Consider the following 144,179-nt stretch of genomic DNA (forward strand, 5'->3'; position numbering starts at 1 on the left):
CTACAACAACCAACTCTGGGTAATTTAGGAATAAATCATATTATTTAACTGAGCTGAGGCCTCAGTACACATACATGAGCCCCATAACTGACAAACTGACTTTTTTATAGCTTCTGCAGTCTTTTCTATGTAATATTAACAAGGTGATGGAAGCCTGAAAAGAAACAAACAAAAAACAGCCATTCCATATGATTTCAGAAAACCCTAAAATATTTTAGTCATGGTTTAACTAAATAGCTGATGGGTGTTTGTTTATTTGTTTGTTTTTATTCAGTGAGAAGAGGGGAGGCAGAGACAGACTCCTGCATGCACCCCGACTGGGATCCACTGGGCAAGCCTACTAAGGGGTGATGCTCTGCCCATCTGTGGTGTTGCCCTGTCGCTCAGCAACTGAGCTTTTCCTAGAGCCTGAGGCAGAGGCCATGGAGCCATCTTCAGTGCCCAGGGCCAACTTACTCCAATGGAGCCATGGCTGCAGGAAGGGAAGAGAGAGAGAGAGAGAGAGAGAGAGACAATAGGGCGAAGGGTAGAGAAGCAGATAGGCACCTCTCCTGTGTTTCCTGACTGGGAAAAAAACCTGGGACATCCACATGCCGGGTCGATGTTCTACCACTGAGCTAAACGGCCAAGGCCTTGAGCGTTGATTTATAAGACAACATTTCCAGGCCATAGCCTCTAGATTCCATTTCATTAAGTCAAATTTCTACCATTTCTTTAAGTTAGCTGAAAGAAAATAGCCATTTCAGTGGTAAAAAAAAAAAAAAGTTGTATTCATTTGAAAACCCTCTGTGGAGCTCTTGTTGACTTGGCCTTCCAAAGCCCTGCATAATTAGAGTATAGTATAATATAGTATAGTGAAGTATAATAGTACAGTATAAAGTGATCAATATTCCAGCTACCCGCCTGAGTCTCCAGGTGGAAGTGTGTAAGGAACGACCCAGAGGGCTCCAGCCACCTGTGTGGAAGTGTACCAGCAAGGCTTATTTATACCTAATTTGTCTCCTAGTTCCAGGCACCGGAATCTTGCTTGCAGTTTGCAATGGAGGCAACCTGATTCCTGTGCTTCTTTGTGAAAGTGTTCCCACTGGGACCCTTATGAAAGTGACAGAAAGGGTTAGTTGAGAAGAATTTATTTACATGAATTACATTAACGTCAGCATCAATTACATGCATCTATGTGTGTGAACACATATCTGTCTTAGCTACATAACTGACAGGATTTTTGACTGCCATCTTCCAATCCGGCTTATTTTTCCTCTTAAATTCTCCCTCTCAATTAATGGCAGTACTCTGTTTTCTTACTTAAGCCAGAAACCTGGAAATCGTCCTTGACGTATCCTCTTATTCCCTGTCTATAACGAACAGCTGTGCTGTACACGTTCACTTCCCTGACGCGTCCCTCTGCCGTCTGACTTGCTCTCACTCTCCTCACAGCCACCGCCTAACGTGAAGCCTGACTGGTTTCCTTAGGGCACTGCCCTTGTGTCCTGGCCCTGCCTACGGTCGGTCTCCTTTCCTCAGTCCAGCGCCAATGCTGCCACTGGAATGAATTTCCTAAAACATCATTCAGTTTATTTCATTCAACTTCCTAGAATTCTGCAGGGACTCTGCATTCAGGATAGAATCCAAACCCACATCCACATGAAAAATAACTCCCGTATTGACAACCACAAGGTTTACAACAAAATAATTTGCCACATTCCCAAAGTGAGCCGGTGCGCCTTCTGTGTGCAGTTATGAAAAGCGTGGCAAACGTGTTCTGCAACCGTCAACCTGTCGCCGGCTTCCAGGCTGAGGTCGAGGCTTTCAGAGTGCTTTCACATCCCCCTCCCTCTGCACCCAGATGTGCAGGGGCCCGGGGCCGGGGGGAGGGGGGGCGCGTGCGCACACAGACTCCCAAGCACCGGGTAGGAAAAGGTGGTGCTTCCTTCCTGATCCAAGCCTAGCAGGGTCTTTTTTTTTTTTTTTTTTTTTTTTTTTTTGTATTTTTCTGAAGCTGGAAACGAGGAGGCAGTCAGACAGACTCCCACATGTGCCCCACCAGGATCCACCCGGCACGCCCACCAGGGGGCGATGCTCTGCCCATCTGGGGTGTCGCTCTGATGGAGCCTCGGCTGCGGGAGGGGAAGAAAGAGACAGAGAAGAAGGAGAGGGGGAGGGGTGGAGAAGCAGATGGACGCCTCTCCTGTGTGCCCTGGCCGGGAATCGAACCCGGGACTTCTGCACGCCAGGCCGACGCTCTACCACTGAGCCAACCGGCCAGGGCCTGGCAAGGGTCTTTAAAAGAAATACTTGATCCTTGAAATGTATTCAGTACAAAAACCAGCAGCAGAACTATAGCTTAAAATGTTGGACAGAGGACAGAATGGATGTCAGAGGAAAGAGGCTGCAAAGGGAACAAATTTAAAGGTAGGAGAGAAGTATGTGATGCTCTCTGACTTGGAGGCAAGACGTGCACCCTGAAGACCCTTCAAATGTTACATGAATGCCTACCTGGTAGATTGCTGTCCCCCTAACAGAGAGATGAGCCTCTGGGTGCCCAGGGACCTGAGAGAGGGATCCTAAGTGGAACGGACTGTTGGAGGCCAGGGCCCACCACTAAGACACTGCAATTGGAAGTACCCACCAGGACGTGTCCCTGAGGAGCACAGGAATGCACCCACCAGGGAGAATCAGTGATAGCAAAGGACCACATTCACAGGGCCACATCACTACGTTACCTTGTGCCTGTCGGCAAGCTCTTTCCCATTTGGATCATCTCATTTCTAATGACTAATCTTGCAGAGGACCAGAGCAGCTCAGGGACCCTCTCCTTGGGGAAACTCTCCTTACCCCTGCCAGGTAACTTGATTTAGTACTGTGACAAGTAAAAATGAGAAGTACAGGCAGGTTGGAGGATCAGATAAAGATAACACAACTTTTCTATGCAAACTTTCTTTTCCCAGAAACTGACTAGAAAGTATTCTAAAGAAAATATTTACATACAATATTCAGAGAGATATAAAAATCTGATGATATACTTTTGCACTATTTGGTTTTTTTCCTCTGTCAACGTAAGAAACGTCCACACCTGTAGAGAATTTTTAGGAGTTTATCGGGGCCAAAATGACAACGTATGCTGGGCAGCAAAATCACAGCGGAATGAAAAAAATGCTCCCAGAGAATGTCAGTGCTATAACTTACTTTATATGTTAGAATCAAGGGAGGAGACATAAGGAAGCTGGCGTGCAACCCATTGGTGGTAGATTAAAGAAGTGGGGGACAGCGTAGTGGGGAAATTTCTAGGATTGAATAAAAAGCAAAATGGGAAAACACATTTTACATTGGTGGGTGCAGGGCAGTCAGTCACATTTACAGCATATGAAGACGGTATGCTATGCGGGGAACGAGAGCGCAACCAGGAGTTCCGTGGTCTTGTGCTTTGTTGGTCTTGTGCCCTGGTACCTGTGGTCTTGCCTTTGAAGGGTAGGAAAGGAAAATTACTCAGACATTTCAAAGATGTTTTCTTTGATGCTTAAGAACAATGGACAGAGCTCACTTAAGGAACCTGTTGGCCTGCGGTGTGACTACCTGCTGCCTCTTGCCTAGTTAGGAATCTGTGATCTGACCCTCCCGTGTGGTTACTGTCCGTCTCTGTCTCTGGGTTTGCTAAGCCTGCCATGTAGCTCTCCTGAGCTCGTCGCCTTTTCATTCATTGTAGAACTAACCTCCTCTTAGCCACAGATACACTATGTATTTGAACAGGCGATACAAAATTCCCTAGTGCTTATCTCAGAAAGAGAAATAAAACATTAAAACCTCGGCAGTTCTCTCAATGGTAACAAATACATGTTTATAAAACACAAGGAACTCTCTGATTAAAAGGATTTAAGAACCTGGGGAAATAGTCTCTGGTAACCCCTCTGGCAACATTTTAATTATAACACAGTCCCCCTCCCTAGGCAAGGAACCTAATCTATTGTAATATGAGCAACAATCTATTTACTACAACACATTAAGAAATCTAAATATCTGGAACAGGTCATATCTCATTTGCTATTGCTGATTAAAACAAATAGTGGAGTAAGATGGCTTTCTCTCTCTCTCTCTTTAATCACTACTGCACTTGTGTCCAAGATTGTTTTGAAAATAAAGCTAATATTTAAATACTTGCATAGATACAATTTTCTACATTGTATTCACTATATGAAACTTAGTTTGCAAGCTATTCCTTTGAGTATTTTTTTTTTTTTTTTAGTGGTGATTTAGGAACTCTCATTTATCTATACTTTGTTTATTTTGTTGAGTAGTTCAGGGAGGTCATTTCTACTTAGGTCACCACAGTGTGCCAAAAATCCGATTTCCTCAGCTACAGAAAAGTGAAATCCTTGCTATACGCTATCTTAGTTCATTTTGTAATCATTTGCATAAATTATCTCTAATTCGTATTTTTTTTCCTCTATGAATTACAAATGGCACTTAAAAGACGGCCGAGAGCATACCACTATATGCTCAGCCACGTGACAAACAATGGGACGAGCTGAGCCCCCCCCCCCCCAGACTTGTCACTCCACGCCCAGGGTTAGAGGACCCACTGCCTTTTCTCCACTCTCCCTCACATCACTCTTATCGGCTCTTTTTTGCGAGTTAAAGAAAAGATTTCTCAGACTCCTGTAGGTATACCATTTGTTCCACTTTTCATACAAGACAAGATATGGAAAAGACAGATTATCTGTGCAAAAAGGAAATGATTTGCCCTGAAGGGCATTTTCTTTTTTCTTTATCCAGTGTATTTTTAAATGTCTCAAGTGATGAGACTGGCTGTTCAACCAAGTTCAAGAATAGACTTTTATTAAGCCCATTATCTATCATTGTGAATTCAAACCTGCTGTTCCTCTTCTGCTGATAATCTATCATCTAACGAGAGCAGGGATGACTTTAAACCACAGGAGCAAAGAGCAGTCACAAACTTGGCTCACAAGGAGATTTATATATTAAATTCCACACACTAAAATATATTTAGTATTTCTTTGCTCAAGTTCATGCTCACCCTTCCTACTCTTTTTGGAAACTTGGAGAGCTACTATAGAGAATTAACCAAATATTAAAAAAAAGAAGAAGAAAAATGAATGAATCTAAAATTCAGTCTCTCAAAATTCATTTTCCAAATATTATCTTGAAAGGGAAATAAATCACTATTTCTTGGCACATAAATAGAAAGCAGAGGGATGCCCTACTGAAGGACTGTCTCTCCTAAATGTCCTTATTCTTTCTTCATGATGCTATCTATGTTCCCAGGATAGCTACATTAATTTGACATGGCTGAATAATGCTACCTACTGTTTCCTGTATAGCCCTCTCAATGCCTGAGGCTGGGCTTCCTGCTTTGGGGATTAGGGGCAGAAAGACATTTCTAACTCTAGTATGAGAAGCAATTAGGCTACAAGTTGTTTGGCTGTAAGCAGTTAACCTCACAAACCTAACAAATTATTTGATTGTATGAAATGCTTAAAAATTTGAACTCTTTTGGTAAATATGCATGAAATTGCAAAATTTATTTTCTTTGTTTCTGTCACTTATTTTAATATTGCGCTTCTTATTAAATGCTTTGGGATAATATATAAGATAGATGCACATTACCTCTCATTGCCAAATCATTTGACTATATTGTCTTTGCCACTGCTGTTATGAGTGTTTCGATTAAAGATAACACCCCTTTATTTCTGCATATGACAGAAAGCAACATTTATAATTTTTGTCCCCTCTACTCAATTAAAAACAAACAAGCAGGCATAAAACCCTTCATGGACACTAATGAACCCAAAATAGTCTGTAATTAATTTTAAATTCACTACAAGTTTAAAAAATTAGCTAACACTGCAAATTGCATTGACCATGATCAGGCCCTTAATAATATCCTATTGTGTGAAATGTGCAAGTCAGCAGAAACACAAATGAAAACCTCTCAGCTTCAAACACTTTTACCAGCATGCAAAACAAACAAAGCAAGATGAACTCTGAATTAAAAATAAAAAGCTTTAAGCAACTATTTCTCATACCAGATCAGTTAATAAATCACTTCAAAGTACAGTTTTTTTTTGTATATTCATTTTTTATGAGGTCAACTCATAAAAAGTATGAAAGCAAAATTCCACCTTTTTATTTTCTAGAACCTCAGTATTGATATACCAAGAAGTCTTAGTAGATCACCTGAAATGCTCATAACAGATAAGTTTATAAATAACTTTTATCTTTATTATAAAAATTTATTTTAAACTGTGCAAAATTAAAGTTTTCACTATTATTTAACAATAAATGATGAAATACTGGGTTATTCACATCTGAACAGTTCTCTCTCTTTTTTTAAGATTTTATTTATTCATTTTAGAGAGAACAGAGAGAGAGAGAAGGGGGAGGAGCAGGAAGCATAAACGCCTGTATGTGCCTTGATCAGACAAGCCCAGGGTTTCAAACCGGCAACCACAGCATTCCACAGACCCTGTATCCACTGCACCACCACCTGCAAAGCCCTGAATAATTCTCTAATCCTCTTTATATCTAATTATTACTGAGATTTCTTTGCTTTTAAATAAGTACTCTGACAAGTAAATCACAAATTTGTTTTTCTCATTTTTCCCTATATATTATAGTCATTATGTACATATATAAAGTAATATTGACTTGTAATAATAATTCCATGTTGTTATATTTGCTATTGATTTTTGTTTCTTTTTTAAAACTTTTTTAAAAATTGATTTTAGTGAGAGAGAAAGGGAATGAGAGAGACAGAGGGAGACAAGAACAAAAGACATGTTCCTGTATGTGCCATGACCAGGCACTCAAACAACAAGCTCTGTGCTGGGGGATGATGCTCTAACCATTTGAGCTATTCAGACAGAGTGTTTTTGTTTCTTTTAAAGAAATACAGTTTTGAACTATGATGTTTGAAATAGTCTAAATGATACAAATAGAATGTTGAATCACAGCGCATCCTCCAGCATCAGACACCCTGGGTTTAAATTCCAGTTTCAGCACTTGTCAACTTGAGGAAATTGCTAACATTCAATACTTGGATATGCTAGTCATGTACTGACAGTGTCTACCTATTTTCTGAAGACAAAAATCTTAGGGGTAATCTAGAGAATTGACTCAAAGAATATAGAGTGTTTTGTTGATAATCACTTTCCACTGAATTCATACCTTGACTCTCTCTAGGCCTCCTAGGCAGCTCTGTAACTCACGGTCCATCTTTTTGTTTTTCATCAGCTTGTTGCTTCTAGACCTTTCGCTCATGAGAGTGCAACTTTCCCTCATTGCACTCTTTATCCGAATACCTTTTCAATAAAAATTTTGTGCTACCCAACTTTCTTTTATCCTTTGAAAAAAATACCCTTCCAAATTCTTAATGACTTTTCCCACAATAGAAAAGCAAATGCTTCCCCCCAAACTCCAGATGTTGTACAACGTCTGACACCACAGATAGCTAATTTTATATAAACTAAAAATTCGTTACTTTCTATTTCTTAATTTTTTTTTTCTCTAGCACATTGTTCTGCTTATGAGTGTTATACATACAGTCAATTATCCAAGCTAATGGAGGCGAGCTGTGGGAGAGATAATTAAGAACAGTAGATAATCTACCCTGCGATTAGTGCAGGTGTCAGCAAAGAGTCTGACATGAGAGATCATTGTAGTGGGTATGCGATGGGGTAAGGGAGGCTTGTGGTCCCAAGGCAGTCATAGAGTGTCGGGGAGAGACGCTAAGGAGAGGTGATGGAACCAAGCTGGGCAAGGGAGAACCGTTAAGACAGATGATCACTGATTAATATGAATGTTGTGGATAATTGCGACTTTACTGCTATGTTTAAATGCCTGCTTGGAAAATGATACTCATTATTCTAAAGTCAGATGTTTGATTTATATCATAAGCAGATAGTTTCACCTACCTCTCCGTTGGTTATATTTTAAGGTGACAGATCCTACCACCAGCCCCAGAAGTCATTATCACAAATGTGCCCTTTAGATCAGTAAAGGAACTGGCATAACCCAATACCAATGCTGGGAAATCATTTAATATACTTATTCTGTTGATTATGGGTCATTATCATTAATTTTGTACATACAAATCAAAAAGTATAGCCTAAAATTATGACCAATTGGTTTTTAATAATCTGTGTTTTTTTTGACATTTTTTCAATCAAGTGGTCTTTTAAAAGTGCAAGAATATGTGAGCATCTCTTTACTAATTTATTAACTATTAGATAAAGACCTATTATACTTTCCTAATCTAATTAAGCAATGTCACGGTGAGATTATGTATATTTTATAAGATGATGGACCCTTTCTATGTTTTAAAGACATAATAAACATTTCAGCCTGACCTGTGGTGGCAAAGTGGATTGAGCATCAGCCCAGAATGCTGAGGGCCCTGGTTCAAAACGCCGAGGTCACTGACCAAAGCGGGATCACCTGCTTGAGTGCAAAATCATTGACGTGATCCCAAGATCACTGGCTTGAGCCCAAAGGTTGCTGGCTTGAACCAGGCTGGGTCACTGGCTTGGCTTGAGCCCCCCAGTCAAGGCACATATGAGAAGAAATTAATAAACAACTAAAGTGAAGTAACTATGAGTTGATGCTTCTCATCTATATCCTCCCCCCTTTCCCTTTCTGTCTTTCTCTCTTTCTTAAAAAAGAAAACATTAAAAATAAAAAAAGAAATAGAAAACCATAGTAAACATTTCAATACTCCACATATAAGACAGAATCAAAATCATAAATCAATAAAAACTAAAGAAATATTACAATTTACATGAGAGAAACAGCAAGAATAGTCCAGAAGTGCCTTATTTAGTGGCTTAAAAAACCCCTGAAAATAATGGAAATTCCTTGGCAATATAAGAGATTCTGTCATTTTCACCATCAATAGCTTCAAAGAAGAAGAATAGCAGATGCAGACTTTTAAATTTATAACCATTTCCCCTATAGCTTTATGCTGTGGGGTCCTTTGGGCAGAAACACTCCAGGGTCTCAACTAGTGTGTTTTTCAATTACTGATACTATCCTTCCCTGATAGATAGGAAGGGATAAAACAACACGTAAGAAATCATTTTTCATAATTCTTCAGAGTCCAATCTAGCCTCCAACCTGCTTCTCTTGCTATCCTTCATGCTGTGGAAGCTGAGTTTTAGTGGATTCTACAGCCTCAGAGTGAAATCACTACACATATTTTTCAGTAGATTAGTCCCCTGAGTAAGTCTCTCTTACTCTCAAAGTCTGGTAAAACAGAGCATAACCTATAAGCATTCCCACTGAGGAGACATAAATATCAAACAAAATATTACAATAACCTTGCTTTTCAATATTTCAAACACTGTATTTTCTTTTATAAACATCCCAACTTTTCCCCAACTAGTTGAAGAAATCCAAAATAATTCGATGAATCATTCAATACATAAAATCTCAACTGACTTATTTATCAAAAATTATGAAAATTATGAAGTTTCTTGGCTTAAAAGAATCAAATGTCCAAGGAAATTAAATTGCTAGTTGACATAAAATAATTTCCTCTCTCAAAGAAGAGGGTCAATAATATATCAAATTATTACAAAGTTAATATTAAAGAGTCATTTTTAATTGGCTTCACTTCTGAGGTGAATAGGTATTAACTTTCATTTTTGTAAACTATTTCCATGTTAATGACACCAAGATCTATTGTGTCAAGGATTTTCCCGAGGCACATGAAGCTAAGGTTGAAAGCAGTTAAGGGTGCTTGAATTCCTTTACAAGCCTATTATAAGTCAATATTCAATCAAAATTATTATTGCTAGCCATTAAAAAATCTACTAAGTATCAAGGGTAATAACTCTTGCATATTATTACTGGGAATTCTGTAAAGCAAAAGGCTTTCGTACCCTGTTTGCTAAGAATGCTTAATTTATTGGATGTCCTTGGGAAAAAAAATAATCTGCCATTCATCCAGAGGGGGGAAAAATAGTTTTGTCCCCATTATTATGGAACAAGAAGTGTCAGGAAGCTTCAGGCTAGAATTAACATGAGATAGGCTATTACAGTTATAAGAGCATTTAGCAGCTTTCTTTACTGACTTCAGGGAGATAATATATACAGTCCCATGTAATCTGTCTGGTCTGCTCTTTCTTTGCCTCTCTCCTCTTCTCCTTTACTAATATGCATGCCTTATTGTGAAACATGATAAGAAGTACACAGCAACATTTATCTACTAAAAGTGACACTATTAGTTGTACATAGTTTCACCCTTGGCAAAGTCATACAAGGAATCATTGCTTTGTTTATAGGTCACCATTTTTTAAAAGCCAAACACAACATTCAAGTAAGTATAGAAATATTTCATTACTTATGCTCTAGAAAATAAGCTATATCTAGTATTTGTTCCACTAGAAAAGTTTTTAACATATTGTTAATTTGCACAAATAGGGGATGCAAACAGAGTCAAACTAAAGTTTAAGACAAAAGTTGTTTAAAACGACGTATCATACCTCATGAAATAAAATGTAGTAGTGTTAATAAAAGGTGAATAATGTATCTTGAAAATTCACACTATCCATAATTATTATTGTACATAATAATATCTACCAGGAACTGAATGTGATCCAAAGGAGATTTAAACAACACAGCTCCTTTTTTCAAACTTAGAAGAGAGAAGATACCATAAGTAATATTTGAGTATTTTTAGTTACTGAATTTCTCCAGGTGTTACTAGTTTAGTTTCACTTAAATTAATATTAATCCTCTTGAAATTAAAAATGCAAAGCAAAAATAAATAAATAACTACACAGAAATGTCATTTAACATTTGTTAAGACTCAGGCATTACAAAAACTAATAAATGACAGGATATAACAAGTTAACATAAGATGAAATTTAATTTTTTTTACCAAAATTCTTTTTAAGGCCATTGTTTCCAACCTCAGCATAGTAACATTTAAAGCAACATAATTCTTTGTTGTGGGCATTCCGTCTGTTGTGGGATGTTTAGCAGCATCCCTGGTTTCTAACCGTTAAACTTCATTAGCGCTGTCCACTCCCTCCCACCTGCACACCATGGGTTGTGACTACCAAAACTATCTCCTGGGGGGGGAAATCACCCTCATTAAGAACCACTGTTCTTAATCTTTTTTTATTTTATTTATTTATTTATTTATTTGTCTTTTTCTGAAGTGAGAAGCTGGGAGGCAGAGAAACAGACTCCTGCATGTGCCTCACCAAGATCCACTCGGCAAGCCCACCAGGGGGTGATGTTCTGCCCATCTGAGTTGTTGCTCCATTGCAACCACAGCCATTCTAGCACCTAAGATGGAAGCCATGGAGCCATCCTCAGCGTTCCCGCCAACTTTGCTCCAGTGGAGCCTTGGCTGCTGTGGGAGGGGAAGAGAGAGATAGAGAGAAAGAAGAGGGGGAAGGGTAAAGAAGCAGATGGGCGCTTCTCCTGTGTGCTCTGGCCGGGAATCGAACCAGGGTCTTCCACACACTGGGCTGATGCTCTACTGCTGAGCCAACCGTCCAGGGCTGGGAGAACCACTGCTCTTAATCTAAATTTTACAGTGTTATTTACATCAACATTGGGAAAAGGAATTATCACCAAAATCTCTGCTGATAAATTCAGTTTAAGAAAATAATACCTATATTAGCTATGACAAGACAGCTGTCTTTCACATATATTTCCTATAATCATTCCAGGCAACAAATATTATTAAGAATTTGTGGGAAACTTAAGATTCTAATATTACAAAAAATTTTAAATACCATTGTCTTTGTTCTGGCTGCCATAACAAAATATCATAACCTGGGTTGTTTAAAAAACAGAAATTTATTTCTTGTAGTTCTGGAAGTATGAGAGCAGGGTACCAGCAAGACTGGGTTCTGGTAAGACATTTTTCTTAGTTTATGGATAGCTGTCTTCTCACTGTGTGGCTCTTGTGGCCCCTTCTTTGTGTGTACAAGGTGACAGAGAGACCAAATTCTCTGGTGTCTGTTCTTATAAGAGCCCTAATCCCATCATGACGACCTAAATTTCATGACCTCGTGTATAGCTAATTACCTATGGAGGTCCCACCTCCAACTACTATCCCACTGGAGGATCAAGGCTGCAACATAAGAATTTTAGGGAGAACAGGAACATTCAGTCCATAACAACCATTCAATTTCTAGCTTGTAAATTGTGTGGTGGTTCAGATAAAATTTAAAAATATCTGTTTTTCTGGTACTGAAAGATAAATAATCATCAGTTACTTTTTAGTATTTTATGCATATATTTATTATGTGTTCAAATTAGATAAGCATTATTAACACTACTTGACATTTTTATTGGTGTTACTTAATTTGAATTATTGTGGGTCTTGAACTTGTCATCAGGTTGTATTTTATTCATATATACATAAAATAAAGAGAAAAAAATAAAGAGGGTACAAATTCATTTACCCCAAAGTTACACAGAATCATAAAACTAAGTAAAATAGTTTCATACTACTTACTTCAAAAATAATCTATAATGTTAATGTCTGCATGTGGTTACTTTTAGACAAGGAGAAGCAACAGTGTATGCAGATAGGTCTGAAAGGTCTCTCTGACAGGTAACTGAAAATGATTCTGGGGGTGTGCTTCATGACTGAATATACTTTATGACTCATCAAGTTGAACACTTAGGATTTGTACAGTTTTTAATACAGTTTATGCTGTAACAAAAATGTTTAAAAACTTGTTTTGAATGACATAGAAACTGAGTGACAGATTTAGTGTGTTTGTGGATTCACAGATAAATAAGACAGCCTCAATCTTCATTCAAAGACTATGTTCTTTTTCTTTCTTTCTTTCTTTTTTTTTTTACAGAGACAGAGAGTCAGAGAGAGGGACAGACAGGGACAGACAGACAGGAACAGAGAGAGATGAGAAGCACCAATCATCAGTTTTTCGTTCCGACACCTTAGTTGTTCATTGAGAGCTTTCTCATATGTGCCTTGACCACAGGCCTTCAGCAGACCAAGTAACCCCTTGCTCGAGCCAGCAACCTTGGGTCCAAGCTGGTGAGCTTTTGCTCAAACCAGATGAGCCTGCGCTCAAGCTGGCGACCTCGGGGTCTTGAACCTGGGTCCTCCGCATCCCAGTCCGACGCTCTATCCACTGTGCCACTGCCTGGTCAGGCATGACAGCCTCAATCTTCATTCAAATGAGTCAAAGTCTAAAGAAAGATTAGATCTGTAAGCAGATAGGTGATAAATGATATATAATCTACTACCTGCCCATAACATTAATAATCCTATGGAATTACCCTTGCTAGAGTCACCAATGTCATCCTAATTGTCAAATTTAACAAACTATGTTAAAAGCTTTATCCCATTCATATATTTGTATTTAATGCATTTTGGTGTTCTTGCCACTTAAATTTATTGTTTTAGAGAGGGAGGTAGAGAGGAAGGGAGACAGATGAGAAGCATTAACTCATAATTGCTTTACTTCAGTTGTTCATTGATTGCTTCTCATTTGTGCCTTGACTGGTGAGCTTCAGCTGAGCCAGTGACCCTTTGCTCAAGCCAGTGACCTTGAGCTCAAGTCAGTGAACTTGGACTTCAAGCCAGTGACCTTTGGGCTCAAACCAGCCACTATGGGATCATGTCTATAATCCACACTCAAGCTGGCAATCCCACACTCAAGCTGGTGAGCCTACATTCAAGCCAGATGAGCCTGTGCTAGCAGCCTTGGGGTTTCGAACCTGGGTTCTCAATGTCCCAGGTTGATGCTCTGTCATTGTACCCTTTCCTCCCCCTCCCTCCAGTCAAGCTGAAATATTCTCTAGTTAATGTTTACAATGTTTCTTTCTCTTAGTTGCTCTCTCTATTCTTCTATGGAGTCTTTTGTTGATTTTTTTTTCTTAGTGAGTTCTTAAATGCTGAATCCCATTAATGCTTCATCTTCAAATCTGTTTTTTTCTTTTCACTTCCTTGCTAACTCTTTAACAGAGTTCACTTCACCTGACCTGTGGTGGCACAGTGGATAAAACATCTATCTGGAACATTGAGGTTGCTGGTTCCAAACCCTGGGCTTACCTGATCAAGGTACATATGAGGAGTTGATGCTTCTTGCTCTGACCCCCTTTCTGTCTCTCTCCCCCTCTCTCTCTCCCTCCCTCTGTAAAATAAATAATAAAAAGAATAAGAATATTAAAAAAAAAAAAGAGTTCACCTGACCAGGCGGTGGCGCAGTGGATAAAGCGTCTGACGAGGATGCGGAAGGAATCAGGTTCAAGACCCCGAGGTCATCAGCTTAAGCGCAGGCTCATCTGACTTGAGCAAAAAGCTCACCAGCTTGGACCCAAGGTCGCTGGCTCGAGCAAGGGGTTACTCAGTCTGCTGTAGCCCCTCGGTCAAGGCACATATGAGAAAGCAATCAATGAACAACTAAGGTGTCGCAACGAAAAACTGAGGATTGATGCTTCTCATCTCTTTCCGTTCCTGTCTGTCTGTCCCTATCTATCCCTCTCTCTGACTCTCTCTCTGTTCCTGTAAAAAAAAAAAAAGAAAGAAAGAAAAAGTTTACTACAACCAGGTTAATGACTGGAGCTCCACATCTTTTTTATGCTCTGAACCTACATTTCCAATTGTGTCCTGTAGGCTACCTACAGATGTGTTATATACATAACATGTCTACAGTGGAACTAATTTGTATACTCTCCTCCTGCAAACTTTACTTTAATTGTCCTAATATACTAGCCTCCAATTCTAGTTATGGTGCTATTCGATCTCAATTGAGATATTCAATTCATCTTTTTTCTAATGGCTTTGCACCCCAGTTTATTTGCCACAAAATTATCCTCTCAAAAATCAATCCTGGCACCACAACATAAATGTACTTAATAATACTGAACTGTACACTTAAAAATGGTTAAAATGGTTGATTATATGTCACAAATATGTTACCATGATAAAAATAAATTTAAAAATCAAATGCATCATATGCTAGGAAAAATTCTTTAGTAATTCCTATTACTATAATCTCATCATCACAACAAGATGCTTCAAATTCTGATTTCAATTTACCCATCGAAGTTCCTCTGCTTCCAGTGTTTTGATCAGTATTCTCCTTCTTCTTCTTCTTCTTCTTCTTCTTCTTCTTCTTCTTCTTCTTCTTCTTCTTCTTCTTCTTCTTCTTCTTCTTCTCCTCCTCCTCCTCCTCCTCCTCCTTCTTCTTCTTCTTCTTTTTCTTCTTCTCCTTCTCCTTCTCCTTCTCCTTCTTCTTATCTTTCTTCTTCTTCTTTTCCAAGTGAAAGGAGGCAAGATAGAGAGACAGACTCCCACAGGTGCTCCAACCAGTATCCATCTGGCAACCACCATCTGTAGCTGATGCTCTGCCCATTTGGGGCCATCAACCAAGCTATTTTTAGTGCCTAAGAGAAGGCTCCATGGAACCATTCTCAGTGCCTGGGGCCAATGCACTGAAACCAAGCCATGGCTGTAGGAAGAGAAGAGAGTGGAAGAGAGAGAAGAGGGAGAGAAGGGGTGGAGAAGCAGATGGTTTCTTATCCTGTGTTCCCTAACTAGAAATCGAATCCAACCCTGGATATCAACACTCTGGGCCAACACTCTACCACTGAGTTAACCAGGCAAGGCCATTTCTGTCATTTCTATCTTTATACTATTTGTTAATTACCAAGATCACTTCATCATCACTGGGCCTTTGCGTATATTATTCCCTCTGCTCAAAATATGTTCTTTTCTTTGTCTAATGATTCCTTATTCATGATTTAATCCCTAAACTCTCTTCTGTTACATTGTCTCAAAATCTCTTAGGGAGAACTGATAACTCTTCACAGGTATTCCAATAATGACATTTTTGTATATACTTTTAATATAGTGTTTATCAGCTTATATTGTAATTTATTTCTATTTTTATCCCCAACTAGACTGTGAACACATTAATCACAAGACTATGCCTTGTTAGTCTTTTCATTTTTAGTTTTTAGTGGAATTCCTAGAACAAAATTGCTATTTAATTATGGTTTGCACCATTGGATGAATGAGTGAGAGTACATAGAAAGAAAAAATGGCACATAATGTACAAATTCCTGTTGCAATACTTTATTTAATCTAAGATGCCACCAATTCTCATGTTGTTATAAATATATGCATAGAGAAATATGCTTCTCTAAAACCCCAAACAATAAAATTTGTTGCCCTGACTACAAGGTACACTGTTGACCTCTGGTCTCTTGAAGATAAGAAAAGTAAGGATAAAAAAGAGAAAGCAATGAGTGACTCAAAAAGTAAGGTTCTTGTGGGCACCCATTCAAAGCTGATAGGGCATGAACCACAGGGAGCCTTGTACAAAACATAAACACATTTCTCCCTTTTTTTATAAGCATGGTTGGGTCTAGTAATTGAAGTTTTCCTGGACCTATACACATACCATTAGATGTTGTAAGGTTACATTTCAAGTGTCTTGAAAACAGTATACTCCCTTTTATTTAATTCAAAATTTTAAAGTGTATTTTATACTTGCTGATTCCACTTTCTCAGCATCACTTGCTCTTCAAAATATTTTGACCTTCTGCCCTTATACTAATAAAACTGCATTTCTGAAGGTCACCAATGATAATCGCAAAATACAATGGCCTCCCCTCCACCCAGACTTTCCACCCATGTGCAGGATTTTAACAATTTGACTACCCATCCTTGAAATTCTCTTTCCTTCTCACCTTCCTTACATTGACCCAAGGTTCTTAAGTTATTTATTTGTGTTGTTTATTACATTTTTCTAGTAAGAAGTTCAAATTTCTAAAAAGGAAGAATGTAAAGGAGGTTGGTAAAAGGAAGTGGCATGTTGAGAGCAATAGCTTCCCAGAAAGTCACATAAAGAAAGGAATTTAAAAACACACAACTTCCAAGTCTGCACTTACAAACTCTAAGTTTCTTTCCACAGAGGGTAAAGGCATTAAGATGCAAAGGTGTTTGTTGGACACTAGATGGTAGGAAATGTTCTCTCAAGCATAAAGAGAAGAAAGGGCAAGTGTTATCATTCTCTCGCATACCAAAAGATTACTAACATTTAGTAACATGCTTTTAGAAGTCACCACCTGGGGTGATTTCTCAGTTTACAAGGGTCTTTTTGTTTGTTTGTTTTTGTTTCTTTAATATGCTATTATTAAGCAAAAGTGGGAGTTTAGTGATCCTATGTGAACTCTGACCTTTCTCTTCTGAATGTACCAGAATATGCAGTGTAGACTTCTGACAAAATTGGGCATACAGATTTGGTATCCTTGAAATTCAAAAATTAGAAGGGACAGACACAAAGACTTCTTAGGCACTTTACTTGCTACGTGTTAATAAATGTCAATACCCAGAGAAAAGACATTTCTTTGACTTCTAACAGTTTCCCAGCCCCTGTTTTTCAGATGAAGTATACTTTTCAATCCTTCAGTTAAAGATTTGATTTACTATTAAATACTGCACAGACTTATAGTGAGAATCTACCGTTGGCTGATCCAATGGTGTGATTCAGCCAATTCGCATCAATTTGACAGAACCAATACCTAATTTTGTGTTGAGTTCGGTGAACCAGTTGTTAAAATGGCCCTTGTAATCAGGGTTCTCTCTAATGTGTGCACCTGGGCAGCCGCCCAATGTGGGGATCACAAATTTACATTCTTGACTCATTTTTAACATTCATCTGCACAACAGCGTGTACTAAGTGCCGCAGTAATGTTTATTCTATCCATAGGTGAAAAAAATTGCAAGTAAGGATGCCAATCAAGAATCAATATGGAAATATCTTAAATAACAGTTTTATTGTTTTTTGTCAGGTATTATTTAATATTTTTCCATTAATATTTTTAAACTCATAACATAATCTAGTCTTGTGTACCTCTTTTATTGTTCTTATTTAAGTATTAAATGCATGAAATAATAAACTACCTTTTGGTATATATATATATATATATATATATATATATATATATATATATATATATATATATATATAAAACAGTCATTAGGGCAGAGAACCAGTTGTTAAGTTATTTGAATTCCACCACTGGGCTGATCCCTCAAGTAAGAGACAAAAACACTGTAGGGTCAAGATACGTTTTCTCCTTTTTTGTTTGTCATAGACTTTGGAATAAAATTTCAAGTCTAAATCATGCATGTTTTGTGGATAAAATTGTTATATGAAAATTCTGGAGGCCCAGGCCAGGTAGCTAAGTTGGTTGGAGCTTGGGTTGTAGGTTCCATCCCCAGTCAGGGCACATACAAGAAGCGATCAATGAATATATAATCGAGTGTGGTACAACAAATCAATGTTTCTCTCTTTTTCTTCCTCTCTTTCCCTCTTTTTCTCTAAAATCAATCAATAAATTTAAAAAATTAAAAGTGCTTTCAAAATTAAAAAAGAAAATTTTGGTAGGTAAACATTGTCAAAAAAATTTTTTTAAGTCAGGTTAAATGTGATTTTCAGAGTTTTATTCATAAGTTAAACTCATTTGCTTTGTTTCTCTTAACCACTTGTCTTCCTTACAGTCTGGGCTCTGAGAACAGTTGTATGTTCAGAATTAGTTCTTATTGTTTTTCCTTTACAACACACCTGTGAGCTAGTGAAATATGATTATTCATACTGTACAGATGGTGGGACTAAGGTATAATGCCATCTAAAAGCTGAATAGCTGAGTCGGAACCAGAATTAATGATTCCCCAAACCTCATGGAAAGCAGTATTTCCTGTGCAATCCCTACTCTCTCTCTCTCACCGTTCATGAACAAAAGGCTGCATTTAATTGCAATCTCTAATCAAAATGCCAACAACTTTTTCAGAATGCATTTGGCTCTTTCACTTTACTGGAAAAATATAGTGCATTAAAATAGAACTAATGGTTAGTGGTAGTATTCAGAGATCTTATTTGGTAGAGATGTTTCAGTTTTCCAAGTTGGTCACAAACAGAATGTCAACTCATTTTTATATCATCTTAGTTATTGTTTTTTTAAAATTGCTATTTGTCTTCTTTGAAGAGTGTTTCAGAAATATAAGGGTTAAATGATTTTGGAAAGCATTATCTTCTCTGTGTTATGTATCAGTTTAATTTCTTCCTTGTTTGATTTCTTATTTAGGGCATGTTTATTAAAACAAGGAGTGGTCTCTGGTGAGAAAACAAATGTGTTGTTAAAACAGCATGCAGTTAAGCATTTAACCCTGTTCTCCAGGTTTGGAAACCTGCCACCTGGGTCATCCAAGAAAAATCACAGTTTTGCCAAAAAATATAAAAAGTCACATGTGACTTATTTTACTACTGGTAAATAAAGGAAGGAGAGAGGAAGAAAAAAATTTTCTTCTGATATACTTTAATGTTATTAATAAAGTAGCTACACCTCAATATTAATGAAAAGGGTCCCCCCCCCCTTTAAATCTAAGTAAGAAACAAAAGATATCACACTAACTTGGTTTGTCATTTTTCATTCCTTTCCTTCTGGGGCAAATCTACAGTAACTAGATTAATTGAACAAATGCCATAATATCATAATCGACTTTCTATAATGCAGAAACAAAAATAAATGTTTGCTATAGTTATTATCCTAAATAATATCCCAAGTAAAAATATCTGAAAGGGATATTTCAAAGTTTAGTTTACCATCCATGCCTTTCAGATGTATTTTTCTGTCAGTCAATGAAGCACAGGAGGTAACCTAATTCATATGATTCCCATCTGTCATCACCGCAGCAGTGATGAAGCCAAAAATGAAATTCCATTCTTCATTTAATTCCTGTAGCTTGATATCAGTCAGGTAATCAAGCACAACTCCTGGCGTCCTGTGTTCTCAGATGAGGAAACTAAGGTCAAGTGACTTGCCCTGGGTCACACAGCGGGACGTCGTACAAACCGGGAAAGGCCGTGGCTTTGGACTTACTCAGACGTCACCAAGGCCATTGAACCATACTTCTTTCTCAGGTAATTGCCTTCTCTGATATCAAGTGGGTCATATTTTATTATCTCTATTTTTCTTTTAAAGAGGATCCTGTTTTTTTTGTTTTGTTTTGTTTTCTTTTCTGTTTTCCTTCTACTTTTACACAGGCATTTAGAAATGCTGTTCTCTGCTTAGTGTTTCTGGTAATTATCTTCAAGGAAACCAGAATACAAATTTAAAGCAGTCATTAACATGCTGATTAGAAATTTCTCTCAAAGACACCAAAGGCTGGAAGAGACCCCCAGAGATCATCTGATCCAGCCCCTTACTTCAAGCATGTTTTACCTAAACAGTTTCCAGCAGATGGAAAACTATATTTATGACCCCCAAGGAGAGAGTCCCCAGCCTCCCTTGGTAACACAACCCTGCTCTTTGATCTGCTTTACTATGTAATGGGGAATGGGCAAAATGTAGAAATGAAACTATCCTGCCTTGTAATGTCAGCTATTACTGAAATAACTAAGATGAAATATAATTCATATAACTTAATCTGAACATCTCTTATTCTATTTTTATTTTTATTTATTTATTTATTTATTTTTTACAGAGACAGAGAGAGAGTAAGAGAGAGGGATAGATACGGACAGACAGAGGAATGAAGAGAGGTGAGAAGCATCAATCATCAGTTTTTTGTTGTGTCATTTTAGTTGTTCATTGATTGCTTTCTCATATGTGCCTTGATGGTGGGGCTACAGCAGACTGAGTAACCCCTTGCTCAAGCCAGCGACCTTAGGTCCAAGCTGGAGAGCTTTGCTCAAACTAGATGAGCCCTCACTCAAGCTGGCGACCTCTGGGTCTTGAACCTGGGTCCTCCGCATCCCAGTCCAACACTCCATCCACTGCACCACTGCCTGGTCAGGGTGATTCTATTTTTAAAAAGTCCTTCTTGTCATGAGGCACACTTTTGACATAAACCTGTTGTGATTTATTTTTCAGTTCAATACATATCCTATAAGGAATAGAATCTTTGCTATGTTAATTGCGTTAACATGTATACTCTTTTTTTTTAATTAATTAATTTATTTTTTTACAGAGACAGAGAGTGAGTCAGAGAGAGGGATAGACAGGGACAGAGAGAGATGAGAAGCATCAATCACTAGTTTTTCATTGTGCATTGCAACACCTTAGTTGTTCATTTATTGCTCTCTCATATGTGCCCTGACCACGAGCCTTCAGCAGACCGAGTAACCCCTTGCTGGAGCCAGCAACCTTGGGTTCAAGCTAGTGGGCTTTTTTTTTGTTCAAACCAGATGAGCCTACGCTCAAGCTGGCGACCTCGGGATCTCAAACTCGGGTCCTCCGCATCCCAGTCCCACGCTCTATCCACTGCGCCACCGCCTGGTCAGGCAACATGTATACTCTTTTTTATCTTTATGCTTGTTTCTGCAAGGCAGAATATGTCTCCCAGACATAGTAGCACTTTACTTTCAACCCCTACACCACCACCCCAAACCAAGACAACATCAGAATGGAAATGAGGCAACTGTGAGAATTACGAACTGTTTCTGGGGGTTTAGAAACTGAATGATGACCGAGATGCTTGTGCACATTCTGCAAGTGTATGGGAACTGCCTTGATAACTTTCTAATTTCCTTAGCTGACTGTAGATGGGGCTTCAGAAAGTCCCATCTCCTTACTCCCAATCCGATGTCTGCATCATTCCTTTCAGACACTTATTTCATATCTGCTCTTTCATGCTTCTAACTTAAAATAATTTTGACTTTATTAAGATCAGAATATCTTTATAAAAATATTAATGATTCTTCTACTGAATCTCCATACTGAATGGTAGAAATAATTTGCTGAAAAGAAAGCTTTCCTAGCTCAAATGTACCTAAGAAAATGCTTGTGCACATTGTACCCAGAGGGCTGGCCTCTTACTGATACAACCAGCTTCTACAAACTACATGAATTCTATCCTGGCCCCTGAAGCTGGTAGGAATAACTCATCATTTCATCAGCAACCAAAATGTTTAAATGTATCAACAATGACTGCAGATTTCTTAAAGACTGCCTTTCAGATCTACTTTCTTCTTCTCTATTCTCTTCTTTTTTACTAAGACTGATCTATAGGACTGGTCAAGTATTGGCTTCAGAGTTGGGTGATCTCGATTCCTAGCTATAGACCTTTCAGGGTCTAACACTGAGGTTCAGCAATACTTTGTCATGGGTTCAAATATGTCTATTTGCAAATTTGTAAAACGAAGAGTTTATAATTGACATATATATATATATATATATATATATATATATATATGACCTCTCTCACCTCTAAAATTGTAGTGTAAGTAAATAAAAGAATGAAAAAAGTTAATGACAAAATTATTGAGCATTTTGGTCTAGTTCTAAATAGTTTGTTCTTACAAGAAAATTGAGTAAATTTTTTAAATATACATTTTTGAAACGTATTTAAATTATAAGCTAAATGTTAATTGACTGTTGTTGACTTAATATTACTAATATTTATTGAGCCCTTATTTGCCAGATATATGTGGGGGATAAAAGAAAAAGACAGTGTGCCTGATAGTGGTGCAGTGGATAGAGAATCTACCTGGAATGCTGAGGTCCAAAGTTCGAAACCCAGACATTATTGGCTCATGCGTGGGATCATCAAAATGATCCTGTGGTCGCTGGCTTGAGCAAGAGGTCATCTCTTTCCCTTCTTATCTGTCTTACTCCCTCTCTTTCCATTTTTCTCTAGAAAAAATAAAATAAAAAGACAGTTATTGAAAAATTTAAATATTTTGATGGTCAATTCTATGAATGCAGCTTGAGTTCAAAATTAAATATCAATTAAAAATTTTATTAAATACTATTACATTATAACCATATGGCAGAATTTGAAAACAAGTATTAAACCAAGTCTATTTCAATGAAAAATTCTATGTCAGTACTTGTCCACATATCTCTTACTTTCTTTCCTAGAAATCCGTTAGTGCTGATATGATAAAGCATCGGGAAGACTTCTGGCAGATGAAGGCTAGGTAGGTTAGCATACTGAACACATCTAACCACGATACACAACACTAGCAAAGAACATCATATTCATGTCAGTAAGTTCAACAATGCTCTTTATAACCAGATGGGAGGAGTTAGGTACCATTGGGACAGCAATCTACAACTGAAATAGGCCAAAGAATGTTTTGTATAGCCAATGATACTTTATTTTAAAAGTTAGTCTTACCTGAAGCAGGTGGAATGCTAGCCCTCAAAGATGACCACATTCTAATGCCTGGAACCTGTGAAACAGGACAAAGGGGAATTAAGGTAGCAGATAAAATTAAGGTTGCTAGTCAGCTGACTTCAAAACAAGGAAATAATCTTGGAATGTCTGGGTGGGCCCAATGGAATGACTTTATTTTAAAAATATATATATTAGGGTGACATTGATTAAGAAGATTATACAGATTTCAGGTGCACAATTCTAAAAAACATCACTTGTACACTGCATTGTGTACATCCCTTTTGCCCCCTGCAATCCCCACACTGTTTTCTGGGTCCCTAACTTTTTTTTTTCTTTATTTATCCCTTTATCCCTTTACCTTTGTGGAATGAGGGCAGAAGAGTTGGAGTCAAAGACAGATTTGAAGATGCTACAATTCTGCTGGCTTTGAAGATGGTGGAAGCAGCAAAGAGCCAAAGAATCCAGGCAGCCTCTACAAACTCAAAAGGCTGAAAGCAGATTTGTCCTTTGAGCTTCCAGGAGGAACGCAGCCCTGATGATACCTAGATTTTAATCCAGTGAGACCCATTTCAGATTTCTGGTCTCTATAACTATATGATAATACATTTGAGTTTTTCTGAGTCACTAAGTTTGTAATCATTTGCTATAGCAGCAATAGGACACTCCTATAGCATCCTTCTGGTAGTAAAAGCAAGGGTAGACATCCAAGAGAGATCAGGAGAAAACACCTTGAACGGGCTCCCTTATACATTAACTAGAGAGCCCGGTGGTCATATGAAATGACCGCTGTTCTAGATATTATAAATTGTAATTAAAATGATTTGTGCAAAGGTGTCTGCTAACTCAAACTGAATTACCCAGGGCAGGCGGCGAGGACGCCCCTTTGCTTAGTGCCCCATGGGGTTTCCCCCTTCTACTTGCTTAATTGCTTAAAGTAGAGTGCAATGAAGGAAATCACTGGCGGTACATTTCTTAAGAGCCACCGCTAGCTCAATAAATAAAGGTGATTTAAATAATAAAATGTTAATTCACATGTCAAAGATCCCTTTGTACACAACATTTCTTGTGTAGATCTTTTCATCATTTTTAAGCTCGCCTTGCAGAGGACCACCAATTATTTTTAATTTTACGTCCGTTCTTTCACGAACTCTTGAACAGGCAACATAAAGTTGACCATGTCCAAATGCAGGCTCAGGTAAAAAAATGCCAACACGCTTAAGCGTTTGGCCCTGAGACTTATTGATGGTCATAGCAAAGGCAAGTTTTACAGGAAATTGTCTACGTCTCAATTGAAACGGCAACCCTGTTTGAGATGGAGCCAAATCAATTCTTGGAATGACATGTATTTCACCTTTAGAGGAGCCAGTCAAAGACTTAGCTATTATGACATTATTTTTCAATTGGAGAACCTCTAGTCTTGTACCATTGCAAAGACCCCTTCTGGTGTTAAGATTTCTTAACAGCATAATAATTACTCCAATCTTTAACCTCAATTTGTGAGGTGGCATGCCAGAAGGTGGGACTATTTTAATGCTATGGCAACTTCACCCCATTGGCTAGTACAGTTACGCAAGCAACCAATAAGCTATAGGCGACAAACAGACACTTAAGCCGCATATAATAAAGATAGCCTATGCCAGGGGTCCCCAAACTATGGCCTGCGGGCCACATGCCACCCCCTGAGGCCATTTATCCGGCCCCTGCTGCACTTCCGGAAGGGGCACCTCTTTCATTGGTGGTCAGTGAGAGAAGCATAGTTCCCATTGAAATACTGGTCAGTTTGTTGATTTAAATTTACTTGTTCTTTATTTTAAATATTGTATTTGTTCCTGTTTTGTTTTTTTACTTTAAAATAAGATATGTGCAGTGTGCATAGGGATTTGTTCATAGTTTTTTTTTTATAGTCCGGCCCTCCAACGGTCTGAGGGACAGTGAACTGGCCCCCTGTGTAAAAAGTTTGGGGACCCCTGGCCTACGCCAACTAATCTCAGAATTGTACTTGAGACTTTCTATGTCTACAAAGGCAGCAGTTGTTAGAAAAACTGTTTTGCCCTATAATTCTAGATTTTTTTAAATAAAAATTTTATACATTGATTTTAGAGAGGAGGAAGAGAGTGAGAAAGGCGGGGGAAGGGAAGAGTGGGAAGCATCAACTAGCAGTTGTTTCTCCTGTGTGCCTTCAGGGGGCAAGCCTGGGGTTTCATACAGGTGACCTCAGCATTCCAGGTCTTTGCTTTATCTGCTGAACCACCACAAGTCAGGCTAGTCAGTTTTAACATGAAAAATTAATTTGCTATTCTGAATGACATATTTAACCCTTTTAATACAGGTTACTTTGCTGGTGGGGTTAGTTGTCATCATCCAAAATAGATTATTCTTTTTTTTTTTAATTTTTTTTATTTATTCATTTTAGAGAGGAGAGGGAGAGAGAGAGAGAGGAGAGACAGAGAGAGAGAAGGGGGGGAGGAGCTGGAAGCATCAACTCCCATATGTGCCTTGACCAGGCAAGCCCAGGGTTTCGAACTGGTGACCTCAGCATTTCCAGGCCGACGCTTTATCCACTGCGCCACCACAGGTCAGGTAAAAAATAGATTATTCTTAATAGGCAGAGATTATATCTTAATACATCAGTATATATCTTTTTGCACCACACATAGAATAGGCAATCATTAAGTATGATTATTGATGGTATTATCATAAAAACCTTGTAAAATTTTTGCAAAACTGGTCCTAAATACATGGTAACAACAAAATTCAAACAAGCTGAATGCATGGGCCTTTTTTGTATAATATAAAGGTAATATTAAAAATTTAATCTTTTTTTCTCTGTTTTGAAATAGTCTAAATTGTAATTCTCAAAAATAAAGTAGAAAATAAAGAGTCAAGATAAGCAATTTTATATTAAATTGTGAAAATAATATGGTATTTTCCCAGAGTCTGAATAGTCTATACATTCATACATTATTTATCATTACTATCATGTCTAGCAGGTAAGTTCAGGTTTATGCACTTTGGAGATTTGTATATTTATTTTTTCATTAAAATATCAAAAATTATTTTCAAGATTGTTTAACATTTTCATCTCTTTTTAGGCATTTCTGAGCTTCTGAATCAATTTCTTGCACATAAGAGAAACAGGTTTAAGAGGTGACATTTTTAAAATGAGGATATATTTCTAAATAAAATACATTATTAGAATCCAACTATTGAAAAGATTTCCAAGCATCAACTTCATAGTCATAAAGTCAATTAATTATGCAATTTTGTTAGCAACCCCATGTTTTACAGGCATATAGTGTACCTTGCGATTTAATTCTTGATGTACCTCCAATAACTTCACATGACTTTTAACTTCTTTATAACAAAATTCATGTCTAGTTTATTTTTTGATCCCACAAAATTACTAACTAGCATCACACATTTCATATAGCAGGTGCTCTATAAGTATTTGTTACATGACTTCATAAAGCAATGAAGAGAAAGCCACTTCAATGTAGCTTGGAATGCATATCATTATAAAAGAGCCACCTTATTTGTATAGAATATGCAAGGCCATTGTTTTAGTAAATTATTCATACTTACTAATATACCAAAATCTAACATGCAGAGCCTATCTTGATTCGTATTCACTTGAAATAGAATGTAAGATAGCTATTAGGTTTATTTTATGGAGGAAACAAATCCATTACCCACATATTGAGGTTTATTTTTATTTTTTCTGTATGGTAGTAGTTCTACACTCTGAAGCCATTATTGGAATGAAAAGCAAATATATACATATGTTCTGTTGTGCCAGGGGGCACAAATTCTGTCTTGATTTACTCATGTGCAACTACTATTAACGCTGTGAGGAATTCAGGGCAAAGTTTAGTTTATTTTTCAAAACGGATCATATTGTTACATATTCCAAATAACACATGATCTCTTTTAGACTATAAAACCAATGGCGTGCAGCCACACACATTTAGGGTATTCATTTATTTTTTTCATTGACTAAATGTCTAACTAGTCTGACTCATGCTTCATGGTCTATATTTTTAAAAGCAAGATTTGACCAAGAGAGAAATGAGGTGAATTTCTGAAACTATTATAGCATGAATGCAGAAATTGTAGTAAAAAAACATCTAAATTTTAACACATGATGAACATGCTGAAACATGGGAAATGTTGCATACATGATTGGGCTTGAAATGTGCAAAAACGGTCCGTGTGCTTGAGACCATCTCATTTGAGTGTTGTCCTTTGGTCGGGTAGGATAGAGTGCTGCCTATGTGCTCTGAGATTTGGAGAAGCTGAGAGCGTGGAGAAGGGTAGATGTAGAGCACTCAGAAGAGTTGGGAGCCAGGCAGGAAAGGTACAACAGGAGATCTTCCTCTAGCTTACTGTTCCCTGCGGTCCAACCTTTATGCCTCTGTGAGTGAATTTTGGAAGTAGCAACCTTAGACATTCCATAGTCTTCACTGTCCTTGGTGATTCGTATGAATGAATTCATAGGTAGCTTCAAGTCCTCAAAAGCTCTGATAAGTTAATCAATGCAAAAATGAATGGAGGTCTCTAGTGATGCATGCATGAAATAGTCTATGTTTGGGTTAAAATTATTAATCAAGTTCAGGATAAGGAGGACTGAGGAGGAACTTATATATATATATATTTTTTTTTTAAAATGTGCTAAAAGTTTTACTTGACTAAAGTTTGAGGCGATACAAAGAATATGATTGTCAAAATGCTAGTGCAATCAAAGAGTGCTCTCAGAAACAGAATGTCTACAACAAGGGAGGGAATAGAGAGCATAATTTTATGACCAAATCTAAACAATTATATTCCACCTGAGACGTACATAATGAAGGGAAATAATTAGGTGAGCAACCTGGATGGTAAAAATTCGGACATTTAATGGATGAACAACAGAAGTTTAATCTGGAGAACAGATGTGTGTGTGTGTGTGAGAGAGAGAACGCGAGCACAGGTGTTGTGGTTCAGACAGAAGTATGGACAATATGTTGATCTTTTTTTGAGAAACCAAAAAGCATGATCTGAGTCTCATTTAACAAGATCTCTGTCCTCACCAGAGAGCAGTGAGGAAAGGCTGGAAGCAGGGAAATAAGGAAGGTGGTAATGATCCCAATGAAAGTTGAAGGTTACCTAAACCAGGATGATTCAAAGTGGTGAAATGCTTTGTCTTTTAGGCTTTATCGTATTTTCAAAGGTGAAGCCAACAAGATTTTATAGCATTAGCTCTAGGGTGTAAAATACCTCACTCACACCAAGGTATATGGCCTGAACAATATATTATTCATAATGAAATTCCAGTTTTTATTTTATTTTTATTTTTTTCAAATTCCAGTTTTTAAAGAAACCTTAGAAATCTTCCAATCAAGCCTTTCACTCTTTTTTTTAAACTTTTTTATTAAATTTATTGGAGTGAAATTGGTTAATAAAATTATATAGGTTTCAGGTGTCCAATTCTATAATACATCATCTGTACACTGTTTTCTGTGTGCATCACCCCAAGTCAAGTCTCCTTCCATAATCATTTATCTTCCTTTATCCTCTTTTACATTCCCCCATCCTCCTAACCTTTGAGTCTTCAAAGATATCCTTTCTACATCAACTGACTCTTGCTTGAACACTTTCTTGACAAGGAGCTATCACAGACAACACGCATCCCATTTAAGAACAGCTCTGGTTTTAGAAGACCTTGATCTTCTTGTTTCTTTTTACAACTATTATATTGATATTACTGTTTTTGATATACAATATTATATTAGTTTCAAGTATACAACAAAATGATCCAATATTTTTATACATTGTGAAATGATCACCACAATAAGTCTAATGAACATCCTTACAGGGTTAATACAATTATTATTGACTAGAGTCCCCATGCTGTACATTATATCCCTTTGACTTATTTTATTACTAAGCTCTTTTTTCTTATACTAAGCCAAAGCCTGAAACCCTTAGAATTTCTTGAGCCATAAGAGCTATAAAGGTGCCTTGAAATTTATGACAAACCCCTTTGACATAACATAAAGAAACTTGAGTCACCTTATATTAATGAGGTGACTTTTGGAAAGCACCTAAGGATGGGGCTGGTCACCAGAGGAACCAGCCACGTGATTGGAGGGTTGAAACTCTCATTTCTATCTCCCCATCCTCTGGAGAAGGGAGAGCTACTACAGTTTAGTTTAGTCACCACTGGCTAATGATGTAATCAATCATGCCAATGTCATGAAGTCTCCTTGAAAACCCAAAAGTACAGGGAGCTTCCAGGTTGGTGAACAAGAATGCTCCCATGTGCCAGGGTACTTCAGTCTCAAATTTCATGGGGAACAGAATCTCCTGCATTCAGGACCTTGCTTTATGTATCTCTTTTCCTGACTGTTGACATTTACCCTCTAATGTCTTTTGTAATAAATGAGTCATCTAGTGACTAAACAGGGTTTCCGAGTTCTGTGAACTGATCTAACAAATTAATGGAACCCAAGGAGGAGGTGGTAGAAACTTCTGATTTACACAGCTGGTCTGTCAGAGGTACAGGTAACAACCTGGACTTGCTGTTGGCATCTGAGTGGGGGGAGTCTTTTGGGACTTAACCTTTAACTTCTGATCTGTGATGGCTTAGTGGATAAAGCGTCAACCTGGAATGCTGAGGTTGCTGGTTTGAACCCCGGGTTTGCCGGGTCAAGGCAATATAGGAGTTAATGCTTCCTGCTCCCCTCCCTTCTCTTTCTCTCCCTCTTCTCTAAAATGAATAAAATCATTAAAAAAAACCCAGACAAATAAACAATCAAAAAATCTTTAACCTGTGGAATGTGATACCATCTCCAGGTACAAAGTGTCAGAATTGAGTTGAATAATACAACATCCCAGTTGTGTCTAAGATTAGTTGGTGTGGGGAAAAAACAACACATTGGAATTGGTGTCAGAATTGTAGCAAGTGATTGAGAAAAGTTAAAAAACCTGATAGGAAGGTGCAAAGGCAGTAGCCACGGCCACCATTACAGCCATCTGGCCCCTGCAGGTTCACATTTGATTTGGACAGACGGTAAAGAAACAATGGAGCCAAGAACTGGTAAGCCATTACCTTTAATCCTACCTTGCACCCGGCAGGCAAAAAATACACACACTGGAAAAACACTTCCCTTTCCATTCAGGGCTCCCAAAGCCACTGACTTATCTGAGTATTCCTAGAATCAAAGGATTCTACCTCACCAGCCTTATTCACCTCTGTCCCCCATCTCTTTCTCTGCACAAACTGGCTTCTTTTTCAGCACTCCACCATCTTGGCTGCTTCTCCTCTGCAATGTTAACAGCAGGAACCCAGAAAGAAAGCCCCTGGTCTATCTCATTTTATAGTTTAGAAATTAAAGCCTTTAAGCCAATATACAAATAAAGAGGTCTTTGACACAAAGTCACTTATCTGAGGCATAAATGGAATTCCTCATAAGAGTGTACCACCCCACATCATGCAACAGTCAAGGGTGTGGGGAAAAGCTTAGTGTTGAGAAGATCTTAGTATTAAAAGGGCGGGAAAGGCTTAGTCTTAAAACTAAGCCTTAGGCTATAATGACTTTGCTGGCTTACAACCTGTCTCCCACACTCAATGCAAACTATAAGTGAGCAAATGTATATATCATATTTACAAACTTATCTGACCGACAGAGGAGGTAAGAGAAAAGTGGGGAGACAAACTGTATTTGCTTTTCACTGGCATGTCCCCAGCACATAGCATGGTATGTGTCATTAGGTATGCAATATTTTTTATTGTCTAAGCAATTTGAAAGAAGAGTATTGGATCATAATAATGTGATCATAATATATTAATTCTTTCTTAATGAGATTTAAAAGGAGTAAGATGAAAATCTTATCTCTATCCATTATGCTTATATGTGTCTTGTTGATTCAGTGAGTTTGTGTGGATGATGGCAGTTTTAAACAAATGAAAAATACCATATTATTTGTAGTTTATGGCTTCTTGGTGTCCTAAATCTCAACTATAATTAAGTGTACATGCCCTTCAAATAAAAAGTGATATATATATATAATGAATAGGTACCACTGTAGTTTGGCCATCAACTAATCAGAATGAAGGCCAGTCTGGTGCATTACCAGCTAAATATTAGTAGCCTGTTTCAAACTATGGGAGAATCAAGCTATTAGAGTGCTGAATTTAAATACTACATATTTCTATTTGTCTTTATTGTAATGGACAAGCCCAGTCTTCAGCTCCTGCTGTGCACTTGGGAGGGTCTTCCATATGGTTGCTGCTAAGTATTTTGGCATTTTCCCAACTGTTACAATTGGGTCAGTGGGGGGGAATCTGTAGGAGTAATAAAACAAGGGTGTCTGCAGCAGGGAGGAGTAGCATTACTACACACATAACAGCTTATTGCTGCTCAAGCATTCAAGCACAACCCAATGCCATTCATTACAACAGGCAGCCAGGGCAAACCGCCTTTTGGCCAGTGTTTACTTCACGAAAAGACCAGGCCTTGTATGAAGAAGCTATGTCACCTCATTTACAGTTATTCCTGTTTCTTTACTTCTTCACCTTCTCGTAATATCTAGAATAACCCGAAGAACAATACAATTCCACCTTGCATTATACTGTATCATTCTGAGAAAGTTTTCATGAGCAAACTCTTAGCTAATTTTAGTAGCAACAGCAGAATTGCCAGTGGCCTCGAGGGCTGTCATATTTTAGGAGAGGGTGGAATTGGGAAGGAAAGTAGGAATACCGCAAATACTTAAGACATGATTCATAAAGCCAGAGGTGACTGACAACATTGACACTATTACTGGAGTGTCTTACTTATCAGAAAATACATCCATGAAAAAAAAAATGCCATTATTATTTTTATCCTGTGGAAGGCAGTGTTGCTCAAAGCACTAATAGATAGGGAGGGAAAAGTTCAAAGCAAATTTAAGATTAGTGAAATAATACATTAAACTGAAAATGTGCACACATACACACAATGAAGCAAAACAATGAAATTAAAGTCTTGATCCAAAGATTCTATTTTCCACAGTTATGTTTATACCCACAAGGATGCTTTAAATTATTCATTATGCTTTTCCTTTAATATAATATGGTGCTTTTTTACCTCACAGTAAAACCAATATACAGTTATGTAGCATTCTAATAGGTTCACAGTATAGCCATGAATTTTTCTTGAGCAATTACAAGAAATCAAGATTTTAAAAAAAAACAAAAACAATAATAGGGTTGGAGATATACAAATCTGTATGGATTTTTTTGTTCCTGTTTCCAGCAAAGAATATTAAAGTGTTGTATTAAGAAAGTTGCTCCCCACTTTCTTTCTCCTCCGCCACCCCCAAGCCTGGGCACCGATGCCCTGGGTGCTCAGAACCCCGGGCCCAGGCCGCACGTGAACGGTTCGGTCCCGCAGGGGCAGTGCGGTGGGCGACAGGGAGGTCGCTGAGCGAGTTGGGCGGAAAAGAGCGCGAGCTCCCGAGACAAACCACGGCGCGGACCTCGGCGTCACCACCGGCCCCGCACTTATGACAGGATTGACACGGACAGTGACAGGATGACTGCAAATCAGCTGGTTCCGGGCCACCCACACCTGTCCTAGGACGGTGGGGACCCCTACTCCAGCTTCCCCAGGGGCGAAGGGGAAAGGACTAAGCAAGGCTCATCAAGGTCAGCACTCAGCACGGAACCCACACGCTAGAGCGCCCCCAACACCGCCCGCACCCACTCGAACCACTGCCTGCCCAGGACTCTGCGGGATCGCGGCGCCCAGACCCCGAACGCGGAAAGGCCGGGCAGCCGCTGAGGTGAGGGCAGCGGCGACGGCTTCAGGAGCCTCAGTACGCAGGCGCAAGCTTGCAATGCGCAGGCGCCGCCTAGAAGTGACTTCTCCAAAAAGTGTCTTAGTTCTCAGTCACCTGAGCTCTGGGAGACTCGGCTGCGGTCGGCTCCACGGGTCCCGACCTCTGCGGGTCCTGGAAGGAGACCCTGCCCTGTTCTCTTGTGCTTCGGCTTCGCCACCCCGAACCCTCCAAGGGCCTGCCCTTTCCCTTCTGTCCTTTCCCTGTCGCCGAACCGGACCGGGCCGAGCCGGGCCGCCTGGGCGCGGTCCTTGACCATGGCGTCCCTCTTCAAGAAGAAAACCGTGGACGGTAAGTTCCAGGCGGGGCCGGAGGGGCCCAGCTCTGTGTTTCCCCGGACCTGGAATGTGTCGGGGGTCTCCGGCAGCAGTTCTGGCCGCTGGCCCTGGGGGCGGGGCTGGATCCGCGGCCCCACAGGTGACCGCCCTCGTGCGTCGCTTCTCCGCTGCCCCCTGTCCTGGGACTGACCCCCCACGGGGGCGGTCTAGCTGCTTCCCTCTGACAACGCGACCCCCAACCCCGCTTTTCCCTGGAGCTCAATCCCTGAGCGTTTCGTGGAGGCAAGATGCTCCCGGCCCTTGAGTGTCATTAGACTTGGAGATTTCAGGAATTTCTTGATACTTTCTTCTGCTTGGTTTGTTCCTTCAGTTTGTATGTGTCATACGTTTGGCGTGCAAACCGGAAACCTGTTCCTGCGGGGGGGGGGGGGGGGCAACCACGCTGCAGGAACCAGAATGAACTTGGGTCTGGTTGGTCTCGTTCTAAGAACACCCCAGCAGTAGAGATGCGAAACGATTCTTGACTGACTCCAATAGAAAAAGAAAAGAAACGCAAGGGAAGAGCCTGGATTTAGTTTCATAATGGATTTTTCTCCCTTGTGATTGATTATCTTTAGCTATCTAAAGTAGGAGGTGTGGTGTGTATGTATCACCAACGTAGAAGTTTACGTTTTGAGGTACTTAGGTCCTTTCATTGTTTCAGGCGTTTAGCTCAATGTCATCTGAAGTGGGGGAAAAGTAATGTATAGGAACATGCAAATTGCTGTTTATAAGCAATGCTTGTAACGTATGTCCATATAACACTGATTAGTCCTGATAGTCTGGATCTTTTCATTGACTGCTTCCAGGAATCAGATTCATTAAAGTTACTTAAAAATAGTGTTTCCTATTGAATACTGAGTCTAGGTCGCTGCTGGTTCAACCAAAGAATCACTTCTTTGTAAGGATCTAACTCTGCCACAGAAGGAGCGGTGTTAGCTAGACAGTGATTGGTACAAACAGGGTGCTCAGTTCAGACCTGGGGAACTCCTTCCTTCTTTGTAGTCACTATTGCAATGCCAGCAAAATTATTTGGGGAGGATAATAAAGACATCATTTTCCTCCGCCACTCTACCCTTCATTTCAGCACAATGTCATCTTACCCCTTATAATGATACATTTTTGCTTACCCTGAGTGGGTGAAAAGATTTTTTAAAAATTTATTGACTTTTACTAATTGAGACTTTTTATTAACCATTTACAATACCAGAAAAACTACCAAGTTACTGTAGGATGTGTTACAATGATGTCAAGTGGGTTTTATGTGTGTTATTCCTAAGAATACTGTTTATTTCATCTTTAACGTGGCAGTTTATTTTTTTCAGTGTTGCAGTACTAATACTGTGATTTTCAGTTATTATATAGTACTCCAGAGAGGGGGAAAAAAGGCTTATTTCTTCGTTACAGTTTTGTACAGTGAGAATTTACTGAACAGAGGGAAAGAGTTGCATCTTTTTTACTGTGATATTACAAATTAAATTAAAAAAAATAATATTAAAAACAAATATTCTAGCTCTTATTGCTTAATATCTGTCAAATATTTTTAAAGACATATATCTCAGTTCTCTATTCTCATATCTGTGCTTCCTGGTTCTCTTGCCAGTCTAGTGACTGTTATGCTTTAAGTATAGAGCTCAATAAAGACAATGAGGATGTTCAGTGAGGGTGTTTAATTGTATACTCATTTGCAGTTGGGTTAATTCATTCAAGAAGTAATGTTTTTGCTAAGTAGATTTATTTGTGGGGGGAAAAAGTCTTAAAGACTTTCTGAATATAAATTTGACCATGTACTTCTACTATAGCTGTCAAACTGCATACTTGATAGTTTCTTAAATTATGTCAATTCAAGTCACTTAATGACATCTGCATGATAGAACTGTACTTTTATTATTTTGATATGGAGCTTTAGTGATGTTTTTACTTCTTGTTTTATTAAAAAGAAGTTGTGTTTAAAAGGTGACAGCATTCTTGGCAGTAATGAGGCTATATATTATGAAATTTAATGTATTTTTATGCATTTCTCCAGGTCTTTGGACATGTTGAGTATTGATCATAATATCTTTTACTATATGCTGTTCTTTTTTTTTTTTTAATCTTTTTCAGTAGTAATGAAATTCTGATATATAAGGGAAGTATGTAACTGTTTATAGATCTGGAGAATAATTGAATCTTTTTGTCTCTTTGGATTGGCTGGAGAGTTGCATACTATATCATTAAAGACTACTGCACATGTAAATTAAAAGGAAGACAACATTATAGCACTTATTACTATTCAGAGTTATGTTTAATTCATTTTTGACACAGCAATGAACAAGTCTGCACTGTGTACTTTGTTACAGAAATTAATGAAAACTGTACCTTAATGCCATAGAAGAGAAAGATTCTTTTGAATTTGAAATTACAATTGAGTCTTTGTTTTTTCTTTCACTGATTTATAAGATATATACATATATATATATTAAGGTAAAGTGTTTACAGTGTTTTTTTCTTTCTTTTTCTTTCCCTTACGTGGATGAATGGTGACCTATTTATTGGAACTAATTATGAACCTGTAGATTAGGATGCCATGAGGACTTGTCATAAATGCACAACTGACTACACCTCTTAAAAATGAAGTTCTTTATGTGCTATGTAATTTTTGTCTCTTATCCTAAATAATGATAAATTTGATGTCCCATTCTAAGCCAGCACCAAGTTACCATTTGCTATGCAGTAGCTCATTATAATTCTCACGAAACCTATAAGTACTATTATCCTCACTTCATAGAAGAGAAGTGGAGGCAGAGGACTAAGGAACTGGCCCAAGATCACACAACTACTAAGTGGCAGAGCCAGGGCCTAGTCTCTTTGAATACTGTCTTTGTTATATATATTTTTATTAGATAATCCTATGGCACAGTTTAGTTTTGCTGTTCTTGCTAAGTACTTGGAATTCTCAACTTTTCGTAGGTACCATGAAGTGTCCGTTACCTTTTGTCTGTGAACCAGACTCTTCTCTCCGAATTAGTGGGAGAGCTTTTATATCTAATGGTGGTAGAAATGGAAACAGCAATCCTTTTCCCAGTATTTCTTAGACAATATTGTTCATCCTTTTTGTTCTTCATCTAAACCTCTTGCAGGAATAGTGATGTCTCTTAGCTCCACCACTTTCTTTCTCAGACACCCCATTCTACAGCAGTTTGCTTTATAGCTCATGTAATGAGATTCTGCTGAGATTGTCAATGACTTCTAGATTGCCCAGTCCAATGGCCATTTGTTGATGATCATCTCTGGGCCTGTTTTACATTTGATTCTTTTTTTTTTTTTTTTTTTTTTTGGATTTTTCTGAAGTTGGAAACGGGGAGGCAGTCAGACAAACTCCTGCGTGCGCCCGACCAGGATCCACGCGGCATGCCCACCAGGGGGCTATGCTCTGCCCACCTGGCCGTTGCTCTGTTGCATCCAGAGCCATTTTTTAGCGCCTGAGGCAGAGGCTATAGAGCCATCCTCAGCACCAGGGCCAACTTTGCTCCAATGGAGCCTTGGCTGCAGGAGGGGAAGAGAGAGACAGAGAAGAAGGAGAGGGAGAGGGGTGGAGAAGCAGATGGGCGCTTCTCCTGTGTGCCCTGGTCAGGAATCAAACCCGGGATTCCTGCATGCCAGGCTGACGCTCTACCACTGAGCCAACCAGCCAGGGCTTACATTGGATTCTGATAATAATTTCTTCCTTAAAACTCTTTTGGCTTCCGTGACATCATTTTCCTCATATTCCTCAGACAATTCTTCTTTCAGGTGTTTCTTTTCTCTTTTCCTTATTCCCTCTCTTCTTCCCTCCCCTCTAACACTCCTCCCTTCTTCTCCTCTTCTCTTCTCTCTTCCTCTCCTCCCTTTCTCTCTTTTATCTTTAACCTACTTCTTTTTTTTTATTTATTTATTTTTTTAAAAATTTTTTTTATTTTTTTTATTTTTTATTTACAGGGACAGAGAGTCAGAGAGAGGGACAGATAGGGACAGACAGACAGGAACGGAGAGAGATGAGAAGCATCAATCATCAGCTTTTCATTGCGACACCTTAGTTGTTCATTGATTGCTTTCTCATATGTGCCTTGACCGTGGGCCTTCAGCAGACCGAGTAACCCCTTGCTGGAGCCAGCAACCTTGGGTCCAAGCTGGTGAGCCTTGCTCAAGCCAGATGAGCCCGCGCTCAAGCTGGTGACCTCGGGGTCTCGAACCTGGGTCCTTCTGCATCCCAGTCCAACGCTCTATCCACTGCGCCACCTCCTGGTCAGGCTTTAACCTACTTCTTAAATGTTAGTGTTCTCATTGGTTACAGCTTGGGCTAATTTTGCATTATCTACATGATCTTTATTCAGAGTCTTAATATTTTAATTGTAACCTAAATCTTGATAGATCTCAAATTTATATCTCTAAGTATATTTTTCTGAGAGTCAGATCCATTCATCCAATACTTTGCTGAGTATTCCTACCGAAAGGACATCAAATTAAGGAGACCCCAAACAGAACTCATCACCGTCTTTTTCAAATTGGTTCATTTCCTGGGTTCTCCTCCAGTGTTGGGGAGTTCTTGATTTGGCCCTCTCTGTTCAATTAATGATCAAGTACTGATCCTTTTGCTTCTCAACTATTTGACACATATGATCTTCCTCTGTATGCCTTCAAATCTTTCCCATCCTTCAGCTCCCATTTATCTTGCCCTTTACTGCATCACCTTTTTGCTTTGCTGTATCTTCCCAGCCCCTGAATTACTCATCTACAAAGTTACTTGTGTGATTCACATAGAGTAGTCCCTCACCATATCGTGGTTCACTTTTCGCGGTCACACTGTATCGTGGATTTTTAAATTGTACGTATCTAATTTTGTATCACGGATTTTTCGCTATATCACGGGATTTTACGTAGGTTCAAGAGTGTAGAAAGTGTTTAAGAGCATAGGAAGTGATTATAAGAGTGTGGGAAAGGTTAATAACAGTGTGGGGAAGGTTTATAAGAGTGTGGGGAGGGTTTATAAAGCCTTAACATATATATAAATAATAAAATAAATGCAAGGTCGCTACTTCATGGATTTTCACCTGTTGTAGGGGGTTCTGGAACCTAATCCCTGGGATAGATGAGGGACCACTGTACATGAAAGCCAGATCTTTCTATGCTGCAGCTCAATGTAAACCCTTTTATTGACTCTCTGGTACCAACAGGATCAAGTGGGTGCTTTTGATAAGGTGTATATGGCCTTCTTTGATCTGGCTCTTGTCTTTCTTTCTGGCCGTATCTCTGGACATTTTACTGTCCAGCAGCACTGTTCTCATACTCATCTACATATACCATACTTTTTCTCTCTCACACATATTTTGATGCCTTTATGGAAAAAAATTTATCTTTCTCTTCCTCCAGTTAATATGGACTATCTCGGTTTTTTTTTCCTTCTCTAGGAATTTTTTTCTGATGCCTCCTCAATTTTATGTTAAATCCCTCTCTCTGTGTGGGGTTTTTCTTTCTTTTTTTTTTTAGCATCTTTTTTCTGACTTGCATTGAACAGAACCAAGGATATTCTTGTGTTTTTCCAAAATTGTATTTTGTTTATTCTAAGTTTTCCTTTGTAGCAGTTTTAATTTAGAGGCTAATTTCCAAAATAATTATATTTACTAACCCAAAGTAGTGTTTCCAGTCTCCAGAGCTTACTATAGCTCACATCCATATTATCGCCACATACCTTGAACTATAGTGTAGGTTCAGAGATAGTCTGAGGGATACTGCTAACAAACAGGAACCGTGTCCTCGTGTTTCCACCTGGGGCGTTAGAATCCAGGTGTGCTCCTTGTCCAGAGTACAGCACCTGTGGAAGTTTGACTAAGCTGGGCTAAATCTCCTATCAGGAGTTCAGTTGTGAGGTCGTGTTTCCCACAGCTCAAGAGGGAATAAAATCTACCAGGTATATAAACTGAATTCCCTCCAGAAACATCTCTACTTTCTTCCCAATGAAATACAGCATTCCCAGGGTACTGTCTAGAGTGCCCAGGTCTCTCCTAGGATCACGGGTGTTCCCTTAGTCCAGGGGTCTCAAACTCAACTCAGCATGTGGGCCGCAGAGCAAGATCACAGCCGTTCGGCGGGCTGCACTAGATCCACAAAAGGCAACTGTTACGCAACACTTTTCTCACTGCAGTTGAAAACAAAAAAAAATCAGTACAAAATTGTTCGGCGGGCCGCGAGTTTGAGACCCCTGCCTTAGTGCTTATTATTCTGAATATTTAATACTCAGGTTTCACTTCCTGCTTGGCTCCTACATGCTTGGTACATTATTGTTATTATTGTTATTATCATTATTACATGTGGGAGTCAAAAGCACATTATAGGCCTGACCTGTGGTGGTGCAGTGGATAAAGCGTTGACCTGGAAATGCTGAGGTTGCTGGTTCGAAACCCTGGGCTTGCCTGGTCAAGGCATATATGGGAGCTGATGCTTCCAGCTCCTCCCCCCCTTCTCTCTCTCTGTCTCGCCTCTCTCTCTCCCCCTCTGTCTCTCCCTCTCCTCTCTAAAATGAATAATAATAATAATAAAAAAAAAGCACATTACAGTCTTCTTAGCATTTTTTATTGTGAGCAAATACTTCATACTTCAGAATGGATATTTCTAGGAAAATGCCTTCCCCCTATATTTCTCTTTTCCCATCATGATACCAAAGACTGACAATCCTTTCCTGCTCCTGTTGCCTATCTTCAGGTCCAGGTGTCTGTGAGACTTTCGTCCAGAGGTTCTTTCCCTCATTCTCGTAATTACTTATTTAAGCTGAAAACTGGCCTTGGACAGTTTCCTGAACGTAAGCTGTTCCTGATGATAGTGCCAGAGCCTGTATCTTTGAGAACCAAATGTGACCCAAAGATCTGCTGATAGGTGGCCACCTCAGTACTTTCCTTAAGCTCTTCAAAAAACTGATATTTTAATAATTATACTGCATTCATTGAAATGAATGCATCCGGGCTTGAGTGACCTTTGAAAGTTTACTGGTAGGAAAACACATTCCTTTGTACTTCTCTCTATGCTGTCCTAGGCAGCGATCCTCTTGTTTTCTCTTTAGTATTTTGCATCTTCTTTCCAACCCAGTCCTGCTGAGCTTTTCAGCTTCAGCCTAGTTTAAGTGGCTCCCTGCGTCCCTGGACCATAGGCAGAGCAGCGCTGTTGGCGTGATCCTCCACTGTCCCTTTTGTTTCCTGTAGTTGTTTTCTGTATTTGTTTTTATTTATTTTTTACTGTGTATCAAAACTGGTTGATGAGCTAATAACCATTCCTCCCTGATTTCTGATTATCATTTTCAAAGCCTGAGAAACAAATTTACATTGCGTATCAAATCCTGATTCCTCCTCATGCATTCTCTTCATTTTCCTTCTGCTTTTGAGTAACTGGTGGCTGAGAACACGCTCCAGGTGTTAGACCAGTGGAGTCAGAACAGACTTTGGATCGGCAGTCTCAGTACTTGAGTTCTGGCTAAGAATTCACCAGCCAAAACTCAAACTATAAGAGGAAATTATTCAGAAGGCCACAGAAGTAGAAGTGAGCTGTAGAAGAAATAGAGCCCTGTCTGGTAGTCTCAGTGGTAGAGCATTGGCCCAGCGTGTGGATGTCCCAGGTTTCATTCCCGGCCAGGGCACACAGGAGAAGCGCCCATCTGCTTCTCCACCCCTCCCCCCCACCCCTTAGCTATGGGTTATTTGGTTCTAGCGCACCCTCCCGGCACTGAAGATGGCTCTGTAAAGCCAGTAGCCATGGTTACCATCACAGCCACCTGGCCTGTGCAAGTTCGCATTAGATTCGGACATATGGTAATGAAAAAACGGATCCAAGAACTGGTGGACCATTAGCTTTAATCTTAGCTTGCACCCGGCGGGCAAGTAAAAACACACTGAGCACCAAAACCCACTCATTCAGTGCTCACAAAGCTACTGACTTATCCGAGTTTCCTAGAATCAAAGGTTTCTAGCTCATTGGCCTTATTCACCTCTGTTCCCCATCTCCTTCTCTCTGCACAAACTCTGCACAAACTGCCTTCTCCTTCAGCACTCCACCGTCTTGGCTGCTTCTCCTCTCCTCCATGTGGCCATTATCTGCTCTCCTCCTAAAATGTAATTCCTCTTCCCCAGAACAACATGATCTCTCTTTTTAAAACCTTTTGGTGCAAAAGCCCTCCCCCAACACACATTAATATAGTCACGCCCACCCCAAGCAAGAAGGGCAGCTAATATTATCACCTGGGCGATGGGCTTCCACGTGGGCAGCACCATCTTTAACAAAGTGAGCATAATATACAGTGTGTGTAAAGTCATGGTGCACTTTTGACCGGTCATAGGAAAGCAACAAAAGACGATAGAAATGTGAAATCTGCACCAAATAAAAGGAAAACTCTCCCAGTTTCATACCTATTCAGTGCAGTTTGATGTGGGCTCATGCACAGATTTTTTAGGGCTCCTTAGGTAGCTCTCCCGTATAGCCTCTAAAGACTCGTCACTGACTGATGGCCTACCAGAACGGGGTTTCTCCTCCAAACTGCCGGTTTCCTTCAACTGCTTATCCCACCAAGTAATGTTATTCCTATGTGGTGGCACTTCGTTATAAATGTGCCAATATTCACGTTGCACTTTGGTCACGGATTTGAATTTAGCAAGCCACAGAACACACTGAACTTTCCTCTGTACCATCCACATCTCGACTGGCATGGCCGTGGGCTGCTCTGCTGTATACATTGTATACGTCATCATCTGCACATGCGCACATGCTGCCACATCATCTTACAGAAACTGGGAGGGTTTTCCTTTTATTTGGTGCAGATTTCACATTTCTATAGTCTTTTGTTGCTTTCCTGTGACCAGTCAAAAGTGCACCATGACTTTACGGACACACTGTGTTTTATCTGCTCAACAACCCACCCCTATGCTCACTTTACTACCCTCAATCTACAGCACTGGCATCCCTGTGCAAGGAAATTAGGCACATTACACAAATTACAAGAACATGACAAATCATACAATTTCAACAATTACAAAGGTACATTTCACCAGTCTCTGAGCACTTTGCCAAATGTGCAAAATGTCCTCGGACTGCTCTAGCCATGGGAAAAGCTTCCTGGGGCAGGGGATGGGCCTACAGCAAAGCCGCCCCCCACTCCCATCAGGGTATTTCACATTGTCCAAAATCTGTAAGTCCATCCAACAAAGGAGCCAATGTCCACTCCTGATGTAGTCCAGGAAGCAGTCCACACACATGGGGCCTCAGCCACCCCCCTCATCCCTGCTGTCTTGGCAGGTCTTACACTGTCCCAAAGAAGCACGTGGCAATGGCAGTCAGCATTTCCATGTCTGCTCCGGAGAGCATAATGACATCCACCCCTATGTCCCCAAATCGCAGACCTACCAGGGCCGTAGTAGGTGTTCCTTATGCTGCTGGGCTCTCACCTTCTGGAGACTGCGGATTGCAACTCCAGACTGATTCTCCTCATCCCCTGAAGAGGAATTGAAAATATCAGCTCCTGCTGCCAGCCTTGCAGCCCCAGGCCCGGCCTCAGCCCTGGCCTCCTGCCGCTGCTGGCTCTCCACAACGTCCAGGGCAGTCATTGAACTCATGAACCTGTGATTCCTCCTCCAGCGACTGTTCCATTTCCAAGCGAATCTCACGAACCTGGTCGGCCTCCTCCTCCAGCGCTTCCTCCAGCTCCAGGGTCAGCATCTGTTTCTCCCACGTTTGCTCCAGCTCCTTCCGCTGCTCGGTTTGCAGGTCCCGGGCAGCCTCTTCCCCAGAGCTCCCAGTTTCCTCACGCATGGCTGTAAAAGTCAGGCAGCCTACAATCCCCAAAAGTACAGCAATGGGGAACCATAACAGCAGTCAGTCCTCTACTTCACCACTGAAAGGTGGTGGTGGCTCCATACTCATCTGTATCAAATCCTAAGCCACAGACTAAGCCAAATGTAAAGCCAGTAGCCACAGCCACCATCACAGCTGCCTGGCCCGTGCAGGTTCGGATTAGATTCGGACAGACGGTAATGAAACAAGGGAGCCAAGAACTGGTGGGCTATTACCTTTAATCCTAGCTTGCACCTGGAGGGCAAGTAAAAATACACACTCGGGCCCTGGCCAGTTGGCTCAGTGGTAGAGCGTCGGCCTGGCGTGCAGAAGTCCCGGGTTCGATTCCCGGCCAGGGCACACAGGAGAAGCACCCATCTGCTTCTCCACCCCTCCCCCTCTCCTTCTCTGTCTCTCTCTTCCCCTCCCGCAGCCGAGGCTCCATTGGAGCAAAGATGGCCCGGGCGCTGGGGATGGCTCCTTGGCCTCTGCCCCAGGTGCTAGAGTGGCTCTGGTCGCAACACAGCGACGCCCCAGAGGGGCAGAGCATCGCCCCCTGGTGGGCAGAGCATTGCCCCCTGGTGGGCGTGCTGGGTGGATCCCCGGAAAAATACAAAAAAAACAACAAAAAAACACACACACTGGGCTTCAAAACCTACTCATTCAATGCTCACAAAGCTACTGATTTATCTGAGTTTCCTAGAATCAAAGGTTTCTAGCTCACCAGCCTTATTCACCTCTGTTCCCCATCTCCTTCTCTCTGCACAAACTCATTCACAAAGGCTTCTCCTTCAGCACTCCACCATCTTGACTACTTCTCCTCTTCTCCACTTGATCTTTCTTTATCTGCTTTCCTCCCTGCTCTCCTCCTGGAAGGTAATCCCTCTTTCCTGAAACAACGTGATCTCTCCTTTTAAAACCTTTTGGCACAAAAGCCCTCCCCCAACACATATTAACATAATCACGCCCATGCCAAGCAAGAAGGGCAACTAATATTATCACCTGGGCGACGGACTTCCACGTGGGCAGTGCCATCTTTAACAAAGTGAGCATAATATATTTTATCTGCCCAACAGGCTCTATGGAGCTTCCACCTCAGGTACTAAAAATAGCTTGGTTGCAAGCATGGTGCCAAATGGGCAGAGCCTCGCCTCAGATGGGGGTTGCTGGGTGGATTCAGGTCAGGGCGCATGCAGGAGTCTGTCTCTCTGTCTCCCCTCCTCTCACTTGGAAAAAGAATTAAAATGTAAAAATTAAAAAATTAAATAAAGAAAGAAATGGGCTCAGGGAACAAGTTACAGAAGCCACAGAAGCACCTTCGGTGCTTTGAAGAATAAAGGCTCAAAGCAACTTGTCTGGGAGGAAGATGAAGGGACCAGAAAGGTGCTGGTGTGAGTGTGAAAGGGAGGGGGAGGGGCGGGAGGAGCGGGGTCCTCTGTCCTAGGGGCTTTTAAGGGTGGAGATTTTAGGATAGATCTCAGGGAAAACCTTAATAGTATATTCATCAGCTTTCTAGTGTGTTCTTTCAGAGTAGTGGTCTCCACTGATGGCTTGGACCCAGGCAGGGGGTCATTAGTCAGTGCAGCTAGTCCTGAGGTCAGCCATGGCTGGCTTGTCGGGTTTTGCTGCTTCTCTGGCCTGGAGCAGAAGCTGAGGACTAGCCTTTATCACTAAGGGACTGGTGGTGTAAAAGCCTGCCTGGGAATGGGAGTCTTATGAGGCCAGTCTTTAGCCCCTTGTTCCTCCTCCAAGGGTCTACCACTGACTGCTGACATGCCAGGGGATGAAGACTTACTGTGCCCTGTGGTGGTGGGGGAGGTCCTTGTTTTCCTATTGACTTCTGTACCTGCCCTAGTGTCTGCTCTGATCATGTCTGTCTAACCTACCTCATAAGTATGGTTTCTGGAGCCAACATTTTCTAAGTGCGACCTTGAATGTTTCTTTCTTACCCCTTACTTACCCTTTGAGCTCATAGCATTTTTGCAGTTTCTTTTTCCCTCATCAATCCCACAAAGCCAGGACCCCTTTCCACTTTATTGTTCCTTCGTGAGCTCCGCCATGTCTCCTTGTGCTGATCACATTCCTGACCCTTCTTTTCATAGTCAGACCAGGGCTTATCTGATTGCCAACCAGGGTTTATCTGATCGCCGTTATCCTGCTGTGCCAGTGCTCAATACCCGCTGTATTCAGTGAGACCAGATGAAACTGAGCTTGTAGAGGAAATCTAAGTGGGGGAGGGGGGTCCCCTCTCCTCTGGAGATCTAGATCCCAGAAAGCAGTGAACGGAGATAGTAAAACAAGAGATGGTGGCATTTTGTGCTTCTATCTCAATGCACGTGGTTTGATTCAAGATAATTGACAGGAATAAAGTTTCATAAATCAAAATGAGTTTTTCTTAAATACATTGAAAGGCAGAAAATAGCTTAGATTAAAAAGTCCACCGTGACCTTACAGTAAAGCACAAAACCCAGTGTGTGGTCGGTGCACGCTGTCTGTTAGACCAGCTGCAGGGTAGAGCTGCGGGTTGTGTCTTTGGGACAATAATCCTGACGTGCCCTGCAAGGCACAGACAAGTCCCCTTCTCTCCAAGGATAGGCACTTGAAACATTACTTCTCACCTGTTAATGAATATCCGTATTTACAGTTGATAATTATTTTTTCTTTAATCAGAGGTGCAAATTTTATGTAAATGAGCAGGGTCTAGAAGGTAGCTAGCTATACTTCAATTCAAGGCTTGGACTCAGACCTCGCTAGAGAATTGGAGTGAGCTAGGCTGGACCACATGGGAGGCCCCTGTAGATTTGTTTTTAACTTTTAGCTTTTTTTTCTTTTCCTGTAAGCAGATAGACTTTATTGACTTAGAGCCAAAGAAGGCAGAACTACCTATATCTTCTTAAGGGCGAAATATAAGTCTGTGATCTTATTACTCTAGTGCATGCATCAAGATGTCACACAAGTGCCATCTTGTTCAGTACTATGAGGCCTAAAGACTTGAGATAGATTTTTAATGCTACGAGGGGCCTCCATGGCCTTCTCTAAGCTTTGTGCTGGGTGTGGGTAGGGAGGTTGGAGGGGACAGCCCCCAGACCCTTTTTACCTCACCAAATGGTGACAGAGAGCACATCACAGGTGTCCTTCTGACATGTTCACTTTCTATTACGGCCTATTGAGAAGTGCTTCACAACAACCCACAGGTAGATGGAGTGTTGGAGTATAGGAATTAAGGGCATGCTCTTTGACCTGGAGGAGGAAACCCAGGATGGACAGGAGCCAAGCTCTCCATCGCTCCAGGTGTCAGGAATACTCTGCACATGTTTCTGTCATTGTGTGGACTCACAGTGAAGAGAGGAGAAGCAGAAAATTATAAGGGAAACAGCAAATTATTTCAATGCTCTTCTTTTCCATTGTAGAACAATACCTATATAGTATCGTTCAGATTTTACTATGGTTAGTACAAACCATCTTTTTTGATAGGCAATAGATTTTATTATACATTTTTAAGGAATGTGATATGCCTATAAAGTAAATTCTTTTACATTTCAGTATATATGTTTGTACCCTTAGATCACTGTTAATTAATATATTGGGGTAGTAGTTGGCATGAAGTATATTATACAAAGAGAATAATAAATACAGTATACAAACAGAATAATAAATAAAATACAGGCTTTCCTTGCTCTTAAAGAGCTTGTAATTTGGTGGGAAAATGAGACTTACTACAAAATAAACATAACAGAAAATAAACTTGGCGTTAAAAACTGTGAAAATGCCTCAGAATCTTTCTCATATTATTCCTTCTGAATTATCTATAAGACAAAATCTTAAATGTGGGTTTAGCTAGAAATTATTTTTTAAAAATTAAAGAGTAATTTGTTATATAAGATAAACTTATCTCATATGAAAAATATTTACTGCCTTTTCCTACTTAGCATAATGGTTTAAAGTATTATGACTGTGTTCAGTATATAACATTATATGCTCTCAGTTTATAGCTTAGAACTGTTTAAATATTAATAGGTCTATTAACAATAGGCTGTGGAATTTGCAGTAGTTAATTTTCTTTATTTTTCCTTCTCTAATATACAGTGACAGTTATGGCACACATAGTTACATAAAATTAAGAAAGGGGAACTCAAACTATTTGATTAAATTATTGTTTATTAAAATTTCATGTCATAATACTTGTGTTTCAACAAAGATGGCTGTATCTATTCTTCGCTCTGATTCTTTGACACAAATGGGTGTCTCCAACAATTCACTTCAGTCCTGACATTGTCTAGAGTTAGCACGCACCCCACAGGTTAAGGGTTCAGTCCCACAAGACTGTCCTCACTTAAGATGGCAACACCAGTACCAGCTTGCCGCCGTTACGTCTGACCAAGTGGTTGTAAATTCAAGTGTCACCACAACTCCCTCCTCAGATCTGATCATTCGTTAGGAAAACTCAGAACTCGGGAAAGTGCGTTGGTTTATTATGAGGATAAAACTCAGGAACAAGCGCCCAAGTGGAAGCAGGGTGAGAGGGGCACAGAGCCTCGCTGCCCTCTCTGGGCATGCCGCCCTCACAGCACAGTTTGTTCACCAGCCCAGACGTTCTACCAGCCTTTTTGTTCAGGAGTTTATAACCCAGTCTTCTTCTTCCCTCTCCTGAGGGGAGGGCTGAAAGCATTTGGTCTTCTGGTAGTCAGCGCTTCCTGGCACTATGTAGGGGTCTCCTTTCCTGAGTCCAAAAATGTTCCTATCACTCAGGAAATTCCAAGGGTTTTAGGATCTCTGTACCAGGAACTCAGGACAGAAATCAAATATATGTATTTTTATTTTGCCACCCTAGTAAAGAAAAGTGTATATTGATAGATCTGAGCAATCAGGTCGCTTTGCACCCACATCAACGATTTAACTTATTAATATGGTGGCTTCTTTTACAGCTTAGTTCTCTGGTGACTTTAGAAGATCATCTTATAGTTTTTAGTACATAAAGGGGTTATACTTCAAAAGTTCACTTGTGATTTCACACTTTTAAATGTAGGGCATACATTCCATGGATCAGACAGACCCCTTGTACAAAATCCAACACCCTTTTCTGCATTGCGCAGATTGTCTCACCAAATACCAATTTCCTCCTCTGAAATAAGGGTGATAATAGTATACCTAGTTTTGGGGGCTGTTGTGAAGCACTTAATATAGTGCCTGCTCCTCAGTATAGTTAGTTATTTTTATTTGGAGAAAAGTTACAGTGTACACAGAACTGCATAAATCATAAGTTGTGATGCTCCATAGTTAAAAAGGATAATGTTGCTGATTTTGTTATTTTCGTTACGGTGAAATTCATATAACATTAACCATTTAAAAGAGAACAGGTCAGTGGCATTTAGTACACTCATAGTGGTAGATAACCATTACCTTTAATTCCAAAACATTCTCATTACCTTAGAGTAAAACACTGTACCCCTCAAACAGTGACTCTCCTCCCCATCCCCCTTTTCCCCCCATTTCCCCCTCTCTCCTACACCTTGCAACTACTAATCCACTTGTCTGTCTTTATTTTTTTCTTTTTCTCTTTTTTTATGTGGCGGAAACAGAGAGAGTCAGAGAGAGGGACAGATAGGGACAGATAGTAAGGGAGAAAGATGAGAAACATCAACTCTTTCGTTGCGGTTCCTTAGTTGTTCATTGATTGATTTCTCATATGTGCCTTTACTGGGGGTGTGGGGCTACAGCAGACCGAGTACCCCTTGCTCGAGCCAGCGAGCTTGGGCTCAAACTAGTGAGTCTTGCTCAAACCAGATGAGCCTGCGCCCACGCTAGCGACCTTGGGGTCTTGAACCTGGGTCCTCCACATCCCAGTTCGATGCTCTATCCATTGCTCCACCACCTGGTCAGTCTGTTTGTCTGTCTTTATGGATTTATCTATTCTGGATATTTCATATGGGTATAATCATAAGAATGTAACCACTTGTACTGGCTTCTTCAACGTAGCATAACATTTTTGAGATTTATCTATGTTGCAGTAGTATCAGTACTTTATTTCTTTTTATAACTGAATAATATTTCATTATGTGTATATACCACAATTTGTTTATTAATTTGTCTGTTCACGGACATTTAGGTTGTTTTCCACTTTTGGTCATTACGAATTAGTGTTACTATGAACATTTGTGGAATTGTAGGGTCATTTGGTAATTCTATGTTTAACTTTTAGAGGAACCATAAACTGTTATCCACAGGAGCTGAAATAATTTATATTTGTATAAGCAATGTACAGAGGTACTTATACATTTTATTTATATATATTATATATATACATATATATAATATAAATATATATGCATGCACGTCATCAACACTTGTTATTTTCTTTTTTTATTGTAGCCATTCTGATTAATGCAAACCAGTACCTTATTTTCCTAATGATTAATGATACTGAGCATCTTTTTTATGGGTTTTTTTGACCATTTGTATATTTTCAGAGATATGCCCTTTCAAATCCTTTACCCAGTTTTAATAGTATTGGTTGTCTTTTGTTTTTGAATTTAAGAATTTTTTTGCATATTCTGGATAATAGACTCTTACTATATATATATATATATATATATATATATATATAATATGCATATTGTCTTTTCTCTTGATAATGTCTTTTGATGCACAGTTTTTAATTTTTATAAATTCCCATTTATCTGTTTTTTTTCGTTTTGTTGCTTGTGCTTTTAGTGGTGTATTTAAGAACCAAATTCCACATCATGCAGATTTACTTCTGTGTATTCTTCTAAGAGTTTATGATTTTAGCTCTTATATTTGGGCCGTTAATTTTTTTTTTTTTAATTTATTTTGGAGAGTAAGGACGGGAAACAGAAACATCAGTTTGTTGTTCCACGTGTATGCATTCCTTGGTTGACTCCTGTGTGTGCCCTGACTGGGGATAAAACCCACAACCGTGGCTTATCAGGGCAACGCTCTAACCAACTGAGCTACCTGGCAGGGTTCATTAATCTTGTTTAAAGTAATTTTTGTATATGACGTGTGTCAGGGATTCACTTTTACTCTTTTTTATCCAGTTGTGTCAGCACCATTTGATGACAAGACTCTTCTTTCTGGTTTTTTGTTTGTTTTGTTTTTTAAGCTGTCTCTTTAAAAGGCACTCTAATGAAGTGATTAAGATCTCTGATTCTGGGGACAGAACACTGAGGTTCAAATCTGTCACTACTGCTTACTTCCTCGCGGCCTTGGGCAAGTTATTTAAACTTTGTAATACTCAATCTCGTTATATGTAAATAGAAAAATCATAGCGTTATCATGGACATTATATTGTATAATATATGTAAACCACTTAAAAGAATCCCTTGAAGAAATCACTGTTTAGTAACAGCTAACCCTAATTATTGTCCATCAGGCCTAAACTAATACTTTAAATCTTCAAAGGGTAAGACTTGCGGATCCAAATGAATTGAGATAAACTAGACATTGAGTGGACACTTACAGTATTTTGGGGCATTGTGTATGTTATTCACTTCTTAACAGCAATCCCTATTTTATAAGAAACCTGAGATTTAGAGTGTTAACTAATTTTTCCAACGTAAAATGATCAAGTAGCAGATATGGGATTCATTGGAGGGTCTTCTGCTTCCCTCTTTCATGATCACTTTGTGTAGAAAAACAAATTAATAAAAGCATGACTGTTTCTTTCTGGAATTTCATAAAATACTGGAGTAAGGAAAAATGGAAAGGATGTATGTGTGTCTATGACATATATATCTGCCACATAAAGCATTGCGTGCTGATCTGTTCTCTAAAGGAGTATTTTATTGTGATTTATTTGTACTTTTGGTTATATACCTCAGAGTTGCAGTTCTCACTTTTATAATTCTTTATATATTGATATTTATAATTCAAGTTTGAATATTTGACTGATTTTTTAATATATTAAATCGAAAGAAAAAATTTAACATCTATAAATCAATGTTTATTTTTTTTACTGAGGTTTCCTAGTCCAGTATTTTGAATATTAGAGAAAATGTTGCAACCCATACATTTAGGTTTCTTTTGTGGTTCTCTCAGATGTAATAAAGGAACAGAATCGAGAGTTACGAGGTACACAGAGGGCTATAAGCAGAGATCGAGCAGCTTTAGAGAAACAAGAAAAACAGCTGGTAAGTAGAACATTACATTTCAGTTTAACTTTCAAACAAATTTGGAAATTAGTGTTGGAGTAATTAGCCAACCAGGATAAAGACCCCTGGCAGGTGGTGAGTGATTTGCTTTACTAAGAAATGGCATTCAGCGCCTTTCTGCTTACCTTTGTTTATTGTGTCATTCTGCTGACTCTTACCAGGATTCTGTGTATTCTGCTGATTATAAAGTCAAATTATTCTTCCATTTATAAAAGTCATGAATGCCTACAAAGAAATGTGCTCAAAACAGAGCCAGATTCTTCTCAGTTAGTAACAAAGATAATGTAGTCTTCAAAAACACGAAGGTTACCTTGTTAACTTGTAGGGGTCTTACTTGATATTTTAACTATCATTGTGTCTATGATAATGAATGTATTTTGAAAAATAGATTAATTATCGTTAAATATTTGTTATGTTTTTAAGTATCTGTTGCTTAAAATATTTTAATAATCATATGGTTGAGGTGTAATTGCCAAGCTTACATGTTTAAAGGGTACACTTTGATACATTTTGACACATGTATTAAATAGTGAAACCATACTGCAGTCAAGGTAAGGAACATATCTTTCATTCCTAAGAGTGTTCCTTTATTCCCTCTGTAACCCTTCCTACCCATCCCTCCCTGTCTACCTCCTCCTCCATCGGCCAGGCACTGATCTGTCACTGCAGATTAGTTTACATCTCCTAGAATTTTATATAAATGGAATCATATCATTAATATGAACTCTTTTGTTCTTATAGCTTCTTTCACTGTTTTGAGATTAACAAATATTGCATGTATCAGGATTAGTTTCTGTTGTATGAATGTTCCACAGTTTGTTTATCCATTTACCCCAATGGACATTTGGGTTATTTCCAAATTTTGGCTGTTTTGAATAATGTTGCTATAAACATTCAATTGAAGTCTTTGTGTGAACATATGTTTTCATTGCTATTGAGTATATTTCTAGGAGTGGGATTGCTGGGTCATAGATTAAATGTATATTTAACTCTAGAAGAATGCTCAACAGTTTTGTGAAATGGCTGTAATGTTTTCTGTTCCCACCAGCTATTTATGCAAGTAAATTTGTTTCATATCTTGGTCAGAGTTGAAGTTAAGTCTTTTTTTTGTGTGTGTGTGTTCTAGTGATTTGTAGCCGATTGTCAATCCTAATCGCTAATGACGTTGAGCATCTTTTCATGTGCCTGTTTGCATTTTACATATCTTCTTTGCCAAAGGGTCTACTGAAATATTTTAACCCATTTTTTAAGTTGTTTTCTGATTGTTTAGTTGTAAAAATTCTTTATATATTCCGAATTCATATACTTTATTTATTTATTTTTCTTTCTGAAATTGGAAATGGGGAGGCAGTCAGACAGACTCTCGCATGGGCCCGAACCGGGATCCACCCAGCATGCCCACCAGGGGGCCATGCTCTGCCCATCTTGGGGCATCGCTCTGCCACAATCAGAGCCACTCTAGCGCCTGAGGCAGAGGCCATGGAGCCATCCTCAGTGCCCGGGCAATCGCTGTTCCAATGGAGCCTTGGCTGCGGGAGGGGAAGAGAGAGACAGAGAGAAAGGAGAGAGGGAGGGGTGGAGAAGCAGATGGGCGCTTCTCCTGTGTGCCCTGGCTGGGAATCGAACCCGGGACTCCTGCACGCCAGGCCGACGCTCTACCACTGAGCCAACCGGCCAGGGCCCATATACTTTATTAAGTATATGTTTTGCAAATTTCTCCCCAGTGTTTGGCCTTGTCTTATATTATCCTAATTGTGTCTTCTGAGGAACAGAGGTTTTTATTTATGTCAAGTAAAATGTATTCTTCTTCTGTGATTAGTATTTTTAGTGTCATATTTAAGAAATATTTGCCTAACCCAAAGTTGCTAATACTTTCTCTTCTGTTTTCCTCTGGAAATAGTATAGCTTTAGTTCTTATATTTAGAAGTGTGAACTATATTGACTTAAATCACACTGCTGTCAAGTGAAGGGAGAGGAACACTTTTGCATTTGGAAATTCAGTTGTTGCTACATCTTTCCCTGTTCAAATACATTGGTCCTCTTTGTAGAAAAACATTTGTCCAAATACATGTTGGCCTTATTCTTGGCTTGGGGCTCTATGCTATTCCATTGATCTATATGACTATTTTTAAGCCAGTTCCACACTTTTTAATACTATTGTTTTATAGAATAAAGCTTCAACTTTCTACTTCTGTTTTCAAAATTGTTCTGTCTATTTTAGGTGCTTTGCATTCCCAAATGAACTTTCAAATTGTTCATTTCTACAGAAAATTATCAAATATTGATTGGGATGACACTGAATTTGTAAACTAATTTGGGAAAACTAGACAGCTTAACAATACTGAGTCCTACAATCCATAAGCCTGCTCTATCTCTCCATTTATTTCAGTGTTTTTCAGCTTTCGGTCCACGGACCGGTGCCGTAGGAATTCCGTGCCAGTGTGGGGAAGAGTTAAGCCCCTGATGTTGTGTGACGGTTACAGAGTCTGGCCAGCCCCACGTTTCTGGCAGACCAGCGGTTGAAAATCACTGATTTAGATATTTCACTCTTCTCAGCATGTTTGCATTTGTAATTATTCAGGCTCTACACCTGTTGTCAGGGTCATCCCTAACTACTTCATTTTTTTGATTGATGCTAAATATTTTAAAAACAAATTTAATTTCTGATTTTTTTTTGTTGCTGCTATATAGAAAGAAATACATTAATATTTTTGTATGTTGATCTGAATCCTGTAACCTTCTTGAACTCACTTATTGTAGTGTTCTTTTTATAGATTCTATTCGATTTCCACATAGACAATTATGTCATTTATAAGGAAATTAAACTTTTCATCTTCCTTTTCAGTCATGATGTCATTTTTTTTTTCATTTCTTATTAAACTGCCTAAAACTTTCAATGTTAAACAGAATTGGTGATCTTAGGAGGAAGCATTCAGTCTTTCACCAAAAATAGGATATTAATGCCTGACCTGTGGTGGCACAGTGGATAAAGCATCGGCCTGGAACACTGAAGTCGCCAGTTTGAGACCCTGGGCTTGCCCGGTCAAGGCACATATGGGAGTTGATGCTTCCTGCTCCTCCCCCCCTTCTGTTTCTCTTTCTCTCCTCTCTCTCTAAAAATGAATAAAATATTTTTAAAAATAGGATATTAAAACTGTAGGATTTTTGTAGATGCCCTTTCTCAGATTGAAGTTCCTTTTTTATCTACTTTGCTGAGACTTTATATCAGAAATGAATTTTGTCAAATGCTTTTTTTATTTTTTGCATCTATTAGATGATTATGATGTAGTTTTTTTTCCTTTAATCTGTTAATGTTGATTGATTTTCTTAAGTGAATCAAGCTTTTCCTCCTGGGATAAATGTCATTGGTAATGCTGTATTTTTTTTAAATACTTTTGTTTCAATTTGGGTAGGAATACATGCATCTGTGCTCATAAAACACTTATTTGTGGTTGTCTTTTTCTGTAGTGTGTTTATTTTTGACATCAGAGTGATGCTGGTCTTAAAGCATGATGAGTTAGCAATGTTACTTGCTCTTTATTAGATGGTTTGTGTGTTTTCCAAGTGTCTGATAGGATTCCTCAGCAAAGCCCATGGGAGTGCACTTTTCCTTGTGGATAGCTTTCGGACTACAAGTTCCTTAAGAAAATAGGTATATTGGATGTGAGGGCGATCTGGCTGCGACATCTGTCACCCCATTGATCGCCAGGGTTGATTCGGCTGATCTGGCTGGCTAGGCGGGTGTCCCCTTCCTCCCTCACCGCTCCATGTGCGTCCCTCCCGAAGCTGCGCGCTCGGTCGAAGAAGAAAATAGATATAGATCAGGTTATCTGTCATTTTGACTGAGCTTTGGTAGTTTGTGTCTATCAAGTAATATGTCCATTTCTACTGAATTTTAAAATATGACATACTGTTGTTTATACCATTCTCTATTGTCCTTTCCCCTCGTTATCGTATGAAGTGATGCTCCGCTTTGTGTTCCCAATATTTGTAGGTTGGATGTTCTTTCTGTCTCAGTTGTTGTCCCTCATCTGTCTGGCTAATGGTATATCAATTTGATCAAATTTTTGCAAAAAAAAGAAAAACCTGCTTTTGATTTTATTAATTTTCTGCACTTTTCCTCCTTTATGGATTTCTTTGTTAATATTTTTTCCTTTTGTTTACTTTATGTTGTATTTCCTTTTGTTACTTTTTTTATTTTGAAGCTTTTGACTGTTTTTTTAATATAAGCCTTTCCTGTCTTTACTATTTTTTTTTAGAGAGAGAGACAGACAGGAAGGGAGTGAGATAAGAAGCATCAACTCAAAGTTGTGTCATTTTAGTTGTTCATTGATTGCTTCTTATATGTGCCTTGACCAGGGGGTTCCAGCCAAGCCAGTGACCCTTTGCTCAAGCCAGCGACCTAGGGGTTCCAAATCTGGGACCGCGGCATCCCAGGTTGATGCTCTGTCCACTGTACCACCACTGGTCAGGCTGCTAATATTTTGTTTAATTCTTTTTTATACCACTTTTATTTTTCAATACAGTTGACATTCAATATTAGTTTCACATATACAGCATAGTGATTAGATATTTCTATGTTACATAGTGATAATTCTAGTACCCAACTGGCACCATATATAGTTATTATAATATCATTGACTATACTTCCTGTGCTGTACTTTATATCCTCGTAACTATTAGTACTTCTTACTCCCTTCACCTTTTTCAGTATAACCTTCAATGCTATAAATTTCTCTCTAAGAACTGTTGTAATTGCAGCACAAACATTTTGATATGTGGCATTTTCATTTTATTAAAGTCAAAATATTATTTCATTTCCCCTGTGATTTTTTTCAACTTATGACTTACTTGGAATCATGTTAAATTTCTGCTCATTTGTGGTTTTCCTTTCACATTTTCTTAATGATTTGTAGTTGAACTTTATTGTGCTTAGAGAACATACTTTGTATCATTTGAACCATCTTAAATTTATTGAACCTTGTTTCTATGGTATATTTTGCTGATTTTTTTTCAGTATATGCTTGTAAATGACTATTCTGTTAATGGAATTTTCTATAAATGTCAGTTTAGTCAAGTTAGTAATAGTGTTTTTGTAAATCTGTATCATTACAGATTTTCTCTCCGTTAGTTCTAACGATTACAGCAATTTACGTGAGAGGAGTTGTTGGTCTCCTTCAGGCTAATTGTACATTTGCTTCCCCTTTCAATTCGGTCAGTTGTACTACATGTATTTTCAAGCATTGTTTTTTGTTTGTTTGTTTGTTTGTTTTCTTGCTTTTATTTTGTATTTTTCCAAAGTGAGAAGTGCGAGGTGGGGGGGCGGCAAGGAGGGACATGTGCCCACCTGGGATCAGCATGCCCACCAGGGGGCGATGCTCGGCCCCCTCTGGGGTGTTTCTTCACTGCAATCCATTCTAGTGCCTGAGGCAAAGGCCATGGAGCCATCCTCAGCGCCCGGAGCCAACTTTGTTCCAATGGAGCCTCGGCTGCAGGAGGGGAAGAGAGAGACAGAGAGGAAGGAGAGGGGGAAGGGTGGAGAAAGCAGATGGGCGCCTCTCCTGTGTGCCCTGGCCGGGAATCAAACTTGGCACTTCCACACGCTAGGCAGACGCTGTACTGCTGAGCCAACAATGCCTATTTTCAAGCATTGTTATTAGGTGCAAAGACATTTATGGTTTTTTGACATCTTTATGTATTGATTCCCTTATCATTATGAATGCCCTTTTTTATCTCTGGTAATAGTCTTTGTTCTCCAATTTTGTTTTCTTTGCTTTATCTAATGTTTATGTAGCCATTCCACATTTCTAATTTTTTTTTTTTAATTTCTTTTTTACAGGGATAGAGAGAGAGTCAGAGAGAGGGACAGACAGACAGGAACGGAGAGAGATGAGAAGCATCAATCATCAGTTTTTCATTGTGACACCTTAGTTGTTCATTGATTGCTTTTTCATATGTGCCTTGACTGTGGGGCTACAACAGACTGAGTAACCTCCTTGCTTGAGACAGCAACCTTGGGTCCAAGCTGGTGAGCTTTTTACTCAAGCCAGATGAGCCTGCGCTCAAGCTGGCAATGTCAGGGTCTCGAACCTGGGTCCTCCGCATCCCAGTCCGACGCTCTATCCACTGCACCACGTCAGGCAACACATTTCTAGATTTTAATAAGTATGTATATAGAATATATCTTTCTATTCTTTTACTTAGCTTTGTGTTTTTTTTTTTAATTAAAATTGGCTTCTTGAGGTAGCATATATTTGGGTTCTTATCTAATCTGATAACCTGCCTTTTATTGAAATGTTCGATGGACTTTTTCACTTAATATGTTTATAGTATTAGCTTTAAATCTACCTCTGTGCTCTTCTTTTGCTATGTCCCACCAACTCTTTGTTCATTTGATTTTTTTTTTTCTCCCTACCTTTTGGTTGAGTTTTCTTACTTTCTTCTGGGCGTTCCATGAGTCCTGTTTTGTAGACCAGTTTTGGATTTGTGGATGAAGGTGCTGGTTCCCTCTTCCCCATGAAAATGTGGGGTAGATTGCCCTCTCAGATCACGGCCTCACTGCATGATCAGGGAGGAAGGGTAGTCTATTCAGCGTTGGGCAAAAATACGTTTATAGTTGTCAGTACACAAAACAGGGTATTCTTGTATTATTAACTATTGTATTTTTTTCATATTAACAGCTGTAAACCTAGTTTTGTTCATCCCCTATGTATTGGGCTATTCTTTTGAAATAAATCTTGAGGTATACCCCTCAGTGATTTTATTTTCCTCTGGTTATTTCTTCACTTAGGAGTTAGAAATTAAGAAGATGGCCAAAATTGGTAATAAAGAAGCTTGCAGAGTTTTAGCCAAACAGCTCGTACAACTACGGAAACAGAAAACAAGAACTTTTGCAGTAAGTTCAAAGGTCACTTCTATGTCCACACAAACCAAAGTGATGAATTCCCAGATGAAGATGGCTGGTGCCATGTCGACCACAGCAAAGGTAAGGAAAAGCCTTTCTATTCATCTACTTAGACTTTGACCGACGCTATTTCAATATCAACACTCAAATCAGATTTAAAAGCACTTTTGTTATATATGTTGTATGGAATCTGTATAATTTTTAGTAAAATGGGTTATACTGTTAGGTAATCCAGATAACTACTTCTAGGTTCTTTATTGATTTGTTTTAATATAAAATTTCTGTTTTGGGACAGTTCTATTGTTCCAAGCTCACATGTCGCTTTTAAAATTTTTTAATTGACTTAATAGTTTACTTTGTTCTCTTAAAGTGTCAGAAGTTTGTGAGCACCTTATTTCATTAAGCTGTAAGTTTTGATTACTTTAGAGTAGTAACTTCCTCTTGATTCATTTTCATGTATGTGTCAGAAGGACACACAAATGCTCTTAAAAGGATTTAACTTACAGTCTTTATATTAATAGTATTTTTACTATAGACTTTAAAGGAATCTGAGCCTTTTCATTTTTAATAAAATGCTTTCTGCATGTGAAGTACTGTATTGTTAGGAACAAGAAGAAGGTGAAGGCAGACTCCTCTCCCAGATTACAGGTCACTTGGGGTGGGGGGAGTTAACCTGTCTGAACTGACCCACTGTAACAGTCTGAGCTCAGCCTCGGTGAACTGCGCATGGGTAAACAGGATGATCTGAAAGACTTTGCAGAAGACCCAGGTCTTAAAATATCACTAGGCATTAAATAGACGGAAGGAGAAGTATGAATTTGAAGAGCATAGGAAAAGAAGCCATAGAGGAGCTTCATATTAGGAAAGTGGTTCATACAGTTGATTCTTATTGTTTGTAATAGGCAGTGCTCCTCAAAGTTCAGAACACCAGATTAGTGAATATCGAACCATTGCTTCAAAGGGAAATACAGGAGTAGGTCCTGTGCACTTTTGGTTATATCATTTTTGTCAACCATGCCTGAACAAAGCCTATCTAAGGGAGTGTATTCTTTTCCATAAGCATATCCCAGCCTTCTTGCACTTAGGAACACTGAATGACACTTCGTTACTATGCTTGGGGACCATTTTAAACAGCAAAATCACCAACAAAGGCACAAGAACGTGGCAATAAATACACGGCAAAGAGAACACTTGTTTACAGTGTGAGAGCTGAAACGAGAAGGCCGAGTGCCACCTTGTTTGACCTCACCTGAAAACCTGCATGTTGGGGACTGAGATTTTGGTGCCCTGCGCATGTCCATGATCGAGCACAGCAGCACGGCAGGCTTGAGGGCACAAATAAGTTTTAGTGAGGGCGCAAATTCAAAATATGGAATTGAAAAATAATGAGGATCAACTGTAATGTTTTGCAATTTTCTACAAGTGGTAGGCTAGAGAAAGATCCTAATGTGGGGACCATTTAGAGATGTCTGATTTGGAATTTTTACTTAAATTTCTTAGGAATGTGTTAATTCAGCAATTAATTGTTTAGCTCCCAAAGGTAAGAACTGTGGCAGGTGATGGGATGAAGTGGAAAGCAAAGCCAGGCCGGGGTCCCCCTGTAGTAGATTAATTACAGTGTTCACAAGCAGGCCGTGTTAGAGGTGGTTCCGTGCAGGGGTTAGGAACGTAAGTTCTGGAACGTAAATTCCGGATTACTTGTGTTCCAGTCTCACTCCCACTTAGTTGCTGTGTGATAAGGTCAGATTATTTCACCTTTCTGTGATGTCTTTCTTCATTTATAATGTAAGGAAAAGGGTAGTGCTTAGCACATAAATATTTGTTAGATTTTAATGTCACTTAACTTTAAATATTATTATAATATATAAAGCGCTGAGAACAGTGTCTGACACACAGTAAGGTTACGTAGAGTAGACATTAAGTGCTCTATTATTATAATTATCATCATTATTATTGTTATTAGTACTATTTACAACGGTAATATAAGTTGGAGGTAAAGTATTTTGTGTGACTGAGTAGGGTTTAACTAGGGATACGCATTCTAGTCTAGGGTGTCAGAAACTACTTCGGTAAGAAAGTGATATAGAAACTGGAATCTGAAGTGCTGACCGCAAAAGCAAATGGAGAAGAGCGTTCCACAAAAGGGGGAGCATGTGCAGAGGTCCTGTGACAGAGAGAGCGAGCACAGTTAAGGGAATGAAAGGCCAGTGTGCCTGGGGGCCAGCCGTGCAAAATGAGACTGGCTTATTAAGCCAAGTTCAGTTACTATCTGGTCTCACAGGCCACTTATGAAGTTTGGTTTTTAATGCTGAGCAGTGGGAAAGCATTGCAGAATCAGGGATGTGTGGGCTGGCAGGAACTCAGGGCATCGCGGAGTCGTACTCAGATTGCGTTAGCTGCAGCACTACATATAACTTGTCTGAGAAAAGACTGTATGGTTCATGTGTTTGAAACTGATATGTTTTATATGTCTAATGTATTTGAATACTGAAGTAACTACATAATCCCCATGTATATATCTATATTTCATATGTGTATAAAATATTTTGTCTATAGATGGCATTAATTTTTTAATAAAATAAGTTGTGAGCATAAAATGTAAAAGATTTCTTTTCATGTGTTTCTTCAAAATTCATTGTTTTGTTTCTTTTTGTTAATGGATTAAGTATATATGCTAATATATCCTTTTTATTTCAGATATTAAACTAATGAAAAATTTTGTAAAACTTAAATTATTTTTAATTTAGGCATTACCTTGTAATAGGCAAATGTAGTTTTCCTATCTGAATAGCAGTGGATTTTCTTTTATTGACAGTGGTTTTTCTTACGTGTTTTTTTGCGTACTGTATAGATGAGGTTTTCCCACATCAGACTTTATTGTATAGATGTTAAGCAGGTGGGTTCCAAATGAGGTTTTGTTGTTTTTTTTTCCTAAAATACTTAGCATTCTTATGTTTCATTATGGCAGAATGTACATCTTTTCTAAGCCTGTGTTTATTTAATATGTTCTCTTAGGACTTATCCATAGTAAAATTTTCATAATTATATAGCTGAGTTGGATTTTTTAATATTTTAAAGACAATGCAAGCAGTTAACAAGAAGATGGATCCACAAAAGACATTACAAACAATGCAGAATTTCCAGAAGGAAAACATGAAAATGGAAATGACTGAAGAAATGAGTAAGTTTACTATCTTCTATGAAGTGTCGTTTTCTCATGTTTGAATAGTCTCAGTCTGTTTGCCAGCAGCCTCATATTTGCATCCATGAAAGCATGAATATTGAACAAAGAAGTGACAGAGCACCCTACTACACAGGCATCCAGGTTGCAACTCTGTTGTGTTTTTAAATCGGCAGTGGCGATGGCTCCACATTCTATTAATGTTTAACTGAGGATTCGATGCCATACGGGCCCCAGCTGTCTTACTTCATTGCTTAGTGGACCAAAACCAACTGGTGGATAAAACAACTTTCTTGTATAAGTTGTGTAGTCTCAGAGTTGTGTTGATTCTGTCACACTGCAGGTATTGGAGGTAGAGATAATGAAGCTTTTCATTATTTTTCTTCCCTCCCAAAGTTACTTAATATTTAGTTTTCTTTTTTTCTTTTACTTTTTCCTTTTATATATGAAGCAATTGCGTGTTGTAGTGGAAGTGTGGAGATTACAGAGGGTTTGAGCCTATTAAAATAACTCTCTTCTTCCCATTCAGATAGAGTGACTGTTAATGTTGTATATTTCTTTCCTATAATTTTCCATATCTTATGATGGTTAGATCATATTACATGTGCAATTTTGAACCTTACTCAGCTTTTATAAAAACATAATAGGCCTGACTTGTGGTGGCGCAGTGGATAAAGCGTCGACCTGAAAATGCTGAGGTCGCCGGTTCGAAACCCTGGGCTTGCCTTGTCAAGGCACATATGGGAGTTGATGCTTCCTGCTCCTCCCCCCTTCTCTCTCTCCTCTCTCTCTCTTCCCCTCTCTCTCTCCTTTCTAAAATGAATTAAAAAATATATTATAAAAAAAAACAAACCCATAATATAACATAAGCATGTGCTCATGACCTTAAATCTTCTCTGAAGCCTTTTTTGTTCTTTTTTGAAATGGCTTTAATATTGTACGACATCAGTATTAAATAACATCAACCATAATTTATTTAAACATTCTTACAGTGGTCAATAAGATTGTTTTAAAATGTTTAATGTATTTGATAATCCTTTCATAAATGTTTCTGTTTTATTGTTATGTGAATTTCTTAAATCTCCTTAATTATTAACTTTTATAAGGCTTTTGGTTCATACTACCAAATTCCTCTCAGGAAGACTATACCAGACTTTTTCACCAATAATGAATGACAGTAACTCTTTACAGCATCCTGGCCAACACTGAATTATTACTTACATGATATGTCAAAACTGGCATCGTTGTTTTGCAAAGATATTTTCTAATTGTTTACAATTATGTAAGGATATGCCAGTATAGCTTGGCTAGCATTTTAATTTTACAGTGTTTAGTGCATAAATAGTATTTAATTAAATTACCACAATTGTTCGAATAGTCTATTTCAGCTTGTCAGTTTTGCTTTTAGAATTTCATTACACTGTGTGTGTATTCTTGATAGTTCAACAGATTCTTTATTTTTTACTTTGAATATTTACTTTGAAAAATATGATTTTTGAAACATCAGTGAATTTATAATGACTGTGAGAATTGTCATTTATATAATAATCACAGTATCTAGCAGGTTTATTTGGTTTCCAATGATGGCACAAGTGTAAGCAGATCTTATCAGAGGAATTCACTTTTCCATTAAGCCATAATGAAGAGAATTAATAAACTCATAATTAAAACTCATATCTATCACAGTTGTTTTTATGTGTATGTTAGTACTTTGTGAGTCTGAAATGATAGTAATTATTGGTCGCTATTTGTTTTTTCTATAACCTAATAGAGTATTAACATTAGTGTTTTCATCTAAAAATAAATTTCAAGTTTAAATAGACATCTTTTTTAAATTAGAGTTTATTTTATGTAGTGCTGCTCTAAAACTTACTCACATTAAAGTTTTGGAAAAAAGATCTTTGAAAAATCTGTATTGTATTTTTGACTAGTTTTGTTAAACTTTTTCTGAAAGCATTCTTCTGTTATCCTAGGTTACAACTCTGGTCTTTCTTATCTCTCCCCTTCTTTCGTGTTTTTCTGCTACTACTTCTTCACTGAGGCCTTTATAAACTGACCTAGACTCCCCCACCTCCATTATTCCTTCACTACCATTTTTTTAAGATTTTTATTTATTAATTTTAGAGAGAGGAGGGAGAGAGAGAAGGGGGGAAGAGCAGGAAGCATCAACTCCCATATGTGCCTTGACAGTTCAAGAAATTGAAACCTAGGCCCTCAGCATTCCAGGTCGACGCTCCATCCACTGCACCACCACAGCCCAGGCCCTCACGACCATGAGTATCACAAATGCTAAATTATTTTTATAGCTACAGATAAGCTGAGCATGCCAATCAGATTCCTTCAGTGGCTTCTTACTGATTACAAAATAAAACCCCCACGTCATAAATCAAAAATAATTATCAGGTCAAGTCATTTTTTTTTTTATTACAGAGTCAGACAGAGGGAAAGATAGGGACAGACAGACGGGAAGGGAGAGAGATGAGAAGCATCAGTTCTTCGTTGTGACACCTTAGTTGTTCATTGATTGTTTTCTCATATGTGCCTTGACCCGTGGGGGCTACAGCAGACTGAATGACCCCTTGCTCGAGCCGGTGACCTTGGGCTCAAACTGGTGAGCTTTGCTCAAACCAGATGAGCCTGCACTCAAGCTAGTGACCTCGAGGTCTCGAACCTGGGTCTTCTGCGTCCCAGTCCGATGCTCTATCCACTGTGCCACCACCTGGTCAGGCCAGGTTAAGCCCTTTTATTTTATGTGAGAATACTGAGGGCCAGAGAGGTCAAGTGACTTTCCTCACGAGTTACATAGGTATTAAATGGAAGAATTGAGTTTAACCTTGTTTATTTTTTTAGAGGTGATGCTCAATTTTTTTTTTTTTTTTTTGCCTTAAGGTTCTTAGCCTTTTCAAAATTTATACTATTGAACTAACACAAAAAATCAAATTCTTAAGTCATGCTCGTATAATATCAAAATTTATTAATAATGTCAAGGGTACAAGCAGTTAAAATTCACGTGCAGACAGGGAGAGGGCTGGGACATCCCACATTACTGCTGAGATCTTTTCTTATCAGACACAGCTCCTTGAGCATAGTGGTAAATGATGGGTGTGATGAGGGTTGCTCATCACCTCACGTTGTAGGAAACATTTAAATTAAGAAACATCCTACATTGACACCTCAGGTGGCCACCTACCTTATGTGATGTTTTCTAGAGAGTCGTGGCTCGTAAACCCATAGATCAGGGGTCCCCAAACTTTTTACACAGGGGGCCAGTTCACTGTCCCTCAGACCGTTGGAGGGCCGGACTATAAAAAAAACTATGAATAAATCCCTATGCACACTGCACATATCTTATTTTAAAGTAAAAAAACAAAACGGGAACAAATACAATATTTAAATAAAGAACAAGTAAATTTAAATCAACAAACTGACCAGTATTTCGATGGGAACTATGCTCCTCTCACTGACCACCAATAAAAGAGGTGCCTTTTCGAGAAGTGCCGCGGGGGCCGGATGTGGCCCGCGGGCCGTAGTTTAGGGACCCCTGCCATAGATTATAGAATTGTCTAGGATAGCAGTCCTAAAGCAAGGGCGTCCTGCTGAGAGCATTCCATAGACAAGGACGCTTATGAGCCAACATACGTCTGTTTAACAGAAGCACACTTAGCAGCGTGCCTACGCAGAGATTGGACTAGATTACCTGTCTCCTTTTCCTTTGGGTCATCCCTTAATAATCAGGAGAATAATCATAGGCCAGCTGTTTAATCATTTCCCTCGCAACCATTTCCCATTCTTGCACCTTAAGTAATAACCGAACAGAAGAACTTCCCCTTCCTTGTATATGTATCCCAGTTGCCTTCCACAGTGTCTTTGTTCACTGTATTCCCTCTGTCTCTGTTGGGTCAAATCGTGTGCATCCTTCATGGACCACCTGACATGTTACTCCCTCCCAGCTGGCTATATTCTCTTCCCTTTTCATAATCACTTATTTTTCTATCTACCACCATCTATTATTTTCTTTCTTTTCTCCTTAAGTGTAAACTACTTAAGATCTTCATTTTTCTCCATCTGTCTATCTGTCATCTATCTATCTATCTATCATCTATCTATCAGCTATCAATGAGTTTTATTTTTACCACATGCCAGGCACTTAGTTTCATGGATAAATGAGACATTTCCCAGGCCTTCAAAAGCTCCTCCCCACACCTACTGACACGATGCCTTCTGTGCAGAATGCCTTCCATAAATATATATATTGGAAAGGGGAGGGAAGAAGTGGGCGCGGTATAGCAATAATCATCGTTGCAGGGTTAAAGCAAACACCCTTCTTTGGACAAGTTTAATAAAATATTGAATGTTAAACTTTGTTAGAATATTCTACATACATCTTGAATAAAAATTTAAGAACAGTGAAAATATAATTATAGGTATAAAAAGAGTACATTGTCTCCCAGATATTTACAGGATATCGGATTCTGGCGTATTCTTCCATGGTCAGGTTTAACAGCTACAACTGAGCAGATTTAGTTTGTGGAATTATATTTGAAAACTTTAATCCTGTAGCTGTGACTATCATATAGTTTTTGTTTACTAAAGACATAATTTACAAAAAAAATCAGAATAGACTTGTTTATTAAAGAATAATTTGTGTTGAAATGAATGTTATTCCTGATGAAATGCCTCAAAAATGTGTTCATCAGTGAACTTTATTGGCATCTGAAAGTGAATTTTGTAATTTCTTGGTTTACCTAAATTTGCCCTTCTGTAATAAAATGTGTGTGTGTGTGTGTGTGTGTGTGTGTGTGTGTGTACATGAGGCTGCCCTTCTAAGAATGTAAGTCTAACCTGAAATTGGTTTGAAAGTAACTGCTTTTTCTCCCCACCCTTCCAAGTCAATGACACACTTGATGACATCTTTGATGGCTCTGATGATGAAGAAGAAAGCCAGGATATTGTGAATCAAGTTCTTGATGAAATTGGAATTGAAATCTCTGGAAAGGTATGACTGTCTTCTTTTCTCAGTTGGAAATAGTTTCTACCACTTTGTCACTTAATTGTTTAAAAAGTTGTCCTTTACTGTTAGACGCATGTTTATATGTTTGAAAAGTAAATTAAATCTTTTTGCAGCACATGCTTTCTGTCCTAGTCCAAACGTTCGATGATACACATTTTTTTTTTCCTTCCCTCTCTTTATATAGATGGCTAAAGCTCCGTCGGCCGCCCGAAGCTTACCCTCTGCCTCAACTTCCAAGGCTACGATCTCCGATGAAGAGATTGAACGACAACTCAAAGCTTTGGGAGTAGATTAGTCAAAGCTGTAACATTTTGCTTATTTATAATCATTTAGTTATAAACCAGGCATATTGCCGATTTCTTTTACAAAACACATTTATTTTGCAAAAATGAAGACCATGAGTGAACATGTTTCCTAACCCATGGCTATTTTGAATCTTTTGCCAAAGAATGAAAACGATGTAAAATGGGAACAGTTTGGATTTTAATTAGAACTATTTAGGAGTGATGATCTGTAAAGAGTTGATGACTTTTCTGCATGGCATAGAGAAATTATATTCATTATTTGGTGTAGCCTATGTTCTAAGTCTTTTTTACATTCAGTACAAAAATCTTGTTAAATGTCAATAGGCAACATCTTAAAGAGTCTTGTAAAAATATTAAAAGTATATCATTAATTCTGTATCTGTTGCTTGTTCTTTGTAAGTGATTTGTGTTATGACCATAGGCAGTTTAGCTGCCAAATGGTGTTTAAATCTAAAAGAAGAGTGCTGTTTAAACATCTCAAACAAAAACTGGCTTGAGCTTTCTTTGTTCTTTCCTTGAGGAAGAAATTCAGTTGATAAGTTTATTACCATTCAGAATCTGCTTGGCACCTGCCTTAAACAGCACAAACATATTGTGCACATCTTTAAATTATTTTAACCAACAGAAAAGAATTACATTTAAACTAAAGTTGAGGCCTCTTACAAAAATTACCCAGACTGTCTTGAGTAAAGCTTATAAAACTAAATCAAATTTTTAGCAAAAACAGACTCTAAATTAATAACATTTTATAGTAATAAAATTACATATTTTGGTCTTTCGAGAAGTCAGAAGATCTTTTTCATGTGAATTATTTACTCTGTTTAATTTCGAACACTCTAAATTGAACCCTCTAAATTGAAGCCATCATTCTCAATTAATTAACAACACTATGACAGTACTCTAGCTAAATTTTAAAATAAGCGTTAGCATTTTTTCTTTGTAAATAAACTACAGCTTTGTCGGAAATTACTTCCTAAATGTGTGTTAATGTCTCAGTAATATTTTTAAAGATAAAATTGCTTTGGAGTTTCATGTGTTTATAGAAAGTGAGGAGAAATGAAGAAGTAGCAGATTATAGAGATAAAATTTAGAATTAGGTTAGTTTTGAAAAACAATGTTATGATACATGGGTTCTAGCACATTCCACGACAGAAACCCTGAAGGAGGTGCTGTAACCTGGTTAATCTGGGATGATGGACATTTTGGAATGACATTGACAAGTAAATACATTTGAGAACTGGTATATACAGCAAATGGATTGGTGGAAAGAATGAAAAGTTAAACTATAGTTTCTACCCTATAATCCACTTGATAATGCTGAAAGATAAGGTTCCATTATTGGTAGTATTAAAATACGCTTACCTTGAACACTGATGGGTCAAAAGAGTCTGGATTATGGAATGTTAACCAGAACTATTTTGATTCTTGGATGTATATAGTAATTAACGCCAAGTAACTTTATTTACTTTCTTGTATACAGTGGGGACTTTTGTTTTTAAAAATTATTTTGTTAAAAATAATCCCAATAAAGATTTATTGTTATTATGCTTTTATAAAACTCTTTTACTCTATTTTTGGCTTCTGCTAAGTTTAAGTTACTATGCATATATGGTAATTTATCAAAAATAATGATTTTTATTTTCCTGGAAAGAAAACTAGATAACTCGGCTACTAATATTTTAACCCCCAAAATAATTGTGTATTTATGAATTAGCAGTTGATGTAGGACTGATGTGTGTGAGTGGAGTAGCCTAAGCTTTAGGTGGTGTCACAAGCCCTCTGGTCATTTCTTCCCTAGAACTTTCAGGGGACAAACATTTTAAAATGTATATTTTAAACAGATAAGTTAGTGATTTGTTTAAGTCAAACGTGAATGCCACAGAAGACTTTGGGAACCCAAAAAAGAAAGTAGAGTCATTCTGATTGGGCTACATTTATAAAATGTTTGTGGCAGTTTTCACAGACACTATAAATTTGTGATGTTAGTGGTATCCTTTTCTAACAATAAAACTTCCTCTTGGTCCCTTAAGATTAGGAAACAAGGTTATACATTGAGTTTGATGAAAATATTGACTCTTTAAACAACTTTCCCTAACTTCTCATTTTTGGCAAAATAGTTTCTTTATAATATTTTTTATTATTATTATTCAGTGAGAGGAGGGGAGGCAGAGACAGACTCCCACATGCACCCTGACAGGATCCGCCCAGCAAGCCCACTAGGGGGCAGTGCTCTGCTCATCTGAGGCCCTTGCTTCATTGTACCCGGAGCCATTTTTTAGCACCTGAGGCAGAGACCATGGAGCCATCCTCAGCGCCTGGGATCAACTCGCTCTAATCTAGTCATGGCTCTAGGAAGGGAGGAGAAGAGAGAGAGAGAAGTGCTGAAGCAGAAGGGTGCTTCTCCTGTGTGCCCTGACTGGGAATTGAACCTGGAACTTCCACATGCCGGGCGAATGCTCTACCACTGAACCAACCAGCCAGGGCTGCAAAATGCTTTTTTTTAAACAATTATTCAAACAAGAGGTTACCCATAGAGACAGTGGCGAAAAGTGTAGCAGTTTCTGTTCCTGAAGAGGATGCAGTCCAGTGTCACTTTCTGTTCTTGCATGTGAAATTCACGGATGGAGACTTAAGAGCATCACAGCAGAATGTGGTTCCAAAGTGTCAGTACTAATAATGGCACCTCGTGTTAGGACCGTCTGTCAGATAATTGTGTGGTATAGACCCACGCCCTGCAGGGAGTACCTGATCAGGGCAGGGCCAGGCGGGAAGAGGCTCAGGGTTGTAACCCTGGAGGTTAGAGGAATCTGGCAGCCAGTGAGCTTTATATTATTTGACATCACAGTGACATGTATTTCATTATTTGCATTTGAATGCCTTTAGGGGAAGCCTATACTCTCACTCTGGCCACATTCTTGACTAGCCCACAAGCCACACGCCTAGCCTGATCCTTGGAGGTGTAATTCAAATATGCATTCCTCTATCAGACACTCTAGTTAAAACGGTGTGTGTCCAGCTCTGAAGAGAGACCTATGATGGATTTTTCATTTGATGCTATTGCTGTGCATGCATAAATATTTGCAGTTACAGAAAAACAGAGAAGCTTTCTCATTTCCTCTGTAGAAGCTGAGTCGCACAAACAGGCTTATTCTATTCTTCTAACCTTAATTCCTTCAAGGGTCAGTTGGATCAAATTTGCCTTAGAGGAACCCTGAGGACTCTGAAGTCGATTTCTGGCACCCATCTACTGGAACACCATACACACCGCCCCACCTCTACCCCCCACTTTCCTTCTAAGGACTTGTAAAAACATACGTATACTCCTCCCATCCTCAAACACAGAAAATATTTCTTTAGACAAATCTTTTCACCACTAGGAAAGGTAAATTCTATGAAGGAGTTTGTCAACCACTTCTACCAGGGAAAATGGAATGTACCAATCAGTATAAGGGACAAATAGATCTTTCCATTTTAATGGACTACTCTACTGAATTCCTGAAGGTTTACGACAGAAGAGCTCCCAAGAACATCAGATGGAAAGGCTGTTTGGTTCAAGTCAGCTTGTGGCATTTATTCCTGAAAGAATGAGCACATGGATGCTACAAAGGAAGTTACATTTGTCATATAATTGCGAGTTAGGATTCTAAATAACCATTTTCTATATTTTAAGAAGGCCAACATCTATTTAAATTTCTCAACACTGTAAAGTTAGGAAGTATAATCTCAAAACTCATTAATACAAGTTAATTAATAGTTAATACCAGTGCATTTACAACTAACCGGTGATTAGCTAAATAATAAAGAATTGCTATTTCAATATTACATATTGATTCAAAATAATTCCTTTTAGGGAGAAAAATTGATTCCCAATGCTAGTTGTATCTAAAATTGAAAACAACTACCTTATGGGTGGATGAGTGATAATATGGTGTAAACATATACTTGTTTGTTTTTGTTATATGAATTCAGATTAAACATTCTCAGCAGATTCATATGTACAGTGCAGAAAAGTCACTATTCTAGATATATTGCATTTTGCTTCAATTTGCAAGGTCCAAAGCATGTATGTATTTGTGTGTGTGTGTATATGTGTATATGTGTACATCCCATCCAGCCTTCTGCAAACTGAAGAATCTCTTCCCCAATTAATTAAGTTTTAAGCAGGCGATATGTCCAGAGAAGGAACTTACACATCTACAAAGCTGAATAATTTGGGGTTTACTTTTGAATAAGAAAAGCCTTTAAATGTATATTGTACTCAACAGCTCCTGGGTGCTAGATGTGTATGTAAGCATAAATGATCAGGCCACTGAAAACCTTTTGTAGTTAATATAGCAAAGTTTCTAGTATAATTATTGATGGTCATTATGTGTGACCAAATATATGAGCTACATTGACTGGCCTGTATAATACTTGGTCTTTATTAATATCACAAAAAAAACAAGAACTGAACAGTATAATTTCTTTAGTAAGCATCCTAAATCAATAATAAAAGTTGGTTTAAGTGTTTCCATTTTTTATATAAAATACATTAGATAAACATTGCCAACAGATTTACACTCAAAATGCAAAAAAGTGTTACTATTTGATATTTATATCACATTAGTTTGCTCCCACTTAAAAGTTTCAAAGGAGTACATTCTTATAAATTAAATATATGTTTCTTGAGCTAGAATTTCTTGAAAGCTCAATATATCAAACTTTACTAATAGTAAGTCATTCTAATTATACCAAAAATGGTAGTATTTTTTGATAAGACCATTATCAGAAACAATTTTGTTGGGTTATGAGATTTTAAAAATTACGTTATTAAATTTAGTCACCCTTCAAGTTTGTAGACATTATTTACAGCACATCGCTTTCTTCATTTAACAATGAACAAACAGTTAATTATTTAAATTAAATTAAAGATCGCATGGCCGCCATAAGCAGACTCTTTCCGAGGCACTGGAGAAACAGCAGAACCCGCACTGTTACAGCTTACAGAAGAGCGGTCTGAGCCTCGAGAATCCATACAGCATATATTTTATAACTAAACATCAAAAGAGTTTGTGTCTGGTAAGAATATAAAGTTGATAAATGAATGTTTCTGCAAATTTCTGTTGAAAACCTGATTTGGGCACTATGCCTTAAGTGCATTAGCATCAGAACTGTCCCTTCTGGTTCAGATTTATTCCTAATTGCAATAGTAAAATTCTAAGGCACCTCTGGCTCTTAAGTGCAAAACTTGAGTTTAAACAAACTATTAGAGCTGATGGTAAGCAGTACATTGGTTAAGGAATGATCTAATACTTTCTGGTGATAGACTTTATGGGACATTACTGACTGAAATTTTAAAAAGCTAACACACAGTCTTGGGAAAAGAACTCTTTAAAAGATCCAGGGGTGCGTGTGTGTGTGTGTGTGTGTGTGTGTGTGTGTGTGTGTGTGTGTGTGTGTTTAGATAGCTAATGGCTAGGTAGGTAGGTAGATAGATAGATGATAGATACTGGGAAAGAATTATTGCTTTTATTTTTCAATTTTTTCATTTATTGATTGATTTTAGAGGAAAAGAAAGATGGAGAGAAACATTGACTTGTTGTCCTACTTATTGATTCATTCTTTGGTTGATTCTTGTTTGTGTCTTGACGGAGGGTCAAACCCACACAATCTTGGCGTATGGGGCGAGTACTCTAACCAACTGAGCAGTCCAGCCAAGGAGACTCATTGTTTTTTCCTATTAGTATCTTTAGGTTAAAATGTACAACATGGCTTCTAAGAATAATTATTTATTATTATTTATATAAATAATAATAAAGAAAATAATTGACCAAATAATAATGAATAATAATAAAGAAAATAATTGACCAAAATAATTTAAATTGAATTTTTAGAATATAGAAAAGAAAAGCTTTTGCGAAAGTTATTGGTATAAAGTGATTTTTGAAGCCAGCTAAATAACTACTTTCTATTTTTGTTGGAGAACAGAAAGGAATGAAAAATAGAAACTTGCAATCACACAACAGGAAACCTTATCTGCATTCAAGATTGTCCTTGGAAATAGTAAATAAACTCTGATTCAGACTTGTTTTCACCCGTTTTTCTCTCTGCCTTCGGTTGCAAAACCAAACTCTTACTACTTCCTTCTCAAGGTTCAGTTCTTCAGCCATCCTCAGTATCTCCTGGGAGGAGGGTTTGTTCTGCTCTCCAAAGTGTCTCTCCAGAGCGCCTTTCGCAGCAATACTGGGAGACGGGGGTGGGGGCAGGCGGTGGGGGTGGAGAGACAGGGTGAGATTATGTTTGTGGCACATCAGAATTAAGTTAGGTTGAATTTCCTAAATATCAACATGAAAACAAAACCTAGAAACTCTGAAAACATTTTGTAAACTCTTCAACAAAGGTGGACGTATGATTTGTCGTACTTTTATATGCTTGCCTTATGCAAGGTACTAACCATTCGTTACCAGTCACAAGAAGAAATAAATCGAGTAACCCAGATTTTTTTACGTTTATCCCACTTTGCACCACAAGAGGGCGCAGACTTCCTGAGAAGGACAGGAGGACTTCGGTAGGCATTTCTAAATGTCCCCCAGAAATCATTTTATTGACAAAACATGAAATGTTTAGTGAAAACTAACCAACCAAAACCAAACCTATACTTTTGCATTTCCTCTGTGAGCCTAGCGGAGATTACAAAAAGATCAAAGAACAACCTTTCTGGGGTGCAGGGACTGCTTTGCGGGGAAGAAAAGAGCAAACGTCCAGCCCTTGGGGCAGCCCTCAGGGAATGGTCGCAAAGGGACACACGAAAAACAAATCGCAAGAAGTCACCCTGTACTTAAAGATACTAAAATACTGATTACTAGTTTTGTTATTTTTAATAACAGGTGCCATATTTCCAAAGCAAGACTTATATCCAACAGTACAGCAGCAATAGTCACTATTTTTTAAAAGTGATTGCTCAGTTTCTGTTTTATACAAAACTTGTGGAGCAAATGTGTTCTTGAAGCAAACAATACATACTATTCCATCAAATGTTTAAAACTACTAGCTCTTCACTTCTCACTATTAAGTTATTAAAATATGCCTTTTTCATATATGTTGTATTTTTCCATTGACAATATTCACCTTATGTTTATATGTTATGTTGCACCTATATTACGCTAAATGCTTATTCCATTAGTAAAATATCTTGTTATTCCTCCAGTAACATTTAATATCTCAAAAGCATACCTAATAGTTGTTCTCCGTTTCCTTTTCCTTTCATTTACTCCGACTTTTTCATTGTATAAAGCTGTAATGTGGAAAAGAGAGATAATTACAGAAATCAAGTACGGTTTGAAAAATCACCCTCAGACTTGGATTTCAAATGTTAATTATAGAATAATGCAAAAAAAAAATCACCATAGCATTTTTGTTTTAACTTTCTGCAACCTATGCCATTTTGTATTACAAGCCCTAGATAAAACAATATTAATACAGAAATAAATATTAACTTTACAAAAATAATTGTCTATAAATCATATCCCTGCTTTGCATTGGTTGGAACTCTGCCCTAAATGCTCTCAAAACATGCTCTCTATCCAGCCTTGACATAATAGTATGGGTTGATAACTTGATCACATTAGATGGCTCATTTTGCAATTGCTTATGCTATTCACTTGGAAGACTGGTGTGTGCACATGCTCGGGTTGTGCTAGTGTTAGGTTATAAAGAATGATTGCATGTACAATCACTGCAGTGTAGTACAGAGGCAAAAAAAAAATCTGAATGTGTTAAAAAAAATTCACATTATGCCTTACTGTGTAGAAAGTTTTCCTCAATATAGCTTATTCTCTCACTAATTCCCTTCTCAGTAAATTTACTTCTACACTTGGATTAGCCTTCCTTCTCTACTATGATGATGACACAAGACAGTTCTTTTTCATCTCAAAGGAAAAGAAAAAAAAAAAAACTAAACCTCCAACCTCTCACTTTAGCATTAGTCCTACCAACTGAAGCCACTGTTTCTATTAGGTCAGAAGCTCACAGTCTTCAGAGATTCACCGTTAGTATTAGTACCTCCCACTTGCTCCGCTTCCTCCAGCCATTTGGAGAGGATTGCTTTTAGTTTGCACGCATTCTTGAAGCTGAGCTGCAGGTTTTCAAATCGGCAGATAGTGGTCTGACTGAACTCAGAGCCGTGCACAGCTGCCAGGGCCTCCCCGACATTTGTTTGGGTGTATCCTGCGGAAGGACGAGAAAGACAGTTAGCTCCAGCTTTCACAAAGCATTGCTTCTGGTCCAATATTGCATAAATCTGTGTATCTGCCTTTGTCGATTGCTCAATACCACTTTTAAGCATATACTTGTGGGCAGTTCAGAATTATTCATAAGGTTCGGTGTAAAATTGCCCAGGACTTCAAAAAAATATTCCTTCTAGTTAATTATTTTTTTTCTAGAAGTCAAAATAATTTAGATAGGAACATCTGCCATTCATAATAGTTAGTCAAATTGGATAGATGTGTCATTAGATACTTAAAAATTCTTGCATTCTATGTTATTATTATGAAAGATCTGGAGGTATAAAATATATGGTGCTATATCATAAATATTTTTATCTCAACTATAAGAGTGAAAAAAATAAACTATATTGTTGAAGAGTACAAAATAAAACAAAAGTTATTATGCCTATTTTTTCTAGAAACGTGTTCATTATGAGACTTTGATCACTCAACATTTTAAATGCATTTCCAAGTACATTAATCATATCATTTGATAACGCTTCTATCTCTTGGCAAAGATCCACGTTGATTGTCCCAAACATATTTAGAGTATAAGTTATTATGAACCATCAATATAAAAAAAAATTCATAGCAATATAAATACCAAACTGAAAATGAATGTTATAAATTGCCTACTGCTATTTTTATTGCATACAGTAACTACATATTAATTCAGAGCCCACGGCTATATACCTGTATGCATGAAGTGGTTACACATGATGCCTACTGATATATATTATTACAAAATAACTTGTGGTTCATTTCACAAGTACAGAGCTTTGAACTATCATTTTCAATCTATTAAAAATTATTGCACTACTTCATGAATTTAAATCAAGGTTGGTTGTTACAGTTATTTTTATGTTAAAAACACTTTTCAATGGAAAGTGAGCAAAGGCTATGAATAGACAATTCACAGAAACAAAACTACAAATGACTGTCAAATACATGAAAGGATGCTTTTGAATCTTCACACCTAAGAGAAATTTAAAATGAAACTACCATGAGGTACACCTATTAGCTGTATGATTTGCAAAGATCCAAAAGATTAATTGCCTATTTTTCCTTCAACAACTGTTTAGTTATCCTATGTGTCAGCCACTGTTCTAAGTTCTGATGATATGTTATTAAGGAGAAAACAAAAACAAACAAACCAACAACAACAAAAATATCTGCTTTCATAGAGGAGTGGCACAGGAGACATGCACAATGGCAGTGAAATTTGGTGCAACGTCTACACAGACAAATTGGACATCTGCAAAATTACAGGTATGCACATACTCTTTAATGAAGCAGTTTTGTTTTTAACACTTTTCCCTCACCTATATTTGTATAGGTACAAAATGACACTGATGAAATTAATTATTGTAACATTGTTTTTCACGGACTAATATTGAAGACCACATAAATTTACCATCAGTAGAGAACTGGTTAAAACAATTGTGAAGTGTAGTATGACAGATCCATTAGAACAAACAAGCTCTTTAAAAACTAGTATGGAAAACTCGCCAAAATAATTAAATAATACAGAAAAATCTGGATGAAGAAATAAATATTCCTCCTGGCCTGTTGGCTTAGTGGTAGAGTGTCGGTCCGGAATGTGGATGTCTTGGGTTTGATTCCTGGTCAGGACACACAGGAGAAGCGCCCATCTGCTTCTCCCTCCTGCCCCCTCTTGCTTCTCTCTCTCTCTCACTCTCTCCTTCTCTCTCTCTCTCTCTCCCCCTCCTGCAGCCATGGCTAGAGTTGACCCTGGGCTCAGGTTGGCTATGAGGGGGCTGAGATTGGCTCCATGGCCTCTGCCTCAGGCGCTGGAATGGCTCCAGTTGCAATGGAGCAATGCCCCAGATGGGCAGAGCATCACCCCCTGGTGGGTGTTCTGGGTGGATCCCAGCTGGGGCACATGTGGGAGAAAGTCCCCCTCCTTTCACTGAATAAAAAAAATAATTCCTAGAGAAAAAAGAAATATACGTATTTGTATATATATGCATAAGTATTTCTAAAAGGATACACAAGAAGCTAACAACGTTGGCAAACAGGAATGACAGGCAGAGGGGTGTATTTTATTTATATTCTTCTTTGCCTTTGAATAATATGAATGCATATTCTCTTCAACAGTTCAAATGAAATATATAGAGAACTGGGCACTTCTAGAGTAATCTTGAGGGGGTTGAGTTGAAAATGAGTGCCATTAACCTGAAAATCTATGTATTTAAGCTATTTAAAATTTACAAGAAAGTAAGGCTTTGTATGATTTTCACAATTAGACAAACTTAAATCTACAGGAGAGACACAGAACAAGGACTGTCCTGGACTTCCGAGCGGAGTAGAAGAGAATGAACGGGAATACGTACAGGAAGGATCAGCAGACCAAGTGGTGTGTCCCATCGCCCTTCAAAGCACGTACCTAGCTTGATTCTTCTCACTTTAAATTCATTGGCAAACTTTTCAAGTTCTCGAATCTCTGGAGAATCCATGTCTATCGGCTCATCAACCAATTTACTTTTCCGCCTGAGTTCCTGCTTGAAGTCAGTGGTGGTGGGGTCCTCCGCCAGCAGAGGCTGGTGCATGGGGGGAAAGCCATGGCCCAAGGTGTGGTCAGGAAACTTATAGAGGCAAGGGGTCAAACTACCTACGAATAAACAAAGAAAGGAAAGGGTCACTTGGAATCACCCCCATTTCTGCACAAGCCAAGATTTTGCCTTAGAGCCATGTTCCTGCTGCAACCAGCCTTAATTCTAAAAGATTAACTGACATTTTGTCTTCTGAAGTCAGAGTAGCTTAGTTTAAATTGGATTATTTCTTTCCCACCTTCTCAGAGTAGCAAAAACAAAGAGAATGCCAAAGGAAATAAGCAGAGAATTGCAAATATTTAAAATGGAAATAAGCAAATTCTCTCAGACGTGTAAGTTTTCCATTATATTTTTTTTCTCTTAAAAGACACCCATTCCTGCCTGACCTGTGGTGGTGCAGTGGATAAAGCGTCGACCTGGAATGCTGAGGTCACCGGTTCCAAGCCCTGGGATTACCTGGTCAAGGCACATATGGGAGTTGACGCTTCCTGCTCCTCCCCTCTTCTCTCTCTCTCCCTTTCTCTCTCTCTCCCCCCCCTCTCTCCTCTTTCTCTCCTCTCTAAAATGAATAAAAGTCTTAAAAAAAAAAAAGACACCCATTCCTGGGAATCTGAGGTTCAGCTCTAAGTAAAATGTATATTTTCATCTCTATTTTCTTAATTCATTGACAAATAATGTGTGATGTTTGTTATAATCAAGTCACATGGTTAAGTGCTATGCTGGAAAGTTTTCTTAGGATAAGAAAATTGATTTATGATATACAGAAGCCTGACTGTTTCATCAGTAAATGCTTAACTTTGAAGGGAAATAATCATGCCTTTTTATTTTATTTAACAAAGGCAGATAAAAAAAGAATGAGAATATAAACTACATTAATATAGTTTAAATATATTTAAGAAGCACCTGACCAGGTGGTGGCGCAGTGGATAGAGCATCGGATTGGAAGGCAGAAGACCCACGTTTGAAACCCCGTGGTCACCAGCTTGAGCACGGGATCATCTGGTTTGAGCAAGGCTCACCAGCTTGAGCCCAAGGTTGCTGGCTTGAACAAGGGGTTACTCAGTCTGCTGTAGCCCCGTCAATGTACATACGAGAAAGTAATCAATGAACAACTAAAGTGCTTCAATGAAGAACTCTTGCTTCTCATCTCTCTCCCTTCCTGTCTGTCTCTGTCTCTTTGACTCTTTCACCAAAAAAAAACCCCAAAACCCCCATATATCAATATATATATATATATGAAATGAATAGACATGAACAGAAAGTAATTATTAAAGTTCTATTAAAAAGTAAGCCACAGTCCTGGCTGGGTTGTTTGGTTGCTTGGAGCGTCATACTGATAATGCCAAAGTTGTGGGTTCGATCCCTGGCCAGGGCACAAACAAGAGTCAACTGATGAATGCAAAAATAAGTGGAACAACAAATCAGTGTTTCTCTCTCTTGCTTGCCTGCTCTTTCCCTTTTCTCTCTAAATCAATAAACAACAAAAAAAGTAAGCAACAAGAATTTTTGAAAAGCATTCAGCATAATGAAATCCTTTTTGATATTTTTTTTTGTATTTTTCTGAAGTTGGAAATGGGGAGGCAGTCAGACAGACTCCTACATGCGCCCGACCGGGATCCACACGGCATGCCCACCAGGGGGCGATGCTCTGCCCATCTGTGGCATTGCTCTGTTGTAACCAGAGCCATTTTAGCACCTGAGGCAGAGGCCATAGAGCCACCCCAGCGCTCGGGCCAACTTTACTCCAATGGAGCCTTGGCTGCAGGAGGGGAAGAGAGAGACAGAGAGGAAGGAGAGGGGGAGGGGTGGAGAAGCAAATGGGCACTTCTCCTGTGTGCCCTGGCCAGGAATCGAACCCGGGACTCCCACACGCCAGGCCAACGCTCTACCACTGAGCCAACCTGCCAGGGCCTCTTTTTGATAATTTTTAAGAAGAAGAAATAAGTGACAAGGAAGAGGACAATTCTAGAGATGACAGGTAATCACGCATGAAGAGTAAAGCATTGCGTTGAACAACAAATCACAAAAACACTAAAATATCTAAGTTTTCAGGTTGCTCCCAGATTTCATTCTTCATTAGTAGAGAAGAGTCTCTCTCAGTTGGGGAGCATGGGTGAGAAAATAATATAAGCCAAATTCTCAAATATTTTATTTCTATTTTTTTCTTCAATCCATGATGTCTTAATTGGCAGAGATGTCACTTTGATTTACATTAAGTGACACACATATAACCAAGATATTTATTGTAAATAAACTATTCAGTAATTAATCATGTTTCTTATAAATATAAATAAATATTTAAACTAAAAATAAATTACTACACAGTATGTGGAATAAGCATTTTTGTGAACACTGAAAATACACATTGAGTTTGTGCTACCTATAATTTCTTCATAAATACATTTCCAAATCAAAGACATGAGTAATAATGTATTTTGCCAGAATAAATAGACCTTAAATTAATATATCAATATGTAATGAGTAAAGAATAGTGTAAGTCAGCAAATTGTCAGCTTATATTATTTATATCAGTATATGTAATTATAGTGGACCCCTATCCAGGAGACTATGTCTTTTTTCTGAATCAAAGTAAATACAGAAGTGAGAGATTCAACAAAAAGGCATAAAATAAATTTAGCTGTTTCACAGGTATGAAAAATATTTGAGAGGAACCATTCCTACCTATGCTACTTTTAAAAGGAAAATTATCCAGTTTTAGTTTTTAAAAAGTCAGTTATCATTCAATGATTGCCTTAGTGAATGTTAAACTGATCAGACCAGACAAAAAACTTAAAAGCAATTATATCAATGTTTCATTAATTACATAGTTTATTTTTGAAAATGTTTATTACTTTTGGGGTTCATTCTTAGCTTTCTATTATTTTTAGGTTTTTGCTAGTTGAAATAAAAGAAACACTAGTATGTATAAAAAGATAACTGATCACATTTATTTTCACATCTACTTAATATTTATCTCAACTTTTCTTTTGCTTCTGCTTTCAGAGTTGGTTCTTTTTTTTGTAACATTTTTAAAAGATTTTATTTATTGATTTTAAAGAGAGGAGAAGGAGAGAGAGAGAAGGGGGAGAAGAAGCAGGAAGCATCAACTCCCACACGTGCCTTGACCAGGCAAGCCCAGGGACTTCGAACCAGCGACCTCAGCATTTCCAGGTCAATGCTTTATCCGCTGCGCCACCACAAGTCAGGCCAGATTTGGTTCTTATATGTAAAAGAATTTTTACTTCTTTCATCATTCATAAATATCAAATGCCAATTAGTTCACTGAATATGAAACACTCTGAAACACAGTAAAAGCAGAGATAAAAAATATCATACTGCCGTTTGATTTTGTACTTTTAATGTATTTTAAGGTACTTTTGATACCTCATTTAACCTATATCGAGTTATGTTTATTTTACATAAGTAATATTGTGCGTATCTTTTATAATGAGATGCCATAAAGTCTGAATTTGCTAGCAGTCCTGATCACTCAATTTTTGTTGTTCATCATAGTTTCACAGTGCTACACATTTTCTGTGACACTCAGTGGCTGTGTTCATTTTGCATTTGTCATCTTCTTATCCTTATATAAACAGATGCGGTAGGAAGACTACAATTTTTTTTTTTTTACCCACAATTTAAAATTTAGGAAACTTAAGTAAAGAGAAGTTAAATAACTTTCCTTTGGTGCCACAACAAATTAACTATCCAGTTGAAATTAGAAGGTAAGCCCAATGAACATTGCAATAAACCACATCAAAATAATCGCCTCATCTGTACTCAGGTAAATCAAATTCTGTGCTGGCCCAGTGGATAAAGCATCAACCTGGAACTCTGAGGTCACTGGTTCAAAACCCTGGGCTTGCCCGGTCAAGGTACATACAGGTTGCAACTACTATGAGTTGATGCTTTCCGCTTCTCTACTCGCTTTCTCTCTTTCTCCTCTGTTCCTTAGAAATCAATAAATAAAATCCTTAAAAAAAATAAAAAAGACTTCTGTACTTTAAATACATTTGACTACATTAAAAGACTTTCAGACCAATATTATAATAATTCATTAAAATACTAGAAGCGGGCCACCTCTACTTCTGGAGAATTTATAACATGCAATGGTTGTTATACATTTTAAATGGTTTGGGAAAATAGAGATTTAGAAAATGAATTTGATCATGAACCTGAAAAGAGCACAGGAAATGCCATGTTCAAAGGCTGGGCATCCAGCATAAAAAGGAAAACATGTGTGATCTGTTTTTATTTCTCATTACGTGAAAGTACCCACTATTATCCACAGGGACATGCGTTCCTGGAAGGAAATCTCTACAGAAATTCGTAATGAGTTATAAGCACAGCCAGACACACTACAGTTTCGATCGTGTGAACCTGTATTTGGGGGAGAGCGAGAAGTGATCGGTGTGGTATATTTGGGCAGATATTTTAAAAATAATTCTAAATCCTGGATTAGAAAAAAAGGGGAAACGACGAAGAGGAAAGATGCCGTGAGCCATGTGCAGCGGCGAGTCTCGTTTTCAGCTTCCCAAACATTAACGAAGCGAAGCTGTCTGGAAGTCTAGACAAGCCTGGAAGAGTCTGCATATTCTGTACAGCCCGAAGTGTATTTTCACATTGGCTGCACGCCTTGCTGAATTGCTCTGTCTGTCTGTCTGTGTGGCGGGGTGGGAGAACAGAGGTGACTGTCTGACGCGGGCAGTGGGCTGCAGAGGTCTGGCTTGCTGTGCAGGGCACTGGCTCCGTGTACCGTGGTACCGGGCGGGTTGCTCTGCTGCGGCACGTAGCTCTGCCAGGTGCTAACGGACAGCGTCTCTGAAGCCTAAAAGAAGGAACAGGGAAAGCAGAGAGCAAAGCAAAACGCTCTGCCTTGCTGTGGACATAGACAGGAATGCGCGTTTGAATAGCATTGGAATATTTCTATTTATTTTCTTTTGTTCTAAATGCATAATGCGAAGAAAATCATAAATTTGAATTGTGACCTTTTCTCTTTTGTGTACTGGTAAATCTCATCATGTACAACAGGGGATCCCCTTCATGGTTTTGTAAATTAAGCCTATTTGGAACACAGCCATGCCCACTTGTTTATATATTGCCTATGGCTGCTTTTCTGCTAGGGTCACCAACCTGAGAAGCTGAGACAGAGACTAAAATAACAAGGGAAATATACCAGGTTAGGGCTACGGAGAGGCCCTTCATGACAGAGGCAAAAGCTCTTCAGAAATATATCTTCCCTCAGAGTCAACAACACAACCAGAACAAGGGAGAAATAAAAATGAAGGAAGGGAGGAAGGGAGGAAGGGAGGAAGGGAGGAAGGGAGGAAGGGAGGAAGGGAAGAAGGGAGGAAGGGAGGGGGGAAGGGGAAGGGGAAGGGAGAGGGGAGGGAAAAGAGGAGGGAAGGGAGGGGAGGATGGTGGGAAGGGAGGGAGGAAGGGGAGAAGGGAAAAAAGGGGGAAGGAGGGAGGGAGAAAGGGAAGGAAGGAAGGAAGGAAGGAAGGAAGGAAGGAAGGAAGGAAGGAAGGAAGGAAGGAAGGAAGGAAGGAAGGAAGGAAAGAAGGAAGGAAAGGAGGGAGGGAGGGAGGAAGGGAGGGAGGAAGGAAGGGTGGAAGAAAAAGAGAAAGAAAGAGAAAGAAAAGAAAAGAAAAGAAAGAAGGAAAAAAAGAAGGAAAGAAAAAAGAAAGGAAGGAAGGAAGGAAGAAAGGAAGGAAGGAAGGAAGGAAGGAAGGAAGGAAGGAAGGAAGAAAGAAAGAAAGAAAGAAAGAAAGAAAGAAAGAAAGAAAGAAAGAAAGAAAGAAAGAAAGAAAGAAAGAAAGAAAGATTTGAGAATGAAGAAATGAACCCCAAAGCAGGCTATTTCTCTATGTCAACTATCAAACAAATTTCTGTTGCTTTTTTATTAGTCCATGTGAAGTGGGCACTTTCAATCATAGTAATCTTTTCTCTTATTATCTACTTTTCATTTAAAAAAAGAAAAAGTGGACATTCATCTTCTTGGTTGATTCCCAAACCTGGTCCTCAGCTATTTTGCTTTCCTTTAAGATTAGTTTGTAAACAAGAACTCTCACACCAAGTCTTGGTCTGACCATTCTGTAATACGACTTTGCCAGGTTAGACACTCATTTCCATCTAGCTGAGTTGCTCAGTTTCCACAGGTTGGTGGATGGGGTGGACAGCCCACAGAGCTTGTTTCTGAACTTTCACCCAGCTTAAGAAACGAGAACAGAAACAATCTCAGATACCCAGGAATCAAAATCTTGAGGGTGTTTGCTGTTTTTGTTTTGTGATGAGCTAGAAGAAATTTTTACTAACATTTATAATTCCCTGGTTGCTATTATCTATACTTGAATTATCTAAATTCCCAGAGGTGAAGAGACAGAAGAAGGAATTTAGCTGTTAGTGTATCTAAAGACAAAATCAAAGGAGAAAGACACGTTGAGTTCATAAAAATGTAATAGAGTTGCGGTACCCACACAATTTTTTTAAAAAGAGAGAGAGAGACAGTAGGAACTCAGAGATGTTAAGTGACTTGAACAAGGTTTCACAAGTAGTTCATGGAATGTCTAATTCACTGCTCCTGATTAGTCAATCTCTTTGGCATGCCCACACCTGGACCATAAGGCACAGTGAATTCATTTTATAACTAAAGTCATCCCCAGTAACTTTAACAAAAATATTAGCTGTAGCCTTTCCTTTTCAGTGGGTTATTAATTTAATAAAATGTTCAAACTAAATGTAAGAATCAGAGTATGAGTAATAAGATAACCACATTAAAATAAAGCAATTCCACGTCCATTGAAATACAGTGCTGTCTTCTGTAGCTCTGCTTCTGTATGGGGTATGTGCCAGTGAACCTGCTTTTGTGCTTGATGATAAGACATTTCTGTGGAGTGTGTGGAGGTGGTTGATCTGATGAACGCCATGAGATGACTCAGCAAATTCAAACGACATAACCAGGTTTCTCTTGTGTATTTTATTTCTGAATTCCTGTGTTTTATAACTCAATTTGTGTAGCTTCTCTCGGTATGAGGGCAGGAGAGTTCAGATTCTCTGAGCTTAGTCTGCCATGATAAAAATTCTTATGCTTGAATATATGTTAAAATAGTGATATTCTAACAAATTAGGAAGGATATCACATTTTAATGATACCACTGTCAAAAAAATATTTGAATATAATCTAAATGCTGGCTGTGGTGAGTTATTTTTTCAGTAACATACATATTTAAAGACTACAATGATACCTTCAAATCTTAGATGAACATTTTGCTTTTGATGTTGTTAACCCAGGCTTTGAATTGTTTTAAAGGGCTTTCCCAAGGGCCTCTCTGAGTTTGCTGGGTGCCTGCCAGGAAACTTGTACCAGCCTACCTTGAGCTGCCTAAGCCTGGTTGCCTCAATCCGAAAACTGGAAGGATATTCTCCTTCTCAGGGCAGCTGGGAACTCACTAGGCCCAAAGGCACGGGCCTTGATCTGATGGAAAGGAAGGTGGTAGCGAAAACCATCTGAAAGTATTTGGTCTGTGGCTGATTTGATCTTCGCGCTAACTTCAGCCCATTGCCGCAGGTTCCTGGGTTTTGAGGGCCCATGAAGTTGTACCTGGCTTCAGGGGAATCACTGAATGAAAAGCAAGGCTATTCTCCAAAAGAGCAGCATGAGACCATGAATACGAAGACATGTCATTTTCTGTCTTCATAATCAAAATATGGTGGAGGCCACAGAAAGTATTCTGCCTGCACCTCTAATGGATAAACGCATATCACTTGACTATTTTATAATGAAAGTTCATCATTAATGAGGACTCTTCTCATTAACCATGAATATTGATTAACTATTAAGTGAATCATAAATGATCAGTTTTCAAAGGGGAAGAAAAAAATGTGGCTCTCCTTATTTCCTAATTACTAAAAAGAGACATTAAGATTTACATGTAATTGTTAAGAACAAGAGTCTTCATTTCACCGTAAAGGTGGTTTTTTGAACCGCTGACCTCAGCATTCCAGGTGGATGCTTTATCCCACTGCGCCACCCCAGGTCACCATGAAGATGGTGATGCTAGTTTATTCAGAATGCTGCTTCATTGAATGGAAGAGAATATTGGTTTGGAAATATTTTATTTTTAAGTTTTAATGTTTCATTTAGTTTTATCTGAGAAGTTTTGAATTACAAATTAATTAAATTTTTGGTTCAACATTTTTTCAAATTTATAGGCATAAATCCATGTTTCATTTTTTTTTATTACATACTCTGGGTGATAACAAAATGCAAGAAAAACTTTTCCTATTGTATGATTTCTGTATCTAAGTTTCCCCAAACTCAATCGTATATGTGAAGATAATTTCTCTTACCTGCCATCACTCCATAGGTTGATGGCTGGTTTCCATAATGACAGGAAGGAACAGAATAATGAAGTCCAGTTGCTGTGTTTCCCAACGTTGTCAACGAGAAATACGTACGCAAACATTTAGAAGTTTGGATCAAAGACAAAATAGACGGGACTGGTAAGAAAATGTATGAGGATTCAAGACACATTCGTTTCATTTCAAAAATACACATATATACAACTTTTAAATTTACATGCCTACTGTTTGTTTTTGTACGGAGGAAGTTCTCTGAGTAGGTTCAAACTAGGGATTCAATTGTATCTCAGGTAATAAGCTCATATATCATCAAAGTGGACAGGAGCCTTCACTGATTAGCCTATGCTTTGTGAGGGGGTGACTGGCCAGTTCGGACCTTAGCTAATTGAGAGTTGCAGAATTCTTTTAGGCTCCATCCAATATAGACATTGCAACAAACTGACTAGAATAGGCTCTTAATATGGTATTATAAAGTGGTCTTTCTCTAGAAGAATAAATATAGCAATTGATCCTTGAACCATCTTTACCTTTGCTTATTTTCCTTACAGATTTCTCCCATCAAAGAGGAAGTGGCAGAGCAACTAGACTCCTATTGGATACAATGATAAAAATCCACTCAATGTAGAGATTTATAAAAATCCTGTGGCAATGTATGAGGTGTTTATATTGATAGTGAAACCTTGAGTTTGTCGGTTTCTGCATTCACACAAACACTTTAACAGTTCTAATTATACAGCTAGTCAAAAAATGAGTTGATTGTTGAATGGCAATGTCTATAAAGGTTGTGCCTAGTCTACAAGTATAAACTTGTTCATAAATAATTACATGCCTCTTGGAATCAATGTGTATTTTAAAAGTAAATTTAAATTATTAAATTTTCCTAATCCAAGCTTCAAACACGGATCACCGAGATGACCTGAAAGCAAAAACTATTGACGATAAAATTACTGGACAGTGTTTCTTCATGCTTTTCATTTCCTTATTCTCCTTCATCTCCTGAACATTGTGTTCATTTTTCGTAAATGTAATCATATCTTCTTAAAGAAATATAACATTTTGAAAATAGAATTTGAATCACTTGAAAATCTTGAGATAGAGCTAGTGATTATAAAGCCATGAGGTCTCTTCAGAAAGTAGAGGGGGGCTAGGTGGTGTTGGAGGGAGACTTGACCTGGGGTGTTGAATGCACAATGTAATATAGAGATGATGAACTGTAGAATTGTGACCTGAAACCTATATCATTTTATTAACCAATGCCACTCTAGTCAATTTAATAAAGAATTTTAAAGTAAGCAAAGTGTCTGCACAGATTTTCATTTTACGATTGACATGTAAAGTCATTTTATATTATCATTAGACATAAAAGCCTTCCTATACATTCCCAAATTAAAAACAAACATAAAATAAAATTAAAGACCCATGTTCTCTTATTATAACCCTTATTTATAATTCCTTATTTGGACAAATAATTATGATTTCATGGAAAAATATCAATTCAATGCTATTATCATTTAAAATACATTTAGGTCATTTTTAGTCATGATAAATTTTTTTCACTTCATAAAGTTTAAAATACATTTTGTTTTTCTGATTTTGAGAAGCTGGATAAAATTGCTTTTTGATCTTTTGGCTGAGATCAAGTAGAGCAGTTGGGTAAAGAATAATCGGAATGACTAAATATCCTACTTATTTATTTAAAAAATACATTTTAAATTAAATAAATGGGGTTTTGAGCCTAAACTTGCTAAATCATTACCTCAATTCTAAATTTTATTTTAATTCTAAAATAATATTTATATATGTTAGACTAAACCAACAATCCCCAGATCATAGAAAGATCTATTTTTAAAAATATACAATTAGCTATGTGATAGTTTAAATATTTATAGCACATATTTTTGGTTAAAATATTTTATTATATTTTCAAAAATATGTTTAAATATATTCCATTATTACTTTTTAAATTAAATTATGAGAATCTTAGGTAGGTGGAAAAAATCTCAGATTAATGATTTTACCAAAGTCTACCTCCATAATCTCTATATCTTTAAAAATCTAACTAAAGATTAATACTGATCTTACATATGTATTTGAAAACAGTTTAATTATAATAAAAGATAAACCCTAAATCATTTAAATAACAATATGAATTTACTCAAATTTTGATTTCTAACATATAAAATTTATTTCCTCTTTAGATTCCTTTCAAGGTAAGTGGAAAATGAATACAGTACATTTCTATCTAATGGAAAAAATTTACTCGACTTAGTCTAATTATAATTGTACTTTAAAACACTTTATTTGTTGCTACATGGTTAAGGAATGAATTATGCATTAGCAGAACATACTTATTTGATTGATGATTTAAAACAATATATTTGAATTCTCAAGCTTAATTTTCATTTAAGAAAGTTATATAAGAAAATATTAAAAGTTATTTAGAGGTTGAAGTCTCTTCAGAACTCAGTTCTTGAAAAAAATTAACTCAGTTCCTGGGCTCTAAATGTTATATATTATTTCTAGTTTATATTTTTGAGTTTTGAATTATGTAAAAGTAAGTTTATTAAAATTATTTAATTAGTTTATTCTTTGAAATCCATTATTATTGGTATTGGAAACCATTTAGTTGTGTTTACTATGAAGTATCAATATTTGCTTGGTTTTAGAATAATAGCAAATGTAATCTAAAAACCAAATAAACTTTTAAGTAAAGAACTTACACCTTTAAAACACTAAATTATTTTAGACTATTTCTTTAGTTTTGCTCTTTACCCATAGACTTTTCATTAAAATAATTTTTTTTATAAAAAGAGCCAAATTCACTGTTTACCTATGTGAAAAACAGATTTTTATAGTGAAACCAAAAATAGCTTAAGTTAGTACATTTACTAATAATATCATTTGAAAAATTTCTTAGATATTTTGACTTCTTTAATATCCTTGATAATTAACTTAAAACTTATTAAACTAAAAGAAAAAAAAGAAAAGAAGCAAAGAAATTCTAAATATGAGTCAAAGCACCCATTCTAAAATCTTTAGGCCCAGCCACCTGTAGACTGTTATTAGAGTCAGTACCTGTAGACATCACATTGGTGGTATGGTTGGATACTGGTAGGCACTCGGCAGCACTGTGATGCATTATCAGAGGCAGAGTTGCAGAAGTCTCAGAATTCAGAGGTATAAAGGTATCAGCCGAAGTGAAAGGTTGGCAACTCATTCCCACAAGTGAGTAGAAAAATGAGGAAAATTGTTGCTCCCCAAATCAGAGTTTTATTATATTACCGTCTCAAAGGGCTGTTTCAAATCTCACTACCTGCATATATACATCAGGAAAGCTCTGCAGCACCCAGAGGGCCCGTGCTGGTATTTATACTGCAGGGAAATCCCTTTATACATGTTAATCATCTTTTCCCAGGGGTATTGCTTTATCAATCTCAACTGCCGTCCTTCTAACTCAGACGTAATCCATGCCCAAGAAGGCGGCTAGTTCTGGGTATATGCTGAGGGGAAGTGAAAAATAGGAAACTGTTTTTTGACAGCTTCAGTAATTTCAACCTTTTAGAAAGAAATAAAAAAAAATTTAAGTCTTCCTCAAAGAAATAGTGCTATAATAAATTGAAAAATAGGTGTCTTTTTGTTACTAACACATATACAAATGACAAACTTATATATATGAGATTTTTTTCTTTTTTGATAACTTTCCATTAAACTTGCAAAATAATAAGAGAATAAATTGCATAATTTAAAAGAAATTATGAATATATGTTTAAATGGAAAGAAGCACAGAAGGCTATAAAAATGAATATATAACTACTGATTCATATTCAACAATGAAATTTTGAAAAACTATGAAAACCAATTTAATTTTTATATTATAAATAGAAGAATATTGGATAAAATTATAGTAATCTGTGGAGAAGATGAACAGGAGTGATAATGTCTTTCCCTTGATTTTAATTTACTCATTAAAAATGAATATTTAGTCAGCTTTTCCTAGATGCCAATGAGATTCTAGGCACTTTCTACAGTTAGGCTGTGCAAATCTCACGGCACCTGTGTGAGTTTCGTGCTGTACCATCCTCATAGCCCTTGACTGTGCTGGAGTCTCTGATCTGCCCCATTCTGCTCCGGAGCCTGTAGTAACCACGGTAGCACTGGGTCCATACTTTATACACAGAATACATTGACAGTAGATGAGACTGGAAAAAACAATATGCTACAATTGATTCGAAGATAAATATCAGCATCAGGATTTTACAATGATCAGAATTTCAATAAATAGATGAATAAATATGATACTTAAAAAAAGGATTCTAGGAGTAATCCAGCAAATACAAGTAACGTGACAGGCATAGATATTACTAACGTAAGCAAGGGCCATGCTTCGTGAGACTTCTTTGAAATTTAATATTATGGAATGTTTCAAGATAACTCGGAATATGTCCCTTTGTGACAAGTTACTGTGAATATTGAGAAGAATGCATTTTCAGAAAACTTGAAACTTAAATTTGTTGTTAATAACCAGTTGGTATGTTATAGAAAAAAAAAGAGAAAGTGCCCAAATTATTAGCTATTGCTTCAAAACAATAATTTTTAAAGTGACATGGCTTTCCATTTTTGAAGCTTTATTAGTCATCTCTAATGAGAGAGGATTGTAAGTAATCAAAATGGTTATTTGCCTGACATGTGGTGGCATAGTGGATAAGGCATTGACCTAGAATGCTGAGGTTGCCAGTTCAGAGCCGTGTCTTGCCCAGTCAACGCACAGATCAGAAGAAGCTGAGAGTTGGCGCTTCTCGTTCCTTTTTCTCCCTGCCTTTCTCCCTCTCTCTCTCTCTCTCCCTCCCCTCTCTAAAATCAATAAGTAAAATCTTTAAAATATATAAAAATAATTATCTTATTACTCTTGCAAAATTCTTATTTTCAGACTTCACACATGCAAGAAAAAGTACTTTTTTTAGTGTGTTTATAAAAAGAATTTGTTGGTAAAACTAAATACAGAAAAAGGGTTTGGGGCATTGAATATTCTTTAAATTAAGTAAATGATATATAGAAAGTAGAACACTTAAAAATTGCCCTTAATAATTTTGCTATTATTAGAGTCATTGGAATGTCTTGGTAAAATGTATCAACCAAATGATAGATAATGAAGAGTATTGTAAAACCAGCTTGAAATGAAATGAGATACTCTCCCAGTGGATTGCCATGCTGACTGAAATGCTAAAATTGTAATCGTAAACATATTTTCTTAATAACTGTTTAAAATTGTTAACTTTGTACTACCTAATGCAAACCAGAATGCTATAATTTAAATTGTCTTATGCCTGGAAATATATGTTCTCGTTTTGTTTTGTTCACTTAATACTATAATCTATTAACATCAATTTTTAAATCAGGTTTTTATAAGCAGTCTTAATTTTACCTAATATTGAATTGTATGGATCTATTATTTTTAAACACTTATTTATTATTGGTTGTTTTATTTATTATTGGTTGTTTTATGCTTTCATTTTATTATTATTATTATTATTTTTATATTTTTCTGAAGCTGGAAACGGGGAGAGACAGTCAGACAGACTCCCGCATGCGCCTGACCGGGATCCACCCAGCACACCCACCAGGGGCGACGCTCTGCCCACCAGGGGGCGATGCTCTGCCCCTCCGGGGCATCGCTCTGCCGCGACCAGAGCCACTCTAGCGCCTGGGGCAGAGGCTAAGGAGCCATCCCCAGCACCCGGGCCATCTTTGCTCCAATGGAGCCCCGGCTGTGGGAGGGGAAGAGAGAGACAGAGAGGAAGGAGGGGGGGTGGAGAAGCAAATGGGCACTTCTCCTATGTGCCCTGGCCAGGAATCGAACCCGGGTCCCCCACACGCCAGGCCGACGCTCTACCGCTGAGCCAACTGGCCAGGGCCGTGCTTTCATTTTTATAAATAACAACGTAATTAACTTTTGTTTGTTTGTTTTTGTCCAAAATGGTTTTTTGCACAGTGTATTTTTACCATGTAGCTATTTCAGGTTGTTTTGAATATCTCCCCTTAGAATATATTTTAGAACTAAGATTATTATATTTTAGGAGGTTTTTAAAGTTCTTGATACCATTACCAAATTTATTTTTTATTTTAAAAAAAGACATTTCCAGAGTAGTTCTAGGCTCACAATAAAATTGAGCAGAAAGTACAGAGTTCCCATGTCCTCACTGCCCCGCACATGCAGAGTCCTCCCCTCTGTCACCGTCCCCCACTAGAGTGGCACACACCATTATCACCCAAAGTTCCATTAGAATTTGTTCTTCTGCCTGACCAGGCGGTGGTGCAGTGGATAGAGCGTCGGACTGGGATGCAGAAGGACCCAGGTTCAAGATCCCAAGGTCACCAGCTTGAGCAAAAAAAAAGCTCACCAGCTTGGACCCAAGGTCGCTGGCTCGAGCAAGGGGTTACTGGGTCTGCTGAAGGCCCATGGTCAAGGCACATATGAGAAAGCAATCAATGAACAACTAAGGTCTCGCAACAAAAAACTGATGATTGATGCTTCTCATCTCTCTCTGTTCCTGTCTGTCTGTCCCTATCTATCACTCTCTCGCTGTAAAAATTTAAAAAAAAATTGTTCTTCTTCGTTCTATAGGTTTTAAAAAATGTATAATGAGTGTATCCACCATTTACTATCATACAGCATAGTTTCACTGTTCTACAAATTCTCAGTGTTACATCTATTCATCTTTATCCTCCTATTTCCTGGCACTGATGACCTTTTTAACTGTCTTCATAGTTTTGCCTTTTTCAGACTGTTACTTATACTTAGAAACTTACAGTATGTCGCCTTCTCAGATTTGGTTGTTTGTTGTTGTTTTTTTTGTGTTCTAATATGCATTGAAGCTTCTCCTGTGTTACTTTACGGCTTGGTAGCTCATCTCTTCGTAGTGCTGAATAATATTCCACTGTCTGATGTACCACAGTTTATTTATCCGTCCACTTCCCGAAAGACATTTTGTTGCTTTCATGTTTTGGCAATCATAAATATGGGCTGCTAGAAACACTTTGTGTAGGCATAAGTTTTTAAGTTATTTGGGTAAATACCAAGGTATTTAGTTGTTTGATCGTGTGGCAAGAATATGTTTAGTTTTGTAAGAAACTGCCACACTATCTTCCAAAGTGGCTCTACCATTTTGTAGTCCCATCAGCAGCAATGAATGAGAGTTCCTATTGCTCCATATCCTCATTGGCACTTGTTGTCAGTATTTGGGTTTTAGCCATTCTAGTAGGTATGCAGTGGTACCTCATTATTGCTTTCATTTGCAACTCCCTGGTGGCACATGATACCGAGCATCTTTTATATGTTTATTTGCCATCTGTACTTTCTTTTCTCTACTGAAGTGTCTGTTAAGATTGTTTGCCCATTATTAACTTGGGTGGCTAGTTTTCTTATTACTGAGTTTGAAGGGTCATTTGTATGATATATTTTGGATAACAATCCATTATCAGTTACATTTTCTTCAAATATTTTCTCTCCGTCTGTGGTTTGTCTTCCAAGTTGCTTTTTCAAATAATTTGTTCTATTATAATTTGGTTTCAAATATCCGAAACTGTTGAGCAAAAAACAGTTGTTTATTTGTAAGAGATAAAGGGGTTTCTTGGAACTCAAAAAAAGAAGGTCAGACCATAAACGGAGATTGAACATGCCTCTGACTCTCCTACTCTTTTTTCCTCTCTCCTTCACTTTGCACACTTCCTGCAAAACAGTCTGACTGATTCTCCATTAATGGCACTTCACAGATCTCCAGGTCGCACCTTAAGCTTTCAGCCAGGCAAAAAGATTACTTTGCGGCTTCTCAATTTACAATTACGAGAGTAGCATTCTGATTGGCTCTGGCTATTCACTGGCTAAGGTTTTTGGTGTGTTCAAACATGGTTCCTGCATCCACACTTATTGATGAGTTGGTTTGCACTGGGAACATTCAGACAGTTAGAGATGATGGGAGATTGTGTTATCTGAGAAGACATTCTTAAAATGCAATTGAGACAGTTCTATCATTTAAAAATAGCACCAGTGGAGTAAAATTGACATTTCTTTTTTACATTCTCAATGTCAGTAAAAAAGTCTAACTACTAAGGCTGTATTAGTCTGCTGAGACAATAGCATTTATTAATTTAATTTCTATTTTTCATTGGTAATATGTTATAATTCATATCTATATTAACTATTTGTACTTATTGTTCTATTAATTAATAGATAATGCATTTTGTCCTTTTATTTAATACCTTCCAATTTTATTGTCAATTTTGGTTTTTTAAAATACATTAAGTATATTAATTTTCATGGTTTTTATAATCTTATGATTAAAATTATTCTAATTTCTTGCTTGCATTTTAAATATATGGAATATTGACATAACATTTTATATATGAGCTAAATATGTTGATGTTTTGTTTTGTGCATTTCTTAATGATTTTAAGCTTTAAAATTCTCATTTGTTTTGCCTTTTGTTAATTTGGAGCCTTATAAAATTTCTGTTGAAAATTTAAGCTGCCACATTTATTATGTTTCCAGAGTTTATTTTTAATTGCTTAGATACTAATGAAAATGGTAGCAACATCTAAAAAACTAGCATATAAATAAAAAGAAAAATCTACTTCAATTTAAGATCATAAGAGAAAATCTAGCAGAAGTCTTGGTCAAGAATATTTATTAGTCTGCTTTATCCACTCTACCTTTTATTCAATTAAGCAAAGTATTATGTTTTTAAAAACACACTGTTTGAGTTTTAATGATAACTACATTTTAAGAAAATATATAAACCGAGAAAAGTGCTATTATGCTATTAAAAATAATATTCAAGTCTATTTATCTCCAAATAGAATTGATAGGGTGTTTTTTTTTACATTTATGCTTTTTAAATTTTTCTACATTTTTGCTTGTGTTGAAAATGACAACATACTGCTTCAGTATCTGGATTGCTGAAGCCAAATTGTTTGTGCTTGGTCCCAAGTTTTATGCCTTAATAATTATGTACTGATTGACAAAAATACTTCACCTTTCAGTGTCTCAGTTAATTTTATTTATAAAATGTAGGTAATATTGATACTTGTTTCACTTAGAAAATGCTTGACATGTAATAAATTCTTAATAAATATTAGCAATTATTAAGTGAATATATATAATAATGAACATTTATGATTATTAAGTCAATGTACTTTATAGGTATTGTTTTTTTTAATCCTCCCATTAATCCAGTGAGGTAGGTACCATTTTACAGACTAGGAAACTGAGTCATAAAGAGGTTAAAGACTTACCCAAGCCCCAAAGTAAGTAGTGGAGCTGCTATAGGAATACAAGTCCTTTAAAGCCTGAGCAAGCTAAATAATACTGCTTTATATTGTGTAGGGGAAAACTATATTGATACTGCAATTTGTCTAACTTTAATTCCATATCTATGTACCTCTCTATATAGACTTTTTTGTTTGTCATATGGTTTCAGGGAGAAAACATGGGAGAAAAAACTATTTCTCTAAAACACATAGTGTTCTCTTGATTTCAGCATCTGGAGCTCTGTATAAACCTGTATTAGTACCCAGGTATGTTACATAAATAATATCAGCATTATTTCTTGTATGGCCATAAACTAGCACTGCTGAATAATTTAACTCTATTTCAATATTGTCTTCAGTTGCTGTTAATAATTCATTTTTCACCAACTTCCAATTCAAATCATGTCAGACGGATTAAAATGTGTGGTTACTTTATTCTAGAGAGAGGGAGAGAGAGGAACTAAGATGGGGAAATTCCCATTAGGATATGAAAATGAACCTAAATTAATTTATTCAGTTAGTCTAAGTGGCAATAAAATAGTATTCCCACAACTCATAACTTTTGAAAAGATGATAAATTTTACTCAAAGCAGTTTTTTAGGAAAAAGATTATACAGCCATATGGACTAAAAAGGAACTCAGTGACATCGGAAGCAGACATCATTTAAAACGCACGTCAGTCCTGAGTGTCATGTTTGGCTCTTTATTGACAGTGAAAGCAGCGACGCTATGCAGATTCTTCAGTTTATTCTTGCTTAAATTTTTTCATATACAGAACTCACTGTTCTTTATTACCCAAGGAAGAGATAATGACAATGGTTGCAATTTTGCTGAAGATGAATACTTTCTTAATGCTGTCTAAAGGGTAAGCTTGTTACTTATGGAAAATAATCGTCAAGGCGAGACACTGACTTACAAACGATGCTTGTCCATAATGGTTGTATCCCTGCTGTACTAGAGTTCATAGGTAGATTTATCACTTGCCTCACTCACTTAAATAGCATAAGTCTTGTCTAAGCAATGAACTACTGTATCTGAATTAATTTAGTCAGAAAATCTCTTTGTTCCGAGTTTTATTAGATAGCATTAATACATGATGCACGCGGGTACATTCTGGAGTGTATAAATCTTTCACAAAAGATGTTCATGATTGGAACTTGAATTAGAAAACATATATTTTTATTCCTTATACTCATGGTGAAAAAAAAAAAAAAGAAGTGATTAGCTCCTTAGTAGTCTTACTGGATGACACAAGGATATCATATGGTGTAACAAGAAATGAATACAGAACACAGCAACTTAATTGATATTGTGCAAAAGAGCCTGAACTCCTTTTTCATTTAAGCATCTCTGAAGATGAAAGAAGCAGAATGCTTTCCTTAGTGACTGCAGTGAGATTATTTAATTATAATCATCTGGCTACGGCTTAGTTCATGACCCAAGATAATCTAACGTAGGGGCTGTAGAAAGGAGACAGTGTAAACAGGGGTGCAGAGCAGGAGAAAGGAAGGTGTTTCATTTCCTCTGATAGAGATCAAAGGCTACGTTTGATTATTCGGGATTGCCTCAGTGTTTTGTGTTGTTTTTGAGGAGAGCCAGAATATGTCACCTAAAATATTTAGTCATTTATTTGTAATCACAATGTTTGATAAAATAAAAAAAAATAAAAGTAAATGTAAGCAAGACTTACTACAGATTACAATGAAGAATTTTAAGTCTTTTAGAAGACTGATGCATACCACATTCTGCTTTAAGACTACCTATTCTAAAATGTTATTGATATCATTTATATCCTCTTCTGCTTATCTTTTGTTTTACTACCATGTGAAAAGTATAATTTATGCTGTTTTCATCACTTCTGCTTATCATGAAGAAATGTCACAAGCAGATAAAGTAGTTTTAAATTTCCGTGGGATCATGTGAGGAACAGAAAGAAGATCTAGTAACCTAAACTTTCATCAATCTATACTATTCTTAATTATATGTGGCTAACTCTTTTTCGATTAATAAATTAAATGGGAAAAAAATAGATGGCTTGATGAATATGGGAAAACTAAGTGACAGCATAACTGAATGTATTTAAATGCCTCTGTGACTGGAGAATATTATTAAAAACAGTCCTGAAGGATGTTCTTGGCATGTAGGCACAGAACTCTATTTAGTACCTAATTACTAGAAAGGGACATTTTTAAAAATAAGACATTGCCTGACCTGTGGTGGCACAGTGGATACTGCGTTAACTTGGAACACTGAGGTCGCCAATTCAAAAGGCTGGGCTTGCCTGGTCAAGGCACATATGGGAGCTGATGCTTCTTGTTCTTTCTCTCTCTTTCCTTTCTAAAAAATGAATAAATGTAAAAAATAAATAGAAATAAAAAAATAATATATTTCTTTCTAAATTAAATTTACATTCTGTTATTGTTTATTGAACATCTATCTATTCTGTGGCTTATCTGTGCTTAGAGCTATGTAAATTTAATGATCTTCAAGTGATATTATGCTAATCTCTGGTAATTCTTCTAACGTTGTTGGACATATGTATTATTAAATATAAATTTATTTACATTTCTTTGAAAATATTTCTTTTATATTTCTTGTATTGTTACTATCACAGAAAAATCTGAATATTCTTACTTGTACTTTAAAAAATCTTAATCTCTCCATATGTATTTTCATAAAGTACTAGAATTCTTCAGTGTAGGAGTTGAATAAGTCTGTGGAGGTAAACTCAAGTTTCTCAAGTGTCTCTGTTTCTCTTGCTCTCTCCCTCTCACTAAAAAAAAAAAAAAAGACAATTTATAAAATAATTCCTCTGAACTATACATGTTGTATGTATATGTGCTTGTGTGTGTGTATATATATATATATGTTTATAAATAAGCAGTTGTCTAGATCTTAGTTCTGTTAATAAAAACAGTTTGTAATTACATTAATTTCAACAGTAGCCAAGAAGTTTAATTAAGAAAAATGTCCATCAGTGGACAAGTGGATTAAAAAAACTGTGGTACATATACACAATGGAATACTATGCGGCTGTGAAAAAGAAGGAAATCTTACCTTTTTCGACAACATGGATGGACCTGGAAACTATTATGCTAAGTGAAATAAGCCAAGCAGAGAAAGAAAAATATCATATAACCTCATTCATGAGGAATCCAATGAACACTGTGAACTGAGGAACAGAATAGAGACAGAGGCAGGATCAAAGGGACCAGAGGAAAAGTGAACAGAGGGAAAGGGGATGATAGGATGGGATCAGAGAAGGATAACAGATTGGTGAAATTATATACACATAATACACATTATAGAGAGCAGGAAAGCAAATCCTGGAGGGAAGGGGGGAGGGCGTGGGAGGGAGAGGCGCAAGAGGGATATTGAGGGGAACACTGGGGTGGGGGATGTATTTGTGGGACACTTGAATCTATGTAAACACAATAAATTAAAATCAATAAAAAAATTTAAAAAAGAAAAATTAAAGAATTCATTAAAGTGTAAATAAAATTAAAATTTCTCTTCCATTGAGAGAAATTTTGCCTTATACTAAATTGATTCTGCAAATAAAAACCACTCTGTTGGACTCTGACAAAAAGAACTATCTCTAAGGATAAAGCTGTTCTTCCCACATTATCAAAAAACATGTAGGGTGTAAACAAAGTGTTCTGACAAAAGTTTTATAACTATATTAATTAAATTCTAAATTTTAAAGGGACATAAATAATCAATAGGAATAAAACAATGAACTGACCTGGAAATGTTTATGACAATAAAGTTGAACACATAAATAAATAAAACCAGTGACACTAATATTCTTAGGATATTATGAATAAATGAAATTTAAAAAGTTAGTTTTTATTGAGTCATTTAATGAAACAAAATTTGAATCTAACTAAAATTACTTAATTACTTTATGAAATAAAAATAGATTATATTAGACTGTGATTATTATATTTCTAACGAAAAAATGAATCAGTGACTCAGAAGTCATGAATGATGAATGATTAAAATATAAGCAAAATTTACTAAATATAAAAATGTAATTATTTTGTAAAAACATTTCCCTTCAATAAACACACATATTGCCTAATTAATGCATAGTGACATAAACATTTTTCTTACTTTAACTCTATTCAAAGAGGTCAAATAGATTGGAGGGGAGAAATGGGGTGTGAAAGAAGAGGGAGTTGGCAGAAGAGAGATGGAATGACTGGGGAGGATTAACCCTATAGCATGTGCTTAGAAGACCGATGAAGAGTCTAGTATAATGGTAGGTAGGAACAGACACTTAGGACATGTATGACAGGAAATGCTGGTCAGTTTCATAAGTTTTATATATCTCACATAATATGAATCAGGTCATTATGATAGATAGTAAGCACAATGTAAAATATAACAAAGAATTCTGTCTTCTTAAATTATTTTCTTAGTATCTCCTCTACTTTCATTTGCTATCCATAATCTGGAGAAAAAAGTTCGAGAGATCAGAAGGATGAAAATAGGAGTGGAACAAGTTCCTGGAATTAGTCAATTACGCAAGCTTGTACAGCTAACTACAGAATTCCAGTTTAAAAATGATTAGTAATGAGAACAAAAGTTCTTCTGAGTTCATGGGGGCTTTATAATATTTTAATTGCTTCTTTTATATTGAAGAACAAAGTACAAATCATAATGGTATTGAGAAATGATGACCTAATCAAGATTAACATGTAAGCACCCAGAAAATCCATTTTATTTTTATTCATAACTGAACTTTGGACATATACTTCTGTTTAATGAATATTGGTGCATTAGGCAGAAAAACATCATCTGTTCAAACACCAGTTGGTAGTTTAAGGTTTCATTTTTCTATCAAACATCTTGCAAGCCAAGTGATTTCATCAGCATATTCAAATCAATTTCCATCACCTGTAAAAGGTCATTTGTAACATTTTGAGACAAGACAGAAAGGAAAGATTTTAACCGAAAAATACAATAATAAAATTGTTTTCTAACAAAATAATTTTTAGTATTTCATATTTAAATAACTTTTCAAATTCTATTAATAATTTCAAAATCATTTATATAAGTATCAATGTGAGAATTTTATTTTTGATGAAAGTATCTTTAAGAACTGTAGAAAAAGAAAGTGTTTTTTTAATAATAGTTCTTTGATGTTTGGCTTACTTTTGAAGAAAGAATTGGAATAAGATCTTCACTTCCAAACATATATCAAATAAGTACACATGGATCAAAGTATTTGTTAAAAAATGCAATTTTGCAAGTAGGATTTATAGGTGATTATATAATCTAATGATGAAAATGAATTTTAAAAGAAAAATAAAAGGATTTTTAAAAGAAAAAGACATACATATTTGGCTATATTGTGCACATGTAAAAGTTCTATATATCAGGATAACTGTAAATGCACTAATTTTAATACTGTTGGTTCTGGAAAAATTGCATTTATGTAACCAAGAAACTTCCTGCCACAAATAGAAATGCTGCATAAATATAATGTGAATGTGTCTGTGTGTCTGTGTGTATATACACTCACAAAAAGGAAAGAAAATAGGAAGAAGGAAAGAAAGAAAGAAAGAAAGAAAGAAAGAAAGAAAGAAAGAAAGAAAGAAAGAAAGAAAGAAAGAAAGAAAGAAAGAAAAAGAGAGAGACAGAAATAAAAGTCTGCAGGTAATAAAAACAAAAAGATAAATAAATATGTTGGTGAATTTATACCAGATCAGGGGTTTTGTATAGAAAAGGGAATGTTGGGCTTAGTAGTAGTCAGGATCTTGAGTTTAGTGGCCACACATTTTATATATATTATATTCAACAGAAGGTATAGCTCCCCAAAGAAATATTGAGGTTTAATTAAAGAAGAAATTACACGAGCTAAAAAAAAATCAAGAACTATCATATACAAAACCAAACTACTCAATAATTAAGTGAAAAGGAGATCAAGAATTGAAGACTGGAATTCAGACTATTTTTTTCTTTTCGTCGTGGTTGTTTTTATTTTTTATTCTGTTAATTTTTTTCAATTACAGTTTACATTTAATATTCTTCTGTATTATTTTAAGATGTATAGGATAGTGGTGAGACAATCATGTACTTTATGGAGTGGTCCCCCTGGTATTTCTAGTACCCACCGGATTCCACACAGTTATCAAAATGTAGACAGAAAGAATATGACATCTGATTATTGATTTTCAATTTGATTCTTTTTCATTACAAGTTAGATTATTTTTTTATTCATTTATTTTCATCTCAACAGCAAGTAATATAACTGTTTAAAATTTGCATACTATGTTGGTATCTAGAATAGCAAATTTTACCTGCACTGATCTCAGCTGACGTAGATAAATAGACCAACACTTGAGTCCCTGTATGTCCTAGCACAGTATCTTCATGACTTCAGAAATGCATCCCAAGGTCTCAAGTTTGGACATTTGGCCAGCAACATATTTAATATACATTTACATTCGCTGCTACTATAGGCATGCATATACATCAGCAAATCCCATCACATGCTTCTGTGTTTGAATTAGTCTATGACTACTAGTGAGTGAGTCACAATAATCATTAATAACACACAAGCAGAAAATATATTTTTATAGTAAATAATATTCTTTCATATAAACAAGAACTTTTTCACTAAATTGGTATCAGTTTTTACTAAATCTCATTTTCCTCACTTTTGGTAATTCCTGCTTTTTCAAAAGGCACTCAGTCTACTCCTAAAGAGTAATATATTTGCTGGGAGAGTCCAGATTGTGAATTGTCAAGAATGGGTCAAGCAGTCTGTAAGTACATTTTTAGAATGTGAAGTGTAATGGGAGAAGTCAACGTTCTTTACCCTTCAGACTGAAATCATCTCTTAAAAGAGTTCTTTAGAGACAGAAAAGGGTACTTTTAGAAAATTTACATAAAGAGATAATTGTCTAAGGAACTAAAAAAAAGTTTCCTCAAGGACATGCCAACTCAAATCCTCAACAAATTAGCACCAAAATGAATTAGTCACTTTTTCTGTCGCTCATTCAAACAGATGGTCACCACTGACCGTCATTTAATTATAGAACAACCCAGGGCAACAAAGTGAATTTACTCTTCAAAAAATTAAAGCTTTGAATCGAAATACAGTACTCTCCATTCGGGTCAAGTCATGTGTCTCCACAGGGATACATAATAATGTAATTTTGCTACATTTTGGAAGAATATATAAGCGTTGTAAAGGATTAAATATTTATGCTCTAGAAGTCACATTAGATTTATGTTATATTAGCAAGCTCATAAAAGTTTTAGAAATTATCTTTGTTTCTTTGTTTTGTCAAAATGGGCAAACTGGATGACGCTAATAGAAACTAAGATGAGAGTTGTCTTGCACCTTTAAATTACCATAGAGTCAGATCTGATTTTAAGTAGAAAATACAATAGACAAATTGTGGCCTTCCAGGGGCCCATAAGACCTTGCATCTTCCCCATAACCTGCCGCTAATATATCAGGTAAATAAAATGCTAACATTCCTCTGATTTTTACGGGCTTAAGAAAAACTGTAAAAAGGGTTAAACATGCAAAGTCATAACCAAGAATTTATTAAGGAATCACTGGATCTACTGATCATTTTTCAGGAAACAAACTTCAAGGGGAAAAAAAATTTACAAGTATTTGTTTTTTAAATGTATTTATTTTTATATCCAGGCTATTTTTAAAATTGAGGTTTTTATGGTAAAAGAACTTAAAATTAGACAATTATAAATGGAGTAAAATAAATATAAAAATCCACAGAGCAGAAAGGAGACAGTGAGTTGTACCACGGTGTTTGGTCCAAGGAAGGTATATTAATGACTGCGTTCAGGAAAATAGTAAATATTCCAAGTATTCAATACTATAGTGGTAGTCAGTGCATAGTTAGAGTGCTGCATAAAGACATCGAAACTAAGTGGGGGGTGGTTGCCAAAAGGGATTCTAGACATGCTCAGAAAGTCGATGTGAAGAAACCGCTATACTAATAGAAGCTTGGGCCACTGCACAATTTCATCTCCAGGGTGCATGTGCCGTTTCTCTTCTACATGTTTTTCTGCCCCAGCAGAAGAGCAGGTGGCTGTTATCTGAAATATGTTGTAGGAATGGGGTGAATGAAGGTTACTGTCAGTTACTGAGAATTAATACATGATGTTAAAACTTTTGGTTAATTCATTAAAAAGAAAACTTTCGAAGAGAGAGAAATGTGCCATCTCTTCTCTCCTACAATATACTAGCTTTAAATTTCAGGCCTTTTTGTAGGCTGACACTTATGCTTCCATCCTGATTACTTATCATTTTCATTTTAAAAGCATCTTTATCTTTTTAACATTGTTCAGGTGGTTTGCTTGAACACAAAAGGTTAGAAAAAGAAATTTGGAAGGAAATGCAAAGGCTAATGTGTGAAATACTCTATCACATATAATGATGGTTCACCAACTGACTTGAAAAAAAAGAATGAAAAGTTGATTGAAGGCTTGTTTACTATCAATGAGTAAGCATTCACATAAATTGTGTTCTGAGTATTGTGTTTGAGAAAGCTGAAAAGTATTAAAGAAATTTTTTTAAAAGCACCTACAAAATAGTTGAATAAAAACAATTTTGGTCCCTAAAGTTGTAAACATTTCATTAGAAAGTTTAAAACATTTTATTGTTACAGAAAATTTTTGCTAAAGGTCTGAGATGGACAATTTCATTGTACTTAAAAAATGAATTAAAAAAATAAAGTTGAAAATATGTGAATTTTATATATTTCAAATAATGTTCTACATTTTTATACTATGTCCAATATGTAGATTGCTTTTACTCATGATCCTGACATTTGCTTTAAGTATACCAGCAGGTGTCACTACCACACACCTGGAGCAGAGAAAACAAAAGGAATTAACATTTATCTGGGATTGTTGATTATTTTCAGAAAAATAAACTTTTCTCAAAAAACAAGTTTGCCTTTATTTTTGAATAATAACTACAAGTAAAAATTCAAAGCTTGACTTTGACTTCTGAGTACTTTTATGAATTATACAAAGATGATTGTCTACCCATCAATCAATTATATCAATAATTGTTTCTTCAGAAAATCTGGAGTTACACAAAAGAGAAGCATCAAGAAACTACATGGATTGTGTTCCTAGGACAAATAGGATGAGTGTAGACATTGTGCAAAGTTTTCCCTGATGCCTGGAACAACCTGTAAAGTGACCTTTGTTTACAACAGTGATTTTCAAATGGCCACCAGAATTTTTAAAGCATGCAATACCTGATTAGTCAGGTACACTGATTTTTTTTCCTTAGATTGTCAAATAGAAAAAATGACAACAGACAATACTCATCTGATATAAATAAATCAAAATTATACTTATTTTTATTGTCAGATCAAAGAAAGATATATTTTTGGTGTGCCATAGAATTTTAGTAATTAGCTTATGTGTGCCACCAGATGATAAAGGTTGAATATCACTGGTTTAAGATATTCCTAAATAAATTTATTGATTAATGAAAAATTATACTCCATTATTAAACTTTTAAAAATAAACTCTAAGTCAGAAATAATTGTTCCATTCTAAAGATAAACATGTAACTACATTTATTTATTATTTTATGTAAAAAAAAAAATCTCACCATGAAAACACAGATACATGTAAGCATATTATACTTGTAAAAGAAAAGTTAAGCTGTCCTACAAAATATTTTTGAAATCTGCAATACCAAAGTCTACATTACATTGGCTGAATATCAGGGAATATGTGAGAAAAATAAAGTTTACTGACTAAATATTTGTTTATTTAATTTGTATTCCTCAGTACAAATAAAGTAAAATGTATGTTTTCTAGTTTATAATACCCTGGTTAACACTCTAGAACAGTGATTCTCAAAATGTACGCCAGGGCACACTGGTGAGCCCTAGAAGATTTCCAGGGACTCCCTATAGTATTCCAGAGAAATATGTGCCTGTTGAGGACCAAAAAACCAACTTGGTTTTTGGAGTTTAGATTTTTGGGGGACAGAGTGTGGGGAATTGGCTGTAAGCTGACAGTCTGTCCAATGCCCCACCTCACTTGCCTGATTAGGTTGCGAAAGGCTGTTAAGCTGTGGTGCTGGATTGTTTACACTACCCCCCAAGTTCCCCGGAAAGACTGGAGGCAAGTTTCTTCTATCCTTTGTTTGGTGTAAAGTTAAGATGATATGTATGGTGGGGGTTTTCTGCACTTGGTAAAAATTCTTGGGTTGCCTTGGAAACATGATCAGAGACCATTGATTTGCTAATGGCCTCACTTTGCCCTATAAATAAACCAAGATGCGGTTTTTGGGTGCACTTTATTCTTGCCAGCAGCAATTACAGGGCCCTCCCGACCCCATATTTTCTTAATTCCACACTGTTCCCACTTGGGATCTGGAATTACTAGCTGGTTTGTGGCATGTGCCCAGATATAAAAATAAATATAGTTACTCTATTATACCATTTAATTATGAAAATTCTGCTCTTTTTTTTTGCATTTTTCTGAAGCTGGAAACAGGGAGAGACAGTCAGACAGACTCCCGCATGCGCCCGACCGGGATCCGCCCGGCACGCCCACCATGGGGCGACGCTCTGCCCACCAGGGGGCGATGCTCTGCCCATCCTGAGCGTCGCCATGTTGCGACCATCCTGGGCGTCGCCATGTTGCGACCAGAGCCACTCTAGCGCCTGAGGCAGAGGCCACAGAGCCATCCCCAGCGCCCGGGCAATCTTTGCTCCAATGGAGCCTTGGCTGGGGGAGGGTAAGAGAGAGACAGAGAGGAAGGTGCGGCGGAGGGGTGGAGAAGCAAATGGGTGCTTCTCCTGTGTGCCCTGGCCGGGAATCGAACCCGGGTCCTCCGCACGCTAGGCCGACGCTCTACCGCTGAGCCAACCGGCCAGGGCAATTCTGCTCATTTTGTTAACACATCATTATTATATTTATTATTAACACGTAATTATTTTATTTTTAGATAAATACACCCAAATAAAATGGATAGATTTCTCATAAAGAAGCGTGATATTGAAGAATCTGATTCTGGAAGTGAGCAAAAGTTAAGTGTAAATTAAATTGGACTCGAAGGCTGACAGGCAGAATTTAATTTATAGCATTTTTCATCCCTTAACACTGAACAATATGACTGGATTAGAAACCCATTCATGGAAGCTTCAAGTGATTTTGGTTTAACATTAACAGAAGAAGAACTGGCGGCTATATCCACTGATCGTGGATTGATGATTAAACATAAGGAGTTGTCTCTTGAAGCCTTTTGGATTTCTATAAAAGAAGACTATGTGGCAATATCTAAAAAAGCTTTGAACATTTTACTACAATTTTCAACATCCTACTTATGTGAATTAGGATTTTCTACCCTCAACACAATTAAGAGTAAAAAGAAAGGAATTCTTTAATGTATTGACAAGGAAATGAGAGTTTGCCTTTCAGATATATGCCCAAACATTGAAGAAATCGCTAGGATATGTCATGCTAATGTTTTTCATAAACACAAGAATAAAAAAACAACACATTTGTGCTTGGACTTGCCGAATTTACTAAATCTTACTAAGAATGTATCCATATATATAAAAAGATAACTTTTTGTCATTTTTTTTATCGTTTAACCCTTTTATATGAATTCTAAAAAGCGTAACTCAAAAAACATAACATAAAAAATGTTTTTTAATGTCAGAATAAATTTAGTTTTGTCGTACTTATTTTGTTTAATTACCATAAACACATACTTGGATTTTATATATTTTTTTAATATTTGACTTAATTATTATAAAATTTCTCCGAAATATGTATATAGTGCACCTACAATTATTTGTAGGATTTTAAATGCACCCCGACTTTAAAAAGTTTGAGAACCACTGCTCTAGAACAACACACTAACCAAACCCTCTAGATTTGAGCAGCAAAATCTGACCTGTTCCTTATTTTCGGTAAAGACATTTTATAGTAACATAGCTATGCTCATTTCTTTGTGTACTGTCTATGGGTGTTCTTACACTATATAATAGTTGAGTTCAGCAGAAGTGACAGAATTGAGATAGTCTACAAAATTTAAAATATTTATTATCTGTCCCTTTACAAAAACAATTCGCCAAACTAGCTCTAAAACATAAGTTTCATCTTCCCCTCAAAGTACATGAAGAAATCTTGTGAACAAAAGTACAATGATAATATATTTGGTGTGTATTTGTAATATTTGAAGCCTCAAAATTCATTAATAAGAACAGAAGTTCTCTGACTTTCAGTAATTACAAATGATTTACACATGAAGTCCAGTGACTATAAATGGTTATCAGGCTTGGTTTCACAGGTCCAAGAGCATCTAGTCTTTTGGGAGAGATGATAACCAAAAAAATAACTAATCATACAAACCATTTTAAGCTAAATTCCAAAGAAAAATCAGTCAATTAATGTTCTTTGAATATAAAGAAAGGAGATATTGCTGTTTAAGATAGTTAAACTTAGAGGGTATATTACCTGTAACACTTTTATAAAAAAAATTTTTTATTGATTGATTTTCAGAGAGAGAGTAAGGGAGAGAGAGACAGAGAGAAAAACATTGATTTTGTTGTTCTGCCCATTCATGCCATCACTGGTTGATGCTTGCAGGTACCCTGACTGGGAAAGGAACCTGTAACCTTGGCAGGTCAGGACAACACTATCCAACTGAGACACCCACTCAGGGCTCACCAGTAACACGCAAAGGGAGGTTTTTCATAACTAATAGTATTCACAAGTTTGGCAGTGTTTTGTTTGTGGCATATTATCCTCAGAGACTGAAATTGTCTTTGCTAAATAATATATTTAACACAGACTCACTGTGGGAATTATAATTTATAATGTTTCACAAGCCAATAGCATACAAGTTAATGTTTGTTAATAAGCCAATAAAAAGTAACATATTCCAAATTAATGGTAGATTAATGAATCACACTATTGTACCAGGCAAAGGAAGGATAAAAGCAAGTCTAAATTTAGTTGAGGTGTACCTTTTTAAGAGTTGGTTCTACGTAGTGTCAATCCTTCCAACTAAAATCTGGCTGTCAGCTGTTGACTAAGGTTCCTCAGCTTGTGCCACTACCTACAAGCAGTAGCTTTACCAAGACAGGAAACACATGTCCCTTCTTTCTATTTCTGAAACTTCTCCACCATTACCACCCCCCACTGGTCAAGATTAGCCTGACCACGGCAAGAGCAAGTAATTGAAGAATTTTGGAGAGCCATTTAGATCAGAGTAACCTTTCCCTGACCAAACACTCTTGGCAAAGTTCTCCCAAGTTCTTGGTTTTTAAAATTTAAATGTTTATTGTTTGATTGCTGTTCCTCCACATGTTTTTATTGATAAGTCCCTAGAATTGCCCAATAACTGCTGATCCGTTGAGCTACTGTGTGCACTTATAGATAGCAACAGAAGTTTACAAACTTCCTACCACAGCTTCCTCAGTGTAAACATATTCACTTCACTAAAGTCATAGGCAAATGGATTTGAAATCATAATAAACACAGTAGACAAGATGAGGTAAGAATATTCCAGACAAAGAGGATGGTCTCAACAGCAACTTACTCTCTCAAGGCTGTGTCCTTAAAATGGCTTCAAGTTTGGAAATATCTCCAAATATTTGGTGGGTGGAATATCTCCCAAATATCCAGCCAGATGAAGATAAATTGGAGCACTCACAAAAAATTGCTATCTAATGTTGAACTCATAGGGAAAGTGATTTCAGTTATAATTCCATGGATTTAACTTTGCCCAAGGTGAATGCTCTTGGTGATTTGGAAGGAGAATAAACTTGCTACTACTAATTATCCACCATGTTTAAACATTTAAATCTATTGTTCATATTATTAGTCAATTTCAGCTGATGCTAATGAAATTTTGTGGTCATTGGTAACTACTTAATGCTGAGGTTTAGAGAAACCAATCTGCTTAGGGTTGTTCTTAAGATCATGCATTGTCTGTGTATACATTATATCCTTGGCAGATGATCAGAATAAATATTTAGGGGGCAATTCTTTCAGCTTCATTGAAGAATTTAACTTAATTGATTATACTTGCCTTTTACAGATAATGAGGCCTTTCTGGTTGTAAATTGCTCAGATGACTATTCTCAATGAATTTTGATGTAATTAAACAAAAATTTCTGTTTCAAATGAGAATTGTACATAAAAAAATGGGCTTCTTGCCCTTGCTTATTGATAAAATATTTATAAAAATTATAGAAAATCATTACAAAAATGACAGGTGTAAAAGAGAATGTTAGTAGTTCTGTGGTCAATTTTTATTTTCACTATTAAACCAGCAAATCCTTTTCAAAAATGCCTGATATAATGGTGAACTGATGTGTTTATTGGTTTCTGTGAGTACCTTAAGGGGTTCAATATGTAGCAAGCACTTTGAAAAAAATAACTTTGGCCCTGGCCAGTTGGCTCAATGAATAGAGAGCATGATCCCGGTGTGTGGATGTTCTGGATTTGATCCCTGGTCAGAGCACACACAAGAAGTGACCATCTGTTTCTCTTTTCCTCCCTCTAGCCCTTCTCTCTCTCTTCCTTTCTCTGAGCCAGTCACTCAATTGGTTTGAGCATTGATCTCAGGCACTGAGGTTAGCTCAGTTGATTCGAGCATCAGCCCACGATAGGGGATGTTGGGTAGATCCTAGTCCAGAATTATGCAGGAATTTGTCTCTCTATCTTCCCTCCTCTCACTTGGAAGGAAGGAAGAAAGGAAGGAAGGAAGGAAGGAAGGAAGGAAGGAAGGAAGGAAGGAAGGAAGGAAGGAAGGAAGGAAGGAAGGAAGGAAGGGAGGAAGGGAGGAAGGGAGGAAGGGAGGAAGGGAGGAAGGGAGGAAGGGAGGAGGGGAGGAGGGGAGGAGGGGAGGAGGGGAGGAGGGGAGGAAGGGAGGAAGGGAGGAAGGGAGGAAGGGAGGAGGGAAGGAGGGAAGGAGGGAAGGAAGGAAGGAAGGAAGGAAGGAAGGAAGGAAGAAGGAAAGAAAGGAAAAGAAAGAGAAAAAGGAAGAAAGAAGAAAGGGAAAAAGAAGAAAGAACTTTCAGTATTATACTTCTGGGAATATCTCCCAGAATATCTTTAGAAATAATTCAAAATACTCACTACTGACTAACATGTTCAATTGATTAATGAGACCCCCATTTTTTTGGATTATTGTGCCATTATAATGCTGGTGGTCAAGGCCAGGCAGGTCCACACTGGATTCGGGCAGACCGTAATGGAACTGCAGAGCCATAAAGCATTGGGCCATTCCGGTTTATGAGATTCTTGCAAAGGTGGGCGAGCAAACAGGCAGGGGGAAAACCTCTCTTCATGTGGCAGGCAAGCGATCAATGAAACGGCCCCTCCCAGTGGGAATTTAGTGATGGATGTGTACAGCATTGGTTGTCACTCTTGCAGCCAGTGCTAGGTTTTAGGAATGTTCTTAATTACCTTATGAATTCATGTCTTAACTGTTTGTCCAGGATTGATTCTGGGATACTGGCCACTCAGTTCCTTGTTTTCTCCTACACCCCCCTCCCTCTACCTCTGGCTTGCATATATTGGGCTATGTTTTTACTAACAATGGTGGCATCTCCATTGATCTCTTAAAATACCCAACTTTCCATACATTACCGACTATATTTCTAGTAACTCAACGTAAACACTACTTTTAGCCTACAAAAACCTATATTCCATCAACAGCTCTACTTATATCGGTCCTGACTTTCTTGTGTCCTCATTCCTCTCTGTACCCAAATAACTTTTCTTATCATGTATTCTGATACTCTATGACATACTTCTTCAACTATTGATATATTGCCCGTCTCTCTCAGTTTGATGAAATCAAACAGATCAAACTTTCCCCTGTGAGGAAAAGATTTGGTTTATGGCAGTGTTGCTAGAATATAGAATATTGTCCAATATAGTAAACATTTTTAAGTCAGTGAAAAAAATGACTAAAACTTTCTCTTTTTCTTATATTTCTAGTATATCCCTCATATACACAAGGAACATACAATTGGGATGTTCTTTAATAAGATATGTCTTCTTCACCTTTTTATGTTTAGTTCATTTATATTGATGGTTCTGGTTATGATGTTATTTCTGCTATCTTAGTGTTTCTGAAAATGCTATTTCTATGCATCATTTACTTTTCTCCTTCTTTGTTTTCTCTTGGATTGGTGAATTTTTCTTATCCCCAGTTCTCCCCTCTACTGATCTGGAAAATATAGATACCGGCCTTAGAATCATAGCTACTCTATTTATAGCTTAATTGGCTTGTTCAAATAGCAGATAAGTTTTCTATAGCCAAAGAAAGTACCATTGAGCTCTTTCACTTACACATTCTTCTTTTCAATCTGTAAATGTCAAAGGTACAAAAACTGAAATTAATAAGTGAACTTTTAAAACTAAACAAAACTTTATACTGAAGCACACCTTGGTATAAGTAGGAACTTAAAAGGTGATTATTTTAAGACAATTTGACTGCACAGTAGAATCATTTCAGGAACTTTTAAACAGAAACTGATGCTTGGACCCCATTCAAATCAATTAGATCAAAAGCATGGGGGGAAGGGAGAACTCAACCAGTACCTCATATGATTGTAATGTGTAATCATTACAATCACTATTGGATATCACTACTGTAGATCATTCACATGTCTGAAATGAAATCACTTAGTGTTTCATATCCCATATATCTCTATATTATTCTCAATATCTAATTTTATGTTTGTATCAAATATAATTTTACAGCATTCTGAATTTCCACACAGATTCTCTTAATGCTATTTGAAATTACTACTCACAGAAAATTATTTTAGATTAACAAGTGTTGTATATTATAACATAGGTATTATCAATAAAGGTGTAAGTAGTGATGTATTTATTGATAAGTAAATAAATGCTGTTGTTTTTTTTGTGGGGGGGAGTCTGATTTTCAGCATTTGCCGATTTCACTGGTAAATATTTCTACCATGATCAATTTCAAGCTACCAACTTACTATCATTAAAAAACAAATTGAAAAAAGAGGTGCATTATTAACTTTCATGAAACTGTGAGTTTGCTCCAGAGCAACATTTAATATTCTTTTTAGAATGATAGATCGACTACCATTTATCATATATGTGAAAGATCCAAGATGCAGATGGTCTAAGTGACCTGCTAAGACACTAGAACTTAATGATTTCAGCCACTAGAAGGAAAGGATCATTATATAATGTGATAAAGGTATTAATTATCATTATAATGGAGATCATATTACAATATATAAATGTATGAAATTAGCCTGTGGTATACCTTAAATTTTCACAATGTTAATATGTCAAATATATTTCAATTAAAAAAAAAGGTGTCCTGGACATCACTATTGTCAAGCTGAAAGCCAAAAAAATCTACAGTCATGTATGCAGAATCAGGAAAATGTTAAGCTTTTTATGGCTAGTGCGTTATTATAAATAAATGCTGCATATAATTATTTCTAAGAAATATAAATCAAATAATATCTTTAAATTAAAAAAAATACATAAAAATGATTATGTATTGATGTTTTGATGAAAGTATTGTGACCACAGAGGATTATAGGGCCTAATCTTGCATTTTCCCCAAGAGTAATGGTTCAGTATTCACTAATTCAACATTCATGATGACTTTGTAAAACATTACTGTGATGTGTATGTGTGTTTGTGTACATGTATTAAAGGAAAGAAACATTACCTAGAGGTCCACAACCATTATACAAACAGAAACCACGTTTTGTTTATTTCAACATATTTTACAGAGTTTAGATAGCTGTTTTTTTATATACTTTGTATACAATGTACATGTGTGTGCAGGCACATATAAATTACATACACATGAATTTTTCATCTAAAAATTTAAGTATTTCTCTATATTGTTATAAATTGTTTTCCACCATCACTTTTAAGGCTATATATTAAACTACACTATGAATAATAACTATATGTAACCTTTTCTCTAATGTTAAAAAAATTGTTTCCAAGTTTCTGCTGTTATAAATAATATAGTAGTGAAGATTTTTATACACTTCATTTTCTTTCTGCATATGAGATAAATTTTTTAAAATTGATTTTTAGAGAAAGAAAAAAGGAGAGAGACAGAGATAGAGAAACATCGATTTGTTGTTTCACTGATTTATGCATCCATTGGGTGATCTTTGTATGTGCCTAAGATTCAACCCACCTCCTCAGCATGTCAGAATGATGCTCTAAACAACTGAGCCACCTAGCAGGACCTTTTGCATATGAGATTAATTCTTAACGATAAATTATAAGAGCTCATTTCTGCTGTCAAAAGGTTTTAATATTTCCATGTGAAAAAAATCTTTTAAAAATTATGTTCACATTTTTCTTTTAAATATAAAAGTACAATAATTAGAGTGTGTCCGTAAAGTCATGGTGCACTTTTTACTGGTCACAGGAAAGCAACAAAAGACGATAGAAATGTGAAATCTGCACCAAATAAAAGAAAACCCTCCCAGTTTCTGTAAGATGATGTGGCAGCATGTGCGCATGTGCAGATGATGACGTAACACCGTGTATACAGCGGAGCAGCCCACAGCCATGCCAGTTGAGATGTGAACGGTACAGAGGAAAGTTCAGTGTGTTCTGTGGCATGCTAAATTCGAATCTGTGACCAAAGTGCAACGTGAATATCGGCGCGTTTATAACGAAGCGCCACCACATAGGAATAACATTACTCAGTGGGATAAGCAGTTGAAGGAAACCGGCAGTTTGGTGGAGAAACCCCATTCTGGTAGGCTATCAGTCAGTGACGAGTCTGTAGAGGCTATACGGGATAGCTACCTAAGGAGCCCTAAAAAATCTGTGCGTGAGCCCACATCGAACTGCACTGACTAGGTATGAAACTGGGAGAGTTTTCCTTTTATTTGGTGCAGATTTCACATTTCTATTGTCTTTTGTTGCTTTCCTGTGACCAGTCAAAAGCGTACCATGACTTTACAGACACACTGTATTTTGAAACTCCTCAGAAAAATTAAGAATGCAGCATCTTTGTATCACCTTTGGGAATAACAGATTCTCTCTTTCCTCATCCCTTTACATAATTTTATTAATTCAACTCAAGTTTAATCATTATCTAACTTTCTCTTTTTTATTACTTATTTAACTAAATTTAAATGCAAATTTACAATGAATTATCTTTACCTATTTATTTGATTTGATGTTCAAAGTCAAATCCTTGTCAGTTAAAATCACTTGAATAATAGGTCTCTTTTTATTGTTATTATTAAGTGAGAAACAGGAAGAAAGACAGGCAGACACGTGCCTCAACTGAGATCCACCTGGCAAACTCCCTACAAGGCGATGCTCTGCCCATCTGGGACCACTGCTCCATTAATCAGCAACCTAGCTATTTTAGTGCCTGAGGCGAGGCCATGGAGCCATCCTCAGCACCTGGGGCCAACCTACTTGGATCTTTTGAGCTATGGCTACAGAAAGGGGAAGAGAGAGAGAGAAAGAAAGGGGAGGGGTGGAGAAGCAGATGGTTGCTTCTTCTGTATGATCAAACCCAGGACTTCCACATGCTGGGCTGACACTCTACTGCTGAGCCAACCATCCAGGGCCAATAAGTTTCTTATTTTTATTCATTTCTCAGTTTTTAGCAGGTATTTTTGCAATTAACCATTAAGATGATCTCTACTTGGTGTTTTTAACTTTTAAACTTAGATGGTGCATGACTGATCACTCATTTTTCACATCAAAGTTATATAGATATTCTTTCATTTTCTCCTATTGTTTGATGTTACAGCGATACATTTTGAGGTCAACATGATTTTTCTTTCTTTGTACATAACTTGTTTATGTTGTATTTGTTGTTCAAATCATTAGATCAAATAACTGGAATTGGTGGAATTTTGTTTCACATGTTCACATGTATTTTTATCAATTTCTAAGACAACTATTTAACATTTTAAAATCACATATATTCATTTATAAATAATTACATTATTATGATGATCAAAACCTTATTTGATGAAATGTCACAGGACAGGTTTTTTGCATGAGTTTCCTTTCTACAGTGTAAACTTTATAATTTATTCTTGCTTAGAAATGAAGACAACAAAATAAGTTGCTACAAGATATTTTTAACTTATTATAAACTATGTGTTTGGAATATTTTAATATTTATATTAATGTCATTATTTTCATTACTTTTTTATGCAAAGTAATGATAATTATTTTCCATTTCTTTTATTTTTGCCTTTTTCCCACCAAATAAAATAAAATATTTTTATTATAACTAAGATACGTTAAAGTAAACTCTAATAACCCTGGCAGATTGGCTCAGCGGTAGAGTGTTGGCCCCGCATGTGGAAGTCCCGGATTCGATTCCCAGTCAAGGCACACAGGAGAAGTGCCATCTGCTTCTCTACCCTTCTCTTTTCTCTCTGTCTCTCTCTTCCTCTCCTGAAGCCAAGGATCCAATGGAGCAAAGTTGGCCTGGGCATTGAGGATGGCTCCATGGCCTCCTCCTCAGGTGCTAGAATGGCTCTGGTCACAAAGGAGCATCGCCCCCTGGTGAGCATGCTGGGTGGATCCTGGTTCGGCGAATGTGAGAGTCTGTCAGTCTGCCTCCCCACTTCTCACTTTGGAAAAATACAAAAAAAAAAGAATAAAGTAAACTTTAATAAATATGTATAAATTATCTTACACTTTCTTTAAGAAGCTGTTATCCAATTGCTTGATACTATTAGCATTTATTCTTTTGGACTTTTTTTGGATTCCTTATAAAGCACATTTACACATCTTACTTCATTTATAGTGGAAGTCAAACTTATTAATAAATGAAATGCAATCCCATGGCTATGCTTATCAATATATACAAATGACCTTTTAAATAAAGTGCATGCAGAGTTATAGTGTGCAAACCAAGATAAATAATCAAACATTATGTACCATTTGATTTAGCTCAATTTGTTTCCCTTTCTATGGAAAAAATAATGCTCAAAGCAACATAGAACTTCCTTACACCACATAATAATGTTAAAGCTATAGGTAGATGATGTTCATCAAGGTGAGGATGATTCTCAAAATGAGCTACACTGTGTCTTTAAGTCTATAGACCATATGGACACGTGTTGAAAACAGTTGATGTTTGCTTCTCATCAAGACCTCAGGGTTTGAGATTTGGCCCTTAGCTATAGTCTTTTTCAGCTGCAACTCATGTATTGTTATTTTCTTTTACCCAGACTGCAATATTTTTTATGATGCCTTTTATAAGACAATGTGTAGCAATCCTTAATAACCTATTGTTCCCATCTGTTATCACCACCAATTCCTGGAACACTCACCTGCCCTGAATATTCATAAAATTTGCATTTTAACACCCATTGTGACCATTTTTATAGGAATTCTTTATATCCCTCTAGAACTGTTTGTTGCATCTGCTTTGTCAGCCATTTCTTCAAAATACAATGTAAAGGCAGAGAGTAAATAAAGTAAGGAAGCATTTATAAAAAGCCAATTAATTGGGAAAAATCCACAATGGCACAATACATTGGCTGAAACACAATATATTACTTTGTTAAAGAGCAATGAAAAAGAGTAGTTAATTCTCAATGGAATCAATAATATTTTGGAAATCAACTAAACTTTAGTGAATTAGTGTTCTGTATATTTGCTTCCACTTCACTATCCCTAAAGTTTTTGTTGTGACATTAAAAGAGAATGTAAACTGTCTTACCAATTACAAATACTCAATAATACCTCACATCACTGGACAATGTTAATATTATGATAACAGAAATATTCTTGGAAATGCTAATTTTCCCAGTATTTTCTTATATGTATACCATTTAATTTCACCATGAAAAGTGAAATTATATCTATGAATATTCTTCACTTGTGAAAAATTCAGTTTTATGTCTCTTTATTCTGTAAAACTGTATCAGTACATATTTTAATTAAATGAACAACTTGCAAATCAGATTCTGGTTCCTATAGGACAAATTTAAAATTAGGAGATATGAGTAACCTTCTATGTGTTGTGATTTTTAATTAAAAGTTAAATCTTAATTCAATTGAGCCCCCCCAAAATAATTCATATTAACTGTAATATATTCAAGCAAACTATAAAAGTGATAAAATTATAACATGAATACAAAATAAACTTGTCAGATATATGTGTGTGTGTGTGTGTGTGTGTGTGTGTGTGTGTGTGTGGTTGTGTGTGCATATACCTAACACAAACAGAGAGTCCCTCACTTAGGATGGTTTGACTTCTGAGTTTTCAACTATTTGATGTATGAAAACAATACACATTCAATAGGAACTGTGATTCAAATTTTGAATTTTAGTCTTTCCTCGAGCTAGCAACATGTTATGAGGTATTCTCTCTTGATACTGGACAATGGAAGCAAGCTACAGCTCCCAGTCAGCCATGTGATCATCAGGGGGCCCAACCAGCGCTGTCCAGTGTGCTGTGTGGTCAGTGTGTTTTGGCTACTGTGTTCTGAGCACTTTACGGTGGGCTAGGTAGGCTAAGCTATGATGTTCTGTAGGGTCGGTGTATTAAATGAGTTTTCAACTTACTGTGGGTAGGTTGAAACACAACCCAGTGGTAACTAAAGCTAATCTGTATTTGGGTTTGATCTAAAACTGGCTAATGTTTAACAGAGCAATAAATCTTTAGTGTTTTTTACCACCCCCCCAGAAAGACTTTTTTTGCATTCATATTAAACAAAATTTAATATTTTTCATTATATAGTAATAAAATAGGCAATAAATAGAATGTCAAATCCAAAAGTGCACTGAATGAACTTTCAGTAATATTTTTTTGCTTATTTCTAAGTTTTGAATAATTTTTCTTATACCTTTTTGAACCTATAAAGAATTTGAGTTTGTCATCACTGGTTTAGACTAAGCTATGAAATGTTGCTGAAGAGAGAGAGAGAGAGAACTAATTGTAAATGATGTTAAAGAAAACACTCTATCTTTTTAAAATATTTTTCTAGATGTTATTCGTAGAAAGTCATAAAACATTGTTTAGGAAGTTGCTGGGGATAATTATTTCTTCGTGGTCACTGTAGTGCAGGTGCTGCCCATTGTGTGGTATCTCAGAGCAATGAAACAGTGTTCTGGATAGAGGACAATAAAAAGATCAAGGGCCCTCAAGTCTTCACTTCAAAATTTAACTGAAAACTTTTTTATCCCATGACAAATTCAAGTACAGGGGTGGGAGAATCACAAGACCTCTACAGAAGAATTTTCAAATTACTTAAGTAGAGGGATCAGTTCTATTTACCTACTTTCTTTTCAAATACGTATCCTAGGTAATACATGTCCTGTGCATGAGTGAACATTGCTGGTGCTACATGCAACTCACTGGGACAGTTTGACAACACCCAAGCTATTCTATATCCTGTTTAACTAGATGAATGCAATGATTATGAACTTTGATGTCACTGCAGTGACAAATTGTTACAAGATTTTCCAAATGCTTATTGTAACTTCTGTCCTTATCTTGTCATGACCCAGTGACAAGTCATTATTGTCCTGACACTGACCTGGGCACCACACTCTAGTGTGCAGTGCTCTACTTTGGGAAATAACATGAAGAAGCTCTGACATCTCCAGAACCTTTTTCTCCTTATGCTTAATTATTTGATTTGACAACTATTTAATGTTGGCTGGTCACCTCAGGAACATCGCTACCATTATTTTAAATGTAGTTGCTGATGCAGCCAAAACATGAAACTTATCCAAGAAAACTAAGTCATGGGCATAAGTTTTCTCAAGAAAGAGTAGTAAACTTTATATTGGGTTTTCTATTGAGAAGTTGAATAAAAATGAAGTATTTCCAAATTAGTTAAAACAAACTTTAAACCATAAAAGATATAATACTACTTCATAACTTCTGCCAGTTACCTGTTATTAGATGATGTGGTCACACTTTTAAAACCTTAAATATTCGGCCCTGGCCGGTTGGCTCAGTGGTAGAGCATCGGCCTGGCGTGCAGGGGTCCCGGGTTCGATTCCCGGCCAGGGCACACAGGAGAAGCGCCCATCTGCTTCTCCACCCCTCCCCCTCTCCTTCCTCTCTGTCTCTCTCTTCCCCTCCCGCAGCGAGGCTCCATTGGAGCAAGGATGGCCCGGGGGCTGGGGATGGCTCCTTGGCCTCTGCCCCAGGCCCTAGAGTGGCTCTGGTTGCGACAGAGCGACGCCCAGAGGGGCAGAGCATCGCCCCCTGGTGGGCAGAGCATCGCCCCTGGTGGGCGTGCCAGGTGGATCCCAGTCGGGCGCATGCAGGAGTCTGTCTGACTGTCTCTCCCTGTTTCCAGCTTCAGAAAAATGCAAAAAGAAAAAAAAAACCTTAAATATTCATCAAGTGGACGTACTGACCTGTAGTTTCTAATAAGGAGAAAACTAAACTACAAGAGATTTGTGCTTGGTGCCTTTAAAATGTTTATAAAAGTGCAAATTGCTTTAAATTCAAGCATTAGCATTTGCTAATCTCAAACACTTCAATTGCCCTCCTGTAAGAGCACGAATAGTTACAGTAAAAAACGAATAGTTACTGTAAAAAACGGTAAGCCCTGCCTGACCTGTGATGGCGCAGTGGATAAAGCATCGACCTGGAAATGCTCAAGTTGCCGGTTCAAAACCCTGGGCTTGCCTGGTCAAGGCACATATGGGAGTTGATGCTTCCAGCTCCTCCCCCCTTCTCTCTCTCTCTCTCTCTCTCTCTCTGTCTCTCCCTCTCCTCTCTAAAATGAATAAATAAATTTAAAAAAATTAAAAAAAAAAACAACGGTAAGCCCTTTACTCCCTTGTTTTTCATTTTTCAAAGCTGGGTAATTACTTTTTACCTGAAATAAAAGCATATTCTGAAAGAAAAGGACTGAAATCCATTCAAAGATGGCTTGATATGTGTTCATTACCAAATAAATTAAATGAAGATGTTAAAGGAACTATCATTCTGTAGACGGGAGATGGGTAGAAGGTGATAAATAATACACATTGAATAGTAGGTGATAAGGTATGTTTGAAGGTAATCACTGCTAAAGAATAAAGGAAATAGAGGAGGGTTTGGGGATTGAGTTTACGGGGCACTAAAGTGGGGGGTGATGAGTTTGGGGTGTGGGGATGAGGGTGAGGGCATGCTGTGATATGAATGAAAACGACAAGTATCCGCACCTTTAGAAAATGCAGTGTGAGCAAAGACTTGACAAAGTCTAGGCAAATAGCATTTCACACAAAATGAACACCGGAAGCATATGCCTTAAGGCAGATGGCACCTAGTGTAGTCAGAGAGCATCAAAGAGGGAAGAGGCGTAGGAGAGGAGTTCACAGAGGCACTGTGTGCATGTGTGTGTAGGGGGGCTACCGCACATCCTTTCTCTGTCATTCTTCCCTTGTTCAGTCACTGTGGCTTCAGCAGGCGGGTAAGGCTTGTTACCAGCACGTGCTGCAAGGATGCCTGCAGGTCGTGCTCTGCTCTCGTTGCTCCTAAGCAAACCCCTGTAGCAGCCCGTGATCAATGGGCGGTGACTGCTGGTGAATAAAACTTCCCCCATAATGGCCGGGCACAGAGGACCTGTGACCTCAGAGGGTTCCTGAGCATTTAGCTGCAGTGCTCACAGAAATCACACACTTGATAATCAGTCCTCAGACAGGTTTCTCTTCTCTACTTAACTCTAGTTTCCTCACTGGGGTGGTCTGGAATGACTTTCCAAATAAAATTCTTTGTTCTAAGCACTTGTCTCAGACTCTGCTTTTTGAGAAACTGGAAGCAGAGATCAAACTGAGTGGCCAAATCATAGAAGACCATGTAAGTGATTTAAAATCTTGTAAGTCTTTGGCTTCCTTAGAGTACAGGATTTTGGATCAAGAAATGAGATGATATGACTAAAAAAAAAGTAGAAATTAAAGAAAAAGAGAAAAAGAAGACTACATTAATCAGGTAGAAAGACTGTAATTAACTGTGGGTAGCTCTATGCTTCTATATGCCAAAGCACAAACTCACAATCTTTAATCCTGACCATCTTGAAACCAGAAAAATATCTGCGTTCATGCTGTTTTTCACCACTCAGCCAAATAGGCAGAGACAAGGATTGAATCTTTATGAGTGCTTTATCCAGTTAGCTGATGATCTGAGAAGATGAGGTTCTGTACCCCAAAACCATCTTAACACCTCATCTCAGCCAATCCTTTTTATAAGGGGGAGAAAGGGATAGGTCATGGGGTTTGGAGTTTAGGGAGAAGTTCATTAGATAAAAGTTGCAGTCCAGGGATTCCTCTAGCGTTTCTTCATCTGCTGCCCAGTAATTCTTTATCTGCATCCGTGTCAGTGGGCTTTTCATTTTTGGAGAACCAGGGGCTTAGACTCCATTCTGTTCGTGGATCTCCTGGGCCTGGGGCACAAAGGTGGATTGCATGCAGCCTCAAGAAGTCACGTAGTCACCTAGGCCTATTCAAACACATATCCAGCTCCTGGAATAAAGCTTTTACTTCCATTAAAACACTAAACCTATTGATTATAACTAAAAGCTGCTATTTTTTTTGTTTGTTTTTGTATTTTTCTGAAGCTGGAAACGGGGAGAGACAGTCAGACAGACTCCCGCATGAGCCCGACTGGGATCCACCAGGCACGCCCACCAGGGGCGAAGCTCTGCCCACCAGGGGGCGATGCTCTGCCCCTCCGGGACGTCGCTCTGCCGCGACCAGAGCCACTCTAGCACCTGGGGCAGAGGCCAAGGAGCCATCCCCAGCGCCTGGGCCATCTTTGCTCCAATGGAGCCTTGGCTGCGGGAGGGGAAGAGAGAGGCAGAGAGGAAGGAGGGGGTGGAGAAGCAAATGGGCGCTTCTCCTATGTGCCCTGGCCGGGAATCGAACCTGGGTCCCCCGCACACCAGGCCGATGCTCTACCGCTGAGCCAACCGGCCAGGGCCTAAAAGCTGCTATTACTGAAGCTAACTTTTTAGCTCAGTTAGCTCCCCCTATCAATCTCAGGCGAGTGTGACCCAAATTTGCAGCAGCACTCTTAAGCCTCCTGGTCCTGTGCAGAGTGAGAAGCCACGCCTTTTCCCTCAGATTGGTAACAGCCCTACGTTCTGAGCCAAGGGGGAAGCATCCTAAGGAGGCTCTTGAGGCTTGTGGAAGTGGATGGGGAATTAAACTGATTGCAAATGAGACCACTTAATTTTAATTCCCTCAACTCCTAGATGTTATTACTATTCATAAAAACAGAAACCATCTCAATTGCACAGAGAATGCAATTCATTCACAAATTCTGTTAATACCAGAAATATTTTTTATTTGATGTTTCTCTGATTAATTTATAAAGAATAAAGAATGACTCTCCGTGTGTTTGTATGTGTGTGTAATAGCCCAAGGCTAAGATCTTAAGAATCTGTGGCTGGAATCCCAAAATAACCTCAATTGCTTTTTCTTTTTTCTTTTTGGTAGAAATACTTGAAGTCTCACCTGAGCAGTGATGGTGCAGTGGATAAGGTTTTGATCAGGGACACTGACGTCGCAGGTTCAAGCCCGATGTTGCCGGCTTGGGCACAGGCTCATCCAGTTTGAGAGCCTTTAATGTTTTTATAAAAATATAGAAAACCATTAGATAAATATGTCCTAATGTACTGAGTCAATTCCTGGTTACTTAATATTTAATTATTACAAGTTTTTGCTAGTACAAACAGTGCTGTATTAAGCCTTCTTAAACTTATATTTTAAATTCTCTCCAAAGTACAGTATAGACATATAATTTACTGCTAGGAAGATGTATGATTCACTATTGGGTTAAAAGTATACGGGATTTTAATTTAAAGAAATATAAAATGGATATGTTTGAAATTGCATCAATTTCTTTGGTTTCCTTATGACCTTGCCAATTCTGGGTAGTATCTGTGTAATAGGCAGAATAATAGTTTCCCAAGATGTCCACATCTTAACCCCCAGAATTTGCAAATATGTTACCTTACTTTGCAACAGGGACTTCCCAAGTGTGGTCAAGAACCTTGAAATGAGAGCCCGACCAGCGCTGATGCAGTGGATAGAGCGTTGACCTGGGATGATGACCGGTTCGAAACCCCGAGGTCACCGACTTGAGCGCGGGCTCATGAGACTTGAGTGCAGGTTTGGCAGCTTGAGCAGGGGATCATAGACAGGACCCCATTGTTGCTGGCTTTAGCCCAAGGTTGCTGGCTTGAAACTCAAGGTCTCTGGCTTGAGCAAGGGGTCACTGGTTTGTCTTGAGCCCCCAGTCAAAGCACATATGAGAAACAATAAATGAACAACTAAAGTGATGTAACTACGAGTTGATGCTTCTCCTCTCTTCTTTCCCCTCTATCTCTATCTCTTGCAAAAATAAAATCTTGAGATGAGAGATTATATTGGATTGTCTAGGTAGGTCCAATGTAATCACATTGCTCAAAAGTGTGTTGAATAAAATAATTGATTTATGATTTATTTGGAAGCAAAAAGTGAGATAGGGACACAGCTTTATTCATTAAATATTTTAAATGTTTAGTCAATCTTCAGAAAATTATTTATTAAAATATATAGATTTTTCCTATGAATAAGAAGTGATTTTTGTGTCTTACTAAATTCTAATATACTTCATATGTAATTCTAGACTCTTTTTATTCTATTATTGTACTTGACGATCTCTATGCCATATATCGGTTTTAACTTTTATAGTCTCATTATACACTATAAAATATTATAGTTAAAATTCTAAGTTATATTTAAAACAATTAGCATTGTCTTAAGAATTTTTGTATTTTCTTCCAGATAGAAGGTAGTATTATTTTCAAAAGTTGCATTTCCTAAAATAATTCTGTTTTTAGTTTTAACATTGAATAAATAACATTTTAAAACCCAAAACAGAACTTATGTGATAACATTTTAATTTTCTTGGAACAAAATTCCCTTTTAACTTATGAGTTTGGTGTCCACTTACTGATATAAGCCTTTGGATATATTTTTGAGAAAATAATATGCTAAAAATAATTTAGCTTTCTATATTTACATTGAAAAATAAGTATAAACCTTGTCTGTATTACTAGATAGGACTTCAAGTTTGCCCAAATATATTGATGGTTTAATACAATTTCAACCAAATATCAAGATTATTTTATAAAATTAAAAAAAAAACATAAAAATATCTAGCATGGTATATTAACATATACAGGTAAAATAATTGGAAAAATGAAAGAAAAAACTTTGAGAAAAATTTACCTTTTTAGAAATATTATGAAAGTACAATCATTAAAGACATAAAATATATCAGCAAGCATGAGAAAACTACATTGGAACAAATAGCTCATAAATGATTTTGAAACAATCAATCAGTGGTGTGTGTGTGGGGGGGTAGAGTCTCAAGATTTCACATCTAATCCTGAAAACTGAATATGATATCACTCTCACAATTATGCTGTTATATGGCCCAGAAACCTTGAAATACAGGGATTTTCCATCTGAGCCTTACCTAATCACATGAGCTTTTAAAAAATGGTTTACTACTTTCTACTACAGCAGTAGAGGAAGCTGGAAAGATTTCAAGAACAGAGCCATCCACAGCCTGGCTCTGTGGACAGAGCAGGTCAGATCAGAAGAAATGGGGTGGCCTTTGTGCTGAGAAAGGTCCTTCAGCTGACATCAGTTAGGAGGTGGAACCACAGCCTGGCATGGAGCTCTCTCTATTCCACCAACAACCTAGGTGATCTCAGGAGGATTCTCCTCTCCACCTCCAGATAGAAGTCTAACCCAGACACATTTTGGGCTTGCAGCCTCTTGAGACCCTAAGAAAAAACTCAGTCAAGTGCCCCTGGGCTTCTAACCTACAGAAAACTAGTAAATCCGAGTTGCTTTAAGCTGCCATATTTGTGGTAATTTGTTAGGTACGCAGCAATAGAAAACGTTAAAGTCTAAAACATGTTTTTGAAATACTTTTAATAAGAAAATAAAACGTCTGTGCTATAGTTAAATGGAAACTATAGGATCCACACCATACATATCATTTACAGTTGTGAAAAGATCCTAGGAAAAAAATACATTTTCAAAAAAATATAAAAACATACAGCATTTCAGATAGTAAGGAGGTAGAAGTTTTGGTTAAATTTTGGGGAGTAAGTTGGACCTTCCTTATCCTCTTCTTTGAAAACTATCTATAATGCATGGAAGCTGTTGAAGTGCTGGCTTTAGATGTATTTGCTAGTAGGTATCTGGTGCAGCTAATCTAATCAAATCCTCAGTCACTGGGAGTTTGAAATGGGGATCTATGTTAAAACTAGGACTGGATCAGTCATTTCCTACTACATGCATTTACAGGTACTATATATACTAAAGCAGCATGAGCGAACTTACAAGGAAAGGTTATAGAGCTTACAAACAGAAAGGGAAAACCAAATCCCTATAGCACCTGACTTTTTCCTTTAAGACTTCTTCAGTCTTTCTGGCTATTGGTTTTATCAAGTACCTATATCTGTCCTCAGTGTCCTTCTGGCTTTAGCTTGTTTCAGTAGGTTTAAGTTTCTTAAAGTCACACAATTCATAAAAGAACAATAAATAATTTAAATTGTATTTTGTGTATTTGTTTGAATTATCCAAGATTTTATATTAAAATATATTTTATATTTAAAATATAGAATTTTTATATTTAAGCAAAATAATTTTTATTTAAACAATGTAAAAAATATACAAAATTAAAAATCAACAATATATCTGAGAGTCAAAGTGAAAAAATATATATATACACACATATTATAATGCTTCTAAATTCCAAAATATTTAAGGTAGCTTTGAGTAAAATATAATATATATGCTATAGACAAAATTAATTTAAAGAAATAAATAAAAATTAAGCCAATTATAGAGATGGTAGATATTATACCAAAAAACTATAAGAAAACCATAGTAACTGAACTTAAACTTTAATTAAGATTTTTCTAGCAGCCAAGAGAGAAAGGAAACAAAATGGGTGATTTTCTATCCATTGTCTGATTAAACAAATTCTTTATAAAAGACAAATTTCCCCATTTTTAAATCTGAATGGAGCTTCTTTAATATATACTGTTATAGAATTATAGGAGGTGAGCTTTAGAAAAGTCAAAAGATAATGTCATCTAAGACTTTAATTTTGTCCCATAGAAATTGTGTGTTAGCAAAGTAAAGCAATGTGCCTCGTGTCAGACACAAATAAGAGTATTTTGACAGATGATGCAGAAACATTTTCTTATATGACCACCTCTTGATATTACACTATTTAAATTACCATTTATGGTCATTGTTCCTAGAGTAATACAAGTGAATGGTCTTGGAGAATAGCTTTGTAATGAACGAATATAAAGCTTAGAAAATTAAAGTGATGGCTGCTTGACAAGCATTGGTTTATCTTTCTCAAAAATAAACTTGGCTCCAACTTGGTTTTGAATTGATGGCTCCCAGCATTATTACATAAGACAGTTTAATCTTTCAATAACTACCTGAGGCTCAAACATTTTGTGTTCTTGATTAAAGTGAAAGCCATATGCTTCAAATGGCAGCTGTGCAGGTATCAAGGGAAAATCCACATTATAAAAGAGAGAACCTTATTTGTATTCTTGTCCATGTAGAGGGTACTTCTACCCATCAACTTTGAGCAAAATGGTGCCTGTATTAAGAAAAAAAGGTAATAACCTAGACAGTAAAAATGTGGACTTAAAAACTAAACTCTAAACCCCCCCCCAAAAAAAACAACTAAACTCTGAAAAACTATTATAAATAATAAACTAATATGCTAAAATTTCAGGATATAAAATCAATATACAACTGTCTACTCTGCTTTCCTATATGCCAAAATAAAATTTCAGAAAATGAACTGGCCTGACCAGGCGGTGGTGCAATGGATACAGCATTGAACTGGGATGCAGAGGACCCAGGTTCAAAATTCTGAAGATACTGGCATGAGCATGGGCTCATCCGTCTTGAGCGTGGACTCTCCAGCTTGAGTATTGGGTCACTGGTTTGAGCATGGGATCACAGACATAATCCCAATATCGCTGGCTTGAAGCTCAACATTGCTGGCTTAAGTCCAAGGGGTCACTTGCTCTGCTGTAGCCCCCCAATTAAGGCACATATGAGAAAGCAATCAATGAACAACTGAGGTGTCACAATGAAGAATAAATGTTTCTCATCTCTCTCCCTTCCTGCCTTTTTGAATCTGTCTGTTTTTCTCTTTGTCTCTGTCTCTCTCACTAAAAAATAAATAAAAGGAAATAAACTGAAAAAACAATTTTTTTTACAATTGCAACAAGAAAAGAAATACCTATGAATTAACTTAACAAAGAATGTGAAGGACTTATATACTGAAAACTACAAAGCATTATTAAAAGAGGTTGAAAAAAAACACATGAGATGAAAAAATATCCCATGTTCATGAATCAGAAGATTCAACATAGTTAAAATGACCATATTACCCAAAGCAATATACAAATTTAATACCATCTCCAGTGAAATCTTAATGTCATTTTTAAAGAAATAAAACAAAAAAAATTACCAGGTTTGTATGGAACCATAAAAAACACTGACTAACCAAAGCAATTCTGAGAAAACAGAACGAAGACAAAGGTATCACATTACCTAACTTTAAATTATACTACAGAGCCATGATAATCAAAACAGCATGGTATTGGCAGAGAAGCAGACACACAGAACAATGGAACAGAATCAAGAACCCAGAAATGGAATCATATATATATGGACAAATAATCTTTGACAAAGGAGACAAAAACACACAATGGAGAAAAGAAAACCTCTTCAATAAATGGTGTTGGGAAAATTGGAAAGCCACATGTAAAAAAATAAAACTGACTACACCTTGTCCCCCTTCACAAAAATGAATTCAAAGTGGATCAAAGATCTAAATATAAGACTTGAAACAATAAATTACACAGAAGAAAACATAGCTATTAAACTTATGAACTTTGGCAGTAGAGAACATTTTATGAATTTGACCCCAAAGGCAAGAGAAGTAAAGGCAACAATAAATGAATGGGGCTACATCACACTAAAATGCTTCTGCCCAGCAAAGAAAGCCAATAACAATACAAAAAGACAGGCAACCAAATGGAAGATGAGAGTCACAAACAACAGCTCTGATAAAGGGTTAATATCCAAAATATATCAAGAACTCACAAAGCTCAGCAAGAAACAAGCAAACAATTCAATTAAAAATGAAGAGAGGACCTGAACAGACACTTATCCCATGAAGACATGCAAACAACAATTAGATATTTGAAAAGATGCTCCTGTTTACTAGCTATTAGAAAAATGCAAATTGAAACTACAATGAGATACCACTTCACACCTCTTATACTGGCTGTTATTGACAAGACAGGTAATAATAGGTGTTGGAGAAAAAAGGAACCCTCATTTACTGCTGGTAAGAACGTAAATTGTATAGCCATTATGGAAGACAGGATGGTGTTTCCTTAAAAAATTAGTAATAGAATTACTGTATGACCCAACAATCCCTCTACTGGGTGTCTACTGACTAAAAAAAGACCTTGAAAACATTGGTACACAAAGACACGTGCACCCACATGTTCATTGCAGCACTATTTACAGTGCTCAAGACATGGAAACGGTCAAGGTGTCCTTCTAAAGAGGATTGGATAATGAACATGGGGTACATATAGACAATGGAATACTATTCAGCCAGAAGAAATAATGATGTATTGTCATTTACAACAACATGGATGGACCTTGAAAGCATTATAATAAGTGAAATAAGTGAATCATAAAAAGTCAAGAATTATATGATTTCACACATAGGTGGGATATAAAACTGATATTCATGCACATAAATAAAAGTAAACTGGTTACTAGGGAGAAGGAAATAAGAATGGGAGTAAAGAAGGACAAATATATGGTGATGAAAAATGGTTTAACTTTGGGTGATGGACACACCACATAATCAACAATCCAAATGTTATAGAAATGTTTCTCTGAAAACAATGTACTCTTATTGATCGATGTCACCCCATTATATTTAATGTCTAAATTAAAAAAAGAAATGATAAAATGTCACCCATAAAAAAGAAAGAAAGTAAATTTATGCTATCCAAGCATTAGAACTAAAATTTATCAGGGTTAACCCATTAGAAATGTTTTTGGTTCTTTTGTTTATAAAATGTAAAATCCAGAGTTATTGGGAAATGACATATATTCAGTAAAATGTTAAAGAATGATACATGTTGACTTGCATCTTATCGTGCTTTGCATACAGTTATCTTTGTTGTTTGTTTGGTTTGTTTTTTAAGCAGGACATTAAGCTCCGTTTGAGTGGTTTATAGGTCTGAATTTTTAAGAGTGCTGAGGAAAAGCAACAGTTTTATTTCTGGACAATAGATATTATCTTTTTATTACTGCCAAAAACCAAGATCATGAAAGTGATTTGGCTGAAAGCCTAGTTTAATCAAAGACACTGCAGGTAAAGTAAAACATGTCATTATAACTCTCATTTTCCAAATGCCTTCTTCGCTCAATGGTTGACTCAAACATGGACACAGGCTGCCAGGTCGATTGGTCTCTGCACACAGATGAAGGAAATTAGGGACACTGGTTTATTCATGTAATTCTTAACTGAGTGAGAATCATTCTTGAGCAAATAGATGAGAGTGAAAAAAAAGAATAAGCATGAAAAAAGGGGAGGAGAGAGATTGAGAAACTGAGGTTAGGCATACCTTCACCGACAATAACATATAATAATAGGAAAGGTAAGAAGAAGCACGGACTGAATTTTGACATGCAGGGATTACACCAAGGCAATTGCCACAGGAATCAAGACGACACGGCATGATATTAAAATTCTTCTAAAAAGAGAGAAGCGTGAGCATAAATCAATATAGGGACAAAGTGGATGAGAACTCTTTATTTACTTTAAGAGTTTTAAGAATGAGAACATAAATTGGGAAATAAAAATGTAAGCAAGACAAAGTTACACTTATATAAATGTTTACTTGTAAATTCAGAAAATATTGGAAATAATATATAAAAGTACATATCTTGTGGTCCAATAAATCCTCTTGAAATAATCTATACCACATAATAATAGAATATGAATATATGGATACACAGGTTTGCATATAGGTAAGTAAATACACACATACCCACAGAGATATGTACACACACACACACACACATATATATATCTGGATTTTATTGCAGCATTATTTTGCATTAGCAAAAACTTGAAACAATCTAAAGTATCATAATGTTATGCATCTTTTTAATAAACTAATTTTAAGTAAAAAAGCAAGTTTCACACTGATGTGATATAAAACATGTATACATATTTAAACACATGTAGAGATTTGTAAAAATAGATATGTGTTCTAATATACATACTGTTATATTGGTGTAAAAGGAGAAAGTTGGGAAGGATATACAACTCCTATCACTTGTTGCAAAATAAAATAGAAGAAATAAAATAAGCATTTTATTTCATTACACTATTTTTAAAAAAATAATAGTGTGGATAAATATTTATTTTTATAAGTTTCTATATTTCTGTAATCTAAAAATTGACTTGAAGTTATATATTCATCTGTATATCAGCTATCTAATCTCTATCGATTGTATAATTTTAGAGATTTCTTAAGATGCTATGAGATAAACATATTCAATATATTTTCTATTGGAAGAAGGTAGACCATGATTTTACATGAATATCGAAGTTGTGCGTTTTAGAATTTAATAAAAACATGGCATGAAAGGACATTAATCCAGGCAAGATTACTGAATGCACCCAGCCTCTAATATTGGTAAAACAAAAAACAACTCTTTAAAATACTAAAAATTATTTGACCAGGCAGTGGCACAGTGGATAGATCGTCGGACTGGGATGTGGAGAACCCGGGTTTGAGACCCCGAGGTCGCCAGCTTGAGTGCAGGCTCATCTGGTTTGAGCAAGGCTCACCAGCTCGAGCCCAAAGTCACTGATTCAATCAAGGAGTTACTCGGTCTGCTGTAGCCCCCTAGTCAAGGCACATATGAGAAATCAAAGAACAACTAAGGAGCCGCAACGAAGAATTGATGTTTCTCATCTCTCTCCCTTCCTGTCTGTCCCTTTCTCTGTCTTTCTCTGTCTCTGCCACAAAAAACAAAAATAAACTAAAAAAGTATAAAAAAGAGTGGATACTAAATTAATGGTACCTAAAAAATATAATAGAGAAGCCACATTCAGAGGATATAATATTCGATCAGTCTTCAGATGTTTTACTGAATAACCGAATGAATAATCACAAAATGATGAAAGGGAGTACAGTTATATTCTTACAAGTATGTCTAAAAACAAAATTGAAAGCTATAAGGAAAACAAAAATGAAAGATGTTTAAATCATATAAAAGAGGATGAAGGGATGAAATAAAGGGTGCCGATCCAAAGAAAATGAGAAGGGTAGACGCAAGCTATATGACTTTCACTTTGCAAAGAATATAAAGGACGTGGCAAGCTAAAGCTGTACAGAAACTTTACCTAAAGGGAAAGGCAGAGAAGTAAGAAGCATCAGGAGAGCAAGACTAGAGAGCCAAGGGAATCACATGACACTGATAATTAATGGATGCAAGAGAAGCTGATCAAGGAGTGAATCATACCCCACTTTTCATCAAAATGAGAAGCAAACAGAAGTCAAGGACTAGGGAAATTGCGTATCTGTTTCACTAATCAGCATTTTAAAGAAGTTCATTTGTAAAAGAAAAAGAAGAAAATCTTGGTATCTAGAAGGAAGACCTGTGGTGGCACAGTGGATAAAGTGTCGACCTGGAATACTGAGGTCGCCGGTTCAAAACCCTGGGCTTGCCTGGTCAAGGCACATATGGGAGTTGATGCTTCCTGCTCCTCCCCCTGTTCTCTCTCTCTCTCTCTTCCCCCCCTCTAATAAAAATGAATAAATAAAATCTAAAAAAAAGTAAATAAATAGAAGGAAGAATCTTTACGAACTTTTCTAAGTTGTGATAAACAATTTGAGAAGAAAAATGCATGAAGCCTATATCACACTATACAAAAATTATACACTCACGGTACTGGAAAATACCCATTTATCTAAAATTATTTTTCTCCCAGTCTGGCTTAATTTTAATTTCCTCTCCTTCCTTCTTTTTTCTATTGAACTTTGGATAACTACGCTTTATTATTTCAGTTCCAAAACAGATACTTTGTAGAATATTTAATTGCTTTCTTCATTATGATTTTAGCCAATTTATATTTAGTTTTTCTAATTAAAATAATTACAAAGATTTATCTCAATTACAGAAAGGTTGAATAACACAGTATTACTTCATTGTTGGGTGGAAATTTGTTTTAAAAAGTTAATAAGGTTTTAGAATGTTGGTTAAATTTATAGTTTTGGCAGTTGCACAAATGAAATAGTTTTTATAAAACCTAATGAGTGTTGGCAGATGTAATAAAAATATTCTTTCATGCTTCATTGAACTAATGCTGAGGCATATTGTCTCAGTGGTGCAAAAAAAGACACCAGGACAGGGAACAAAGAAATAAGATAGAGACCTATGATGGAGTTGCCACGCCCCTGAGCTGTGCTGAAGCCCCTATGTCCCTTCTCTGCCTTGCACAGCCTTATTCAGTGTCCTGTGTGTGAAGGTCATTTATTGGACAGAGTGAGTATGTGTCTGAGCAAAGTAAAAAAAAAAAAAAAAAGAAAGAAAGAAAAAAGTAATCTGAACTTAGTATAAATCCCAATAAATGAAACGCATCTGTATTATGTCATACACCATGTATACAAAAGTAAATCACAGGTGCACATTTCACAAACCTTTCATAGTTCCATGGAAAGAAATTTGTGAACAGATAATTTTAATAAAACACAGAAGGGTAAGATGACTTGTCCCAAGAAAGTACAGTGAGAATAAGGAAACATTTGTCATCTCTTTGCAGTCTGGCTCCATTTCCCACTGTTCTTTTGAACATAATGCTCTTTGCTCATTCAAAATGCGTGACAGTTTTGGTATCGCATATTGTAACAAATGCCTTCCTAACTGGATTACTTATTGATCGTCATTTCCTTGTAGATATCTGCTGATCTTACTACGCTGGCTCCCTCTCTTTTCTGACTTTTTAAAAAACTTTATTTAGAAAATTAAATTTAATAGAGTGACATTGACCGATAAGAGTACATAAGTTTCAGGTAAATATTTCGATAGCATTTGAACTGTTGATTATACTGTGTACCCATCACCAAAAGTCAAATAATTTTTATCACTGTATATTTGTTCCCCTTTACTCCTTTCCCTCCACCCCTTCTTTTCTACCCTTCCCCCCTGGTAACTACTTCACTTTTATCTATGTTCATGAATGTCAGTTTTATGTCCCACTTATGTGTGAAATCATATAGTTCTTAGCTTTGTCTTATTTACTTATTTCATTCAGTATAATCTTCTCCAGGTCCATTAATGTTGTTGTAAATGGCAATATGTCATCATTTCTTTTTCTTTTTTTTTTTTTTTTATATAATTTTATTTTTTTTAATGGGGTGACATCAATAAATCAGGATACATATATTCAAAGATAACAAGTCCAGGTTATCTTGTCGTTCAATTATGTTGCATACCCACCACCCAAAGTCAGATTGTCCTCTGTCACCTTCTATCTTGTTTTCTTTGTGCCCCTCCCCACCCCCTATCCCTCTCCCATTCCCCCCTCCCCCCCCGTAACCACCACACTCTTATAAATGTCTCTTAGTTTCACTATTATGTCCCACCTACGTATGGAATAATACAGTTCCTGTTTTTTTCTGATTTACTTATTTCGCTTCGTATCATGTTATCAAGATCCCACCATTTTGCTGTAAATGTTCCGATGTCATCATTTCTTATGGCTGAGTAGTATTCCATAGTATATATATACCACATCTTTATCCAATCTTTTATCGAAAGACAGTTTGGTTGTTTCCATGTCTTAGCCACTGTGAATAATGCTGCAGTCAACATGGGGATGCATGTTTCTTTACATATCAGTGTTTTTGAGTTTTGGGGGTAGATATTCAGAAGAGGGATTGTGGGGTCGTATTTAGTTCTATTCTTAATTTTTTGAGGAACCACCATATTTTCTTCCATAATGGTTATACTAGTTTGCATTCTTTCCTTTTTCTCCACAGCCTCTCCAACAATTGTTATTAGCTGTCCTGTTGATGACAGCCAATCTAACAGGTGTGAGGTGGTATCACATTGTAGTTTTTACTTGCATTTCACAAATAGCTAGTGGATATAAGCATTTTTTCATATATCTGTTGGCCATTTGTATTTCTTCTTGGGAGAAGTGTCTTTCAGGTCCTCTCCTCATTTTTTAATTAGATTGTTTGCTTCTTTCTGACTTTTAACTGAATATTTCTCAAGGCTCATTTCCAAACCCCTACTCTTTAGGAAACAGATGATAATAATTTTGAGGAGAAGAAATTTGAATGGAAGAAGAATTTGGAAAGATCAGTTTGAAAGCTGTTGTAAGTCTAGTGATGACATCCAAAGAAAGCTTCATAAACACAGTTCCTCATGCTCTTAAGTCAAAATTATATTAAAATTTCAACAGGCAAAAATGAGGAAAACATGTTAGTAAAATGAATGGAATGTTTCAATTCCAAGAACTATTTAACTTGATTATGGCAGAAGTAGGAATAAATGAAGTAGACTGGAATTTTCAGAAATTATCAGTCCTTTTCAATTTGATATTCTGTCATCACCAGAAGAAAAATATGATCTATTTCCATAGTAAAAATTGAAATCAATCAAATTCTAAATCTTAGTATCATCTTGAATTCATTGTTGTTAAAGGCAGTGAAAACTAATAATCAAAGCAGCCAAAATTCCAGGAATTCCAAAAATTATTATGCCAAGAGATAATAAAAAGTCCATATTTTGAAAGAATCTTTTCCTCAAGATCATTGGAAAGGATTCATAAGATTTTAATTGTCATTATCTGTCAACAAATAGAGTGAGATGCAATTGACATCTTCTTTTTTCCCTTTTATTGGAGAATCTTCATTCTTCCTAATCATTCTCAAGAATTAAGTGAAGCAATGTCTGCTTTACTCTTTGGAATTTTTGTTTAAGGTTTATGCCTCTTTCCATTTGTTTTGTTTTACTGATTTTATATTTTATAAAAATCAAATTTTATTTTTAAATTTTTTATTTATTTATTTTAGAGATGTGGGGGAGGGGGAGAGAAAGAGAGGAGGAGCAGGAAGCATCAAGTCCTATATATGCATTAACCAGGCAAGCTGGGGTTTTGAACTGGCAATCTCAGCATTCCAGGTTGATGTTTTATTCACTGTGCTACCACAAGTCAGGCTAAAAAAGCAAATTTTAGAAACACCTACAAACAGCCTGACCAGGTGGTGGTGCAGTAGATGAAGCATCAGACTGGGACGTGGAGGACCCAGGTTTGAAACCCTGAGTTCACCAGCTTGAGCATGGGCTCATCTGGTTGGGGCAAGGCTCACCAGCTTGAGCCCAAGGTCACTGGCTTGAACAAGGGGTTACTCGGTCTGCTGTAGGCACCTCCCCCCCTTTCAAGGCACATATGAGAAAGCAATCAATGAGCAACTGAGGTGCTGCAATGAAGAATTGATGCTTCTCATCTCTCTCCCTTCCTGTCTGTCTGTCCCTTTCTCTATCTCTCTGTTTCTGTCACAAAAAAACCCCACCCACAAACAAGTAGTATTTAGATCGAGATAGAGTAACTTATTTTTAATTAAACTAAATTATTTACATTTGGAATCTGGTGGTAATCGGGATTTTTTTCTATCATTTTATTAATTATTATAAATTAAATTAAAATTTTAACTACTAATTTGTTTATTCATATATTTATTAAAATACCACAATGTACCAGATGACCATTTAATTTAAAAACTATTACATTTGTCTTTGAAATTTGCTTTTATTTAAAATGTTAAACAAATACTGTAAGCTTGAATCTCTTTTTCTGGTTTTAGTTCTAATGGTATGGATATAATTCTGAAAATAAGAATTAGAAATTTAAGGCTTCAAAACCCAGACACTACCATCTATCTTTAGCCCAAAATAAGACTTAAAAAGTCAATAGTTTTCCTTTCTTCCTCTAGCCCATTCTGGTTTGGTAATGCTCTTGATAGTACTCTGATCATCCATGAGTTTTTAGGAACTATAGTCAAGTCCTTACCATCATAACCCTAGAATATCTAATAAGGCCTTAATGACATTAGACTTATAGTCTAGCTTGGCCATTTTGAACCTTTTCATCTCATGGGACACAAAAACTAATTACTAAAATATGGTGGCACATCAAAAATATATTTTTTGTTAATCTGACAAAAAAAAGGTTTAATTTTTATTTATTTACACCAGACAACAATTTGTGTTGGTTGTTGTCATTTTTTAATTTGACAATCTAAATGAAAAGAGGTCAGTGCCCCTGATTAAAAAGTCAGGTATTGCATGTTTCAAAAATTCTTGTGACACATCAGTTGAAAATCACTTCTCTAGTTAATTATCCTAACGCAGTGGTCCCCAACCCCCAAGCTGTGGACTGGTACCAATCTGTGGGCTAGTTGGTACCGGTCTGCAGAGAAAGAATAAATAACTTACATTATTTCTGTTTTATCTATATTTAAGTCTAAACGATGTTTTATTTTTAAAAAATGACCATATTCCCTCTGTTACATCTGTCTAAGATTCACTCTTGACGCTTGTCTCGGTCACGTGATCCATTTATCCGTCTCACCCTAAAGGCCGGTCTGTGAAAATATTTTCTGACATTAAACCGGTCCATGGCCCATAAAAGGTTGGGGACCACTGTTCTAATGGGTTACTATTTTAAATATATATATTACATTATTCTGTGATCAACCACTATTAATACTCTTCACTCTGGAGAGGTTGCTCTCTCCTGGGATGCTACCCCACTCCCTCTATGTCCAATTCTCAACCATCCGTTAAAGCCAGGTCAGCTTATTTTCTCCAATAAAGCCTAGCGTTAAACAACCAAGTAAAAATAAAAGCAAAAGAAAGAAAAAAAAACCCACAAACTAAAAAATATCAGACTCTAGAGCATCCAGTAAATGTGAATATTCTTTGATCAAATTAAAGTTACATTTGTTCATGGTGTGTGTGTGTCCACAACTAGGTAGTGTGACCACTACCTAGAAGATAGTGCATGGCAAATTCTTTGCTGTCATAGTAAGAACCCAGTGACTTGCTGTGGCTCTGAGTCATTCTGGATTGATCCAAACAGAGACCTAGCTAGAGAAACCAATGTTCCATGAGTGGTGACCCGAGAGATTCTCAATCAAACAGAAAAGGAAATATTTGCATTACATTTAAAAATAGGAAATAAAACTTTAATTTGAGAAACACAACCAGAATGTATAAATATAATAATAATGTTTCAAAATAACTGATAGTGAAATGAATTTCAATAGGAGTAGTGTCAAATACAATGAAAAAAAAAGGTTGCAGCTATAAGACAAATAATGAAACAAAAATTTAGAGTACTGTGTCAGTAGAGTAAATGGCTTAATGATAAATTGTTATGTTATCACCATAGGGCTACCTTTCTTATTGAATCCCAGTTTACCCTTATGCCCGAATTATTGAGCATATTTTAAAGCTTAAATTACTGGTTGCAAATAATTAAATATTAAAATATTGTTTTTCTTTATTTTTATTTTTTAATAATAATTTTATATTCCAAAAGAAACCTGAGATTGTTTTATAGATATAGGACAGAGTATGTGGTTTTAATTTTATCTTTCATTAAGGGTGGATAATAAAAAGCAATAAAATTAAGCTAAATAGAATTTCACAAATAGAAGCGAGCAAACAGGTTTACCAGTGGCATTCAAGAAGTTACTATATATGAAATAGAGTTATCCCTATTGTCTTCCTTAACTTTATTTTATATCAATACCTTACTTGTATCAGTTTTGATTTTTTGCTACTGATTTCTTCTACATCTTTTTAATAGAAATAATCTTTTCCCCTTAGTCTGCTAATCTCTTTTATGGCACTGAGCATATTGTATTGACAGAATGTGTCCTGACTTCATCCACTAGTAGAAGAAGAATTCATAATAGAAAGAGCAATTTTTCTTATCTATATTTATATCTCCAGACACAAAATACTTGATTAATTGCTTAATTAGATTTAAATTATACCAGGATTACAACCATTAACAAATTTTTATATGTATGCCGATCAACATATTCTCCACTAGATGTCACTCTTAATCATGACGATCATCTGGATAAATCTAGAAAGCCTTATATGTGTACAGTCTTGAAATCCAAAAGCTCAGAAAACCAAAAGTGATCTGAACACATTCTGAAAGGGCAAAACTGGCCCTGACCTGATCTGAACTTTGCAGCAAAATCTGACTTTATCTGACAATACATTACTCATAGTCCTTTTCCCCCACTTGGTGTAGATATTAAAGTGATTGACTACAATGTGCTACCTAGACTCCTTGGCAAGGAATATGGAATATTTAAAATATACTCCACGTTAAATTTCTCAAATACAAAAGGTTATAACTTCTGAAAAAGCATCTGGCTTAAGATTTTGTTTTTAAGATCATCTTATTTTATCCCTTCTCTTTATTAAGGAATAATTGACATTTTATGAACTCATGTATCTGTATATAAGAGAAAATATATTGGATAAATAACACATCCATTATCTCATATCATTAACTCTATTTCTGTGTCTGGTGAGAACACTTAAGATTTACTCTCAGCAAAGTCAAGTATACAATACTGTATGATTAACTATAGTCATCACGCTGCACATTAGGTCCTCAGAACTTATTTATTTATCATTGTTTGTGTCTTTTGATCAGCACCCTACACCTCCCGGTTCCTCCCCCCACCAGCCCTGGCAACCGCCATTCTTTTCTCTCTTTCTATGAGATTAGGTGTTTGTTTGATAAATGACTCTTGCACGGTGCCAGCATGCTCCTTGTCATTTTTCAGGAAGTATGGTAATGATAATGATAATAAAAGCATTCACTAGATTGTACTCTACATATCTACCATAGCTCCAATCCCTCCATGTTTGTACATGACCTCTGCATCCCAGTTCTGGTCCCTTGAACCTTATTCTTTTAACATTCACAATATATGGCAATGCAAACTTTAAACTGAGAATTTACGTAACTTTTCTTAAAATTTAACTGGTTAAGAAATTAAGAAAATACTTCTTAAGTTTTCTGTTTAAATTTCAATTTTGTAATTGGGTTCTCATATGATTGATACTCCTATTTAAAGTTCTCTCTTGTTTATCTCTCGTGACATAGTTAAAACATATAGAAAATACCTATTTCCACATATTACATATTTCTATAATTGTAGAGGTATCTTAGGCTGTTCATCAGTGTCCTGGTTTAAAATATATCAGCTAAGTAGGACATTAAGTTAAAATCTTTAAAAGTACCACATTTAAACCTGTCACTGCTTTCTTCTTCTTTTCTTCAAAATTACATAAATTTATGTGAAAGATTATTTCACAGAATCCATCAGTGCTGAAGTTCAGCTTCTGAAGTTCCTCTCTGGTAGAATGTCATCAGCAGATATCAATGCCCTTGTTTCTTGACTCCTGGCTTTACTTTTCCATGTACCTTCTTTGCTCTCAAACCTAATGCCTTATTTCCTGGCTTGTTATGAAAACCTAAACAAGAACTGGGAATAGTAGTTTACATGATGTAATAAAATCACCTGATTATGAATTATAGACATAGGCCTAAGTTTATATCACTTGTAAATTAATGTAACAATACAGATGTCTCCTTTAATCTCTCTGTTTTTTATAAAATGAGGCTACATATTATGAGTATTTCTGCCTGCATATGGATATCACACTTTTTAAAAATATATATATATTTATTCATTTTAGAAAGAGAGAAGTGGGGGAGGAGCAGGCTCTTATGTGCCTTGACCAGGGAAGCTAGGATTTCAAACCGGCGACTTCAGTGTTAAAAGAGACATTCTGCTTCCTTCCTGCCTGTTAGCTAACAGGTTGTAGGAATTAGTGGTGGGTTCTTGCTCCTGTGAGGCCTACTTTCTCAACTGGCTATATCCAAACATCTTTTTGTTTTCTAAAGTTTTTTATTTTTAAGATTTTATTTATTGATTTTAGAGTGAGGCAAAAGAGAGAGACAGAGAGAGACAAAAGGGAGGAGGAACGGGAAACATCAACTCGTAGCAGTTGCTTCCTCATGTGTGCCTTGACTGGGCAAGCCCGGGGTTTCGAACTGGTGACCTCAGCACCCCAGGTGGATGTTACACCCAGTGTAACACCACAGGTCAGGCTTAAACGTCTTAATAACAACACTAAACATGACCCCAAACTCTGTAACCTGAGGTCATCCAACTTGGAATATTCTGATTGCCATTATAGCTCCGTAATAACTTACGTATTTTGGCTTTTTCCTTCCTAAAAATTTTAGCATGTTTTTATTCCCTAGCCGTGACAAAAATGTCAAATGTGTTTTGCAGATAGAAACAACGGGACAACTGAGAGGAAGTATATCATGGTCTCTTCGTTTGCTTATTTTTGTACTTTTCTGAAATGAGAGGTAGGGAGGCAGAGAGCAGACTCCCGCATGCACCCAGCCAGGATCCACCTGGCATGACCACTAGGGGGCAATGTTCTGTCCATTTGTGGCATTGCTCCGTTGCAATCGGAGTCATTCTATGGTACCTAAGGTGGAGGCCATGGAGCCATCCTCGGCACCCGGGCCTACTTTGCTCCAGTGGAGCCTCGGCTATGGAAGGGGAAGAGAGAAGTAGAGAGAAAGAAGAGGGAGAAGGGTGGAGAAACAGATGGTCACTTCTCCTGTGTGTCCTGGCTCAGAATTGAACCTGGGACTTCCACACACTGGCTGACACTCTACCACTGAGCCAACTGGCCAGGGCCTTATCATGGTCATTAAAAGCACAGCCTTCTCTAACCTGTGGTGGTGCAGTAGATAAAGCATTGAGCTGGAACACTGAGGTCACTGATTTGAAATCCTAGCTTCCCTGGTCAAGGCACATAAAAGCCTGCTTCTCCCCCACTTCTCTCTTTCTAAAATTTTTTTTTTTTTAAAGTCAGACTCTGGAGCCGAATATCCAGTTTTAAATTCTGTCTCTATACTTCACTGGCTCTGGGCAATTATTTAACCTTTCTATGCATTTACTAATCTACAAAATAGGCATAATAGCAATGGACTCCACATAAATGATTTAATATATTTAAAGCACTTATAAATATGCCTTACTCATAATAGGTGCTATGTATTTACTATGGTTTTATTATAATTTGAGACATAATATTTATAAACATGAGCTCTGAAACTGAACAGTCTGTCCTGAAATCCTGGCTATATCACTTTCTATTTCCTTCAGTTCCTCATCTAAGCTTCCTCTGCTGCTATTTCCTCATCCATAAAAGGGAGCAAGCAATAGTGTACAACTCATATGTGGGTTGTTGGTCAAATAAGTTTGTAAATATGATATATATGTTTGCTCGCTTATAGTTTGCATTGTGTGTGGGGGACAGGCTGTAAGTAGGCAGGGTGGTTATAGCCTAAGGCTTAGTTTTAAGACTAAGCTTTTCCCCACACCCTTGACTGATTGCATGATGTGGGGTGGTGCACTCTTATGAGGAATCCCATTATGCCTCAGATGAGTGACTTTGTATCAGAGACTTCCTTGGATTAAAGGTTTTGATTTCTATACTATAAAATGGGGCAGACCGGGAGCTTGCTCTCTCAGTTCCTGCTATCCCCATTGCAGGAGCCTCCCTGATCCCTTACCCTTCATGGGAAAAGCAGAAAACCTGCTTTTCCCTTGTCTTCTCTTGTGGCTTGCTTGTCTTGGTGAGACACCAATAAACAGAATGGCCCACCATCCTCCGACTCCGCCATTTTTTTACCGTCTGCCCGAATGCAATGGGAACCTGCATGCGAATGGCCACGTTGGAGGCTCCCGGCCTTATGTGGGTTATGAGATTTAAATAATTAATGTATATAATGAGCATAGCATGGTAAATAGAACATAATATGCATTTAGTAAATGTTACTTATAATGCTAATGGATTAGAATTAGAAGATTCTTGAACATGTCTCCTATAATTTTGGCAAGAACTACTAGGTTTTTATTGATCTTATTTCATGAGGTAAGTAAGACAGGATAAGACTGGGGAAATGGAGATTTAAATTGTTACAAGTTAAATATAAGCTGTTCTTGAGACATCCAAGTAGAGATTTCAAGTAAGAATTGGATACAAATGTCAGAAAAGTGAGTTGAACAAAGTTAAAAATGCTGGAGTCATCACTGTAGAGATGATTCTTAATCCATAAAAAAGGATGAAATCACCGAGTGAGAGAATGCAGATATAGGATGTAGGGAACCTGTTCTATATCCTGATGCAATCCTGAACTTCAGGTTAAGTTAAGGAGATGCAGCCAGCATATGTGACAGAGATAGTAAAAACAGAAACGAGCAAAAATAAACAAGAAACCCATAATCGTGTGGAATTTTAAGTCTGGGAGAGACCAGAGCTTTGAGGAAAAAAGAGGCTAGCTTATGTCAAAAGCTACGCTGCAGATCACTGAAATGAGGACAGAAAAATATTCCATTGGGTTTCATTACTTACAGGTTGATCCTAATTGACAGCAGGTTTCAGAGAGAAGGAGGAGTGAGGGTGGAAGTCGGGATGAATTCGACTGGAAGGGGAGGAAGTGCACAGTCAGTTTAGACAACATTTTGGTTGCATTTGCTAAGAAAGAAAACAGAGAAATCGATGCAGTCACTGTACAGGAATTCAGAGTCGGGGGAATACTTTTTGAAGGATGATTCTGGGAGAGTCTGATTTTATTTATGAGCTGTTTACATAAATCATGAGACTGAAGAAATAAGTAAATTGCAAAAGCAGAGGAGAGAGGACACAAAGGGCATGTGGAGGAGTCCGCCATTGACAGGGAACAATTTATTAAACAGGAGAGAAGTATATAGATTAATTCAAACGCAACTAGTTCCTAGATTTGGTGATGGGAATAAAATGGGACTCAAATCTAGCAGTTTGTATCTCCTTAGGTATTGAGTCAGTCAGGATTTAGTACAAAGAGGAGAAGTCACTTCCGGGGTTTACAACAGAAGGAACACAAGGAAGGGGATTGGTTACACAGAGCGGCACACCCACGTGGGGATTCTCAGACAACACAGAGATAAGGGACAGCAGGATCTCATTATCACCCCCCCCCCCCACTGGAAGGTCACAGGGAGGAAGTGGTGTTACTGATTTCAGGCTAAGGTCACACCTTGGATGCTGAAAGCAGTGGAGGCTACTACTCAATGGGAGCAGGAGGAGATAAAACTGCTGACAGAGTGTTGGGAAGATAAAATGTATTATGCTCACTTTGTTAAAGATGACGCTGCCCACGTGGAGGCCGTTGCCCAGGTGATATTAATGTGTGTTGGGGGTGGGCTGTGGGCAGGCAGAATCCTTATAGCCTGGGGCTTGGTTTTGGGAATAAGCCGTTCCCACCCCTTTTGATATGGGGTGGTACAATCCCATCATGCCCCAGATAAGTGACTTTGTATTAGAGACTTCCCTATTTTGTATATTGGATGCAAGGTTTGGATTTCTACACTATAAAATAGGGGCAGAACAGGAGCTTGCTCTCTTGGTTCCTGAAATTAGCATTAGAGAGCAGAGAGCAGAGAAAGGCCACGTGTAAGAGGCGAGGAGAAGCAGCCAAGATGGTGAAGTGCTGAAGGAGAAGCCAGTTTGTGCAGAGAGAAGGAGATGGAGAACAGAGGCGAATAAGGCTGTTGAGGTAGGAACCTTTGATTCTAGGAAACTTGGATAAGTCAGTAGCTTTGGGAGCCCTGAATGGAAAGGGAAGAGTTTTCCCACTGTGTGTATTTCTTGCCCACCAGGTGCAAGCTAGGATAAAAATCATGGCCCACCAGTTCTTGGCTCTGTTGTTTCATTACCAT

General features: G+C 37.1%; 2 protein-coding genes across 3 annotated transcripts; one reads left to right on the forward strand and one right to left on the reverse strand.

The window, feature by feature from the left end:
- Window positions 1–32,965: 32,965 nt before the first annotated feature.
- On the forward strand, window positions 32,966–68,251 carry CHMP2B (charged multivesicular body protein 2B). The gene is made up of 6 exons (XM_066347483.1): window positions 32,966–33,286; window positions 51,193–51,284; window positions 58,096–58,290; window positions 61,288–61,390; window positions 66,280–66,386; window positions 66,586–68,251. The coding sequence occupies exons 1-6, from the start codon at window positions 33,253–33,255 to the stop codon at window positions 66,694–66,696; spliced, it is 642 nt and encodes a 213-aa protein (XP_066203580.1). The 5' UTR covers window positions 32,966–33,252; the 3' UTR covers window positions 66,697–68,251.
- A 4,466-nt stretch (window positions 68,252–72,717) lies between these two features.
- Window positions 72,718–89,101, reverse strand: POU1F1 (POU class 1 homeobox 1). 2 transcript variants are annotated; one of them, XM_066347402.1, is made up of 6 exons: window positions 88,960–89,101; window positions 85,873–85,944; window positions 77,357–77,581; window positions 74,747–74,911; window positions 73,919–73,979; window positions 72,718–72,928 (listed from the first exon to the last, which is right to left on the reverse strand). In XM_066347402.1, exons 1-6 carry the CDS (start codon window positions 89,099–89,101, stop codon window positions 72,718–72,720), a joined length of 876 nt encoding a protein of 291 aa, XP_066203499.1. The 2 variants fall into 2 exon arrangements, with proteins under 2 accessions (XP_066203499.1, XP_066203498.1); XM_066347401.1 differs by having other exon boundaries at window positions 85,873–86,022.
- Window positions 89,102–144,179: the final 55,078 nt, after the last annotated feature.

This window comes from Saccopteryx leptura, chromosome 8, assembly GCF_036850995.1.
Source record: "Saccopteryx leptura isolate mSacLep1 chromosome 8, mSacLep1_pri_phased_curated, whole genome shotgun sequence".
NCBI lineage: Eukaryota > Metazoa > Chordata > Mammalia > Chiroptera > Emballonuridae > Saccopteryx > Saccopteryx leptura.

Coding starts and splice junctions, on each gene's coding strand:
- CHMP2B (XM_066347483.1), top strand. CDS start 33,253: ATGGCGTCCCTCTTCAAGAAGAAAACCGTGGACG. Junction 51,285..58,095: donor AGAAACAAGAAAAACAGCTG/GTAAGTAGAACA, acceptor TTCTTCACTTAG/GAGTTAGAAATTAAGAAGAT. Junction 58,291..61,287: donor CCATGTCGACCACAGCAAAG/GTAAGGAAAAGC, acceptor AATATTTTAAAG/ACAATGCAAGCAGTTAACAA.
- POU1F1 (XM_066347401.1), bottom strand. CDS start 89,101: ATGAGTTGCCAACCTTTCACTTCGGCTGATACCTTTATACCTCTGAAT. Junction 86,023..88,959: donor CACCAATGTGATGTCTACAG/GTACTGACTCTA, acceptor TTTTCTTACCAG/TCCCGTCTATTTTGTCTTTG. Junction 77,582..85,872: donor AACCTATGGAGTGATGGCAG/GTAAGAGAAATT, acceptor GTTTATTCGTAG/GTAGTTTGACCCCTTGCCTC.